General features: G+C 29.2%; 4 protein-coding genes across 5 annotated transcripts; 3 read left to right on the top strand and 1 right to left on the bottom strand.

Annotated features, from left to right (window-relative positions):
• Positions 1-8,244: 8,244 nt before the first annotated feature.
• On the top strand, positions 8,245-16,397 carry LOC147804093 (uncharacterized). Its single transcript, XM_087151919.1, has 2 exons — positions 8,245-8,506; positions 15,345-16,397. The coding sequence occupies exon 2, from the start codon at positions 15,367-15,369 to the stop codon at positions 16,204-16,206; it is 840 nt and encodes a 279-aa protein (XP_087008045.1). The 5' UTR covers positions 8,245-8,506; positions 15,345-15,366; the 3' UTR covers positions 16,207-16,397.
• A 9,704-nt stretch (positions 16,398-26,101) lies between these two features.
• LOC147804092 (uncharacterized) lies at positions 26,102-34,852 on the top strand. 2 transcript variants are annotated; one of them, XM_087151918.1, is made up of 2 exons: positions 26,102-26,545; positions 33,716-34,852. In XM_087151918.1, exon 2 carries the CDS (start codon positions 33,738-33,740, stop codon positions 34,659-34,661), a length of 924 nt encoding a protein of 307 aa, XP_087008044.1. In that variant the 5' UTR covers positions 26,102-26,545; positions 33,716-33,737; the 3' UTR covers positions 34,662-34,852. The 2 variants fall into 2 exon arrangements, with proteins under 2 accessions (XP_087008044.1, XP_087008043.1); XM_087151917.1 differs by having other exon boundaries at positions 26,108-26,512.
• Positions 34,853-39,438: 4,586 nt separating this feature from the next.
• LOC107450763 (adenylate kinase 8) lies at positions 39,439-65,040 on the top strand. Its single transcript, XM_087150521.1, has 10 exons — positions 39,439-39,633; positions 41,814-41,901; positions 42,469-42,611; positions 44,952-45,111; positions 47,502-47,534; positions 49,540-49,680; positions 56,702-56,833; positions 59,877-59,966; positions 63,010-63,157; positions 64,551-65,040. The coding sequence occupies exons 1-10, from the start codon at positions 39,550-39,552 to the stop codon at positions 64,888-64,890; spliced, it is 1,359 nt and encodes a 452-aa protein (XP_087006647.1). The 5' UTR covers positions 39,439-39,549; the 3' UTR covers positions 64,891-65,040.
• Positions 65,041-77,672: 12,632 nt separating this feature from the next.
• LOC107456621 (uncharacterized) lies at positions 77,673-116,692 on the bottom strand. The gene is made up of 3 exons (XM_087150519.1): positions 115,728-116,692; positions 89,808-90,126; positions 77,673-78,014 (listed from the first exon to the last, which is right to left on the bottom strand). Exons 1-3 carry the CDS (start codon positions 115,903-115,905, stop codon positions 77,780-77,782), a joined length of 732 nt encoding a protein of 243 aa, XP_087006645.1. The 5' UTR covers positions 115,906-116,692; the 3' UTR covers positions 77,673-77,779.
• Between the last annotated feature and the right edge of the window lie 4,677 nt (positions 116,693-121,369).

Genomic DNA, 121,369 nt, shown 5'->3' with positions numbered 1-121,369 from the left:
TACCTCCAACTGAATCTTAAAAAAAATTTTGTATATATTTTTTATACAATTCTGAAAAATAAATAAAAACTGCATCCGCTTTTAGGACAGAACCAATAACATACTTTCTCTTTTCATGTAAAAATAAAATTGCTTAAATAATTTTCGAGTGTCTTGAGATTTTGCATTTGATCGCATTTTATCCCCTACTCTTCTTAACGTTGATTGTGGCGATGAAAGAAAAGTGAAGGAAACGATATTTTCTGACGTTGTCGATGTGCGATGTAAAAATCATTTGCGAGCAGTTATTTTTCAATTTTTGTCTGTGAGATTTGATTTTTAAAACTTGTATAGGTTTTGCAAAATTTCCAATCCATTAAAATTTTTAATCTTGCGAAACATTTTTTTTAATAATTTTAGCCGAGTTTGATGCAAGGTAATTCTACAAAGGTATGCGGCTAAAAGTTCTAAAAAAATATAAGATTGAAATTTTTAAATATATGAAGCTAAAATCTACGAATGTATAAAACGTCTTGTATGAGAGTATCAATTTTTGATCACGATTTTAATAATTCTATGCTATTTGCATTTATTAATATTTTCATTTTTTAGGCTTAATAGCTAAACAAAACGAATTTTTATGTTCTGTTTTATTCTTTTAAAAAAAGGAACCAGCACCAGGTAGGGATGTTATTTTTTTCAAACACAGACAATTTTCATAAAAAGTGTTCAAAAGTCTTATGAAACAAAACTCCTCTGGGAAAAAACATGGATTCTTCGGATTTTTCAAGATAATTTAGTTTTGTAGTCACTTAGTTTTGACCTTCACACTTGTTTAAGAAAAACATGCGAGCAATTTTTTATAACATTTCTGAAAAAAAATCGTAAAAAAAATTCTTGTTAAGACACGGGGAGATACAAAACATAAATAAAAGATCCACAGAAATAAAATAAATTGAATTTCTGAGAAGTTTCTGGAGAATACAAAACTTAAAAAATAGATTAATATTAGAAATGGAATTTCTGTAAGGACACGCGAAAATACAAAACGCAAAAATAGGTAAACGGAGAAATAAGAAATGGATCTTCTGTAAACATACGGGAAAACACAAAACGCAAAAATAAATCAACCGAGAAGTAATAAATAAAATTGCTGTAAGAGCACGGGAAAATACAAAACGTAAAAATAGATCACTGGAGAAATAAGAAATGCAATTTGTGTAATGAATTTTTTTTTCTTAACGAAACAAAACTACGGAAAAATATTTAACAAAACAGGAAAGTTTCAGGCACACCTGCTGCCGGTACAGTTTTTTCAAAAAAAAATTTTTCGTACTCATGAAAAATGAACTATTACAATTTGACCCCAAGATCACGAAATTTAGATTATATCTATAGAAGGAATTATTAAATGGAGCATCAGAACTAATTTTAATCTAATACATTACATACCAAGACGACTTACTGAGATCGAATTCGAGATTTTTTCTGTATAAGTATCTTTTCCGCGAGGGTGGCAATTGCACGTGGAAAACAACTTGAATGAAGGATTAGGGCAAACCTGATTTTGCAAATCGCTTTGATCGGACAGTTTTTACACCTACCTTTAGGCACACTACAAATAAATAAATAAATGATATTATTCAATAATGATAATAATAATAATTAAATAAATGATATTATTCAATAATAATAATAAATAAATAAGGAAATTACTAAATGACATTTTTAATAGTTCAAAGAAATTACCTTAAATACGCCAATTGTTTCGTGCAGTCACTGTAAAAAAATCGAGATGCTAGGACTTTTTACCGTAAAATTTTACGGAGCAAATAATTCCGATTTACCGAAATTTTTGCAGCAATATTAGCAATCTGGTAAATATAGTCCCAATAGTTCCGTCAGGAGAGCAGTCGAATGGTTGGGCCTCTTAATATTAATTTCATATTTCGCGTATTCCACCATCTCATAGAAGTCGTATTTTTAAAATTTAATATCTTGAAAACTTTTCTTTCAATTCCATTTTCAAATTCCGGATTCTGTCTCGCAAAATTGGCATGCTGTATGGTGTAAATATTTGTATATCTTGCTATTGAAAATTTGTTTGACCATAAATTTAAATATCAAAACAGACAAATAAATAAATACAAATTTTTTTCTTCATGGAATTATCATTGCATATACAAGTTTTGGACTTGAAAAATAATCTCTTAACTTGGTTCATTAGTTCCGTCTGCATGAGGAAATGCGCGAAAGTGAATTTATTATAACAAAGTCCAAATTTTGACCTCCTGATTAAACTATTGCGACCATAATTTCTGCATTATGAGTACCCCACATAATTAGAAGAACAAGTTACATATTTTTTCCTGAGAAGAGGAGTTTTTGAAAGGAAGTCTAAAGGAAGACACAGTGCATTTATCTGCGATCTACATTAAGATAGTTTACAGTTTACAGTTGCTTTAAACCAAAAAGTTCTTTTTTACTTTTTGTGATAATAAATTAGTGCAATGTAGTGGAAATTCTATTATTAGTGTACAAATTTGAATTATATTCGCAAAGCACAAAACTGTTTAAAGAATTTATTCCATTTAAAGCTAAATATGAATTTCTTACATTTAATGCAAATCGAAAATAAATTAAACTGGGGAAGACTCTTTTTCTTTCATTCATACGAGTAATTTATCCTATCAAATTTGAATGTACTGATTTCAAATCTGAAATTAGTTTTGCTCCGAAAGCTACAAATTGTTTTCGAAACGATATTTTTAGTTAATTCTTGACTGAATCTGCCTTTAATTTTTAAGGACCATTTAACTGAATAAGCTTCACTGCTTGCTCAAAAAATTGCAAAGATAAGAATTTCGGTGAAATGCCCCCCCCCTCCCAACTCCCACGAAATTTGTTACACAGGTGTTGGCGTGGGTGGAACTATTTCCTCCCGGGATGCCGAAAATCTAAGCAATTACTAATGATTCATTTCTTAGGACCTAACAAAAGGTGTGGACAAAGGTGTCCATTTAAATAAATTATTGTCAAGTTTGATGGTTGACCCCTTTTTTCTTTTATTTATTGACAATAGTCATGCATCACTTGATTTCGAAATGAACTCTATTCCTCTGTTAGGCACGCATTTTCATTCACTTTCTTTTAAAGAAGATTATGGAGAGGTAATGGAGAGATGATGAATGCAGTTTTTCATATATTTATTCTGCTTCTATTATTCATTATTTTTTTTCATTCAACTTCAAGAAATATTGCCGAGTTTCCAAGAATGATTCAATGTCAAATAACTATAATCATTCAGTTCTTGTTTTTTGGGTGGTCCCTTGCAGAAACTGCCACTATTTTTCACTTTGCGGGAAATTTTTCTCTATGTCCTCAAATACTTGTGCTCGTTTAATTGAAACAACAATTAAGAATTCAATTAGTGACTAATTTGAGATAAAAATAACTTTTGTTAATGAGGGAAAGTTTCAGATTTCTCAAAAAATTAAGTAAATATTTACATACATTGTGTTGTAGAAAGCATTTATGATTTCAATGATATTTTTTAAGAAAACGTATGATCAATGTTTTTATCTTTACTTCTTTTAAAATTTGTTCGAGCGAGTTTTAAGCGCGGATTTAGTTAAATCAGTCAAATCTCTTTGGCTTTAGATTTAAAAAAAATATTTTAGCTGAAATGTTATGGCGAATTAAGATCTCAATATGCTTTTAAGCTTAAAAATATTTAATTAATTTGGCAATTTTCTTTTTAAGAAATTATTTTTAAATGAGTTTTGCAATTCTCTTGTAACGAAGTTATTCTTAAATTAAATTCGCAATTTTCCCTTGGCGAAATTTTTCTTAAATGAAGTTTTTAATTTTTTTGTTGTAAAATTATTCTTGAGTTGAGATTGTAATTGACTTGCTTTGAAATTGTTCAAGAATTAAATTTGATTAATAAAGATGATGAAAACCAATTTCTTAAAACAATTTTCTTCAAGATTTTATCTGTTGTTCTGGTCAATTTTTATATGTATTAATTTTTTCTCACAATATAACTTTAAAATCGAATATTCTGAGTTATCATTACCTAAAATGAAAGCGATGATGATTTTTAAAATGTGGAAAAATAATTAAAAATTCAACCTTAAAAATAAATTGCTTTAATAATATGTAGGATTTCCAGAAAAAGAGAGAAGAGACACTTACGATTTTTCAAAATCCATTTATCATCAATGTAACGTGAATTTATAAATTTTAAATTAACTTACAAACAGGTTGAAATCTTGACTTTGAAAACTGAACAACTTTCTGAAAAACTGAAGAACTCAAATTTTAATTTTTGCTCTGCGTTGGATTGCAATACAAATTTCAATTGTTTAATGACGCCTACCAGCAGAAATTATCCTAAAATATAATTTAACATCAATGGAATTTTCGAAACTTTAAGTCTACAAAGAGTGCTCTAATCTTAATTAGTGATTTGTGAATAATGATGATGCAAGTTGCGTCTGTATTTTAAGCAATGTAAAAAAAACTTTTCGCTTCGAAATTTGAACCAATTTTTATTCAACGTAAATAAACTTCTTTTGAAAGATATCATCAATTTCTTTGGTTTAAGAGTGACAGTGATCGTCTTAGCATTTTTAATTTTTTTTATTATTGATTCATGTATTGTAGTTATAATATTTTTTTTTCTAAAAATTCATAAATAAATATTTTTTGCTCATAGATACAGAATGGAAAGTTTTTTTGCTCCGAATGCACGCGTTTCATCATTAATTCACAATAACTTCTTTCTTTCAAAATTTGGAAACATAAATTTCTCTAAAATAAGAACAGATTATATCAATTTTCGAAATCAAGAAACAAATTTTCTATAAATTATTTATTAAAAAGAGAAAGAGAGTTTTTAATTATCTCAAACTGCGTAGTTTTTGGCCTTCTAAAACAAGACACATTTTATGTAAAAAGAAATTCCGTTTAAGGACACTATACCTAGGTAGAAACTTTTTATCTCGAATTCTGTTTCACCTCCATAACCAATTTAGAATTTGAAGTATAGAAAAAGTGAGTTCAGGCGAACCTAGAACAAGCCACGAGATTTTAATCTCTGAAAAAAGATTCTCAAAATATCGAAAAGCAAACAAATAATTGGAAGAGGATTTTCCCATTGCGTCATCCTAAGTTCTCATAATTTGTTTTAATTTTGATAGCTGGAAAATATATTTTCAGTGTTAGAAACTTCATGGTTTACTTTAAGTTTGTCTGAACTTATATATTCCAGATTTTAAATTCTAAATTAGTCATGGAGATGAAAGATGAAAATTTTCTTCACTGATATCTTCTTTGGTATAGCGTTCATTTAAGATTTCCGGGTAAGGAACCGGAAGAAAAATAACGGGTAAAACAGTTTGATAGAACTCGGAGGTAATGTTCTGTCTGAATATACGAAATCCGATCAGTATTTTGATGTTCTTTCATTTTTCTTGCTTAATTTTAATAAAAAACTATGCAAAAAATAAATTATATCGTTTTTGATTTAGGGAATTTGTTAGATTAATAGTAGTATTTTTTTATTCCAAAGTTTTACTGACTTTATAATTCTGAGAAAAAAAAGATTTCAAAACAATTTTGAATATCACGTTTTGTCTCTGCTACATTGATAAGGTCTAAACCTTGTGTTATATATATTACGAAATGTACTACGGAATTCTCTAGTTTATATGTGAAAATAAAATAAACACGGTGAAGGAAAAAAGAATCAGTTTCAAACTATATTGATGACACAATTTATTTTGTTATTTATATTCTTACACTGTAAACAGCTTGTATGCATGGTATGCATTGTAAAAAATTGAAAATCCAATTATGGTAAAAAGTAACGACATTCTGAGTGCATTATCTGTAAATTCCATTTTATCATAAGACCTAATCCACAGTAATACTTTATACCAAAATTTTTACATTAATATTTATTAAATTACAGTAAATACTACAGCAAAAATTACAGTAAATCAGACTTCTTATGCCTCAAAAAATTTTCCGGTAAAAATGGATTTTACGGTAAAAAGCATGGGCAGTCCTGAGTGTCAGTACTTTTTAGCTCAATTTGATCCGGAATATTTTACCGTGTACACCATGGGAAATATTTTAGCAAATTTTCTTTAAATTTAGTAAGGTGACCATCGGAACGTTTAAAATTTTCTTTTAAACCTAGGTGATATGATACGTAAAACTTCTAACGATTTTAGTTTGTAGGAGTTTTTTGTGATGTAGAACTACATCACGCTTCGAAGTTCCTGCTTAAGCAAGTTCACTAAAATTCTAGTTTAAGTATATTTTATTCTCGTTACCATTCTGTTTCCTATTTCTGAAAAATAAAGCTAACACTTTCCAATAATTACGTTTTTATTTTATTTTTCAAGAAATAAATTTTTTTTATATTGCCAATTTACTTTTTAAATCATTGAAAATCTTCAAATTAAAAGTGTATGAAAGTCTTTAGAAATGATTCGCTGTTTTTAAAAAAACTCTTGATTATTGGAAAGAGGTCGAGCCTAACTTGATTGAGCTCTTACTTTTACTTAATCTTCGCATTTATTGTTTGTGTTTAATAGGTTAATATTTTCTTCTCAGTTAGATGTAGTTACATAACAGGAAGTATCATTGTGAAAGAAGTTTTCTCAAAATTGCCCAAAAATTTCTCGAAATAGCTCTGAAACAAATAATTGAAACAGCTTGTACTCATTTATGAGCAAATTTCATAGTCTCAAAAGTGATGTTTTTGTAAAATGCTCGCTGGCTACTGGTAGGATTCGGAGTTCAGGAGCGAAGTAGGACGCTTCAACCACCATAGTTGTTCACCCAAGACCCGGGAGAGTTAGAAAGCTTTATATATTAACCACCGTTATGACACATCATGACGCTTTAATTTACAATTTCAATTAATTGTACAAGAGTTCGCAATATGGAAAATATCATTCCAATAGCCTAGTCAGGAGATTAGAAATTTTCACTTTACTCTTTCCTAATTTCGCTTTGCCCTAAAAATATTTAAACGAATGGAATATATGTCATATTTTGTCGTTGCGGAGGTCACTATTATAAAGTTTTCTAACTCTTCTTAGACTAGGGTGTACAACTAAGGTGGTCTAATAATACTCTTACGTTCCAGATTCTCTTTGGTTTGACTACTGGCGGCAGACAACGAGCATCTCTCTCATACATCTCTCCCTTTTCATCGCTTTTAAATTTCTTTAAACATGTCAATTGAATAAAATGTGTTGGTTAAATTATAATACCTATAGAAATTGAAGCTAAAAATTTTTCTTGAAAATAGTACTTATAATTAAAATTTGAAGTTTTTTGTAATGAATACTAAAGTTTGAGCAACTTTTGAGTCAAAATTCTGACAAGGGCCCTGGCAAGTAAAATTTCTCCATCTTTATTTCTTGGAAAAAAATATTAAACTATTTTAACTCATTTAATAGTGCTTACTCGAAACAGGGAAAAATGTAATATGTTTTCAAAATTTATTTTTCCTGATAAACTCGATGATAATTATTAACTGACTCGGCAATATCTTTCAATAAATTTTCTATGTCATCTATATAGCTTTGTATGGTAGATTTACGTTAATATTTCAATTAAAATATTATCTCTAATTATGATATCTTGATCAGCACCTTTTTTTATACATTTTATTTCAGAGCAAAATTTTAATAATCAAATATTATTTTTCCTGAACTTCAAATTAAAACTAGCTGTCAAATGAAAACTAAATAATGCACTAAATTATCGTTAAAAAAGTATGTTCTGTTGTAAAATGATATATTTAACCTAGAGCTTGTTGTTTTAAGTTTTCAACAAAATGCTTAGTAAATAAGTTTTAAAATAATGTACACTCTTTACTAAATCTAACTGAGCATAACTTGGAAATGCCTAATTATTTATCTTTGTGTTAGAAACATTTTAACTACAAGAAATTAATTATTTATGTAGTTGATCCAAATAGTTTCAGTTATGCTTGTAAAAACAAGAAATAGTTAAAATTGGCAATCAGGAATACAGTGTAACGTTACATATTAAAACCCATGATAACTAACTAATAAGATAAGCTTTAACATGATTTCATCTCCAGTTCTAGTAGAACTCTTTTGTCATTGTACATTGATAACTTATTCATATGTTGCAAGCATAAGGTTTATCATTTGGAAGGGGTTAACATTGTATATAGGGGGAGGGAAGGGTGCAGCCTACTTCTATACTTTTGGAGACAGGTGTAAACCTGATTGGTTAAACATTCCAATAGATAAGAGCTATTGTATGACTAATTGATATTCTTGAATATTTGTTATACATCTCAAAAAAAGGATTGACCATTTAGTCTTAGAACTTCGTCTAAGAATCATTTCGTGTTGAAGAAATATTTGTTGTAGAAAATTGTGAGCCGTACAGTGAATTGCGGAAGAATACGAATTATATGCTACAGGACGCTATAGGGATACTTGACGTCTAATACCTCTGTGTTTGAAAGGTAAGCACATTTAAATGTTATTTTTGTTGAACTATTAATCTTCTTTTTTCATCTGTTAACATGAGAATTTCAGATAAATTCTAATCAATGTGGTTTATTTCTATATGTATTTCGCCTTATTTATATAAAAATAGGTTTTATTCATAAAATAGATAATACATATCTAAATTATATTTTACCTGCGATTTAGAATTTCATGAAAAGTTCATTTTTAGCATTTTCAGTTATTTGCCACTTTTACTTAAAATGTCAGGAGATTTTGAAACATAGGTTTCGTTAATTATTTTCTTAAAATTTAATTTTTATAAATTTTATTGATTTATTTTTTAGCTTTAGCAATTTTTTTTAGTTACTGTTTCATGATGTTAGTAAATTTAGATATTTTTCTCAGTTTTGGTATATTTTGTTTGAAGTGAATTTGTTTATATACTGATTTTTATCTATTTCATAAATTCTAAAACATTGCTAGTTAAGGTATTTTTCAAAATATAATTGTTTGTAGGTATTCCTTCTTTTAGAAATTGATTCGTAATCAAAAACTAATGTACAGTTTATAAATTTAATAATTTAGTCGTTCTCTGGTAATTAAAACGCTAATATTTGAATGAAATTAGCTACATATTTTAAACTTAACGTTGCAGTGCACATTTAGTGTTATTTTTCTTGTGTGTACTTCATTGTTGATGATAAGGTTCATTTCTCAAAAAAAAGCGAATTTTTAGGCAATTGTGATAGTTTTTAAAAACTATTTGCTTTGTAAAATACATTTTTCTTGCAAAATATGGAGGTATTTTTAAATTTATTTTATCTCGCTGAATTTCCAATGTTAATATAAGTACTAATTTCTTAATATGAATACAAATTTTTATTACATTGCTTTGAATAAGGTTTCAACCATATAAATTATGAGGCTATTTTATTAATCTGAAATATACAAATAGAAAGCTATATTAAGAGTTTTTCATTATAAATATCAATCAATATGTAAAATCGTAGACGAATATTTTTTTAAGGACAATGAAGCTTACTATAGTGATAATCTGACATTTTATTATAAAACTATTCTATTTATATTAAAAATACATCTTTGTGTAAATTGCGGAAATTATACACTGCGAGAATAAGTGTATTTAAAGCTACAAGATTATGGCAATATTTGTTCGTGTTTTTGGATCTATAGAAACACCAAGAAACATCGGTAATTTCTGCCGAGGAGCTTTAGTAATAATTTTGCTATTAGTCTATCTTGAAATTAAATATTTGGTCTGCTCCATAATATATTAGAAATACATATAGGTGTAATTTAATTATTGATTTGCACCAAGATTTATTTCAAAACCGAATAGTCTGTGCAAGTGTTATAAAGCGATGGGGCTCTCTAAAGTTAATGTTAGTATTCCGGCTCATCAATTTTTAGTATATCTAGATTAGAAATGAATGTTATGCATTGTTTAAAGTTACTACTTTCTTTAGAATATACAAAAGGAAAAAAATTAAAATGGTGTTCAGATATTAATATTTTATTTAATTCTCTCCATTTGTATTATATTTACCATTTTTGTTAGGTTCAAATATGTTAATCATTCTTAATTAGTTTAAAATTACTTTTAATATCATTGAGAATTTGAAACTTAAAATTTATAAAGTGGGTACTTTAGTTCAAATTACAGTTTATTGTTATAAAGTTTTTAGTTTAAATTTATATAGAGATAAAATCCAAAATCCGTTAAATTCCAAAACTTAATTGATTATTTTATTGATTTGACTTTAACATAATTTTTTTTTCACCACTGTTACAGAATGTTAGTAAATTACAATATTTTGTTCAGATTTGGTACATTTTGCTTGATGTGAATTTTTTAATTTTCTTATTTTTATTTACTTCTTACATTTTAAAACAATGCTTGTTAAGGAATTTTTTAAGACATCATTGCTTGTAGGAGTTCCCTCTTTTATATTTTGATTTGAAATTAAAACTAATAAATAGTTTATAAATTTGATAATTTAGTCGTACCCTGGTAAATCAAAAAAAAGCTAACATTGCAATGAAATTAGCAAAATTACTTTAAACTTAACGTTACGGTGCACATTTATTGTTATTTTTCGTTTGCGTGCTTCTTATTGATGATAGGGTTTATTTCAATATTTAAGGTTTTTATTAAGGTTTTATGTTTCAATATTAAGGTGAATATTTAAGGTTTTTTGTTTCAATACATCATCAATTAACACTGTTTTTTGCTGTTATTTTCTTCTTTAATTTTTCTTCCTTTGTTAATTTTTTCATGTTATTTTCTTCTTTAGAGATATTTATATAAATACAAATTTTTATTACATTGCTTTGAATAAGGCTTCCACCATTTAAATTATGAGGCTATTTTATTAATCTGAAATAAACATGTAGAAAGCTATATTAAGAGTTTTTACTTATAACAATTAAATTGGACAAAAATAAAAGGGTATTATTAATTATGCTCCAATAAAAAAGTTTGTCTAGAGTAAGTCAATAAATGAATATTTTTTTATTGCTGTAAAATAGTTAATTTCATTAATAATAAAAAAATATATGAAATTATAATTATTATATACAATGTTAAGGAACATTAGAAAAAGTCTAGTTTTTACATAAATTAGAAAAGATAGTATTCAAAGTAGATCATTTTACACATAATTTTATTATAAATTTTTACATAATTTAGAATAGCATACTACAAGCATAGATCAAAACTGGTAAAGATGAGAAAAAAATTGTAGCGTATTTTGCCTTTTAATGGTGTGATATGATCAAAAAAGCTTTTGAAAGCTATAAAGTGTTTATGAAGCGTTCCTTTTTCACACTTGGCAATTGTGATAACTTTACTTGTAAGTGGATATGTACAATTAAACTAAAGTGTATATACTTAATGCAGTATTTGTTATATCTAAGATTTTAATTTAATTATGTACAGACAATATATGGTATATTATTTCTAACAGGAGAGCTTAGCTTTATTTCACTCATAAAAGTCAAAGAAAGGGCCAAAGGCGAGCAGATTGTGCTAGCCTTTGCTAAATTTAGATATTGCTAAATTTAAACTTATCGTTTATTTGTACTTAAATTTATTTTCAAACCTAAGAGGGGGTTAATGTAGTTTTTGTTAGGCATAAATTTTTTCTCAGACTTCATAGGAAAGGCCTTAATAAGTATAATTTTATAGTTTAATCAATTAATATGTAAAATCGCAGAAGAACAGAATTTTTAAAAATTTCATTTTGTAATTTAATCACTCAATATGTAACTACAAGAATATATTAATATTTGTTCGTGTTTTTGAATCTATAGAATCACCAAGAAATATTGGCAATTTTTGCCGAGGGCCTTCAGTTATCATTTTGAGATTGGTCTTTATAAAAATTAAATATTTGGTCTGTACCATTAAAATTTGAAATACGTCTAGGTGCAATTTGATTATTTATTTGCACCAAGATTTATTTCGGAACCGAATAGTCTGTGCAAGAGTTATGGACCGATAGATCCCACTACAGTTAGCGTTAATATTCCAGCTAATCACTTTTTAGTATATCTAGGTTAGAAATGAATGTTATACATTGTTTAAAATTATTACTTTCTTTAATTAGTTTGAAATTAATTTAATATCTTTGAGAATTTGAAACTCTATTGAATACTCTTGAATATTTAAAAAGTGAGTCATTAGAAATTTTAAGAGATACTTTAGTGTCATATTTAGTTCATTTTAAAATTTTAGAACGACATAATCTAAGGTAGTGATATACCAAGTGTTAATGTTTTAGGAAAAGTAAATTTAAGTATAAATTGAAAGATTTATGTAGTTAATCATTGTTTTGATTCTTTCAAAAAGTGCAAACATAGAAATTAATTTGTTGTAAGTAAAATTTGAAATCATTGCGAGTTTAAGCACCTCTCTTGATTCTCCATTGTCTCAATTTGTACTTTTGCCGTTCAGTTATCCCAAATATCAGTGCAATGTGGATTTTAATATCAGCAACAACCTTTATTATAAAGACTATCTTAGGAAAAGGGGGAAACCTGAGTACTTACAATTAATCTATTAAATATCTCGTGAGAAAAATATGTTTCTCACGGTTAGTAAAGGGGAAACTATAAAATATTATTGCATATATACTTGAGATCTAAATATGGAACACTCGAGATCAAAATATAGAAAAGAGGAAGTGAATAATTAAGTGTGGTAAAGCGTTTCGCCTCAAATATTAAATAAGAAGATTTAGATAAAGGGATAACGTAAAGCTGAAGATTTTTATGTCACGTCCCCCTCTCCAAAAAATTTTAATTACCAAAGAAGTAAAAAATTATCTATTTGCAGTACTTTCCCTATGATACCTAGTGACATACTGAAATTGAAAAGAATTAAATTTTTAATGTTAATAATAATCAATACATAAAAGTAATATGAATTGTAAAATATACACTTTTCTTTAACACATGTTGATGCTTTTAACACAATTGAAAGGTTGTCGGGAAAAAAATTCTTTAGCAGCGATTTGATCTTCATTTTTAGCAGATTTTATGACTTAACAGTTTTATCAGTTCAAAGTCATTCAATTGAGGATCACACTAAAGTTTTTAACTAAGAAATATTATTCTTCACTATAACACAATATATTGAATATTTTTTGCCTCAAAATCATGTCAGCCATTTTGTTTCAAATTTTAGACTGTTGTTTAGGAGATAATCTTGTTTAAATATTATATATTATGTATAAATAAAATATTATATTATTAAGTATAAAGATATATTTCCATTCAAACTTGAATAAATTTTTTGACAAATTATTTTAATGTTACTTAAACCAGATATTTGTCATTACTTCTTTTCGAATTTTAGATTTTTGTTTAAAAAATAATTAGGTAAGGTAATTTAGTACGTTTGTACGATTTTATAATTCGAAGTATAGCTTTTTTTGAATTTCGTGAGTGCAATATATTAAGTGCTTGACCTCAGAAATGTTGTAAGACTTTTTTTTCTTTTTATTTAAATTTTAGGGGGTTGTTTAAAAAAATATGGCAGTAATGATATGAATTTTATATTATACAGTAAAATATAAAATATAGATTTTACTTAAAATTTATAAAAACCTTTTTAGGATTTTTTGCCTCAGAATAATGTCGATTCTTTCTTTTCTTCATTTTTTCAAATTTTAGAATGCAGTTTAGGAAATGATGTTAGTAATGTTATTTAGGATATTTGATATTATATTGTGTAGTAAAGTATATAAATTTGTTTTAAATAGTTTTTTAATTAAATTTAGGAAAGTTTTGGATATTTTTATCTCAGAATCTTTTTTATTATCTTGTTTCAAATTTTAGACTCTGACGTAGGGAATAATATTAGTTAAGTGTATTTAAAACGTTTGGCATTTTATATTGTAAAGTATGAAAATATTTTTAAAATAAAATTAATGAAATCGTTCTATAATGAGTTTTAACTCAGAAGTTTACCAGCCTTTTTGCATTGAAATTTCATGCTGTTCTTTAAGAAATAAAGTTAGTTTATGTTATTTAAAACATCTGATATATCACTGACGCCCGGTGTCTTATTGGTAGCGCTTCGCACTCCCGTGCCACAGGTCCGGGGTTTGATCCTCGATCTGGGCAAGGTTGACTCAGCCTTTCATCCCTTCAGTGGGTGGATAAATGAGTACCAAGCATGCTTGGGAACTAAACACTGGGGGTTGAGCGTTCGGCTGACCGCCTAACCCGAACAATCTGCTCCCGCACCCCAGAACCCAAGATCAAGAAAACTGAGATGGGCACTGTAGGTCTTGGACCTCTATGGGCTGTCGCGCCACTGAGTTTAGTTTTGTTTATATCACAGAATCTTGTTTTTTTGTTTAGGAAATAAATGTGTGATTTAGGAAATAAAGTCTATTTGTTCAGAATTTTGACAAAATTCAGGCAAAATGAGAGTTAAAAAGTTTCCTGCAAACTCATGCATTGCAGATTTTTACTTGTTTTTTTCTTTTTTATCAAGTTTTTTTTAAGTAATATCAAGTTTTTTTTAAAATGCTTTTTCTTCTCGGACATATCTTGGATAGCTGATGAAATGCTTTAAAATTAGATTTAAATTTAATAAAATTCATTTGCAATGATTATAGTCTCCAAGACATCAATTTAGACAAACATGTAAAGCCTGATAATAGTTCCGTGGTAATTTCAAAAGCCGGCAAAGATAGATAAGAATTGCTTAAGACAATTGTTATTATCCGAAAACTTTGAATATCGAACGAATCTATATCTCCTTGGGTTTGTACAAAGCAATTTAAATTTAATAAATGAATTACATTCCAATTACTCAAAAGATTGTTTCATCGACAATTGACAGGACTAGAAGTGTACTTTAAATCTTTATTTAGTATAAATTTTTTTAATTAGAATGAATCTGCACTTATTTTATAAAATAGTTTGAAATATAAATACTAAATGTAAGCTAAGAGGCATTAAAAGAATTTGCTGCTTAACAAAAATTATGCAATTAACATTTTGAATTTTAAGTATCAGGTTTCCTGAAATTTGCAATTTTACTAAAATAATTGAAATTAGTAAACAAATAAAAAACTTGAAATTAGTAAATAAATCATACAGAAAATTGTAAATATAGTAATTATTTATAAATAAATTAAGAACTTTAAATAATAACTGATTTAGTAAATCATTAGCCTGATTAGTAATATGTTAGTAATTAATCAACATTTCGACCTTATTTTCAATTATGAATTTGCTCATAGCTAAGTAGAAAATAATTTAATAAATAAAATTTTATGCGCCCATTTTTAATTGTGCCCTTTTTTTTAATTTCAGGCTTTGAATAATACCTTAGATCATGACAACTTGCAGTCGCTCAAGGTGTTTTGAAATTCGAAATTCGTATCGTAGAATTATTTTTGAAACTCCAGAGAAGATCAAAAACATCCAGGACATAAGCACGTTGAAGGCTGGGACAAATGCACCTACAAGAAGTGCCAGTGCTACAAATAAAAGACGCATCAAACGCGAACAGAGAGCTCTTGTATGCCGTCCACGTGAAGAAGAGGCATCGCATAAATCTGTACGAAATAATGAGTTAGATGGTTTTGAGGACTGCGTTCTGTGTTTAAACACCGAATTTGACTGGCCACATCTCTTGCCATGTGGGCATATTTTTCATAACGTGTGTGTATCCAATTGGTTAAAACACAATGATACTTGTCCTGTATGTTTCCGAAATTGGGAAAACCAGGTTCATACCAATCAAGTTCCTAACTCTTATTCTGATGTTGACATGCATAGAAATCCTATACCTGAGAGTTTGGCTACGAGCGTACACACCGGAGTTAATGATGCTTCAGAATCGGATTACCATAGGCCAGCAGACAAAGTTCATAGTGCACTCAAAGGACGAGTTAAAAGGTCAATTTACCGTAGAAGAAAAGTTATAGCCCGGCAATCGATTGAACAACTGGCACTTAAGAAGGAAATATTGGATAGTGTCTTACTGAATAACAGTGTTCCGGTATGTGATGTTTCTAAAGTGCTGTCACCTGATGAACCACAGTCCAGTGATCCTGATATCATAATTGATGGTGAATTCATATTAATTGATTCTACTGATTCTATTGCCATTTTTGAGGGAGATGCAATACAAGACAATGTTGAATTTGAGAATCTCAGTGAAAGTGTTTAAACATTATTTTAGCTAATAGTTCACCTATGATTTGAGTATTATCAACGGTATTTTTTTCTGAAAAATTGTATAGTTATTTTTTTCATGTTTTCATTTAAATTTTGACAAGACACTGTGATTAATTTTTATTGCATGTTACTTTTATAGGATTGTAGATGAAATTCATATCATTGTTAAAAGAATGAAATTTTAAATAAAATTTTACTATTTAATATTTTATACTTATTCAATCAAGCAAAAAAAATTAAAAACTGAAAGGATATTTATTTTTTTCTCTGATAAACTAATAGGAAATTATTATGTTATTTAAAGGGAGTTTGAAGATACATTATCAAGCTTTAAATGTCATGAAATTTCAGAGGGAGTCAAAAATCTAAAATCATGTATGCACACATGTTGTGTTTCAAGAGATGTAAAAACAGAATAAGTTTCATATAAAAGAAGACTTAGAGAATTAAATTAAATAAGAACCTATAGGAACTATAAAATTTAGATTTGTTATACAAAACTAATTATTGATTTTATGGCTGTTATTGCAGAAAACTCTTGCCTTTAGGAAAATGGATCTTTAAAACAAAATCTTAAATTTTTGAATGACTACAAGTAAGTGAAGTTTAAAAACCACAAGTTCAATCGATTGTTAGATAAACTTTCCAAATTTGCTCATACTCTTGACAGAAACTTTTAATTTTCATAGAAGGATATTTTAATGCCTAATATTTAAATTTTTCAAGCTACATAGAAGTAAATAATTGTAAAAAAAAATACATTTCATAACCCACCTGATATTGTTCAAATTGTTTTTGATGTTTGGATGAAGAAAATGACGTATATTCAATCACTATATATATATATATATATATATATATATGTAGTAATTTATATATATATATATATATATATATATATATATATATATATATATATATATATATATATATATATATATATATATATATATATATATATATATATATATATATATATATATATATATATATATATATAAATATATATACATATATATATATATATATATATATATATATATATATAAATATATATATATATATATATATATATATATATATATATTTATATATATATATATATATTTATATATATATATATATATATATATATATATTTATATATATATATATATATATATATATATATATATATATATATATATATATATTTATATATATATATATATATATAAATTTCATGCAATCTCATTTCCGTCAGAAATGAGAATGCTCTATCCTAGTGGTGGCAGTTTAATTCTTCAATTATAAATAATCAGATCAATATTTCGCTTGTATTTCTATCGATTAAAACTAATTTTAAATCCCTGAAATGCAAGCATTTAAAAACAATGAGTCTATCATGCGTTAATCAATTTATATAAAGATTTATGTAATTCTAAATGTAAATAATTAAGTGAAATGATTACTGAACTGCACTTTTAAGAAATTCGAATAGTGTGAATTTTTATACATTAGTCATCATTGCAGATTAATGAGCTAAGAAAAAATTTTATTACATAAATGGTGTTTTAACTTATATACATATATGGTAGCCTATATTGTGTAAATTTAAAAACAAGGAAATTAAGGGGAGTCGGTAGGGCATGTATTAATGATGCTAAAACTGACGTTTTTTGATGTAACATGTCTAAGAAACTTCTTATGATATCGCTTTGGAATATTTTTGGCGATATTTGTAATTATATCAGTTATATGTTGTGATAATGTTTTAGCGTTAACCGGAATACTTTTCGAATTATGAAAGAATTTTGATGAATCTTCTTAAAAAATTCATTTCATTTCCGAATTAATTGATTGATTTAAAGATTGTCTTTAGATATATTTCTGTCCTACAAAAAAGAGCTGAAGTGAAATTTAAACGATATTTTCAAACGCATGCTATTAATTAACTATAAGACATCGAATAAATAATAGTCTTTAACAACCTTTTTTATCTTTTAAGAAAATAGATTTTAATGAACACAGCTTTATTTTCTTAAATTATATCTTTAAGTTTGCTTTTAAAAGGCTATAATAAAATAAATAAATAAAAATTTTAATAAGATAAATTTTAATAAAGGAAAGAAAGTTCAATATTTCAACATATTTATTTGAAATTACAATAAACTCATTTAACACTAGATAGTCCAAGGAAGTCATTTTGACTGCTGTTTAATTTCAATTAGAAAAACAATGATGACAATATTTCTTAGAATTTTGTGCCTTTTTGAACAACAAATAATTTTTTTATTGTTAATATTTACTAATTACTTGTTATAAAACTGAAAATAATATCAAAAATATTAAAAATTAATTTTAAACAAATTTTTTTATGCATTGTTCATTCCTTCACAATGCAGTCCTTGGGCAATATTGGTATTTCAGTCTTTCTAGTGTTAAATGGTCAAAGAAAGTTTACGTACTCAAATATTTATCTTAATTAACCAGATGAAAACTCCGCAAATTCAGCTTTTTGAAAAACGAGGAAATCCAATTAACTTTACAGTGTCTTTCACTTCTGAAAATATTCAAATTCCGAACGTCATACTATTTCAAATGTTAAATTGGTCAAACACATTATTCCTTATAATATATATATATATATATATATATATATATAACACAAGCTTTAAATTTGATAAGAGTAAAGCACATTTTAGCTAAAATTTGAATCACACAATATTTCTATGAAAGCATAAAAGGATTAAAAATACATGCTAAGAAAAAATTATTCAACAATCAATAAGTAGAATCATTCTCTTCCCATTTAAGTTTATAATCTGCTACAAAGGTATATTTCCACTTTTAAAGCACTTTTTTTTAAATATTGACTCTTAATTTTGTGATTTTCAATTTAAAACAATATTTCAAAGTTGTTTGTTCCATTCTTTCTTCAGTTCTTGCTAAGCCACCTACATTGAAGGAGAACTAATAATGCAGTGACGGATTGAATAAAAAAAGTGAAAAAAGTGAACAGTTATAATGCTTGTAAGTTAAGAAAATATTTACCAGTAGAGCATTTCGAAAGTAATACACTGCAAATATTTTTTTAATGATAAAGTGAAATCAAAATATTATAAGTATTTAATTTCGCGATATCATTGAAAAAAAGGGGAAAAATAAAATTAAAAAGCAGAATTCGTTTATTAGTCACCAAAGGTGCTTAACTTCTCTTCTTAGGAAACATGCAGTTTTGAGGTAATCAGCAGTTTGTTAACACCTGTTGCTCCTTCTTTCAAAACTAATGATTTTGGACAGAGTCAAGGGGAACGTATTTCCCCCCTCCTATCTTTTAACTATCAGTGAGTTTCAGTTAAGAAAACGCCATTCTGAAAAATCCGGGGATGAAAGGCCATGAATTCTGCGACACTGTCCGAATGAGAGGGATATGGCCGACTGGCAATAATACTTAAGTTTTCTGTGTCCCTCAAGCGGTCAACTTTAAATGCAAAATCTAGAATTCATCTTTGCACTTGAAATTTTGTGTTTTTTTAATTTAAAGCAATGAATTACGATATTTTTTAATTGTTATTTAATTAAAATTAAATGAGGTATACCGACTGTTACTTATAATGATACTTATAAAATCAAAGTACTTTTATCTCTACTTTTTATGGTCAAATTCACAAGAACGGAAGCATTACTTTATCAAAACATGATACAACTGTTCTTTAATAAATTTATTATCGCTGTTTTCCTTAAAATAAATTTTGTTGGGTATACAGTTAAAATAGTGAAAAATTTTGCTTTTTCTTATCTGAATAGCTATAAATTTATATTCTCTTAAGTATTGAAGGCCTAGGAATAACACGAAAGGAAAGAAAAAATTACAGGCGTAAATCATATTTCATAGATGTATCGAAAGAGTAAGAGTTAAAAAAAATTACGAACCAGGAAGAGTAATGGAATCCAAATAGAAACTGAGAATGAATTTTTAAAAAAATAATAGAATGCTTATTATAATTTAATTTTAATGATCATTCCTTAAGGAAAATACATATTCAATACCTATGGAAAAAGACACTATGTATTTTAGAATGAACTTTACAGCAAAGAAACAAAAAAAACAAGTAAACTTTCAGAAGCTTTTACATCTTTAATTTTAAATTTAAGGAATCAAACGAATGTGCTTATGTTTTTTAAACTCTTCTATTAATTAAAAAATGTAGTTCTTGTCTAATTAAGAAATTATAGAGAAATATAGTGCAAGTGTTGTAATCAATTTTACTATTGCTATTAATGGATTTGAAAATTTCAACTTGAAATTAAGTTCACAGAACAGACATCATTCTGATAGGCAGGGAGCCAAGTATGTAAATCATTAACAGCTTGAATTTTTTTTATTAAATGGGAAAAATATTCGTCTGAAAATGCCATTCTGATAAAAAAATAATTATTTTTGTATTAAAATATAATCATAGGGTATTTAAATCATTCATTCGATAATTTTTCCGTTCGTTTGGTACCGGTTTCATGCAATTCCATTTTTCAAAATTACAGTTCTTATTATCACACATTTCATATAAAAACTAAAATTAAAAGTAGATTGAACCAAATGAATTGTAGGCCTTGTTTTATGTATCATGATAAAATATGCAGCTTTTACCTCATTTACTTACTACCAAGCAGTATTTTAATAAAAATATTTTTTTGTTAATATTACCAAAAATAAATACCAAAGCGCTTCAGAAACAATTTTCGTGCATTTTGGTATCCCCATAAAGCCAGAAACATAGCTAATTTTACCATATTCTGGAATTTTTGGCTTAACTTCTTTTCTCAGGGAGTTTATATTGAACTTTTTGTGGCTTAATTATTAGCACATTAATTTTTAGGGTATTTATTACTAAAGCAAGTGTTGAGTTTTCATTTTTTTACAGATTTTTTGGTCATATCAGTACTTTTATTTCTAAAATTAAATTCGATACAGTTTTGTTTGTAAAAATGTGAAAATAGTTACACAAATGCTTTGATATATTTTAGTAATTCAATTTGAAATAAGGATTGCGTAAAAAATTTTATTATTTTTAGATACATGTGAAAATAACATTCCTAAGTCCTTAAAAACTTTATCACTTTAACTTATATGACTTGTTTCTTATAGTTGACCCTCGACATTTTTTGTGAAACTATCCTATGAAATTAAAACTTACCTACTTCATTATATTGTGGCGATTTTCCTTTAAAAAGGATATTAGCATTGTTAAAATGCAAGTTCATGTTTAATTTTGAGTGTTAACATTAATTATTGATATCATTAATTATTAATAACAATAATTATTTTAAACATTAATTATTGGTAACATTTAAACGTAGAAAATTATATTTCATTTTATTATATTTTTTTTATCAAAATGATTTTATGTAAACCATGAAGTTTCAAATGCAGCATGTGTATTTTTAAAATATCAAATTAAAAACAAATTATGACAGATATATTCAGTATTATGCAGCAACTACTTAATTCTACAATAATTTGCTTGTATTTTGAAATTTGAAAAAAAAAAATAGGAATTTTATGGTTTGCTTGAACTCGTTTTTTCTATACGTTAAATTTTAAATTAGTTATAGAGGGGAGATAGAATTAGCAATGAAAAGTTTGTCCCACGTTACAGCGTCCTCTTAAGTGACATCTAGCAGGAAATAACCCTTAATTCACTGCATTTTAAACCAGCACTCGCTGGGAGATCTGCCATGCGTAATGATTGATTACTTATCTAGTGCACCTTAAAATGTGGGAATGTAGATGGATTGCAATGTTTTTGGTCAATAACACAATGACAGAAGACACGTGGATCTTAAAACTACAAACTTGAATAGATGGGATGTGTTCGGGCTTAACAATCTTTAACATAGAAACACAAAAAACACGGAAACCTTCTTGGAATAAAAATACTTTCTTTGTTAAGGCCTGAAACCTGTGTGGTTTCAAAAAATAGGAATATCTGATTAAAGAAATTTATTGTCAAGTTTGATGGGGGGCTTCTTCTCACATTTTGTTCCTTGCAAGATTTTCCAATGATGCATTCATACTTTAGATTCATACTTTCTTCTTACTTTTTTGAAGGAAGAATGTTATTATACAATAACAATAAACATTTTTCAACTGAGTGAAAGTAAATTCAGGAATTATGAATTCAATCCCCCGAACCATTTCTATTCATCATAGTTTTTCTTTCAATTTCAAGATATATGGTCTTTTCCCAAAAATTATTTAGTTCAAATAGTAATAATGATTTAGTTTCCTGTGACGCTCGGGTGGTCTTTTTGCTATTCAAGATACATACAAATAGAATTATTAAAGCAAAATGATCTACATATATAAATCAGAAATAGCATTTATTTTTCATAGAAAAAAATGAGTGATTAAATGAATTAAATGAATAATAAATTATTGTTCATATTGTTCATATATTGAATAATATTGATTCCTTAAACCAACGGCATGTTTTTTTTAAATATCCAATTGCTTTAAGGCACGTTTTGAGATAAGATGAGATTTTTTACTAAATTGCAAAAGGAAAATATCATAAACAAAAGTTGTTTTATAAAAATTTATGGACTAATACTTAAATATTTTATGTTCTTCTAACTCTTTGTCTGTGTTTGTATGTAGCAACGATTTTCATATTTATTATTATATATTATTTATTATCTCAAGAAAGCCAATATGCTATTATTGATCTAAAAAGTTAAAAAAGATTGTTTTTTTTTAAACTATTAATGTTATTTAACGTAACGTAACGAAATAGAATATTTTGATATCGAAATTAGGAAGTATCCTATAATGAAAATTTCTGATTGTAGCTATTGATAGATTTTTGATAGGTATGAAAAATATATATTAAAATTAATTTACTACGCTTAGTAAAGAAATATAAAAATATATATATTTTTAAGGCTTTCAAATTTTTCGATTCATGTTATTCGGGTATTGAAGTTTACAACATCGGCATGATTTGCTTGATTATTTTTCAAATAAAATATAAGAATAGAGTACATTACTCAATATTTTGAAACGTAAAAAAATGCTTTTTATTGAAATGAAAATAAAGAAAAAAACATGTCATATTTATACTAGTTAAAGCTTTTGATGAATTTTTCAAACAATGTAATTACGAATGATTTTAAGTTTTGCATAAATAAAAAATATTCTTCATTTTGTATAATTTATGGAACTTAAGATCCACAAAAAAATATTTTTCGTAAAAAAGAACTTAATTGGGATAATTATTACCTGATTATCTCAATAATTACAAAATATTCAAGTGAAATTTTTTTAGTTTTACCTTCTATCTGGTCCGAAACATATCGCTCATGGGCTGCAATAGTGGCACAACTCAAAAAACCCGATTTTTGGATTAAGAACAGGTGTAAATATGAAAATACACATTCTTTCAGCAGCAATTCTAGCACAACCCATAATTCAATTTGAAGGTAATCTTCGTTTAAGCAAACTGAAGCATTTCCTATGCATTTTCCTTAGAAATGAAAACTTTAAACCAACTTATCTCAAAACGTGATTTTTTTTTAGTTGTAGTATCGCAGCCCATGAGCGATATGGTCACAATTTCAGACTTGTTTCTAACTTTCATTTTGCAAAACTTAATTGGGATAACTACTACCTAATTATCCCGATAATTATTAAATATCCAAGTGAATTTTTTTTAGTTTTTCTTATGTCTGGATCGAAACACATGGTCAACATTTGTGACTTTAATCTTGATAAAACAGTGTTTTTTAGTAATACTGCCCTATTTGCTAATTACCCTGATAGATACAAAATATTGAAATGATATTTTTTTTTTCTTTTTCCCTATATCTGATGCGAATTAAATGGCCAAAATTTTAGGCTTTAATTTTCTTAAAAACGTGCTATTCTGATATTTTTGTTAATTATTACGATTGTTAAAAATATCGAAATAAACATTTGCTTATTTGTTTTCGTTTTTTTCCCCTATATTTGATACGAAATTGGTCAACATTTGAGACTTTCGTCTTCGTAAATAAATGTTATTTAGTAATACTGCCATTTATGCTAATTACTCCCTGAATATCGCGATACTTACAAAATTTCAGAATGAAAATGTTTTAGTTCATCGGTTTATCTTATCACAACACATGATCTAAAACTGTGATTTCCATCTTGGTAAAAAGTGTTGTTTGGCATTACTGTTAATTACGCCTAAATTATATCTGTTCCATATATCTGTTACGAAATAAATGGTCGATATTTCAGACTTTAATTTTGAAAATGTGCTATTTTGTAGTGCTGCCATTTTTGTAATTATCTAACACTTACAAAATATCGAAATGAATTTTTTTAAGTTCTTCCTTATGTGTGATATAAATAACATTTTCAAAATTTGAGACTTTCATCTTGGTTAAAACGCGTAATTGAGTAATACTGTGATCTATTGTAATTGGCCCTATAATTACAAATATCAAAAAGAAATATTTTCTTATTTTTTCCCTTTACCTGCTACAAAATTGGACAAAATTTGAGACTTTCCATCTTAATAAAAATATGTTATTTAGTAACACTGCCAATTATGCTAATTATCATGATAATTACAAATTGTCAAAACCAAAATTTTCATGGTTTTTCGGTTCATCTTATAAAAACACGTGATCTAAAATTGTGATTTCCATCTTTTTAAAAAGTGTATTTTGTATTATTGTTAATTATCTCTGAGTAATATTGACAGTTACAAAATGTCCATAAAAATAATTTTAGATTTTTAATTCATCTCGAAAGATCACGTCGTCCCAAGTTTAGTTTCTTTCAAAGTTTAGTTTTTTCAGTTGAAAATGTGAAAACTTAAAATATGTGCTTACTTACGAATAGTACGTTTCTGTGTCTTGTTTTCAAACTACAAAAACCGCGTCTTCTAATTTATAGTTCGGAATTTATTTTGCGCACATCACATAGGGATTCCTGATTGAAAATAGTTAATCCAAGTGATCACATTTCTCGTAGTTAGAAAATACTAAACATATTCAATAAATTAAAAAAAGTTAATTAAAAAATGAAAATATGCTACAAAACTATAACTAACAGTTATTACAGATTAAAGTATTTATGACTGAAATTTAAAATTCGTGACTCCACCGAAATGAAATCTCGACAACAACTCTTGTGATTTAATTTTTTCTTAATTTAAATGTATTTTGTAAAAGTATTTAAAAGACATTATTTTGTAGAAGATCTTAGTTTTAAAAGGGGGGAAATTTAAATGCGATTTTAAACAATGTTATTACCGATCCCTAAAAAATTAATATTTACTATTAACAGATTCGAAATATCTATAAAATTAAAAATCATGACAGTGTATTTTAAGGTTTTGTTGATTTTGTTTCAAATATAAATTTTAGTTTATTTTAATATCTTTCAGCTCTAAGATTTTTGAAAATTATGATTGTTTTTCAACATTTCACATTGCAAGATTATTTAATTAATGCTTTTTCATAATAAAATTCAATGAAATTAAAAGCATGTATTAAAAATTCTAATTTCTCTTTCTTAAATATTTTTTGCAAAATTTATTTGTTGTAAAGTGCTCATGTAAAATTAATAAATACATGGCTTTATTGTTTTAAATTAATTTTTACCAAATATTTCGTCACAAGATCTTAAAGATTTTGTGTAATTTCCTCATATCTAATAGGGCAGAGATATCTTATTATTATTTGTCTTTTTTTACTGAAGACATTTCCCCGTAGATGGATAACCATCATTAAAATTTTTTTAAGTTATAGTCAAACAAAGAAAATTTAAATAACTAAATTCAAGTGCAAAATTAAGTAGAAAAGGTTCGAAATGATGCTGATCTAAGTATTTCTTTCCCATACTCCCTTACCCAGGTTTCAACTTGATTTCCTTTCCAGGTCTTGTAGAATTCCTTATCAGTCTATTTCTCATAAATAGGTAAAATGGTGTTAAAATGAAGTTTATTGTTAAAACGGGGTTGAAACTGTATTCAATGGAGAGGGGGGGGGGGTTACTGCCTCTACATGGATGAAGCTGGGTGTGTACCTGATTGGTTAGAAGTTAACAGATAAGAACTATTGTGCAATTAATTGGTATTCTTGAAATATTGAGAGTACATCTCTTAGAAAGTCTTGACCATTTGGTCTTCGGAAATTGTCTGTGAAGCATCTTGTGGTGAAGAAACATTTTCTATTTTATTCGTGGAATAGTTCGACAAAAAACGGAGCATCAGCTACGAGATTCTACAGCAATAATTAGCGTCTTCATCCCGACCTCAAATAGCGTAAGAACATTTAAATGGTTCATTTTAATTTTTGTGAGTTTATAAATTATTACATTTTATTACTGAATTTGTGGGCTTATTGAAATTATGATATGTTTATCGATTTTAAGATTAGAAACATTTTTCATTCTGTTTATACCGTCTACAATATTGTTAAAATAATCAGATCTTCGGTGTTTTAAGTTAAAGAGTATCTTTTTATGAAGTTGAATTGAGATGAATTGTTTTTGAATTTATTTAAGTAGCCTCTTGTTCATTTGAAATTTTTTGAAATAAATTCATACTGATACTTGTTGAATAGAAATAAATTAAATTGTACGTTGCATTGCATTTTAATAAAAAATTCTTTTATTCGATTTCAGCCATTCTTAGTTAATCGCCAGTTTATATTTAAATGACCTATTCATAATAATTCCAATTCATATTATCTTCGAATATGTATTTATATTTAGGAAAATTAATGTTTTTTTCTGTTGACTTAAGGGGTAAATTTTGTGAGTTTAATTAAAAAACAATACTGTGTTGATTTTATTCAAGTATTATTAAATTTAGATACTAATAGGGTAATTTGTTAAATAGAATTTAATTAAATAGCATGTTTTGTTCTGTTTTTATAAAAATGGCTTTTATTTCGCTTTGTCCACTCTCAAGTTATCTCTCTTATCTTAGTTTGTCCCGCCAAGTTATATTTGAGTGTTAGGGATATAATTATTTCAGTAAATTGTTAGTAAATTTTTGTTAATTTGAATTAAAATAAATTGCTGTTGAATTTATTTAGGTATTAATATTGAATTTAAGTAATTCCATACTTGAAGCGAAATATTTTTAAATAGACTGATTTTTAAAAAAAAAAAAAAAAAAAAAAGAGAATTTAACTAAGGTAGCTCTCACTACATTTTGTCATCTCTCGGTTATGTGTTATGTATGTTAATATTTGAATTTTCAGCATTTTTCTTTATAATTTAAAGGACGTATTTTTGCGGAGTTAAATTAAATGAAAACCCTGTTAAAGTTATATAGGTAACTCAATATTTAAATTTAACTTCAAGTATTTAAAAGTTTTCCCAGTTATTTGCTACTTTTTATTAAAGCTTTGTCAAAATTTATAGCTTGGTTGTTGTTTTCTGAAGAAAACTCCTTTGTTTTTCAATATAGAAGTAGCTTTTATTCCATTTTGTTCACCCTCAGTTTACCCTCAATTTATATTTAATTGTTAAGAATATTAATATTATAGTTTGACTTTCTTTTTTTTTTAATTTGAGAGTCATATTTTTGTGAAGATGAATCGAATATAAGTGCAGTTAAATTCATATAGGTATAATTCAATATGTAATCTTAAATATTTTTAAAGAAACTTGTGCTGGTTTTTGTTGGCTAGAATTTAATTAAATTGTACGGTGTATTGTATTTTTGTAAATTTAGCTTTTATTCCCTTTTGTTAGTTATCCACCAAATTATATTTCAGTGTTAAGTATATTAATATTATAGTTTGCGCCTTTTTTTTTTAATTTGAGAGGCATGTTTTTGTGAAGTTAAATTAAAATAAAAGTGCAGTTAAATTTATATAAGTGTAATTTAATTTTAAATATTTTTTTATGTACTGATTTTTGTTTGCTAGAATTTAATTAAATTGTAATTTGTGCTATATTTTTATAAATATAGCACAAAATAATAGAATTTAACCAGAAAATTTTTGTGAAGTTGAATTAAAATAAATTTCTGTTCAATTTATTTGGGTATTAAAATTAAACGTAGCTGGCTCAATATTTAATATGAAATATTTTTTAATAGATATAGACTGATTTTTGTTAAAAAGAATTTAATTAAATGGAATGCTGAGGTGTATTATTATTAGCTAGCTTTTATTCCATTTTGTATACGCTGAATTATCAATTCATTTACATTTAAGTGTTAGGAATTCATTAATTTGCTGCACTTTTTATTTTATTTCAAGGGGACATTTTTGTGAAGTTAAATAGAGAATTGTTAAATTTACGTATGTAACTCAAATTTCATTTCAATTATTTTCAAATCGAAATATAATGATTTTTTTTAATTAGAATGAAATGAGCTTATTTAAGTAACTCAGTGTTTAGTTCTAAATATTTTTTAAAGAATTTATGAAAATTAATATTACAAAATATTATTCAGTTAAATGATATTATGTTGTTTTTTTAAACAAATTGGTTTTATTCCACTTATAGTTCTTCTAGTTATTTCTTAATTTTTATTCAAACGTTGTCATTGTCCTTTCATTTCTTTGTCTTGTCTTCATATTTTATTTCACTACTCAGCATTTAAACAATATTTAATTCAACTTACTGTTAAACGTATTCATATTGAAATATTGTTTAAGGGATAGCTTTTGTTAAGTTGAATTAAATAAAGTTTTAAATGTGAACTAAATTGTGTTCAAACTTAATTATGTACTATTCAATGTAATCGTACTTTCTAATGTATCCCTAAAGATTGAGTTTTATTCCATTATCCAAAGTAGCATTTAAAACTTTAGCAAAATTCATAACTTATGTAATTTTTATTTATTTATTATTTTTTGTAAAATCGATTTTCCATCTGCATTTACACATGAATTGATTTTTAATTTAAACATATATGACTTTTTAAAAAAATGAGGATAGCTTGCTTGAGGTATTTTTTTTTTTTTTTGCAACCCAATTTTTTTAACAAGTTAAGTTTTTTACTCAGAAAAGTAATCAAGTGTTGTGTTTAGTTAAACTTTTTTTGAAACTTTATTGCTTGTAGTTATATAGTCTTTTAGAAACTCTTTCCGGAAAAAAATTATATTTTTCGAGTTTGTCAATTTAACTAATTGTTAGTAAACCCATCGGGCGAGTATTATCCATACAATAATATAGTATATACTTGTCCATTGTAGGTAGTTTTAGCATGCTTTTCATATCAATTAAATTTGTTGAAGTAATTCGATTTTTTTTCAAAGGATTATTTCACTAATAATGCAAGTAATTAGAATAGTTACATTCAAATTTAATGAACTTATTTCTATAATGTATGATCAAAATTTTCTATTTCCGTACCTTACGGACGATATTTTTAAAAACAATTTTGTTGCATTAATATTAATTTTCGTTACTCTTTACTTGTGATTTTTTTTCATTTAAATGAGTACGTTTTTTCTGATAATTTTTATAACAACAAATTTCATGTTGTTATTAAATAACAGTCAGTCTGTTTAATTGTCAATTTTTATCATTGCATTTAAGTTGTTACGTTGCAACGAAAAAGACGATATTTCTTTACTAAAAAGATACTAAATGAGATATAATGGCCTCTTAGAATCATTAAGATCAAATTGATGAGAAATAATGGCCTTTAATTTTATTTTATTAGAATTATAGTAATGATTTAAGTTCTACAGAAATTCATAAATGGAATGTAAATAAGTCCCCGATAAGAGCTAATGAGAATTTATTTAACGTAACTGCATAGTATTACCAAATGTTATTTTTTCTTGAGATCGAAACAACGTTTTATGTCCAATTTAAATTAAAAATTAATAAAGACCTGAAGAATATACGAAGAATCGAAATATAAGACACGAATTAAAGATCAAAAAATTTTTGAATATCGCGTTTATCATTTTATAAATTATGAAGCCAGTGATTTTATATTAAATATAACTGTAAAGATTACTGTTTATCAGATTTTTGTGCCTTAAAGTTTTACTGTGAAAATGGGTTTTACGATAAAAAGCACTGACCCCTAAATGCTGGTACATTTTACCGTAAATTAAAATGGAGTTTTTTACAGACTGATTCGTAGTGGAGAAGAAATGATGATGACGTTTCCAGAAGAAAAAAATTCTAGTCCTTGGGCTTTTAGATTAGAAATTATTTTTCTACGAACAAAATCGGTTCAACATTTTTTTTTTTAAATTTATACAGTATCATTTAATTTATCTGGTTAGAATTGAATTGCTTCCCGTAAGTTTTAAATAATTTCATGAAGACTATTTAAGAAAATTAAACAACGATTACTGTGCATTTATAAATGATATAAATTTTTAAAAAAAAGTTATTAATGTTTCACAATATTGTTATTAATGTGTATTATTTATGTATGTAATAGTCATTGATGCATTTGAAGTAAAAATTTTATTGCTTTTACATACTACGGAAGGGAAAAGAAGGAGTCTTTCTTTTTTTAAAAAAAATTGTCGAAAAACAATTAGTAGCTATAAATTGGACTGTTCAATAAAATAGATGTATTCTGGGGCAATTAGAGAACAGATGGAAATCGTTTTAAATTTGTGGCATGTCGAATACATTAAATTTTGCTTTCTCTTTGAATTTTCTTTAACCGCCATCTTCATCTTTCTGTGAGAGAAGAAGGTTTTAAAAAGAGGAAGAAAATTCAAATATATTATAAGACCAGCAAAATGTCGTTTCGAATTTATTTTTTATGAGGCAATAGATTGCAATTTTGGAATTATAAAGAATATAATACATACGAATAATAAAGAAATATAATTTTTAATATGACCTACTTTAGAGTCTAAAATACCTGCCTGTGCAAATTATATTTCATTTTCTATGTAGATTTTTACGCTATATCAAATGAAACCAAAACAAAAGAGATGAAGCTAATGGTTCAAAAGTTATTTAAAATTTTTATCTACCAAAACCTGCAATTTTGTATTGAGCACCATATTGAGCATTTTTTTTTAAAAAAATTAGCATCCAAAACAAAATATGTTCCTAAAACTTATTAGTTCCAATTTTAGATTTTTAATTTACGTAAATTATTATTTGAATGTTATTTAAACACATTCATGTTGTATTTATAATTTATTTTATTTTAATTTTATTTGGTAGACAGGCGATCAAATACAGCGAAAAAAAAGCAGAAGGATTTTTTTTGAAAACTACTTGAATATATATATATATACATATTTTTTACTATAAATTGTTAGTTTTCTTGCAAAACAGTAAATTTGAGTTATGTATAGTTTACTATTTAATTTTATTTGTCAGAAAAGGGCATTGTGAGGGAATAAATTGAGTTTTTAAAAAAAAAATTTCAGTTTTTTTTTTCAATACTCTTGCGGAGTGGAGAAAAAAAATTCTCTCGAAAAATGCTAAAAATTTCTCATATAATTTTAACTCCAAATAGTGCATTGTGTTCATAATAATTTCACGATTCTTGGGTCAAACTTCTTGGGTTTTAATGCAAATAATGATAACTCAGTTCTTTCCTTACTTTTAGAATTATTCTAACTAACAGAACTAGTCTCCCCTCTCGAATGCCTCATCCCTAAAAACCAAAATATTAAAGGGCATTTTTCGTTAAATATTTAGTGGCGTCAAAATTTATAATTTGACACCTTAAAATGTCGATGCAAATGTAAAATTTGCATAAACAAAAATTGCGCTAAAAAGTTTAAAAAAAAGGAAGCATTGGAAAGTTCTATTCAGCAAGTTTAGCGTGAAATTTGAATTTTTTTACTAAAAATATCCGAAATATCATTGGTTGGATTCAGAAAATAATAATTAGTTGACCTCTAATTTGAATTTTTTCAAGGACTTCCAAACTTAAATCATTGGACTAATAAATGAAGATTTTCTAAAAAAAGAGAAAAAAACGACTGAGATCTTTCTTTTTTTTAATTTTTACAAAATTCTTGAATGCGGAATTAAGGATGAACGGTATTGTTATTTTGTAAAATAATTGTCACTCCTGGCCTATCCTTTATTGAATGTGAAATCGATAGCCAAATAAAATGTGTTGCATTCAGTATACCCATTCTTGTCTTTCTCTCATTTTCGTAATAGATTTTTGATATTTAATTTATATTATTTATTTATATTATTATTTATATTATTTATTTATATTATTATTTATATTATTTATTTATATTATAATTTATATTATTTATTTATATTATTATTTATATTATTTATTTATATTATTATTTATATTATTTATTTATATTATTATTTATATTATTTATTTATATTATAATTTATATTATTTATTTATACTGTTTATATATTATTTATTTATATTGTTTATATATTGTTTTGAGTCAAAAATCAAAAAAAAGTATAGAAATAAAGGCAGATAGCTTCCTTGACACACAAAATCCAGAGTTTAACTAATTGATAGTGCTATTACTTTTCTATGAGTTAAACATTCATTCCAAATTTCCAACGAATAACTAACTCAAATAGTATGCGTTGTTTTAGCTATTAGAAACCCTGAGTGTTTTAATCGAGAGGTTAAGAACATTCAAAACTCACTTTAAATATTACATAAATAAAACTTCTTATGTAATATCATTCTTATCGAACTCAAAAATTACGTCCTGAATTTGGAACGTACTGAAAAATGACCCTAAAAAATGGATCTGAATGACTCATCACCGTAGAGGAAAATTTAAATGCAATTATTAGAAAAGGGTAAAATTTGTGTTAACCATTTTAAATGTAACTACATTTTGGTTTCCAATTTTCTTCTTACTGTTAGATAAATGTTTCGTGTTCACTTTTTTTTCCATAGCTATATTATAAATTTTGATTGTTTAGAAGAAAAAGACCATTTAATATTGAAGGAGAAATGCCTTAAAAATATTTTGATTTTAGGAATTAGGAAAATGCGACGGGGACTATTTTTGCTATTTAGAACAGATATAATATTCGTGAAAAAAACTCACGTTCCAAATAAATATATTTTTCTTAAAAACTTTCCTAAAACCACGACATAGTCCCCGTTTCTTAACTTCCTCTACAGTTTTAAGAAATTCAATTTTTTTCAATGTTTACAACTGTTTGTTGACTAAAATATGTGAAGGTATTATTTAAAACATATTCTCAATTTTTCAAATATTTCTGAAAACATTTTATCCGGAATATATTCAAGATTTCAAAGTTTTTTTTAAAAACATTTTCTTAGGGAGTTCCTTGTTTCGTCAACCACAATTGTATTTATATTTTAAGTATTTTTTAATCAAAAAAATTATTCTAATTAATTAATTAGAATAATTTTTTTGATCTATTTTGAATTTTCATTTCTGATTTTTTTCATAATTTATTCTAATTTCAAAAAAAATTATTCTAATTTTTTAGAATAATTAATTAGAATAATTTTTTTTAATTAATTAGAATAATTTTAATTAATTCTAAAAATTATTATTAAAATCCATTACATTTTTATTATTTTTTTCAGCCTTAACACAGAACTTCACATCATGATGAGTTGCAGACGTCCAAGTCGCTTTGAAATTCGGGACTCGAACCGTCGACCAAGGAATGAGACTCCCGAAATGGTGGAGACTACGAATACGAAACGAATCAAACCGAAGCGGAGGACCCGTGCACCCCGTCCAATTGACAATTCAATCATTGAAGAAGAAATATCGCGGAACTCTGTCGCTAACTATGAGATAGGTATGAACTGTGCTATATGCTTAAATATCGAACTTGACTGGCCACAACTCTTGCCGTGTGGGCATTTTTTTCATAACGCGTGTGTGTCCAAATGGTTAAAATACAGTGATACTTGCCCTGTATGTTTTCGAAAATTTGAAAACCATAGCAATCAAGTGCCTAACTCATATTCTGATGATGACGATATACATAGCACTCCTACGCCTAACATAATGGTTACAAGTACACATATGCCTTCCACCCAAGTTGATGATACTTCAGAATCGGATTATTATGGGCCTGCAGATAAAATTCATAGTGTACTCAAAGGACGAGTTAAAAAGCCAATTCATCGTAGAAGAAGAGTTCGCTCCCAGCGATCAATTGACCTGCAGGTTCTTGAAAAAGAAATATTGGATAGTGTTGTTCTGAATTACGAATTCAACATTGATTGTTCCATATGCTTGAATACCTTGAAAGAGTTGGATGAGAAGCAATTGCCTTGTGGTCACTGTTTCCACGATAAGTGTATTCACAATTGGTTCTACTACAATGTTTCTTGTCCAGTGTGTGGGTTTACTCCAGTATCTGACATGCAGTCTTCTGATAAAGCTGAGTCCAGTGATCCTGATGTCTTAATTGATGGCGAATTCATATTAATTGACTGCACTGATTCTATTGCCATTTTTGAGGGGGATGTAATATACGACAATGTAGAGTTTGAGTGTCTGAATGGAAGTTGTTGAATGTTAATTTCACTCATGACGATCACCTGCACGGGGTGAGATCCCCTTCGATTTTAATACGATCTACTGTATTCTTAAAAAATTCTTTAGTATAATTTTTTATAAATTTTGCATTCAATTTCGTACTTGTCAATCACTATGTAAATTTCTAGTTTTGTTGAGCATCAACTTTTATAGAATTGTAAATGGAGTCATATCTTTTTTAAAATAAATAAAATTTTACATGAAATTTTACCATTTTTTTCTCAATTTATGTACAGTGAATTATTATTAACAACATTGTGGTATTTTAAAGAAAAAATTTCATTTTTTGTTACATGACATTTAAGATATAATGGTAAGTAAAGATTTTTTTTTTTTGCTTGATAAATTTGAAAAAAATTTAAATTGACGGAAGCACGAATATACTTTTCTGCTCAGGATTTTATTAAAGCACTGAATGTAAAGCGAATCAAAAATAATAAATACAAACAATTACACTAATAAAATATAACAAAAAAATTGCAGTCAGCGTTAGTTTAAATCAGCATTCATCGAACACTAAAAATTTAAAAACTATTTTCTTTTTATTTTCGAATTAAATATTTTGCGGGTAACTATGTACCTGAAGCAAAACAACAGACAACAGTTTTTGAAACAGATTTAATAAAGAAATTTTAGGTCATTAAATTTCAGCTTTCATTAAATATAGGAAAAATTTTTAAACAAGGAGAATTAGGAACAAAATCAAGATTGTGCTGTTTTGTTTGGATTGAAGATCGGGGAACTTTGCTATTTCACTATCTTATCAGTTCTTAAAACCTTTTTTTTTATTTCTTAAATGACAAAAAGCTCCTTAATTTTTTTTTTATTGAAAATATGACATTCAACATTATGAGGAAAAAATGAGTTCAAGAAACTGGTTTTGTTCTATAAAAAAAAATTTTAAATATTTCTGCTAAAAACAACTTTTTGATAGAAAAACACATCCTCGTGATTTCTTTATGTTGAAATGTAGGATACTTTACATAATGCGATAAAAAATTGAGGCAGCAAAAGTTGTGATTTTTCTGTAAAACATTCTTGAAACTTGCAATAATATTTTCCCTAAAAGTACTTCAATAAAAATGTTTTAATGCTTATGTAGATATTTTTCTAGAATTTGAATAGTTTAATTACATAGCTTTTATCATGTACTCGTTATCTGGGACATGGTAGCAATGAGATTTATTTTAAATTTTGGTCGATTTCAAATGAATAAGACCAGAATAAGTTGAAAAAAGTAAGGAAAAAAACGAAACACCTTGAATAAATTATGATCTACTAGGTATTGAGTACTAATATACTTCACGCTTTTTATGCAATTGTAATTGTTCCAAGAGGTGACCTCAAATATACTAGTTAGTGTTTGTGATATTGTAAGTTACGAAATCAGACACAAATAACCATTTTTTCTGAATAAACACACCTTTTTTCAATGGATTTGGATTCCTTACACTTTCTTACAGCTTTGGATTTCTTAAGGATTTCTTATGGATTTCTACCTCTGCAGATATCTATATCTTAGGGGGTAGCCGCAATCTGGGAAATATGGTCACAACAGTTTGGGCAGAAGAACGGTCGAAAGCTTGGACTCCTTCATGTTAACTACATCTTTTGCGTATTTTGCTTTATCTTGGTTACTTTTTAAACTGAAAAATGTCTTGTGCATAATTTTATACACAATTTCTTTACACAATTATAAAATTATTTTATCCAAAGAAAATTTTGTGAAAAAAATAATTTCTAATAATAATTTCTAATTTTTTCTTATTTTATTTATTAAAATTCGAAAAAAGTTGGAAATGTATGATATACAAATTTTTACATGTCTTCAAAAATGTAATTTTACATGGCAAATTACAAATTTTGAACGAAATAAGTTAAACATTTTCTTAGAAGTCAAGTTTTAAATATTTGACAGAAAGTGTAATTAACATAAAAGGTCCAAATTTTCGGCCGCTGTCCTGACCAAACAATTTGGACCATATTTCCCAGATTGCTACTATACCCCATATTTAAGGGCCAAGAAATCCGAATCTTACAACAGCAAAAAGTATGTTTGTTCAGAGAAAGTACGTTTTTATGTCTGGTTTAACTTAAAATATCGTCTGCACTAATAAATTAGCCCATTTCAGCCCCCCCCCTTCTCCTCTGACCATTTAGATTGAATCTTACTGAGTTAAAATCCAATAACTTAAGGAAAAGTTATTAAGGGTGTTTCATTTTTATCTTTCACACTGCACAGTTTGTTTTAACTCCTAAAAAAATTACAATTTCGTTTAAATATTGTTTCTATAAAAGAAGAATTCCCCATGCATTCGTCTAGACCATAGAGTCTATGGTCTAGACCTGTGGTGGTGACTATGGTCTCGAGGTATAACTATTTCAAGTAGGGGTGCTGGGTCACTGTTTTGGAGTGTTTTCGGCTCGGGTCGACGACAGAAAAGGAATCTCCTTCTTCGGTGTATTGTGTTAGTCCTAGACTCTAGGACCTAGAGTGAAGCTACCCTCCCTAAAATGCGCCATTCTTATTTGCATAGCACCAGACGGCCTCAAACTTTGTGGTAGGAGGAGTTCTTAGCTTCGACAAACTATAGTCGAATTTCTCTATACTTCTTTTTTAATATTCTTCTATGTTGAATACAATACTTATTTCATGAATGGCATGCGCCAATAATTGTGCATAGAGGTATAGGTTAATATGTTAATTTTTTCTCTATTTACTAAAACAATTATCTTTATATATCCTATATTTATTTATTATTGAAAGGAATGAAAATATTTGAGATAAATAAAATTATCACAGAAATATAAATTATAAACTGAAATTTCAAATTTAAAAATTTTTTTTAATTAATTAAAAAAATTTCTTCTTTAATAATATGAAAAGTATGACGTATAAAACAAGTGTACAATAGGAAAAAGAATTTCAAAATACAGACAGAAATTCGACAATTTAGTCTTGATTCAATTTTACTGAAATAAAGTAACAAAAAAAACTCTAAAGTGGTAACGAATTACATTGAAATAAAGAAAGAAAACAATTTCAAAAATATAAGTGCATAGCGATTTTAAACTTATGGGACAAACTTGGAGTGAAGGTAGTCATAAGAACCCGTGTGTCTCTTTGAAACCTATGATAAATAAAAAGTTCCTGTTCAAAGGCCCGTGAGATAAGCCTCATACGATGACATACTATGCAATTCTTAAACTTTATGATTCCTTCTTCACCTCCAAGCTTGTCTACTGATTTCAAAATAACCCTATGCAATCGTTCCAGTTATAAAAATGGGATATAATTTACGAAAGTAAACAAGAATATGACAGAGACACTATATTATAAATCACAGAGTGTCAACTATTTTAACGTACAGTATCGAAATTCGTTTCTTTTTAGTGATGCTGCTAGACCCCGCAACGGCTCGTAAGGCGAGAAGAAACTTTAGAAAAAGCCTCGTGTTGACATCAGGGTAAATAGTCCTCAAGTATTATTGATGTTTTCAACCAAAAGGCAGCATTACTTTATAGGAACACGGAAAGAAAACGTTTAGTTCATACTGAGATTTGAATTCACTTTTACAGTTTATAATTTATCGCCTCTTTTCTTTTTTTGTTTACTTTTATATGATTATATTTACGGCGTGTATGAATAAAATACTTCTCTGTGACTGTAAAGACTTAAAAGTTTGTTTTTTTTTGTTTTTTTTAAAGCTTCATTTTAACAAGAATTATTGAATAAAGATGGAAATTTGCAAATTTATGTTAATGGTAGGAATTTTTTTTACATTATACCTTTGTGCAGAGACATTAAAGTCTCAAAACTTCTTCCAAAACTTTTTTCTTAGTTTATAGTTCAATTATTTGTGAATATTATTTTGACTCACTTTTTTTAAGTCCTGTATTTTTTATCTATTTTTTGACAAGTTATATTATAAACAGTAAAAATGAACTTTTATAATTTAGCGAAAAGCATTTATGTAGTAACTACAAACAATATTTATTGGTATTTAAAGATCAGGAAGGAAACATGATTTAGGCTAATGAAAGCTGGTTCTGAGAAAAACAAATTTTCAGTTTGAGAATTTTCAGGAGCAAGCATTGGAATGAAATCGTAAAAACAAAAATGTCACAAACTCGAATGTCACAAACCTTCATTTACATCCCTTAAAAATTTCAAAACAAAATTCACAATTTTCGTTGTCGAGAAAAAAATAACATTTGAGAATCGGGTAGGACAAAAACCGTTTTTTCCTCAAAATTCTTCCCCAATCTTCAATAGAACTTCTTCATTTGTCATCCCGTCGTCGTCTTCAGTATTATAAGATATTATGTGCTCATGCGCATCGTATTTTATGATAAATAATTTACTTATATGTCAGTTACTAGATGGCAACGAGTAGAATTTTGTGGTTGCCATGGTGATAGTTTTGGAATGTAGATAGTTTTTTGAGTGAGTGTAAGTTTTCTTTGGAATGACGACGCCGCAATTTTGTTGAGTTAATAAATCCTCCTTTTTATAAAACGTAAAAGCGGAGTTTTCTTAATTATTTGATTCGAAGTTTGACAAATAGTCAGGCGATAACAGCGATAAATTCAATTAAAAATATTAAATAAGCGATTAGCTCATCCTCTAGCTAGTAGTTAACCGTAGTGCCGATTCGTAGCGCTGAACCATTTGGTTAAAAGTTTAACCATTTTGTCCCGCATTGAAACGAAAAAAAAGGGTTGCTTTTTTACACGGACTAGCATCAGAATGGAAACTATATCTCCGTTGTGGCAAGTTAGCTAAGTCCGTTAGCGTAGGTCCCGTAACAGTTAAGTTACGGATCTAGTTCAGCCTCGGTGATAGCAAATAATCGCAACAAAAATGGATGCAACTAAAAGACCATTGACTTTTTCAAAAGATTTTTTTGCGTATGCTGAGAACAAGAAAATTTTAGATTTGTTTCAGGTATTTTTCGTTTTCTTTCAGATTTAAATTTAAACTGATTTAAGTCAAAGAAAAAAGGTTTAAGTGACAAATGAGTGAAACATCATTTGTTCAAATAAGCCCTTCATAGATGATCATTTGAATATTTTCTTAATTTTGGAAGAATTCTATTATTATTTTTTTTTAAGAAACTGCTTGATTCTTTGTCTTCAGAAAACAGTGAAGTTGTGTAGTGCAGCTTAGCGTTTTTAATAAGCGATTATTTTTCTAAATTTAGACTTATTTCCTTAACGCTAGAAGAATCTTTAAAAGTTATTTGTATCAGGCTTAAGATAGTTTAATTCTAGCTATTTTTCTCCTTGGACTTAAAATACTTGGTTATAATTTTGGCGTAGGTAAATTTGTATTCATTTTAGTTTCTGCATTTTGAAGGGGATTTTAAAAAAATCGCCAAGCTATTATTGACACCAGTGATGATAATTATTTGTGATAATAGGTACTACCGGTATAGGTTTTATAGGTATTGAGGCATTTCCTCCCGAAATGGAATAATACCGATTTTACTAAGCAGTTACACCATTTTAAAATAGTAAGCTAAGGTCATTATTTGTGATTTCCGGTATGACAATGTTAGCCTTCGAAATATTAAAAAGATATTTGCTTCTTTTTTTTTCAGAAAAAAATGATAGCGTAAGCATTTGTATCGCATTTATTAATATTTGTTTTACAAAAGCAAGATAATCGTGCGCAGCATAATTCAGAGTGTCTTCATAAGGGCAAAGTTCTAATTTTTCTTTTGATGATGAAGTTTTTATCATGGTTTGACGTAATTGTTAATTTATCTATGTTTTCCCCCTAAACACTTTCACAAAACAATCACACAAAAACACAAAAACAATCAACACACATAACATAAACAATCATAACATAAACCATCAAATTGGCGAGTGTTAGTCGCAACATAACTGACTCTAATTGAGGAAAGTAGCAAGTTCAGAATATCTAAACACTTTTTTTTGTTGTCTTTATATAACTTTTGGGCAGTTTTCGGCTAGCCGGGTGCATGCAAAAAATCACCAAAAAATGTTGAATTCCGTCAACATTTTAATTTTTAACTATTTATTATTTCTTTATTTTGTTTATTATTTCAAACACTGAACATGATGGACGTTAATAAAAAAATTAAACAAAATAAGAGAATAAAAAAAAATTTTAAATTTCCGAAATTGAATCAAAAAGTTCCAAATTTTGGGATTCTTAATTAAACAGGCAGGGAAAATTTTCAGAGACTTGTACTGTGTTAAGCTGTGTAAAAAGTAAATTAATTATAGTTTTTCCTGAAATTGTTAATTGAAAAGATAAATAAAAGTTTCAGTGATATTATAAATTCGGGAACTGAGCTTTTGAAAAGTGCTTAAAAATACATAAAGTTATATTAGAAAGTGTATTGTCCAGTAATAGCTATATTTTCGCTACTTAAGTGTAGCCCCTGTAAAAAAATCCTTTGTGCATGCAAGGTCCTCAATAAGAAAGCCAAAAGATCAACGTAGGGACAACATATAGAGAATTCATAACTTATAATAAACACATTCGTCTGAAGAGAATATCTATTTTAAGACTTATTCTCTTAATATGTTTAACGCTTTACTCCTTATGGTTTTTAAAGAATTCATAACATATAATGACTTATTCGTCTACAAAACTAACTATTTTAAGACTTATTTTTTTAAATATGTCTAATGCCTTACTCCTTTTCTTTTTCAAAGAATTCACAACATATAATTACATATTAATTTAAAAGGAATTACTATTTTAAGACTTATTCTTTTAATACGTGTAAAGCTTTACTCCTTTTGGTTTTTAAGGAATTCATAAGATATAATAACATGTTTGTCTAAAAAGAAAAACTATTTTAAGACTTACTATTTCAATATGACTAATGCTTTACTGCTAAGTTCTTAAAGAATTCATGAGAGTATGCTTAAAGGAAGAGGCTACAAAATAATGATTAAGGAAAAGAAGCTTTCAAAAGGCAATTTTATCTGTTCTAAAAATGAAATCAAAAATTTTAACTAGAGAGTTCGAAAAGTCTATCACTCTCCTGTGCTACAATCTAGTAAAAAACATGACAGTTATATGACAAATTTACCTCATGAGGTGCAACAATTTTTTCGTGAAATATTTAATTTTTTTTCTTTTAGAATATGTTCGAGAAGTTAACAATTGATCGCCCGGAAAATCCTGCATCTTATTTAAGAGATTTTTTATTGAAAGGAGGAGGCTGTAAAGGTAAAACTAATTTAATTAGATTCTTATACAAAATAACTCTAACGCATTAAATTAATTCAATCATAGAGAAAAACTTACAAATTAGGACCTAGGAGCCCAGGTGGTTCAGGAGACAGAGCGCCCGCCTTCAAATGAGGAGAACCGGTTCCAAATCCCAGCGATGACTGGTTGATTCGAATTCCGCACCCGGCTTGCACCGACCACAGTGTTGACGTAAAATACCCTCAGTGGTAGACAGATCATGGGTTAGAATCCCTTTCCCGTCAGGTTAATCATGGGAGGTTTTCCTCTCCGTTCAACGCAGCAAATTTCACGAAGGAAAATTTTTCCTAAGACCGATTCGGGAGTTCCCTTGTCTTCTAGATTAGATTCAAAATTTCACGGTTACGGAGTTGAACATAATTTTAAATTTAAATATTGTTGCCTGAGCAGATTACAAAAACCTTACATTTTTATTTCCTTCCTTTTTTTCGTTAAATGATTTTTTATACCATTGTCCTGTTTAGTGTAGTTTATATTTGTAAATTGGATCAAAATTCATTTTAATCTTTTTTATCACCCCATTAGTGCCAAACGTTTATGTGCTTGGTCCTCCAGGAGCCAATAGAAAATTGGTTTGCACCACATTGGCCAATCACTTGAAGTTAATCTACATTACAACTGGAAGTTTGATAAAGGATCTAGAGAGTAATAGCGGAAGGAAGTATTCAGTAAGTTTGGAAAGGTTTTCAGTAAAAATCGGAAGGATTTCTTTTAAAATAATTTTTACTATTAAATTAATTTATTTCTATACAGTTTATTTATTTAAATTACTGAGGTTATTTGCTCAAGGTTATTTGTTTATTTATTTATTTTCTTTCGAAAATTAATTTTAGTCTTTTAGATTATTTGTTTTATTTTATTACTGCCATTTAACAGCCGACGCAGTTTTGGGTTTACGAGTACAAATGTCCAATTCCGTTGCCTTGTAACTTTGAACCCAATCCAGAAGACAAGGGAACTCCTGGATTAAGTACCTTCCGGGAAGGGGACTCTAACTCAATAACCATCTACCACTGAGGATATTTTTACATCAACACTTCGGTAGCTGCGAGTTGGATTCGGAATTCGTATTGACCAGACATCGTAGTGATTCGAACCCGGTTCGTTCACCGCCTAGGAAGGCAAACGTTCTATCTCCTGTCCCATCACGACTCTAGATTATTTACTTATAATATTCTAGTTGCTTTCATTTTCAGAAGAAAAAAAGAAAATGCAAAATATTCTTTCATTCTGGGTTAAAAAATTGTAAGTGTCCCTGCCGCTGAAGTTTTGGGTCTTAAACTTAACATTAAATTTTTTTTACTAAGCAAAAACTATAAAAATCAGAAACTTAAAGATTGCAGATGCTAAGAAAATTTACAAATTAAGCAATGGAATAAAAATTTTAACATTCGGCTTCTCATTAATTCGAGAATTATTTACTATTAAATTTGTAGTAAAAAATACTACTCGGCTCAATCTGCCGCCCACAGTCATGTCATATGCATGATTAAAGATAGGCGTGCTGAAAGAGCCATTTTTATCAGTGCACTCAACATTGAGTTTCTTTCGAAATTACAATTTGTTCAAAGGTTATTGATTAAGAAAGATGTTATTGACTTAACTTTCAAAGGTAACTGACTTCTTTTAATCGTCCTGTAAGTTAAAAAATACATACATTTTTGATTGATTATGTGATTTAGATGAATAATATGTAATTTTCGAAATTAAGTGTCACTAAAGTAAAGAAAGATCCCACATAGCACAGATTGTCACAGTGACATCATAATAAAGTCAAAAACGGCCCTAGCCGTCACAGTCACTGGTGTGACCGTTTTGAATTGTCTCCAAGTGGTTACTTTGATGTTACTCTATATTGTGATATCACATGAAAGTCTCCGTGATTATGTATTGTGACTTTCGACAAAGATATACTTTACGGTGACTAAAGTCATTTGAAGACTTTGTTGCCACTTTCTTGCAACTTTGATCCCTTGAAAATCACATGGAAACCATTTCATGACTTGTCTTACTAAAGTTCGAGAACCATTTTTTACGACTCATCTCATTTTGTTCTCATATTTACTTTTTATCGAATTTGATTTATTGAAGTCACGTGTGTAAGTTTATGCGACTTTTCGCACAAAAGTTATGATTCCACTTTAGACAGAACAGTCATTTAACCTTTTAATGGGCCCTTTATTTCTAGTAAAGGTAAATTAAAGTATTTTTGGAATTGAAATTGTTTTAAGAACAGTAATTGATATTAAAAAAAAACTCTTTTAGTTCATAAAAATGTCATTTTTTTGTGGTAAATATACTTAACATGACCTATTAGAAACTTACTGACTTTTATTTTTCTTTATTTACAAAATAAATTCCTTAAATGCTACAAACTTCAGAAGGAATTATGTATTTTATAACTTTTATCCGTTTTTTAAAAGTGACAAATGGTTACCAATTTTATTCAAACTCACTTCAAGAAAGTTATTGAAAAATGGAAACCTAAATTAAAAGTGGTAAAACGTGGTGGTAAGTATACTTACCACGGCCTTCAAAAGGGTTAACTACATTTATAAGTCTTGTAAGCAGTTTTTTGCGACTACCACTACCAGAGACTACCAGTGTGTTTAGCACTACAACATTGCTCCCACCAGAGTTATAGCTGTGATAGAATACGATGAACGGGTACCACTGGTTGATTCATTGCTGTTTTGTGAGAAGCCGAGAGAGCTGTATTAAGATCACCGATCTTTTTGATGATCGTGTATACTATCGTGCATATCGTACACTAGTATACATCAGATGAAAGAAATAGATATCAGAATGTTTTTTGGTTACGTCAATATTTTTAGATACCAAACACAATCATAGCGTTTTTATTTCGCGATACGCATTTCAATGTAATTTTCTTGACATATTATTGACAGTATTTATACTTGTTCATGTTTAGACAGCAAGTCGAGTTATGTAAATAGTTTGTATTGTTATATGATGACGCTTGTTTCAGAATATCTTTTCTCTGGCAGGATGAAATGGAGATATCTTATACAACTTGGGCTGACTTAATAAAGAGACGAGTTGAGAAAGCTGATTGCCTGCGAAATGGTTGGCTGATTGAAGGATTTCCTAAAACTAGGAGACAAGCATACACTCTTCGTAAAATTGGAATATTTCCAACTCATATTGGTGATTATTTTATTTATGTTTCAAATTTGAGTTTCTTAGTACAGGAAAGGGAGTGTAGAAGAGTCCTTATAACCTTAAACACATTGAGAATAGAAGAGTTTTATCTTTGCTTCTGTAATGTAATAAAGTAATTATGCCAATCAAGGCAGATTGAATTTGGGTCGGACTGAGAGTGAGAGGGGCACTTGAAAGGGATCTAAAGAAAAAAATTAAACTTCCTGATTTTTCAGAAATCTTAATAAAATGTTATTGGATTTGTTATACACTACTTGATTTACATATTTTTTTTAAAAAAATTTCAAACATAATTTGAAAAGTGAAATATTTTACTTTCGGTTTTTAAACAATTTCTTTTTTTAATTGATGTAGTAAGAGTACCATTCCAAAGATTCTGCTTTATTGTAACAAATTTAAAAATTCCTTTTGTTTGTCCATAATGTTATCTTTAAAATGCATAATAGAAGACAAGTTTATTTTGTTTAGAATTATTCATCTTAAAGAGAAAAAAAAATATTTTTCAATTACGTGTCTTCTAAATGGTGAAGAAATATTGCTCAAAAGTTCAATTATCATTTTGTGTTGACACATTTTCTTCCATTTTTTAACTGTGGATTGAACTTTTGGGGGCCCTTAGCCTCAAATATTTAAGGAGGGCAGGGCCCCACTTTTGTAACACTAACCCTGCACGTTCTATGTCTTTAGTATTATTCATTCAATAAAATTCTGAAAAAATAATAAATAAATAAATAAAAGCTTATTAATAATGCTAAAAATTAAGTCATGATGGCTCAGGGGATTGAGCTTTCACCCTCCAATGAAGGGAACCGGGTTCGAATTCCAGCGATGGCTAGTCTACATGAATTTCGCATCCAGCTTGCACTGACCACAGTGCTGACGCAAAAATATTCTCAGTGGTAGACGGATGTAGGATTAGAGTCCCCTTGCCGTCAGGCTAACCGCGGAAAGTTGTCGTGGTTTTCCTCTCCATGTAACTCAAATGCGGGTTAGTGCCATCAAGAAGTCCTCCATGAAGGCGATTTTCTCCCAATACTTGATCTAGGAGTTCCTTTGTCTGCTGGATTGGGCACAAAATTGCAAGGCTACGGAGTTGAACATTAGTAGTCGTAAACCCAAAAAATAGGGTAGACTGCTCAACGACGATTATAAAATAAAATAATGCTAAAAAAGGAATAAATTATAATTAAGAATAAGTTAAAGTTCTTCAGTGCTCTTTTCGTTATAAATAGACATGACATCCCAGGGCCACGCATTCAAAGGGGTCCAGGTGGGTGATAGCAATTTTAAGTTTACTGCACCACTTGGTAGTAATATTCGCAGCTATCTCGTAAACGGTGTGAGGAACATCGGAAAAGAAATCCAGTTACAAAAATGAAAAGTAGCTTGTCGTACATATTAATATCGAGAATAAAATTCTTAAAGCAAGCATGTGTTTTGTTTATTTCTAAAACTGTGACGTTTTAATTTCACTAAAATGTGACGTCTACAAAAACGAGTTGAAAAAAGCTTCTCTACAAAAAAGTGTTTACCAATGTGATAATAAATGAAATTTACATGAAGGCATGAAAAATAAAATATTTGTTTCTTTAATGACGTCATATATTTAGGGCAAATTTAAAATTAAACTGGCGCACTTTTGCATAATCAATTCCTGTTCTAAAACCAAAATTCTACAAAGATCAGAAGATTTTATCAATACATCCTTTCGCTTACCTCTTAAAGTAATTGCAGATTTTAAACAGGGTTGATATAGTTAAGCGAAAAAATGCTAATTAGCAACCCATTCTTGGGTATCAACCTTGAAAAGAATCAAGCCCTGACAGTAAACGTTTTTACTCATGTGATCATTGACGTCAGAGAAAAATAAAAACAGAATACTCGAGAAAGTGTAGGCTAAATATAATATGTCCTGAAGTAGCTTCATTTCATTTTGATACAATTCGTTTTTTTTTCTAAGTTTGAAAAAAATAAGGAAAGAAAAGAAAAGATATTCTTTTTTTTTGTTTTGATTAATATTTGTGCCACCAGTTTTTACTCCAGAATGGTCTTACATCCATCATATATCAGCTGGTTGTTAATGAAAATGAAAACGTAAATAAGGACTTAATGTAAACAAGAACCAATGAATAATAAACAGCAAGAATGTGGCTAAAACCATTATTAAAAGTTTAATGTTATACATTTAGGAAATCATACTATTATAAATTATAGCATAAAAGCCTCATTTTGGGGAACTCCATCTACGGGGCAACTCCATCTATGTTTATTAGAGAGTCCTAAACTCTAAAACAATGTATATAGTTTATTATCATACATCTATTTAATGTGTTCTTATATTCCAGGCATTTAAATTGCTTTCTTTACTTTTTCAGTTGTCATTGAAGATGCTGTTATTAATTACCAGGGTAATATTATTAATTACTGTTCCTCTTATTGAATATAAATTACAGTCTTTGCCCCTGTTCGCGGCCCTCACTACCTCCATGATTGCCTCACATTCATTGCTATTTTCTTCTTAAAAGTCGGTATTTCTCGAAAAAAAAAGATGCAGAAAAGATTTTGTTAATAAAATATCGGGTCCGGAAATTCCTGCCGATTTTCCGTAGGCGGAGATCCCAAAGGTCCGTCAAAAATATTAACACGTTCACGCCGGGAAAAGTGAAAATACTGGTAGAAGAACTATTTCAATATTAGATAATATTCGGGAGGAGTTAATCTATTCCCAACAATAACAATTAACTGTAAGGAAATTTATCACTGCGACGAAGCAATTCAATATAAAAATTGCATCCGTTAAAAACAATTGGTGGTTATTGATTTTTATTATTCCCGAAAAAAAACTAAAAAATTAAATTTATTGTTACCAGTTTTTACTCCGGTGCGCTGCCAAGATGCGAAAATCTAGCGTGACCCACCGGTGGGTCACCCCGGCGTGAACGTGTTAAAGTGGTAAGGAAATTAAAGCTATAGAATATAATTAAAGTTTCTTGTTCACCACAAAGGTTTGGAAATTTATTGCATTTGTAGAAGTCTGATATATGCTAGATAAATCTTTCATAGATGCCAACTTGATCCGGACAACGGATATATATTTCCGAGTAGTAGTCTTTTAGTGAATGATTCTTGGCTTAATAAATTCGATTTATAGGGTTTTTACAAACTCGAAATAATTCAAAGGCTTATGTGATACGCCCCTTTAAGCCGTGTTCAGCCTCTTAAAAAGTTAGTAAAATTAACCGAGAGTCTGAAAATCTTAGTTTGTTGTTCTCTACCGAGCCGTCAGGGTCAGGGAACTGTTCTTACATGAGAAAGGTTTAAGGTTTGAATCCCAGGAAAGGCATGGATGTTCTTTCGTTCTCTGTACTATCTGTACTTACTGTGGAAGCAACGTTGACCCACCTAACATGGTGCTCCTAAGGAAGAAGTCTTCAAATCTGCCCTTCAGATGCTTGTATGACGAAAGGTCATTCCCCAGGCAGGCATTGAAAAGAAAGGAAAAGTTCTCTACCTTTTTTAAAAATACTTTGGAAAGTCCGAAGCAGTTGGCAGCTCCAAATCTTTAACTCCCAGAGACTAGAAATGACTATCGGTGATATCTGACTCTGGAGTACTTCACTCCTAGCATTTAAACCCAACTTTCCCCTAAGACAGAAAAAAGACAAGCACAGACTTTTATAGTCTGCTACTGCTTCTGTTATTCTCTCACACTAATATCATACCTGCCAACTCTTCCGGATTTTCCGGAAGATTTTATTTTCATATTTAAAGTGGTAGTAAATATATACTTTTTTTTCTTTTATAAACTTAATTTTTAAATGATTTTGATCACAATTTTGATGATTTTGATTCTTACAAAAATTAAGCACATATATTAATATGCGCTTCTATCATGGTTGTCAACTTAAGTTTTTTGAAATGCAACGTATTTGCTTGCTTAAAATTGAAGTTTTAATTTCATTTTAATACCACTGGGAAAAATGATAATGGAAGAGATTAAAAGTTGGCAGGTATGTAATATACTATACACTGCTATTATTCCAGTCGCCCTAGGGTATCATTTCATGTGATGATGTGGAGTCCCCGTTCCACGCACAGGAACATCTTACTCATTCTCAGTTTAAGTCTAAGATAAATGTTCACTAAATTGAAGTGGTTGTGAAATTAAGAAAACTTCAAACTGCTTTGATGAGTAGTTTGCTGTCACTTGAATGTTTATGACGGATCTTTGGGAACTCCAACTATAGAAAAGCACGAACGTATAAATTAGAGATCTCCAGAAGGGTGAATAAATTTTCTTACAATAAACAAAAGTCAGGAAAGCTAGTTAATTATAAGTGTTAACAAAAAAGTAAAATACGAAAAAGTATTTCTTAAGAAAATAAATAATTAAATAATGCACCCTGCTTTCAGGTGCTCAGTATGAAGAAGATCGAAAAGAATTATTGCAATATGCCGGGCAAAAATCTCTTATTTTGGACCTCCACAGAAGTAGTTACATGAAAAAATTCATAATCGGGAAGTACTCAGAAGCTCATACATCTCTCAATAAAGGTTAATCGTAAATACATTCTATTTAAAAAATTAAACATAATTCTGTTTAAAAACAATTTGTTATACTATGAGAAGAGAGTTTTTTTTAAAAACTATAACTATATACACACGCTATAACTGCTAATAAGACATCTTAGTTATATTCATTTGTTGTTTTTGTCATAGCATATTTTGTTTGTAATATAAAGCAAAAAAACTGGAAATTCTCGACTTTATTGAAAATTATTTTCTTGTGAAAACGGTCAACAAATTCCGAATAAGGGTTAAGTTCTGTAATTAAAAATTGACTTGTTTAAGTTTTGATTAGATTGTAAGCGCTGCCCTATGTTTTTTACTCGTGTGGTTGTGGTTACTTATATTTAAAAATTCCTAACTCAGACTGGTCGGGGGTACAATTTTTACCGTAATGGTTTGAGTTTCATTCTACAGCACTAGAAGACCTTGCTAAAAACTAATGCCTTGCTACTTACGTTAAAAAAAAATGAGAATAATTTTTATGAAACAATATGCATTAAATAGGTTTTCATGTGGTTTATCGCAAAATAAAATGATTTTTCAACAAAAAAAATTTTCCAGAGAGTTACAAAAAAAAATTTTTGTCTCTCCACTAAAAATACTATATTTCGAAATTTATTGAAAGAAATTGAGCACAAATTTCAAGCTTTATATGAAATAATAAGTACTTTTAATAAAAAATATAAAATCCACTAAACTAAAAAAATTAAATATAAAAATTTATGAAACTATATACAGAAAATATCATTGATGTGTTTCGTAAAAAATAAATGATTTTCTAAAAGTAGAAAAATTCAGTCAGAATAATTTGAATTTTTTGGCACTTATGAATTGAAGAAATTAAATCTCGGGAATTAATAAAGGAAATTGAACAAAAATTTCAAGCAACAAATGGAAAAGTAAGTGCTTTTTTAAATATATAAAAGCTGCTATTTAAAAAAAAATACACCACAAAAAGACTTTTTTCAATTGTTAAATAAAAAAATATATTCTTTCTCTTAAATTAAAATATTATCTCTGTACTGAGAACATATTTTAATTTAAAATTTAAAAAAAAAATTCTTTTCATAGTAATATTATTTTACTTTCAACATTTAGAAGTTTCTACACTTTCTTTGAAAAGCACTTACCATTTTACACAATACCCAACATTTTTTTTCAATCTTTTTAACAGTGGCTTAACACATAAAGGCCTCTTTAATGCATTTAGTTCGGTAAAAATATTATTTCCGTTCGTTTTTCCTGTTAATTTTTACTCCAAGTGATGACTAAATTAAAAAAGAAAAAAATTTAATATCTTTTAGAAAACTTAGCTCTAACTACAAGTTTTAGATTTTTCCTATACCTAGGCAACCCTTCGCGACACAAACTACCTGTAGATATTTACATTATTTATGCGATACATGATTTCAAGAAGATTATTAACATATTAACACTCATATTAAGACTATCACGATATTTAGAGTCAATGCTTGATAAGCGATACAAAAAAATTTTGATGATGTTAATATTACCACGTTCACGCCGGGAAAAGTGAAAATACTGGAACGGGAAAAGATAAAATACTGGTAGAAGAACTATTTCAATAGTAGATAATATTCGGGAGGCGTTAACCTATTCTCAACAATAACAATTCACTGTAAGGAAATTTATCATGGCGAAGAAGCAATTCAATATAAAAGTTGCATCCCTTGAAAAAAATTGGTAGTTGTGGATTTTTATTATTCCCGGAAAAAAACTAAAAAATGAAATTTATTGTTACCAGTTTTTACTTCGGTGCGCTGCCAAGATGAGACTATCTACCGTGACCCCGGCGTGAACGTGTTAAAGAATATGTTCAATCTGCACTACTTAGTTTAAGCCTCATTTTAAAAAATATGTAAAGTTCTCAAAACTGTTTACTACCAACATTTAAACAAAGGAACTTTAAATATATATACAATATCAGCCTTGTCTTAATGCTTCTTTCTATCGTTGTCAGTTGCAGTTAAATAAGTGCTAACAATAGTTGGCATCATGGATGAAAGCGAGACCATTTCAGTTATAACTAGTTTTCGGGAGGAGTAAATCTATTCGCTTTTTCAAATTCTTCAACAATACCTACTTTTTCAAGGACGACTACGAACTGGTAATTGTAAAGGTACCTGCCAGCTTTAACGGGCACCAAACCTCTTAGTCTGTAATTTGCCCTAGGGCAACTGGTACTTTTGGCATAGATAAGTTGGGGGAAATCAAGGCAGTTGGGTTAAGATATATAATATTAGATAGAATATATATTAACTTAATAAATAAATAAATATTGTACATTGAATTAACCGGTTAACGCCCAGCATCATTTATTTAGGACAGTTCCTTTTTTCAAAGACATTCATTGTGGTGGGAAACTTTTTTCAGTATTTTCATTTATCTGTTTGAATTAAAAGATTCTCAGATACCAGAATGATTTAGTTATTTCTGATTAGATCTAGAATTATAAGGAGCAAGTACTTTCTGATCTATCAATGACTTTTTGAATGCCCTAACAATAGAAAAACCAATTAATTTCGATAATATATAATACCACTTTTCCCATAAAACCACTTTTTGTATCATTTCAATTTATAAATTCGGGTCAAAACGGGTTAATAGAGTAATGATACGTTAAAATTAACATAGTCAGGGGGGCAATTAGGTCAACCCTTTGCACTCGAAGTTCTTTCAGCTGTTAAAAAAATGGTCGCAATCACTAACATTTTTAAAGATTTTTTACAAACTTAGGGGCCGTTCAAAAAGTACGTACATCCCGAAGGGGGGGAGGGCATTTGCTATTATGTACGGTTTTGTACGATGGGGAGGGGGGGAGGTATTATACAAAGTACGTACTTTTTAAACATACACCAAATTTAAATTTGACTTTATCCTACACACTCCTTAAGTAAATATTTAATTTTATTTAAAACATAATTATCTTAATTTTTATGAAAAAGGGGGGTAGACTAATAAAATGTACGTACTCTAAGGGGGGGGAGTAAGACCTTATGTACGGTAATGTACGAAGGGGGGGAGGGGTTTAAAATTTCTCCATTTTTGTGTACGTACTTTTTGAACGGCCCCTTACCTTATAATACCCGGAGATCACTGAATGAAGTAGTAACTAAACATTAAGCTGAAAAAAGTTTCACATTTAGAGTGGTGGGTAGTTTACAAGTGACAGTGGTGATCTCTCGAGTGCAAAAGGTTAATATCTAAGGGTGGAATACTCCCGAACTGAGAATCACCTGTGTTCCATTCACCTTCCCAGAAGTATCCATAGTAATAATAAAGGGGAGGGAGACTTATCTATTATATCTTTTTGATAATATTCCATCTGAGGGCAGGAAATTAGTGATTGGGTTATAATATCTGCTGTCTTGAATAAGTTCTTTGCTCAGAATTAAGTTAAAGTCAGCTGTAGTGGTATTTTTTGCATTGTAGAAGAAGCTGGCACTCAGTTTGTTGATGAATTCTCTCACAGTATCGATGTTAAGATCAACTTATATATTTGTTTGGTATGTGCTAAGGGACAACCGTGATTACTTTTTCTATGGAAAGAAAAACTAAACTCAGTAGCTGCCTCATAAAGGGCCGGCCTACTGTTCCCATCTCAGCCTTCTTGACCTTGGGCTCTGGGGAGCAGGAGCTGATGCTCCGGTTAGGTGGTCAGCCGAACGCGAAGCCCCCAGTGCTTAGTTCCCAAGCATGCTTGGTACTCATTTATCGACCCACTGAGGGGATGAAAGGCTGAATCAACCTTGCCCGGCCCGAGGATTGAATCCAGGACCTGTGGCACGGGAGCGTGAAGCGCTACCGCTCAGCCACCGAGAGTCTAGGGTCTTTTCTTTTTTCTTTATTTATAAAAAATTGGGCACCGGGGCCGCGCAGAAGGCCCCTATCCCATACATCATGAAATAGCATAAAAAGTTAAAATAAAAGACAGTTTGAGTTCAGCAGTCTATGGGGTGGCTGTTAGCGAGTCTAGGGAAGGAAGCAAATTTATATACATACTTTAATTGTAAAAAAAAATCTCAATAGTTGCAGAAATTTTATTTTTCTGGAAAAAATTCTAGAATTAAATGTCTTATTACTTTTAGTTCTTTTCCGTCTTGGTGTATATAGGCTTCCAGCCCTGATTGGCATCTATGATTAATAACAAGCTACTGGTTCGTGACATGTCTATTAATAAAAAGGCGTAATACGCGGAGTGTCGGAAAAACTGGTAGTGCCACTATTTCTAGATTTTTTTCAAAAGTGAAAAGCAGTTATTATTTTTAATTAAAAATTATCTACTTTTTTAATGTTAGAAACAGTCCGGTATACACGTATTAACTTTGTTAGGTCTAGGTTGTCAACCTTTCTCTCCTGAAATCAAGGTTAGTTTAAACTGGTTTTGCTACCAGTTTTTTCAATTTTCAGGACACAAACAGCTTTTTTCAAGTATGTTTTAAGAATAAAATAAAAAGTATGTAGCTATCAGTCTATTTCAGAAAGAGATATTGAATTTATTACTACCACACCATATAAATTATATCATAAATAGGTATCTTAGGCATAGTGATTAACTAACTAATCAAATAAATAGAAAAAAAAGCAATAATCTTTAATCAAAAACTTACAATTGGTTTCTACTTTGGCTGTTTATTCTTAGTTTGATTTTTTAAAACATCCTCTCCTTCATAAGAAGGCCTCCACGCAGTTTTTTGTAAATAGATCATTCAAAATGTGAACCAGCTTTGCGCGAGTACCGAACACCTATCATAAAAATACCAGAAAGAAATTTATCTTGCTTTAATATTTATACATTTGATCAAATAATATGTGGTTGTTAACAAAGACTTAGTCAGTTTAATTTTGGGAGGCGTAATAATAGTTTGATTTACATAATCTATCACTGCTTAATTCAAAATAAAAATTATGTGGTTACACTTTGAGCTAACATTAATAAGATATGTTGGAATTAAAATGAAAGCAAAAACAAGACTGTTAAATTATAAAAAATAAACCTTGTCTAAACTTAACACGTTCACGCCGGGGTGACTCACCGGTGGGTCAAGCTAGATTGTCTCATCTTGGCAGAAACCGGAGTAACAATAAATTTCATTTTTTAGTTTTTTTCCGGGGATAATTTAAATCCATAACTACCAATTGCTTTTACCGGATGCAATTTTTATATTGAATTGCTTCTTCAGAGATGCCAACTGCTCCGGACACGCCGAAATAACTGAAAAATTGGTAAATAACTACAAGTAAATTTTGCATATATTTGACTATTTTTGCTTGCTTTTTAAAAGGTAAAGCATGGCATAAATATTCCAGAGTGGGGAATCACATAAGCCTCCAAATTATTTAGAAATAGTGGTGGATAAAAATCTACTTAATTGAATTCATTTAACCGAGAATCACAATTGATAAACTACCACTTTAAAATGTATACTTGCTGTCCGGAGCAAGTTGGCATCTCTGCTTCTTCGCCGTGATGAATTTCCAATAACATTTCCAATAACAATTCACTGTAAGTGAATTGTTATTGTTGAGAATAGATTAACTCCTCCCGAATATTATCTAATATTGAAATAGTTATACCAGTATTTTCTCTTTTCCAGTACCAGTATTTTGACTTTTCCCGGAACGTGTTAAGCTACCTCTTTTTATTTTTTTCCATTCTGATTCTGGTTCCGTACGAATGCATTTATGACTCGCTAGTCCCGAAACGGTTAAAAAATGATCCAATTGTGCTCATGTACCATTTTAAAAGAACTCATACTCATATGTGTTGGTTATCTTAGCATCAGCCCCGCTAGGGGCTCCAACTAATTCATCTGAGTGGAAATAAATAATAAATCGCCGAAGCGCAACTGAGAGGTGAAAGTTGGGGTTCAGTATCTTTTACTGAGAGAAAATTAAAATGAAGTAGTGAGATTGAACAAACAAGTTTGAGAGAGAGAGAAGAGGTTTTGTGGCAGACTGCCTCGCCTCCCTTCGAGGTATTACCCCGAGCTTCACAGGTGCACAGTAGCCACATAGCCCCAGGGAAAAGGGGAAATACATAATAAATGCGCAAAATTATTTACAAGTATTTACAGCTATTTACAAAATTTACGGGACAAAACTCCGTCGGATAGGAAAAAGGCGGTTGCCGGGCTATATTTCATGTTGTCTTTGATTTTAAAAGAAATTAAAAGAAATTTATGATATATATTTGAGAATCAAATCTGTAGTGGTTGACAAGTGAATAAGACAAACCAATCATATTCACAAAACCATTCATATTCATTCCGTTTGACCTTTATTCCTTTTTTTTCTTTGGAGGTGTGGGAGACTTTGCGCTATTGATTATAGTTAAAATTGTTCTTTTCAAATGATAAATGTATTACATTTTATCAATTTTGTGTCTTTAAAATGCAAAGTACTCCTTACTGCTAAATTGGTAGCATACTGCTAAATAGTAGTAAAAATTAGTTTATTAAGTGCTGCTGGGTATAATTCGAATTAAGTGACTTGGCTCATTTTTTCATTGTCTTCCACATTTTGTAGTAACTCCTACTATCGCATGAAAACGAGAATTCGCATTTATTATTTTCGGGTCTCTGTCACAAAGAAAGTTAGAAAAGCAGTAGCTGTCAGCAATATGCTTCCTCTATTCTATATATCTAAGTAATATACGTTTCTCATATCTGGTAATTTTATTCTTTTTATTAGATTTGTCCTGAGGATAGGAAAATTCAAGCTCTTACGTTGCGTTTTAATTTTAATAAATTTGATTTAAAATTATTTTAACTACAACCATAATATAAACAATTCAAACTTATGCAATGTGAAAAAAGACAAGATCTTCAAAAAAATTTAAAGAACTGAAGGATAAAGGGAAAAAGTTAACTTGCTTTTTGAAATATTTCTTTATCATTTCCTCCATTTCTCTGTCCCTTGAAAATGAATTTTTTAAAGTGTTAAATTTTGATCGTTTTAATGTGTGTTTTTTTTTCTTTCTTAGTCGTAGAATTTGTGCGAAGCAGTCAACGACCATCTCTTCCTTACTTGCCAAGAGTTCTTCTCTTTGGACCCTACGGAAGTGGCCGAAAAACAATGGCCAAAATGCTGGCTGAGAAGTATAATTTAGTACAAGGTATATAGTTAGTAATGCTCTTAAACTTAATTGCTTACTTTCAACAGCCACAGAATTTCTGTGGAAACTTCATACGCGTTTTTCTGGTGGCGAAATAAGTTATGCATTAATGCTGCGTTTCAAATATTTCACTCCTACGAAATCCTTGTGACATTATTGAGAGATACCCCACTTTCATGTAACACTCAGGTCATAGATTACTCCTTCTTCCAGATTTTTCGAAAGATTCTGTAATCATTGTGAAACGTGTAAAAATAGTTTTGTGCGTCTGCGCTTAGATGTTGTAGTTCCTTTGCGTCGCACTAGAGCTGAACAATGGGCTATTGGCGACGGTCTGGGAAACATCCCTGAGGATGATCCGCTCAGTCCACTGCGGGACTTATCGTTAAGACACGGGCTGCGGGTCTGCGCTTAGAAAAAATATTAAAAGATTTCTCCAAAAAATTTATTTTTCAATTCTCGTTTCCCTTCCACTTAAAAAATTACTCTCAGAAAGAGCAAATGTATACAAGTGTGTCAGTTGTCTGCTGCAATGTGGGAAACAAAAAAAAACAAAACAAAAAAAACATCATCAAAATTTATCTAGGCACCCTAAGGCCGTTAACTTTTCCCATCCATCTTGATATGGTATCTTAAAGATGGCTCTTTCTGGTAGTTTGAATGCGAATTCGAATGGATGCCAACTAATCCTTTCGAGGATGATTTTCCCCAGTGGTAGTAAAATAGAATTTCAATTTCAATTTTAGACAGAAATGTACTTTGTATTTTGAAAAAGCATACGAGGACTACCACGACGCTAGTGCATATTAATATTCATACTTATTTTTTTTAAAAATAGTAGTGGTCAAAAAGATAATAAATTAAGTTTATAAATGCAAGGAATGTATAGAAAGCATACATTTTGTTACCACTTTAAATAAAGAACTAAAATTTTACGCCAAATGCGCAAAAGTTGGCAGGTAAATGACTGCATAGCTGCCAATTCGACAACTTTTATATTTAAAATGGCAGTGAAGTTTATGTTTCTCTATTTAATTATTGGTTTTATAAATGAAAGTTAAAAAATTTTTGACTACCACTTCTTAAAAACTAATTATGTATTAATTATGAATGATTAATTATGTATGATAAGGGGTAGCCGTAATCTGGAAATTGTAACCCTAATTATTGAAGGAAAGTAAATGAAAGTTTGGTTCCATTGTGTTAATTTCACTTTTTGCGTTTTTAGTCATGGCTTTAAAATAAATTGCGCAATTTAAGAATAATTCAGACAAAAAAATAATTTTTTAATAGTTATTTTTTATTATTTAATTTATTAAAGAACGAAAAAATTTTTAATTATGAGCCATGCATTTTTTATACCATATTAATATCCATACTTTTATATTGTGAAATCTAAGGCTTCAATTGTTTTTCTTTATTGAACGCCGAGAAAAATTAAAATTAATAATTTTTAAAAAATAATTTGGCGACAATGAAAAAAAAATATTTAAATGAAGCAATTAATGCCTAAATGCGGTACGCTTAACAATAAAATAACTTGGGCACGCGTGGCGTAAATTTCATTCTTGATTTTTTTCTTATTTTGATTCGATATCATTTTATTTTTATATTATAATATATGATGTTTCTTTTTAAGTGGTTTGCTACTCTTAATTTAAAGAGATTTGAATGAAATATTATATTTAACGAATAAAAGAAAATACTCGAAATTTTTACACATTTTGCGTAAATCAAATTTGATTAAAAAATATATCCATCCAATTTGATTAAATCCATTAATTTTTTAATTTTTAATCCATTTATTATTATTACCAACAGTTTTTATCCTCACCTATGCATCACCTTTAACTCCTTGGGGACGGTTGATTCAGAAAAGCATTCGTACAAAATCAGAATCATGTTGAAATTAAATAAAATCGTACTTAAATGTAATCGTTGCTAATTTGACAGACTTACTTTGCTTTTATTTTAATTACTGTTAGTCTAATCATATATATAATCAATGTTAATTCAAAGTATAACTAAATAGTTTTATTTTAAACAAAGTAATGGTGATTTAAATAAATCAAACAATTATAACTCCGCCCACAAATAAACTGCTAAAGAATTACTTTGATTACCAGTTTTATCTTTTTACCCTGATTGATACAGTTTTATGCTGGCACGTATTTGTGACAGTCGACCCGAAAGGGTTTGCATAAACATCTTATGTGAACAAAAATATCATTTAAAAATGTATAATTATGTAACCATAGTACAGGGTTCATACGCATCTGGAAAAAATTAAAAAGTGGTAGTAATACTAATCTTTTTTCAATTTTTTTTAATTATTTTTGTAGCTACCAGATTATTTTATTTTCTATAGGTAAATTTATATATTGTAAATTTATTATAAGTAAATTGATACCAATAGCTGCACATTTCACCTCCGACGCCTCATATCATAACTATCAAAACAAATAGTTTCATCAACCTTTCTGAAAATAACGTTTACTCATGCTGATACAATTCTGAACAACTCCAAAATCAAACAAACACAGTTTAGAGGAAGCTGCTCAATTTATTTTTGATTCCTTTTTAGTTATTCAAGCAAAGAGCTTGAAACATTCATAAAAGCAACTCCATTGCCTGCTTACCTCATTGCTCAACCAAAACTGTTCAAAAATTCCAGATGAATGGGATAGGGGCCGCTTCGCGGCCCAGGTGCCCAGTAAAATCTAAACACTAGGACTAGGATAAGTAAATTGATAAATCCTAATTTGACAGAAGTGTAATTGCATTCCGATAGTGGTAGCTGATATAAAGAAATGTTCAGTTTCGTTATAAGAAAATTGACACCAGCTATTAATTTTTTCTGAGTGCCTACGAACCTCGTATTAGCTTATGTAATAATCAAAATGAAGATGCATGATCAAATTAGAGTGTAAAGATTACTAGATGTCTTGAAAATAATGATTATTTAGCTTTTATGGCAAAATTATAAAATTCGTCTACGCTTGTCCCTATTTCCTCCTTGTGTTAATTTATGTTTTTTTTACAGTTGATTACCAAGAAGAGTTGAGAAAAGCTGCCCTGAAAGATACCCCTTTAAAACAGAAATTTTACGAAATATTAAAAACTTCAGAACCTGGTAATTTACTTGTAACCAACTTATTATAATTTCAGTTTTTTTACAGATACCATGTAGCATACAACACTGTTATATAAGTATATAGAGTCTAATTCTAAGGTGACAGTCTGAATTTGAAAATACTGAAATCAAACCGACTGGAGTAGGGCAATAAAATAATTTTGAAAAAAATTTTTATTCTTCTGCACGCAAATGTAAGAAATGTAATATAATATTAAGAACAAATGTATAAGAATCGAGTGTATATATTTTCGTAGATTTTTCAGGTAAATGTCGATTTTCAATTTTATATAAAGTTTATCTTAACATGTTGAATGCCATGGGGGTCACCGGTGACCGGAGAAGCCAAGTTTATTAGAAACATATAATTCGAGGAATTTTTTTTTTTAATATTATTATCGTTACTAAAATGGCTTGAAGAAATTAATGCAATGTAGAACACACAAAAATAGTTTTATTTATATACACAGCGATGACAACTTTCTCCGGACAGCAAATGAATATTTTCAAGTGGTAGTTTATGAATTGTGATTCTTGGTTTAACACGTTCACGCCGGGAAAAGTGAAAATACTGGTACGGGAAAAGAGAAAATACTGGTAGAAGAACTATTTTAATATTAGATAATATTTGGGAGGAGTTAATCTATTCTCAACAATAACAATTCCCTGTAAGGAAATTTATCACGGCGAAGAAGCAATTTATTATAAAAATTGCATCCGTTAAAAACAATTGGTAGTCATGGATTTTTATTATTCCCGAAAAAAAACTAAAAAATGAAATTTATTGTTACCAGTTTTTACTCCGGTGTGCTGCCAAGATGAGATAATCTAGCGTGACCCACCGGGGGTCACCCCGTCTTGAACGTGTTAATAAATTCAATTTAGTAGATTTTTATTCCACCACTATTTTTCAGCAATTCGTAAACTTATATAATTCATCACTTTTTTTTCAGATTTGCCTGCCAACTTTGAATCCCTTCCATTATTATTTTTCCCAGTGGTATTGAAATGGAATTTAAACTTCAATTTTAAGCAAACAAATACGTTGTATTTGAGAAAACTTAAGTTGACAACCATGACAGTAACGCATATTAATATATGTGCTTAAGTTTTGTAAGAATAGTGGTGATCAATATCATTTAAAAATTAAGATTATAAAAGAAAAAATAGTATATAATTACTACCACTTTAAATATGAAAATAAAATCTTCCGGAAAATCCGGAAGAGTTGGCAGGTATGGATTTGTCATACTAAACCTTTTATAAAACTAGCAAAATCTGTTTGTCGTTATTCACTGTGTAGCGTGAAGGGCAAGCCATGTAAAATGAGATGTAAGAATGCATTAATTTTTTATAACCCTTTGCATACCTGCCAACTTTTACGCATTTGGCGTAAAATTTTATTTTCATATTTAAAGTGGTAGTAAATATATACTATTTTTTCTTTCATAAACTTAATTTTTAAATAATTTTGATCACCACTATTCTTAAAAAAATTCAGCATATAATATTAATATGTGTTACCATCATAGGCGTCATCTTAAGCATTTTCAAATGCCACGTATCTTTTTGCTTAAAATTGAAATTTTAATTCCATATTATTACCACTGGGAAAAATCATTATGGAAGGGATTAAAAGTTGGCAGTTATGCCTTTGGCATAATTTGACGAGTGAGACTCATCATGCATTTATTTTGAATAAATAAACGGTGGGAGTAAAAGTATGTTGCCATGCTTTGATAACTTCCCAATCGCTAAAAAGAGAATGTTAAAGGGTTCAAAAAAATTATTTAAAAGCTACCAGCTTATAATTTAGCTGTTTCTCCTTAAACTGGTATTTAAACAACTCTGATTCCAAAGCTTGCTACCATAATGATGCACAATACAAAATGTTTTCATACAATATTTATTATTTTCATGATGTATGGGTTAGGGGCCGCTGCGCGACCCAGGCACCCAATTTGTTTCAAATAAAGAAAAAAAAGAAAGAAAGAAGATTCCAAAGGGTTAAAGAAAGCATATGAAAAGTCACCACTTTAGCTTTATATAATTATTGTCATTCGAAATGCATTAAAAAATTCTTTTTAATTTTTTTTAACTATTTAATTTTATACTTTTTGTCTAAGAAATTCATTGAAAAAAGTTGTTCTTTATCTTTTCCTGCCTTTTCTTATTAACTTCAGAAACTTCGTGCCAACAATAAACTTCGATTTGAGGTCAGATATATTTGTATTGCGTATAACTCGCAAAAAACTCTCATAAATCTGTTTAACTGTATAATTATTGATTCTAATTATTTAAGTAATTGATACGAACTATTTAAATTATCCATAAAATATTGCATAGATAGGTCACAAATACGAACTCAGTCAAAATCACGGATAATAGTAACACTGGTGCATGGGACAATCTTATTTACGACCTTAGCACAACGCATTACCCAACTGAACTATTTGACCAGACATGAAAGAAGTTGATGTAAATACAAAATAATGCCAACGTCGGAATATCAATCCGAAACAAAGGTTGGACAAAGATATTAGCTTGAAAATGGCTATACTAGCCAACAATGTGTTGTAGTTAGAAATTGCTTGTATTGTTTTACATATTTATTAAAAATTGATGAAAAAAATTGAAAAAAGAACTGCATTATTAAAAAATAAATAAAGATTTAAGAGAAAAGTTTGCTTTTTAACCTCTTCAAGACGGCAAATCGTATATGCAATCTCAGAGTGGCGTCAATCAGGATAAAAAGAAAAATCTGGTAAACCAATTGTTCTTTAGAGATTTATTTGTGGGCTGGGTAATAAAAGTTTGATTCTTTTTAATTCTCAACTACTTAATTCAAAATAATAAATTATTCAGTTACCCATTGAACTAACAATGGCTATTTATGTAAAAATTAAAGTGCAAGAAAAAAATAAGTTTGTCAAATTAGACCTGCCCACATTTAAGTTACCACTTTTTAATTTTTCAGTCCTGATTCTGTACGATGGCATTTATGACTATGAAGTTAATACAAATGCAAATTTTTATATCATAGTTCCCAATGAACTGTTGGTGGAGGTGGCATCTCAAAGACTTCTAAAAGAAGATTGCCTTGAAAGAGGTTGGGTGATGTTCAACTTCCCTGACACAAAGAAACAGGCTGATCTTCTGATACAATCACTGCAGGGATTTCAAGTAAATAGGTGGGCAGCTTAACATTTCAAACATCATTGTGAATAGTCCAAAAATGAGTATTAAAATTATATCACTTTTTAAAATAAAATTTAAGATATTTTTAATCAATTTTCAAAGTCGTTAATATGTAAATAAATTAACCGTAAAATAATTCAAAAAATCATCATTGCAATTTTTTTATTTAATTTTTTAACCGTCATTGAACAGCCGACACAATTTTTGTGGGCTACTATCGCCATCTACCCGTTCAACCAAATAATAATAATAATATATACGAGGGTTGTAAATTAAATAGTGGCAACTTAACCTTGAAACTCACAGAAGGGCGGGCATGCGGAAATTGGATATGGGAGCGGTGAGGTGGTGCTGTTGTCGATGTGTAGAGTGCAAAAAACAGTCGATTTGCTTAGAAGGGTAGTTGTTGCGTGGCGTTAAAGTGAGGAGTTTCGTTTCCATCGCTCTAAAGCATGTTGTGAAAAGGCTTTATGACGAAAAAAGACGAGATGCTTGAACCCATCGTGCTACTGTCCTATACGGTAAAACATTTGCTCCACAGGCTTCCACTAATCCTCGATAGCATTCTGTTGCATTTTTGCCACGGGCAACCTCGATTTTAAGCCACGACAGCTTATCACCTTTTGAAAACATGCTTTAGAGCGATGGAAACGAAACTCCTAACTTGAACGCCACACAACAACTACCCTTCTAAGCAAATCGACTTTTTTTGCACTCTACACATCGACAACAGCGCCACCTCACCGCTCCCATATCCAATTTGCGCATGCCCGCCCTTCTGTGAGTTTCAAGGTTAAGTTGCCACTATTTAGTTTACAACCCTCGTATGACGAGCCAGTATTATTAAACTGTGATGGCTCGGGGAATAGAGCGTTCATTTCCAATGAGGTGAACCGGGTTCGAATCCCAGCGATGACAGGTCGATACGAATTTCACATCCGGTTTCACCTACAACAGTGCTGACATAACAATAGTAGACGGATCATGGGGGAGAGTCCCCTTGCCATCAGGCTAACCGTTGGCGGTTTCTCTCTCCGTGTAACACAAATACGGGTTAGTTCCATCAAGCAGTCCTCCAAGAAGGTAATTTTCTCCCAATACTTTAACCAGAAGTTTCCTTGTCTCTTGGGTTCTAAATTACAAGGCTACGGAGTTGAACATTAGTAGTCTTAAACACAAAAAATTGGGTCGACTGTTCAACGACGGTTATGAAATAAAAAATAAAAAGAAGTACCGTCTTAGTGCTTTCGGATGACCAATAAGGAGAATCCTGTAATAGCCAATAAGTGTAGCTCAAGTGCGACGGTTAAACAAAGACCAAAACTTAACCAAAATAGTAATTTTTCATACTTTTTTTTTAATACTTCTTGTTTACTTTTTCTACAGAGCAATATTTCTTGGGGTGACTTTATGGAATTGCATGGAGCGAGTCGAGCCCCGGAGATTAGATCCCTTTACAGGTCAGATGTATCATTTAAATCAGCGACCCTGCTTCCAGAGAGTGGCCATGAGTCGCCTGATTCAGTTGCCTCAAGATTCTGCGGAATCAGTGAAGGCAGAACACGAGATCTACTCTCGAAATGTTACTGAACTCAGAAGTTTCTTCAGCACCTGTTTGCCCGAAGATATTGTGACCGAAGTGGACGCAAACCCTTCCATTGAAGATGTGTTTGAATCGGTGCAGGGAGCTATTTTGAAGTCAACGAAAATCCAGATTCCATTTTAAGCCAAAAGTTTCGGTTCAAATTTCTATAATGCACTCTAAATAACATTATTTTCTTTCATTTTTTTTCTTCTAACTTTTGTAAGCTGGGAAATATTGTTATAGTATAATCCAATTTACTGTTAAAAAGTAAATAAAGTTCCTTTAATTTGCATATTCCTTAAACTCGTCCCCCTTTTGTATGTAACTGTAAATATTAATTAATATTTATTTTCCTATTGTACTTTAATTTCACCTTTTTCATGTATTTTTTTTATTACTTGTAATTTTGTTATTACCTAATAATGGCAAAGTGCCATTTTTTTTCTCTCAAGAACTCTATTTTGCTCTCCAAACTTTATTTTTGTCATGTATGTTTCTTAGTCTAATTTCAAGATGAATGGGAAAAGGGCCGTAAGGCCTCAGGCGCCCAGTTCCACTACAACGAACGATGATAGCTGAAAGTCATAGCAATTTCTTACCTGCTGACTTTTAATCTTTCTGAGAAAGAATTTTCTAAGTGGTATAAAAGCAATTAGCCTAAAGATTAAAAATTGGATAGGTGGCGCTAGCGTTGGTCAACTGTTAAGGCAGCCAAAGCCTGCAAGTGGCTGTTGCGCTGTCAAAGAGGAGGAAGTAAGACAATTACGACTTTACTCCATGTATTTAAATTTTGGCTAGGTTGAAATTCGCTATCGTAGAGACTATTATGCTTTTATACACACTGCTTGAAACAACTAAAGAATACTGAGGATGTGGGTTGATCTTGTGCCTGGAGAATTGTTTGAATAATTGATACGTAATCGACAGGCGTAGTAGTCAATATGAGATAAAAATGACATTTGTTTAACAAGAAAATGCTCTTTAATGAGCATTTGGGAACAAAAGAAAAAAACACAATCTGTGCATTTGAGAAAAACAAATAAAAAAAAAGCGTTTCCTTTAAAGAAAATCGATTTTAGTGGGAGATATGGACTCCCCGGACGGCCAGCAACGTTGAACACTTTTGAAGCATCCAGTCAATGAGGTTATTAATGAGGAGCTGGGGTATTCTGTCCCACTCCTCCGGAAGACCTCTTTCCAGTTCTTTTAGAGTTTGTGGGGGTAGTAGGCGTCCAGCAATTTATCTACCTAGAATGTCCCAAACATGCTCGATTGGGTTCATATCTGGAGAACACCTTGGCCAATCCATTCGTATGATTCCTACCTCTAAAAGGAAATCATTCACCAAATAAACACGATGTGGCCTTCAATTATTATCCATTAACAAGAAGTCATCTCTAATTGCTGAGGCTTAAGGGACTGCAATAGGTCTCAGGATCTCATTCCCATATCGGCGTCCGGCAGAGCTCCATTTCGAATGATATGAAGATCGGTGTGCCCATCAATGGAGATGCCAGCATAGACCATCACTCCCCCCCCCCCACTTCCAAATCTTACACTTTTGTGCGCGAAAGCGATTGTTTCTAGTGCCACATTCCCACGTTTCGTAGGTAGCCACGCTTCGGGCTTTGTTTAATCTATTTAGTATCTCGTCATCAGATTGTCCTTTGTTATTAACTATACTTCCAAGGTAAGTAAAACTGCTTTCTACTCAACTTAGTTCGAAACATGAATATTGTAGCTACACTTTGATTAAAGCGATAGTTAGGATTTGATACCATCATTCATAGTATGTAATACATTGAGGAAATACAAATGGATCAATTAAAATGCTTCATTCATTAAAAGGGAGAAAAACTGCCTCTATACTTACTGCATAATTATTCCGTAAAAAAATTTGAGCATTTCTCATTTTGGTGGTAACATGTGTATATTTCAAAAATTAAATTATGTTCTCCAAATTCATAAAATCGTACATAATTTAAATTCAAGCTTAAATTTCATTATAAAAACTACTTTACAAACTTGCAAAATTTAATTTTTTTAAAAATATATTCATGAATATATAGCGAAACATTCAGACATTTTTTATAGGTAGCACATTAATTCTTCCCTTTTTTTTCTTTTCTACTAAATCAAACAAGGCATTCTTGTTCATATTTTATATCGCCGTAACTTTTTACTCTAGAAAAACAATAAAAAAACATGAATTATAATTTTTTTATATTCAATTAAAAACGTCTCGTGCAAGAAATCACTTATGACGCTTTCTCCAATTTGCATACATTTATTTTTTATGTGGAATTAATTTATTTTTAAAGTGCTACTTAAAAGTAATTTTCAGCCTTATTTATGAAATAATTAAAAAAAAAGTATGGGAAGTTCCTCTTAATAAGTTAAATAATTTTAAATGTGTGTAATAGTAGCTAATTTACAAAAAACTTCACCTTTTTTCAAACAGAATTATTGATTACGTTCCTTTCGCAAATCAGTTTTTCCGCCAAACAACGAGTTCCCAATTACTTCTCTTCAGTTCGTAATTTTGTGCACCGGTTCGGGTGTAATTCCTTATTTGAGTTAGTTATAACAAGGTACTTAAATTCTCCCAATCAAATAAGAAAAAAACAGACGAAAAAAACTCAAGGAAAAACTAAATTAAATGCAAGAGTGTGTGGGTCAGGCTTAAGCGTAAGAATCGGTCTTTGAAATGTTAATCGCCATAGCGAAGGAATTTAATTCGATTTACGCAAACGAGAAACGGAGGGGTAATTTTTTTCTCATTTTTTGTGGCAAGACCGAAAAAAAAACTTGCTTCTTTCTCATTATGATTCTTTCGCATTATGAAGCGATATGAGTTTAGAAAAAAAGAACTAATTTTTTCTATTATTTCATAACGAGTGTAAGAATTAAAAACATTATCATGATAGTTAGATACGCAAATCAGATTCCTTTGAAAGGAAGAAAAAAACCAAAAGCAAGTTGATTATATAAGGTTTTGTAGGGTTTTAAAACGTGAATTGAAGAAACTTATTAAAAACAAATGAATTTTTTTCTTCATCTTGAATAAATTCAACGCAGTTTGACGCGAGGAATTTCATTTAATTTTCCTAAAAAAGGTAGAACTACACTTTTATTTGATTGCGGGGTGAAAAATTATAAAACTGACTTTTTAATCAATTCGTTAGGAAATTTCACATTTTTAAGTTAGATTCAGACGAAACATTCAAAAGAAATATAATCATAATTAATACACTGTCGTAAAAAACTCTTTGGCAAATAAGATTTTTGATTTTCATTTTTGATATTGTAATCTGACTTTCCTTTATTATTTATCTTTGAAAAGTTATTTTTACTCGCTGTTATTTTTTTACCGCTAAAAGTTATTTTTACACCTTTGCTTTTTATCTGATTTTATTCTTAAATCAGAGAATTAATTACTGGATTTTCATTAAAATTTTAAGAAAAATTGCAAATGCCAGATTTTAGCAGATTTTGTGATTGAAATTATTAATCTAAGACTTTCAATACTAATGGTTATACTGTTTGAGCGATTACTTGTGGGATGTTTTTGTGGTGTGAGATTTACCTTACCGTAGTGGGATGTTTTTGTGGTGATCATCTCCATGTGATGCAAATAAATATTAGTTCCATCAAAAAATCCTTTTCAAAGGCTAGTTAGTATCAATGTTTGATCCAAGAATTTCTTAGTCTTATGGGTCTAGTTCAAAATTATAAAGCTACGAAATTGAACATTGATAGTCGTAAACTCATAATCGGATCGGCTGCTCAAAGTCGGTAATAAAATATTTTTAAAAGAAAGCGTAAATAAGATTTAACATACCACGTACATTGCAGACCTGAAAGTTAGATGGAAAATTAATGTTTACAAGGTAATTCGTTAACGCCTCTCTTAACATACATTTTAAAATCCTCTAAATCCAAAAGGTAAAACTTTAAGTGTAGCAAATTAAAAAGAAAAACTTTACCGAAATCAGACAAATCTCTTTTGAGGAAAGCTCGGGTAAAATCGTAAAAACCTGTTTCATTGCCAGAGAAAGGTGTTTTTAATAATTCTCAGTTTCCTGGCCCAATCAAACAGGTTTAGATGTTCGTCTTCTTTAATAGAGTTTTGTTACATTTTAATAGCGTTTTTATTTCTTCTGAGCTAAAATAATAATTTTCGATAATTCCTAGTGTGGATATTTTTTCAACTTCATTAACACGCATTCTGAAAAATTACTTTAACCCTTTCGCGCCGACTGTCACAAATACGTGACACCATAAAACCGTATCAACCAGGGTAAAAATATAAAACTGGTAATCAAAGTATTTCTTTAGCAGTTTATTTTTGGGCGGAGTCATAATTGTTTGATTTATTTAATTCACCATTACTTTGTTCAAAATAAAAGTATTTAGTTATACTTTGAATTAACATTGATTATATACATGATTAAACTAACAATAATTAAAGTAACAGCAAAGTAAGTCTGTCAAATTAGAAACGATTACATTTAAGTTACCGTTTTTTATTTAATTACATCCTGATCCTGATTTTGTACGAATGCTTTCATGAATCACCCGTCCCCAAGGGGTTAAAAGTGGTTATTAGTGAGTGCCATGTATATGCGTCGACTGTTGATATGTTAAATAAATATTTTAAAAAAATTTAAAAATAGTAATAATGAGCTCTCACAGATCCTTAAAAAATTTAAAAGTAGTAGTTATAAGTTATAACATTGATGCTAGCATGAATTTTTCTCTCCTAATTTACCACTTTGACGTTTAGAATATGAAAGGCTGTTTTTTTTAACACGTTGAATGCCATAAGGGTTACCGGTGACCGGCACTGAGTTTATTCGTAGCGCCACTGAGGTCACCGGTGACCGGTGAAGAGAAGATTATTAGAAACATATAATACGAGTAAATTATTATTTTTTTTTACATTATCAGAGATGCCAACTGCTCCGGATCGGCAAAAGTAATTAAAAAAACGGTAAATAACTACAAAATAAATTTTGAACAGATATGGCTAGAATGATGCCGACTGGGGACGTATAGTCTTTAGCGACGAATCCCGCATCCAACTGTTTCCTGACGATCATCGAAGACGTGTTTGGAGAAGCACAGGGCAGAGGGGGGGATCCTGCCTTCACTATTGCACGCCACACCGGCCCTCAACAAGACATTATGGTCTGGGGTGCCATTTCCTTTGACAGCTGGACCCCTTTGGTCGTCATTAGAAGTACACTTACTGCACAGCGGTACGTCGACGACATCCTAAGACCTGTTTTGCTACCGTTCCTTTTGCAGCTCCCTGGGCTGGTTTTTCAGCAGGACAATGCCAGACCATATACGGCACGTGTTGCTATGAACTGTCTGCAAGCTTGTCAAACTCATCCTTGGCCTGCCAGATCACCAGATCTCTCTCCCATCGAGCATGTCTGGGATATGATGGAAAGGCGATTGTATCTGGCACGGAATGTTGATGACTACGTTCGACAATTGGATCGAATTTGGTTGGAAATACCGCAAGAGACCATCCGGGAGCTTTATCGGTCTATGCCACACCGTGTGGCAGCTTGTATCCAGGCAAGAGGTGGGTAAACACCTTATTGAACTTGTTACTGTAACTCTGCATTAAATTATTCAATTGTTCTGAAATTTTAATCATTTACTTTTCTGTACATTGTCTTCCTATCCACCAATCGGACAACTCCATCTTGGTGCGTCGATTTTTTTCTTATAGAGTGTATTTGACTATTTTTGCTTGCGTTTTAAAAGGCATAGCATGACATAAGTACTAAAAAGTGGTGAATTATATAAACCAGCGAATTATTTCGAAATAGTGATGAATAAAAATCTACTAAATTGAATTTATTATTTCGATTCCGATATGCTCATGTTGTGGCACAGTGTGTTTTACGAAATTGGCAATCCGATGAAAGCTAGTTTCCGATAGGATTCGTTTCCGAGCGGAATAAATTTCGATGAGTTGGTAATAGGGCCCCAGGTACCTTATCAATTACCAGTTCGTAGTCGTCCTAGAAAAAGTACGTATTGTTGAAGAATTTGAAAAAGCGAATAGATTTTACTCCTCCCGAAAACTAGTTATAATGAAAATTATCTTGCTTTCACCCATCATGCCAACAATTGTTAGCACGCATTTAACTGTCTTTTCAAGTTAGTCACGAAACATTATGACAAGGCTGATATTGTATATATATTTAAAATTTCTTTGTTTAAATATTGGTAGTAAACATTTTTGAAAACTTTATATATTTTTTTACTAAGTAGTTCAGATCTAACATATTCTTTAATGTTAATCAAAAGATTTTTGCATCGCTTTACAAGCATTGACTCTAAATATCGTGATAGTGTTAATATTTTAATTCACTTTAAAAAATCACTTTAAAAAATATATTTGCTGTCCGGAGCAAATTGGTATCTCTGTATTATTATCGTTACTAAAATGGTTTGAAGAATTTAATGCAATATAGAACACACAAAAATAGTTTTATTTATACACACTGAGATGCCAACTTGCCCCGCACAGCGAGGAAATATTTTCAAGTGGTAGTTTATTAATAGTGATTCCTGGTTTAATAAGTACAATTTAGTAAATTTTTATCCATCACTATTTCTAAACAATTCGTAGGCTTATATAATTCACCAATTAAATAACTAGCAAAATCTCCACAAAGAGAAACATCACAGCCGGCGTACCACAGGGCAGCATTCTGGGACCGATATTATACACTTATGATTTTCCTATAAACAAAGCCGATTATAACAGCATAACAGCCTATTACGCAGACGATACCGGTATTATTATTAAATCCAGAAACCCAAATCATGCTCTTCAAAAACTACAAGACCATATAGACGAAATAGAAGACTGGTGCTTAAAATGGAAAACTGCAGTAAATGCTGGAAAATCACAAATATTAATTATACAAAAAAGAAGAATTAAAATACTTCCACAACTTCAACCAAAAATGTTCAACATACCCATACCAATAGTTAAAAAAGCAAATTATCTTGGCCTTATAATTAATAGCAAACTCACCTGGAATGATCACATCAAAAGCACAATAGATAAAGAAAATGCAGCAATAATAGCCATACAACCATTAATATATAATCAGAATATGTCACTTAAACTAAAGAAGCTACTATATACAGCAATGATCCGCCCAATACTTACCTATGCCTCACCTGCCTGGACAACGATACCTCAACATCTACTGAAGAAATTAAACCAATGCCAAAACAAGATCCTTAGAAAAATAACCTGTGCAAGATGGTTCATCCGGAATACCAATATACATGCAGACCTCAAAATACCAACTCTATCACAGCATATATACAAGCTAAACGCAGATTTTTTCGATAAAGCCATAGAATGTAAAACAGCAAATTTTAATGAAATCTCTAAATTTGAAAATTATATCAAAGATAAAAACTACAGACCAAAAGCTGCACATATCACCTCCGACGCCTCATATCATAACTATCAAAACAAATAATTTCATCAACCTTTCTGAAAATAACGTTTACTCATGCTGATACAATTCTGAACAACTCCAAAATCAAACAAACACAGTTTAGAGCAAGCTGCTCAATTTATTTTTGATTCCTTTTTAGTTATTCAAGCAAAGAGCTTGAAACATTCATAAAAGCAACTCCATTGCCTGCTTACCTCATTGCTCAACCAAAACTGTTCAAAAATTCCAGATGAATGGGATAGGGGCCGCTTAGCGGGCCAGGTGCCCAATATAATCTGAACACTAGGACTAGGAACTAGCAAAATCTGTCTAATAATTTGCAAATTTAGTTAGTAGCCGTTTGACCAGACTGGCATTCAACGTGCTAAGAATGTTATGCATTGGTGAACACTAATGCTTAAAAGGATGGATGATAGTCCCATTTTTGAAACCTCTTTTAAAATTTCTTACCACTTGTGGGAACCCTGTTATAAATCCGTGCTTACATCAATTAAATGTTTGTTTTTTCAGTTAGCTTCGATTTTAGTTTGAAAACTTCCCGAGTGCAGAGATGAGAGCCAACGCTCTTGCGAACTTTTTTCAAAATTTTTCAGACCGGTGACTCAATTATTTCAATCTTGAAAGTCATCTTAGAAAAAACCGACATTAATTTATCACCATATTTTGTTAAATATATAAATATTTGTATCCTTATCTGAAATTAGACTATTCGCGATCGCAACGCTCGAGTACGCCGTCTAGCGGGAGCCTGTAAATATCGGACATTAATTTATCACGTTTTCATTTAGTTCCATCAAAATCATTGACTGAATAAGACGCCATTTTTTAGCAGCAAATAAGAAACAAAATTTCCCTAAGGAAAAGGCCGAAGAACTTGAAAAAAATCTCCAGAATATTAGTAAATCTTTCAGGAACAGAACACGCCAAACATTTGAAGAAAAATTCCTCAATAATTTTTAATTTCTATTATCAACAAACTTGCAACTGATGACTTCCGATTTCGGATACTGTTACAGATGTTTGTATTAAGGTAAAATGCATTTCTTCTGTCTTCAATTCATTACGAATTAAAGTGAAGTCAACATTGCTTTCGTCATTCCAGTGAATAAATATGAATTCAGAACATACAGAATTGTAATAGTTATAGCATATTCTTCTTCGTTATAGAATAGTATATATTTCTGTATCCATATAATTCGGAAAACAACAATAAAAAATTATCCAAGTTACTTGAAATAGTGCCATTTGTGCTGATTCTTAATTAATTTGTATCGTTTTCTTGGTAAGTATTTTTTAGTTTTGAAAGAATAAGTTCAACTAGAATTCAGCTATTCTGTTTTTAGCTACATATTCAAATTCATATCAATTATAAAATATTGCTGTGTAGTATGTTATATAAAAGTAATGAAGGGATAAGCTATGTATCTATTATTTGAGAATAAAGTTTTCAAACAAGGAACTTATCATTTTGGTATTCTCCCGGAATTATAAATCAGGTAAGTGCAATGATTTTTACAATAAAAAATTTGCTTGTAAATATTTTTTTTTTTATTTGATGATGGTTCTCTACAGAATGGTTTTTTACGCCTGATTAAGAACTATAAGAATAATAAAAAAAGAAACAATATGAAAGTTTTTATTTCAATGTAAAGAATTCTTAAAATCGTTTTTTTATCCTAAGAATTCTTTATTTTCCGTTTTTTAGTTTATAATTTTTTGATAAAAATTGTTCTCAAAATACTTTTTTTGAAGAATTTAATGGTATAACATTATGTGTTTATGTATACTTCTTGTATATTCCAATGTTTGAAGTAATATGATTCAGAAAAGTATGGAATAAAAATTAGGTACTTACGTATTAACGCCACCGCCGCTACAGATTTGGCGGTTTTTAAGTGCCGCCAATCTACACTTAAAATTTTTGCGACAATTCCTTAAAATAAAACACTTTATTTAAAATCAAAATAGTCAATCGGATTTCGGTGGAAAATGAGTCGATATAGAGTTTAGCATAGATTCAAAACAATCACATCGCCATATGAACTCTGATAAATAAGATTCCAAATGAAATAACATTTCCAAAACGTACGTTTACCAAGATAAAGTTTCATGTTGTGGGAATTGGTACATTTTCGTTTTTTCGGTAAAATATTTCCCTCCTGAAAAAATAAAATTTCATCTTGTTTTGTTTTTGGCAAATCCCAAAGACGAATTTTCGTAGCACTAAAAATGGCGACAAAAAAGAATTGATTTTTTGTTTTTGTTTCGTCAGCATTCTTTATTTTACGTTTCTTAGTTTCTAAATAATGATTTTTATTGAAACTTGAAATTTTTTGATAAAAATTGTTGTCAAAAAACTTTGTTTACAAAATTAAATTTCATAAAATTATGAGGCTTATGTATACTTTCTGTTCATTTTAATTTTTGAAGTAATATGATTCTTAAAACTATAGAATGTAAAGTTTAAATGGGCCTTCATGTTATATCATTAAATTTAGTAGTACTATTTCTCGGGCATTAGGTTTTAACTCTTATAAGAATATACATATTTTTTTCTGTTAATGTACAAATATTTTTCCGATGTGTTTTGGATATTCCTTCGCTAATAAAAAGAGATACCATTTTGTCTTCGTTTGCATAAGAAAGAATATGAAGCATTTTTCTTTTTTAAATTTAATTAGCCACAATAAAGAAGGAACGTTGCAAATCTATGTGCTACATTAACGACGTCTATAGAGTAACTGAATGACTGTTCATATAGAAATCGCAGGTATTAGTCTCATACAACAACGCCCCCTATAATTCGTTGCGATCGCGAATTGCGATATTTTTAAAATTAAAACAGTAGCTTAAATTATCGGATTAGTCCACGCATATATGTCCTACCACTTTTTTTTCAAGCAATGCTTTTTTACTCAAAGCAAAATATTGCCTTTTCGCAACAGTAGTCTTTATGAACTTTTCAGCAGAAAGCAATCTTACTTTTGGTGCATCATTTTAAATAATTTATAAACAGTAGTGGACAAAATTCATTGAATCTTAATTTACTAAAATATAAGTAATTATAATGCAGTATTTTTAATTATTATTTATTTTTAATAATGGTTGAAAGAATTTTGAATTGTAATCTTTTACATCATTTTAAAGAGTGTAATTTTACATGGTAAAATACGATATGTGAGCAAAATTCTTTGAATAGTTGCTGAGAAATTGAATTGCAAAACACAGCTTTTTAAAATTCGATTCCTCAGGAACTATTCGACTGATTTCGCTCAAATTTTGTATTTTACAAAGTAACTAACATTACATTCTAATAAAATTTAAAAATTACATATCTTACAATTTAAAATGTTTTCGATTATTATCAACAAAAAAAATAATAATAAATAATATATATTTATTAAAAGTTATTTTTGCATAGAATTATGTTCGGGTAAGCAAATTTATAATTCTGAGCAAAAATATTTCAATTCCTTAAAAAGTTCTCGAGATATGGCAAAATTCGTAAAATATAAAATTGACATAAAGGAATCAGAACTTTGAACCTCTCTTCCAACCAAACTATGGGGACCATATTTCCTAGATTGCGGCTGCTCCATAAATTTTGGCGGTCAGGAATTCAAATCCGTTGAAAAAAAGTTATGCTTATTCAGGAAAGTACGTTTTTATGTCTGATTTCGTAACTTAATATATTGTCTGCATTAATTAGCATATTTGAAGTCATCCTCTCAAATCAATAAAATTAAGTCCTAAACTTGAGTCCGTGATCTAGGACTCAGTAAGATCAGATCAACTAGAACTGATAACTAGAACAAAAGTTATTCAGGGTGGTTCATTTTTTATTTTGCGCACTGTAAGTACGGCTCAAATTGTGCCAACTTCGATGGAGAAATACCCGGGACTTGGTACCGTGCAAGAAAAAAATAAATATCTAGATTAAGTAAAAATTCCTTTAATTATAGCAGGAATAATAATAGAATAAATATTAATTTTTGAAGTTAAATAGTGCGTACTTCTTTTGATTGTAAAAATTTTCGTGGACCAATACTTTACCACTATAACACATTGGTGTTAGAAGACAATAGTGATTATTTTGAAATAGCACTTACTTTTTTATTTTATTTTTTTAAGAAAAAAAAAACTTTTTAATCCTGACTCCATATTCATCTTTTGCAAACTAAAAAGCATCAATTCAAAAAAAAAAAGGGCAAATTATATTCTTTACAAAATTAAACCAGATATGAATTACTTTATTACCACTTATAGTTTAGAGACCGTACCGTTTTCGGAAAACATCTTAGTCACATTAATGCCCGACCACAATTGCAGGGATACCAACTCAGAGATGCCAACTGCTCCGGACACACCAAAATTATTAAAAAAAGCGGTGAATAACTTCAAAGTAAATTTTGCAAATATTTGACTATTTTTGCTTACTGTTTAAAAGGTATAGCTTGACTTAAGTACTATAAAGTGATGAATTATATAAGCCTATAAATTATTTAGAATTAGTGGTGGATAAAGACCTAATAAATTCCATTTATTAAACCAAGAATCACAATTGATAAACTACCAGTTTAAAACATATATTTGTTGTCCGGAGCAAGTTGGCATCTCTGCCAACTGCTCCACTTTCAACAAAATGCTTTATAAAGTGGTAAAGAATTCAAAACTGAAACTTGCATTATTTTGTTTCATTTCGCCAATTATTTAACAGACTCACCGCTAAATGAATCGAGCGAAGTGACAAGTTATATAAATATTTGATTGTTTAAATGTAAAACATTTTAATTTTTTGCCGCTTTATGAAATTTTTGCTGCAGTTGGCAGCTTTGTATTTTTTTTAATTTAGTACAAATGAGGTAATAATTTTAGTACAAATGAGGTAATGAAATTATAATTTTTACGAGAGGCTTTCCACAAACTAATTTTATCCTATGGTTTGGTTTGCTTTGGTAACAAACCATTATGATTAATTATAATTGAAAACTTATTGTAAATGATGAATATAATGATTAAATACCTTAAAGAAAAAGTAACAAGATCTTTCCTTCATTCGAAATGTGCCCAATAACTTCAAGATATCTCCTTCATAATGCAATGACAGCTTCAAATAAAACAGAAATCCCGTGATGTTCATTAAGTTAACACGGATCACGCCAAGTTCGAAGGGGTTATACAGAGGAACTTAATGAGCATATTAAATTGTGGAAACTTCAGAAGCCGTTTAAAAAAAGAAAAAGAAAAAAAAAACTAGAAATTACGTGTGCTTAATTTTAAAACATAAGTCTTTAAAGGCTCTTTTGCATCTTAATCTTCAGTTAACGAAATCAATCTCCCAGAAATGCGCGAGATCAATAAAAATACTTTTCTCATCGATGAATAGCAACACTTAAGGCAAAGAATGACTCAATTTCATTGGATAAAAATACTACTTTATACTGTTCAAATATTTGAAGACAATCAATCAAATGTATATACAAATGTCCAATCCATTAAGTCCAATAGTTCTCCACTTCAACAGTTTACATTTGGAATCCTGGCACGTACACGTTCCTTAAAATGCCCGGAGGAAGGAGACATGTCGTGCTGGACGTGGGCACTACGCATGCGCCGTAGTACGTGGCCGAGACAAGAGGACCATCAAGTGGATGTGGAGTTGGTCCAAGAGGTCCTGCCCCAGGCACATCTTTGGCCACCCCTTGTGATTGCTGTCGTAAGTGTTCCAGCCTTTGACTGTTCTGTCTCTTCCATTTTGTCCTGAAGAAGAAAAAAGTAAATCAAATATAAATTTAGCTGTAAATTTTGCAGTTATAGATTTTACTATTTTTGAAGAATTAAGAGCAATGATATATTGTGTATTGGAAACCTGATAAAGTGCATGCCCATTTCAAAAATATACTTCATATGAAATAAAAAGTGGCTAGGCATTGTGGCTAGGCCAAGGGGATGTAAATGCAACATTTTAGAGGTAAGAAAACCGCCTTAATAAGAAAAAAGAGGGAAGGCATTTGTTCTAAAGTAAAGCAACTAGTTACTATTATTACTACCATGAGGTCACCCATGTCCGAATTCCAGAAGTGGCTGATTGTTACGAACTCGGTTCCCGGCTCACACTGACCACAGCGCTGACGTATAATATCCTCAGTGATTGACTTATCATGGGCTAGAATCCCATTGACGTGGGAAGTTTTCGTGGTTTTATCACTATGCAACACAAATGCGAGTTAGTTCCATCAAAAAAAAATCCTCCATGATGGCTAGTTTGTCCCAATGCTTGCTCCAGGTGTTCACAATTAAACCATCTTGAAAACATGTGACTTTTTTAAAACATGCCTGCCAAGTAAAATATTTCGGAAAATCCGGAAGAGTTGCCAGGTATGTTAAAAGAGGGGCAATTGAATTGTTTCCTTCTCAGTATTAAATTTTCAAAATTATGACATTTGTTAAAGACATGATTGGGTAACAGTATAAATTTCTTTAAGTCAACCTTAATTAATTCTTTTGTGATATTTTTCAAACTAACAATGGTAACCGATAATAGAAACTGTCCACACTTTGCTTAAGCACAAATGTCTACCTACCTTTTCATATATGTAATTATCTTGTTACGACAAAATGTTGAATTTACGTATTGCGAAAAAGGAGAAATACGTACGTTATACGTAAAGGGCAAATGCCCTACCACATTTAGTCTGCAAAGAAACTTTTTCTATCACTCTAAAATGGGTTATGTAGTTGATCGAGGGCAATTTTCCGGTAAACCAAATATTTTGAGTATAAAAAAATATCATTCATAATAAATAGATTTATGCCTATTTACTATATTTATTTGTGAAGCAAGGGATAGAGCACTCGCCTCCTAATGAGGTGAAACCGGTTCTAATCCCAGCAATATCTGGTCAATGAGAATTCTGCACCCGGTTCACACCAACCACAGTGATGACGTAAAATATCCTCAGTGGTAGACGGATCATGGGTTAAAGTGCCTTTGCTGTCATGCCAGCCGTGGGAGGTTTTCATCTCCCTGCAACGCAAATGCGGGTTAGTCTCTTTAAAAAGTCCTCCACGAAGGCAAACTTCTCCCAATACTTCATCCAGGAGTTTCCTTGTCTTCTGGATTGGGTTCAAAATTACAATGCCGCGGAGTTGAACATTGGTAGTCGCAAACTCAAAATTTGGTTGGCTGTTCAACGACGGTTTCTACTATATTTTTAAATAATAATGTCTATTGTTTATTGGGTAATTCTCATTTAAAACTCTTGTTGTAATAAAGTTTTTCGAAAAGAATGTAAACACTCATTTAGTTTAAAGGCGAAATCGATTAAAAACTGAGGTCATTCTTTCCTTTTTTTTCCTTCAAATTCGAAAAGCTTATTCTAAGATATAAAATGAAGAACTTGGGGCATTATAATGATAAAAGACATTTTTAAACTATTCTGAAGAGAGCTTGAGAGCTTATGAAGAAAAACACGATTTCTATTTCTATAGAGGCAACAAGATATCTCTGCGCATAGGAGAACTTTATACTTGTTGTTGAAACTTGTCTTTCTGTTAACAAATGTTAAAAAACAGTTTGATGTAAAAATTTCACTATTAAAAAAATATGAGTTATCACTATAATGCCTCGAGCCCTGCAAATGTCCCCGAATAAACAGTTTTTTTGTATAAACTGTTTCGTCTGCAAAACCATTTATGTTTTAAACATAAACTGTTCAAGTTAACGGAACAGTTTATTTTATATCACAAAACTGTTAACATAGATAGTTTTATGAATATATAACTGTTAATTTATACAGTTCATACGTAATCTTTTTATTTATATTACAACTGCAGTATAAAAAAATGCAAATACCAATACATATTTTCTCACAAAAAAATTTTTAGCTTAAATTTTTCAAAGAAAATAAAATCCATCTCATACATTTTCATATTTCTATTGCCAATAAGAGATACATTCACTAAAATCTATGATTGTTTCACTTTCATCGCGGTTTCCTCCAAAAATGTCGATATTTTTGATAAAAAAGAAACAATTATTTTTATCAATTTACTCTTTACTCTAGTCTTTTCAACGGTTAAAAAATGGACGCAACCACTAACATTTTTGAAAGATTTTTTTTCTTCAAATTTACTATATAATACCCCGAAATCACGGAATGAAGTAGTAACTAAACATTAAGATGAAAAAAAATTTCCCAATTAGAGTGGTGGGTAATTTGCTGGTGGTAGTGATGACTGATAGTCACCACTCGAGTGGAAAGGGTTAAGAACAATTTTTAAGAAAAGAAAATTTTGAATGAAATATATTTATCAGTCAAAGAACATTCTTAAAAAAGAAAATCAATTATATACTTTCAATCCCTACTTTTATTTAATTAACTCCTTCCTTCTCGCTTCCTTGAAAATGACGAGGTGAGATTTTGCTCGCTATTTCTCGCTCCCGTGATATTGACAGGCTGGAATGCTCCGTAGTAACGCGCCAATAAGAATAAAACTAATTCATTTCTTTTGCCCGGAAAACATTTTATTTCTCATCTTACACACCTGATGGCAGTACCAGGATATTTTTAAGGTAATTGTAAATAGTTATCTTATTTTAAACTAGTTGCAGCACTAATCAAATACGTAATACAAAGACAAAAGCCAAAAAAATAGGCACTTTTATGACCGTTTTCCTGAAAATTAACCGATCGTTAAGGGGTCAAACTCATATTTAACATGTTTTCTCCTTTTCGTAATCTTGCATCCAATAATAGAGATAAGTATTAAGACAAATTCATCTCCATCGATTTTTCAATCGCGTAAAATTCGTTAATGAGTTAAACTGACCACTTCAATTTAGAACGAGTCTTAAATTTATATGCCTTTAAAGAGGAGAAATTATATTAACCCGTTTTGTCCCGAATTTATATACTGAAATGATATTAGAATATTTTTATAGAATTAGATATTTTTATAGAAAAAGTGGTATAATATATTATCGAAATTAATTGGTTTTTCTACTGTTAGGGCATTCAAAAAGTCTTTGATAGATCAAAAAGTATTTGCTCCTTATAATTCTAGATCTAATCAGAAATAACTAAATCATTGTGGTATATGAGAATCTTTTAATTCACCCAGATAAATGAAAATGCTGAAAAAAGTTTCCCACCACAATGAATGTCTTTGAAAAAATGAACTGTCCTAAATATATGACGCTGGGCGTTAACCGGTTAACTTTACTTTATTTACAAAAATTGGGCACCTGGGCCTCTTAGCGGCCCCTATCCCATACATTTATATATTTACAGAAAATGTATAGTAATAACATTTTGAATTTAACAGTCGACGTGGTAGCTAATAGAAAAACAAGCACTTTGCTTGAGTAAATATAACATTTGAATATCTGATTCAGCGAATCTAAGTTGAGATATATAAATATAAACATAATTTGACATATATATACATAGGTTGACATAAATAAATATTAACATAAATTGATACATATTTCACTAATTAAATTTCTATATTTTAACTAGCATATATTTAATTATGACATACATTAAAGTTCATTCAAATATATTGTGGTAGCCATAAAAAAAAGCCGTTTGCTTGCGAAATAATAAAACAATGAAAAAATTTAATATGACAAATTGACGTTTTTACTTAACACTAGAAATATTGATTGTAGACTTAAATTAAAAATAAAGATAAAACATGATTTGATATGTACAGTAATTGATTTTTTAACCGGTTAACCAGAGAGGCCAACTTGCTCCGGACAGCAAATATATATTTTAAAGTGGTAGTTTATCAATTGTGATTCTTCGTTTAATAAATTCAATTTAGTTGATTTTTATCCACCACTATTTCTAAATAATTCGTAGGCTTATATAATTCACCATTTTATAGTAATTATGCATACCCATACCTGCCAACTCCTCCGAATTTTCCGGAAGATTTTATTTTCATACTTAAAGTGGTAGCAATACTAAGGTTATTCCAATTAACTTTTTGAATTATAATGGTAATTATAAATGAATTTGACCACCACTACATATAAATAATTACAATAAGTATATGAAAGCATAATAATCCTGGCGCAAGCGAATTTCAACGGGATCAAAATATAAATATATTTTTGAGTCTGATTGTTTTTCGTTTATTGTTATACAACCACTCTAAAAATCCATTCTCGGAAAAAGTGAAATTCCCAGGTATGCATACCTGCCAACTTTTAATCCCTTCCATTATGATTTTTCACAGTGGTATTGAAATGGAATTAAAATTTGAATGTTAAGCAAAAAAATACGTTGTATTTGACAAAGCTTAAGCTGCCGACCATGGACGACGACGATCTGGATTTGGTGAGGTGCCTGCCCGCGTCAGCGGTCACTTGACCTCTTCATCTGATATATTTTGCCCTAGGGCGACTGGTATAATTGGCATAGGAAAGGATTATGGAAGGAGCACAAGGCAGTTGGCGGCTCGAAGTATCTGCATGAGCAGCTCAAGTCATGAATAATGAAATTAATTTAGATAAGGAATACACAATTGAATAATGAAAATAATAATTATAAAATATGTACAATTAAATTTAGTACAAGTCTGAAAAATTGAGGGGAAATATCGGTAGTAACGCATACTAATATATATGCTTAATTTTTTTAAGAATAGTGGTGATCAAAATCATTTAAAAATTAAGTTTATAAAAGTAAAGAAAATATACATTTACTACCACTTTAAATACAAAAATAAAATTTTACGCCAAATGCGTAAGAGTTGGCAGGTATGTATGTCATGCTAGACCTTTTAAAAAGAAAGCAAAATTTACTTAGTAGTTATTTACCGTTTTTTTAATTATTTTGGGGTGTCCGGAGCAGTTGGCATCTTAACCGTGGATAACGCATCTAAACATGTAAAAATAAATGCTATCAATTAAGTGGGAGATTAAAATAAACAACTTTTTATTTTGTTCTGTTCTTTTATTTAAAAAAATTTAATTAAACACATGGGAAACGGGAGCTTGTGTAAACAAATGGAATATTTCTGTTACATGTCGCTGGAATTTTCGCAGTCAATTTTGATAAACTACGCTTTGATATGTAGTTACCTAACAAAACACTTGATTGTTAATTAACACTTTATTGCTTATTACATATTTCAAAAGTTAAAATTGATTTCCCTCTTTTTAAATTAACGAATAATAAGTTTAAAATTTTTTTATTTAATTAAACTTAATTAAATGATTTAATATAATGATTGATTTTTGCTTGTTGACGAATTTAATAAAAATTAATGCTTCACAACACTTTAACATTTTGGTTTTTAACCTACAATTTTGCAAGGAATTCCAAAGTTAAAACTTTTCACCGTATTTAAAGAGATAATATAATAAAAAATAAGGTAAGCAATTAATGCTTCATTTCTATATTTATTGTGCTTAATTCATCAAGTTATATATATTTATTTAAATTGTTTATATTTCGTAATTGTTGTAAATCAAGTATAGTAAATCTCAAAGTAAATGGTAAAGGGTAATCTTTGGTGCCACTTTGAACAATATTTAAGAGAAATCGCCAATAAAATGGTAAAAATAACCATGCATAGGTTAAAAATGAATTAAAATGAATTTATTAAATTATTAAGCTTCAAAATAATAAATAACATTATTTACTAACGACAGTATTTTTAGACTAAAATTAATTCTATTTTTTTTTCTTTTTTTTTTAAGATCAGTATCAATAGATTAAATAATTAATTCCCAACTAATCTATTCTGTCCCCATTATGACATGTCTGCACTCCGTGTCATGGGGTTAGTGTGAACAAAAAAAATCTCTTGAAAAAGAATGACTTATAAAAAGTACACCTCTAAATTAACTTATGTTTTATTCAAAATAAGTACAGCCGTTTAAATATGTTTTATTAAATATTAAATATGCTTGAAGTATTAATTATTAAATTAAAAATGTGAATAGATCAAAAGATATTCAGAGTGTTTCCCTTTTTTTTTCTTAATGTTTTTTAAATAAACACAGGCCTGCCAACCACTACGGTTTCTGCAAAGTATTTGATAGAATGGTTTACGTTTAAAAGCCAGAGCTTTCAGAGTTTTTGGTCATTTGCTAACATTTTAAAAGGCTCATCACGAAAAAGCTAGAAAAAAGTGGCGTTGCGTATGAACTTTTAAAAAATTTATCTGTAATGATGTGGAACTTAAGCTTAAATGAATAAAAAATAATGCAATAAAACATAGACGTAACTACCAGTAGAATAAATTTTTACAAAAAGAGTCAAAATTGGTAGCCTTGTATATAAAGAAAAAACCTTTTTTTAATCGAACGCAGTTGCGAATTATATTTTTAGTGATAGCGCATTAAATCAGAATTGATTTGAAACAAACAAATTTAACACACTAATGGTTTTGATAAAGGACAAATTGGGAGAAAGTTTCTCCCCTTAACACTATTTTCCATAAGCTATTTTATATATATATATATATATATATATATATATATATATATATATATATATATATATATATATATATATATATATATATATAATATATATATATAATATATATATATATATATATATATATATATATATATATATATATATATATATATATATATATATATATATATATATATATATATATATATATATATATATATATATATATTCCTATTGGTTTAGTTGTCATCAACTTAAAATTGATGTAGGTCATAAAGTTATTGTTGTTTTCCTCTAAATGTTTTCTCCCCTATTTTAAAGGTTAAAATTACCTGTACTGTTATTATTACGTTTTTAAATTTGTTTGATTTCTAAATTAAGAGGATTTATTATTATTATTATTATTATTATTATAAGAATAATGTAGTTCTACTTTCCATTTTCAGATAAAGTCATTTAAATCGGTGTCTGATCTTACCATTTTACAATTATTACTTTTTGATTAAAATTACATTAATATACTATTATGAATTACGGTTAAAGCAGAGATGCCAACTTGCTCCGGACAGCAAATATATATTCTAAAATAGTAGTTAATGAATAGTGATTCTTAGTTTAACCCCTTGGGGACGGGTGATTCAGAAAAGCATTCGTACAAAATCAGAATCAAGTTGCAATTAAATAAAAAACGGTAACTTAAATGTAGTAGTTACTAATTTGACAGACTTACTTTGCTTTTATTTTAATTATTGTTAGTTTAATCATATATATAATCAATGTTAATTCAAAGTATAACTAAATAGTTTTATTTTGAACAAAGTAATGGTGAATTAAATAAATCAAAAAATTATAACTCCGCCTACAAATAAACTGCTAAAGAAATACTTTGATTACCAGTTTTATCTTCTTAATCTGATTGATACGGTTTTTTGCTGTCACGTATTTGTGACAGTCGGCGCGAAAGGGTTAATACATTCAATTTAGTAGTTTATCCACCACTATTTCTACATATTTCGTTGGCTTATATAATTCACCACCTTCTAGTACTTACCGTTATGTTGCACCTTTAAAAAAGCAAGTAAAAATAGTCAAATATTTGCAAAATTTACTTTGTAGTTATTTACCGTTATTTTAATTATTTTGGCGTGTACGGAGCAGTTGGCATCTCTGTTAAAGATATTCGTTAAATGATTTAATACTTCACTTTCAGCTTCATGCACAAACTGATGAATGCAGAAATTGTATTTTAAATACATCCTTTTGCTTGGTAAGTAAATATATTAAATTGCAGTTGCGAACTCACAATTTTTTTTTATGACACTATACTTTTAATTTTAAATGTTATTGTAAAAAATGACTACTTAGGAAAATGATTTATGTTCACTTATAGATATTAATAGTATCATAAGGGAAATATTTTGACCTGAGAAGAGGAGGCGCAAGTGTTCTTTTTAATATATATATTTTTAGTTGAATAATTTTAATTGTTTTATGCCAAGAAACAGCAATTATTGCGAAGCAATCATCGGGGTTGGTGAATTCCAGCGAACAGGGGACCCCGCAGTTTATATAGATATATAGTGTGTGTGGGCAAACTTACTTTTATTCTAATTTATCAAAAGCCTTTACTACCGCTAATAAATTAAATGACTAAATGAACAGCATTTTAAAAACTACGCAGACGTCGTTGTAATTGTAAAGCTGCGAACTTTTTACATATTTCGTAATTATTAATTCGAGTGGTAGCTATGTTCTTGTTTTATTTTATAACCGTCTTTGAACAGCCGACCCAATTTTTTGGGTTTACGACTACTAATGTTCAGCTCCGTAGCCTTGTAATTTTAAACCCAATCCAGAAGACAAGGGAACTCCTGGATCAAGTATTGGGAGAAATTTGCCTTCGTGGAGGATTTTTTGATGGAACTAACCCGCATTTGCGTTACATGGAGAGGAAGACCACGAGAACCTCCCACGGTTAGCCTGACGACAAGCGGACTCTAACCCATGATCCGTCTGCCACTAAGGATATTTTTACGTCAGCATTGTAATTAGTGCAAGCCGGATGCGGAATTCGTATAGACCAGTCATCACTCGTCTTCGAACCCGGTTCACCTCATTGAAAGGCGAACGCCCTAACCCCTGAACCATCGCGGCTCTGGTAGCTACGTTCGTGATTTAATGAATTATTTTTTTAATTATTTATACTTATTTCTCCCCGCTACTGCACATAAATGATTTTAAAGTTCATTAGTTTCAGCTTTTTCATGGTAAGCCCTTTAAAATGTTGGCAAATAGCCCAAAATTCTAAAAGCCTTGGTCTTAAATGTCTACCATTCTAATAATTTGCAAAAAGCGTAGTAGTTGGAGTTCCTGTGGTGGATACATATTTTGCACAGGTAAAGATGTCATCATTTCTTAAAGGTTCATAATCTTTCAAGTAAACTATCTAAATTTTCCAAAACATTTTCAACTAAAGAAATGCTGTTTCCACAAAAGTTAGTACTATAATATTTTTCACGCTGCTTTGTTCCATTCATATAGGTAGGTACACATTCATATAGGTAGGTACCTCCTATAGGTACACAGTACCTATAGGAGGTGCACAGTACCTATAAAATTTTACTATTTCTTACAGTTTTGCTAATAGGGCAAAAAACTTTTTATCGAACCATTAGCCATCTCAAAAACTGAAGCATGTAAATATAGCGAGCCCAAGAAGAAAAAAAAACGTTATATACAGAGATGCCAACTTGCTCAGGACAGCAAATATATATTATAAAGTGGTAGTTTATCAATTGTGATTCTCGATTTAATAAATTTAATTTAGCAGATTTTTATCCACCACTATTTCTAAATAATTCGTAGGCTTATATAATTCACCACTTTATAGTACTAATGTAATGTTACACCTTTTTAAAAGCAAGCAAAGATAGTCAAATCTGTGCAAAATTTACTTTGTAGTTATTTACCGTTTTTTTAATTATTTTGGCTTGTCCGGAGCAGTTGGCATCGCTATATATATTTGGTAATCGAGAATTCGATTTTTGACAAAATGCCATGCTTTTTGATAACAAGAAAGATTTTTTTTTTTAAAAAAATAAAGAAAATAATTGTAACTAAAACAAAATTTTTCAGGGAAAGTATGAAAACAAATTCCTTGGGGCCTTAAAAAGGATGAAAATTTTCGTTTCTAAGATACCACTTTAACATATAAAATTATGATACGAAACTATTTTTCTACCAATATAATTTTTGCGAGTTAACGTACAATGGTAGTAACAAATGTATTTAAGTGTCGAGTTTCGTTACATTTCTAACATCTTTGGAAGCCCTGAACAGGAATGAGACGTATGTCCGAAAATGCAAAAAGTGGTAGTATTTGATTAATTATCCTTTCATAATTATCATCACGCGTTACCTTATGAATGGCTTATATTTGAAACAAAAATTCTCCTTTATTTAACTTTTGATAATAAACTAAGAGAAATATCCAAGAAAATGTTGCTAATTTATAACAGATTTTTGCGTGTGTACATTTTATTGGCCAACACTTTTTACATTTTTATTGATAATAAAGGTTGGCATTTCATTATTTATCAGAAGGAGGGGGTGGGAATGATTAATTTGGAATTATACTGGATTATTGCAACTATTGTGGTTACTAATGACACTTAATGCCTACAACTGATTGTAGGAATAAAGTGTTTTGTTTTTAACAGAACCGACACTGCGTGCTGTTTTCTAGATTAAAAAAAATATATTATTAACAAAAGCATTTCAGTTTTTAGCTTTCTTTTTTTTTTCTTTTTTTTTTTGAGTGAGAGGAATAGTAAACTATTTGTAACTATATATTATAAACATTACTCCCCAAATCAGTTGAAAATTTGAGTTATATATGGGGGCAACCTGCGCCAAAAAATGCGAAATATTGATACCATTTCGTGATAAAAAAAACTGTGAAAGACGAGTTTTTTTATGAAATAAAAAAAATTATTTCTAAATGTCAAGAACACGCGGATTTAGAAGCAGGCGGAATCGTTCTAAATTTTCTCTGATTGTTAAAAATATGGTGTTATATTTTTTTTAAAAAAAATTTAAGTTATTCTATTACCAGTCTTTACGTTTATGGGTTTAAGTTTATGGATTAAGTAACTTAAGTTGCGGTAATTTCACTCGACAAATACTGTGGAAACTGGCATTTTCAATTGAAAAATGTAATATATTTTTCAACAAAAAAAAATTTTTTAAAAAAACGGTAAATAACTACAAAGTAAATTTGGCAAATGTTTGACTATTTTTCTTTGCTTTTTAAAAGGTACAGCATGACATAATTACTATAAAGTGGTGAATTATATAAGCCCATGAATTATTTGGAAATAGTGGTGGATAAAAATCTACTAAATTGAATTTATCAAATCAAGAATCACAATTGATAAACTACCACTTTAAAATATATATTTCCTCTCCGGTGCAAGTTGGTATCTCTGGCTTAGTAAACTCAGAATTGGGTCATCCTTTCAACGTCGGTCGTAAAATAAAATAAAATTACATGCTTACATTTGTAAGCATTCTAGTAATTGCATTTGCTATTGAACGGAAGTTGTAGCTGGGCAATTGAAATCGCAAAGCTGCCCTTTCCCATCTATCATTGATATTTTATGCCAGGAAATAAAGATATTTCAGACATTTTAGCTACTTAATGCATACCCTCCAACTTATGAAGATTTTGAAAATAATTCTTTCTAGTGGTAGCGAACCAAAGTAGAAATTTTTAAAGCAAATGGATATCTCATAAAACTTTTTTCAGAACTTAAGAATCTAGCCATATGGCCTGCACTTTGATAAGTAATAGTGGACAAGTTACGCCAAAATTATTTTTTTTTTTTTAAATTTTAAGACATTAATTTTGCTACCGTCTGAAAAGAAGATTTCTGAAACTACGGGAATTCCGTAGCAGTTGGAGGGTATGTTAATGTGTATGTTAACTGCTAATAAATAGTAGTCACAAATAGTTTACTTCTCTCTAAATATATGTGGAAATGAAATGATGTCATTCCTACTAGCATTTTATGTTTTCCGAAAATTGACAGCATGACTGCCCTTTACTCACCTTCGATTCTGATACCAAGTTTTGACTTGTGTTTCTGTTAAACTAAGAGCTTCCGCTACGCTTCCTCTATCAGCAACTGACAAATATTTTTGACAGCGAAACTTCCTTTCTAGAAAAGCTAACTGTGCTTGCGTGAAGGCTGTCCGTCGCCGCCTCGGCTTTTTCGCCTTACCGCCTCCTGATTCTTTGTGCTGCGGCTGTGAAGACGGTCTACCCCCGTCGGTGTAGCCTGACGCCGGACTGCGTTCGCCGTAATAACTGGGGTGTGCCTGAGGGGGTGTGACTAACGCAGAACGGGGGTCGTCCTTCGAATCGTAGCCTGGAAGAAAAAAGTGGCAATGATTAAGGATACAGGAAAAGACAATAATAAGAAAAGAGTAAATATTGGAAAAGCAAGAGTGAAAATGAGATATGTCAGCAACTTTAGAAATATATTTATTGATTTTTAGAACAATGTATTAAATTAAGTTAGCTATTTAAAAACTGTATTGAAAGATTTCACTTAATAACTTTATTTTATTTTTAATAAAATGAAGATCACAGCGATTTTGAAATAATTGTTTTTATAGTTTTTTTTCCCAATTTAAACGTTCATACCTTTGACGCAGTTGGAACACCGGAACAGTTGGAACATTTTTTCTGACATTCTAATTACAAGCAAAAATACATTTTGATATTTTCTTTTATTATGAAAAGAAGTCTAACAGTTTGTAAAATAATCTGTTAGATTATAGGGATCATATATGCACTAAAAATAAAATTCAAAAAAAGTAGCTTGAATTTTCTTTTCCTCTTATATTCAAAAATTTATCATTAATTGATTTTAAAAATTAAAGAAACTTCGAAGACGAATAACTGTTTTTCTTAGATCTAAATAAGTTCTAATTAGAAAAATTATTGCATATAAGTCTGTCGTGTTTGAAAGATTTCATCTTTAACGCAGAAAAAAAAAAGACAATGGTGTTTCATGCTGTATTTCATAACCATAGATTATTATAATGCTAAACATATTATTTTTCACTCATTTTGACCTAAATTAATACAAAATAATGAAAAATATGTTTAATAAAAATTCTGCTTCAAAGGGTTAAGGAGAACAATATAAAAAATATAATCAAATAACGACCAAAAGAGTATTTTAATTTTTTTAACTGTTCGCAGTTTGTAATCATGTTTTTATTGTTATTATCATAATTACTATTATGGAATTGTTCAGATATGTCCGACTCATCTAATTACATGGAGATATTTCTTTTCGCGATAAAAAAGAGATGTAGAATATGTGCTATGCCTACGAAAGGCACCAGATAAACTTAAAATATTAAGAAATAAATGAATAATTAAATAAAAGATATTTTTAAATAGCAATAAAAAAGTTACATTTGATGGAAAAATTTACATTTTGTACGCAAAAAATATTAAGTAAACATGGTCGTGGATAGTTCATTTTTGCTGACTTGTAAAGGAGTTTGAAAATTATCGACTATAAACTTACGTAATATTAGAGCCTGTCATTTTTTGGAGAAAACTTTGCATGCCTTCATCGGGAAAAAATATGTTTTAAGAATATCTTAATTTAAGAATATTATATTATACAGGAATATTGAGTTCTGTTACTTTATACTGGACTTGTAGTATATTATACTTGATATTTCATTCTTCCAAAAAACAAGATGGTTATAATAAACTGGTTATAAACTAATTTTATCTCCTTTTCTGAAATACAAACAACAAAAAGCTCAGGCTGTAGTTTATATTTCTATCTGCTACCTACCACTTTACCAAAAGAAAAAAAAACAGTACTTAGAATACACATCTAAATATAAATATAATAACAATTTTTGAATTACTGATATAATATGGTTGACAGCAGATCAATCTTGTTTGTGCAATCTAAACCATAATGATAAAACGCTTGTGATAAAAAAAAAAATTTTAAAAAAAAAGGAGAGGAATTGCCATTTTAAAAGGTCGCAAATTAATAAGCTCCCACGAGCGCTAAAAAAAATTATAAATTGAGTAGAATAGGTTAAGACCATCTACCTTGAATTACACTTTACTAGTCAAGAAAAAGAAAGGACCTATCACATTGTGGTTGATTAATTCACAGTGGCTATGTTGTAGATATGTTTATTGTGTACTCTAATGTTCTTTTGTTCTTAAGATATTCTTCTTTATTAGTCATTAGAGTCTTAAAAATTATTTTTAGACCAACTCATTATTTGTTTATTGAAGAATCGTACCCTAACAAACAATAAGGCTTTTCTCCAATAGAAACACAGTTCTGTATCGTTTTGATATCTTCTGCTCTCTGGGAAAGATCCGGTAGCGCCATGATGTGTGTCTTTGCTGGGCCCACGAAAACTGCAGTGCAGAGGAGGAAAAATACATCTACATTTAAGGCTGAACAATGGCTTTACGGTTTCAGGAACAAAATTTTTTGTAGCCCCTTCTTTGAAGCACAAAAAGGCTTATTTTCATATTTTGTAAAATTATTGAAGACTCAGCTTTTATACAAAATTGTAGTTTTTATAAAGATATAAAGAAATTATCTGCATATTTCTTTTAAAAAAAATAGAATTAATAAGTACTGTATCTCTTTGAAGGAATTTCGGTGGGGCCGTCAGTGATTCCGGACCCTGGAACAATTGTCCCTCTCTTCCCTCCTTGAGTACGGCTTTGGTTAAATCGCATGTAAATTACATGCACAATTTTCTTAAATTGCCATATAAAATAGAAATAACTGCTACTTTTTCATTGAAATTCTAGTATTTATAAATTTGCCATAGAGTTTACATGTGCGAGTGGTTTTTCCCCTTTAATAGGAATCTGATTTTGTCTAGGAAAAAAAAGCAGTGATAAAAAAAAGCAATACATCAATAACTTTTCAGGAATTATATATTGTATGCAACTAAACAATGAATGTCTTCCCAAAATCTGACAGTTTCCATCCGAATTCTACACCTATACAGTTTAGCTCCAATAGGTTTTTGACTCTTAGTTGCTCGGTATTACCCCACTTTCCTCTGTAAAGCATTTCCACTACAGCTCCAGAGAGATCTTTGGAGTGGCCAGCGGCATGATGGTGACATTGTCTATTTATGCAATAGCCACCTTTGCTTTGCAGACAAGCTACAATCCGTCTATCTGAAGCTGTGTGGATTATGAGGGAATCCTAGTACTTTACAACAGCAGGTAAATACCTTGCTACTGAGCCACCACAGCTCTAGTGCGATACGATACAAACCTTTTATTTAAACGTTTTGCTTTGTTTTAGGCTGTCAAAAGATATAGTTCTCAAAAAAATTAAAGCGCACACATTTTTACGGTACTGTTCGGTACTTTTATTTACGCTACACTAAAGCTACACAATGTGCTATTGGCGACGGTCCGGGAAACATCCTTGAAGTTTATTCGAAGACAACATACATGCGTTTCATCTCGTTTTCACATAATCTCGTTTTCTCGTTGACAAGTGTTTTATGTGGCAGGTGAAAATTTTAATGATTTTTATTTCACTGGTCAATTAAGCTAATCCATTTGTATAATTTACATTTACAAACTAGTATGCTCAATTAAGGCTAATAAGACTTTGTTGCGTAAAAGGGCGAATAGCACAATTCACGGAAAGACAGCAGGAATCTGCATCCATAGTTACGGAGGGATTTGAACCCGCTACCTTAATGTTGCAGAGATTTTTGCGGGTGCAGGTAGACCTTTTTAGCTAGTTAATTTTAACATCATATATTTTCTTTAATTTACAAATGTATTTTAATGCATTTGAATTATTAGAAACAATTTGTTTCTTCAAATTTTTTTCCACTTTTCAAATTTTTCACGGTTGATGCAACCTTTCCATGTCATTTAAAAATAGTAGTAAAACACATCGTTAAAAACTTGTTTTCATCAACTACGCTTCTAGTTTTTCTTTTAGAAGGCATTAGACTTTCTTTATTCATAAATATTTTCGCTGTATCCTATTAAAGAAATAAGGGTTAATTTATGTTTAAGTCAAACAAAAATCACATTTTCACCGACCAATTTATTTTAAAATTGTAACCATTCGCAGCATTAAACTTAATCTAGCTACATGGGTGAAAGCCCTTATATAGCAAGACGGAAAAGAGAAAAACCTGGTACGTAAAACATTTCATTCCAGCATTTTTTTTTTTCGAAAAAAATGAAGTATCTGTAACTATCAAGATTTCTTGTATAATTCTGGCATATATATAAAACTGCTTCTTTTCCAAGATAAAGTAGATATTGTTGAAGAATTCAGAAAAAGAATAAGTAAACTCCTCCCCAAAACTAGCTATAACTGAAATAGTTTTACTACCAGCCTTTTCTCTTTTCCGTCTCGCTTTCACCCCTGTCTAGCCATAACTATATCAATTAAATTATTACTGTAACTTGACTGATAAAATATATTGGTTCTTTCTTAAACTAAACGAATTACCTTCTAATTTACTTAAAAATGTGTTTCTCAGTATAACTTCTGTGGCAGTCACTAATGCATTAATCATTTCCGGAATAGGTATAGGAAAAATTTTTCCTTTTCATGGCACCACCTCTAACCCTTTATAATGCTTATAACTCCTATTACAATTTTATTATAATTCCCACGGGTAGAAAAACATACTTTTTATATACTAAAAACTCCCACACCCCTTAAAACATCTGATTATTGTGCGACAATTGGCGCACTTAAGAAACAAAACTTCACAAGAGCACTTGGCATATTGTGTGGAGGCAATTACGTAACTACAAACCGTTTGTCGGGGTCATTCTGCGCCCCTTACTCACAAAGGGGCTTCATTGTATACTTACATATCAGAGCCCCATACTCCTCTTCCTCAGTAATCTGAAAAAATCGTGTAGTAGTCAAAAATCACTTCAATTAGGCTCGTGTGGCTGTGACGCTTGGGTAGGTTGCTGTGTTTAGAGGGAGGCAAGTGGCCTGATAGGGGCAGCTGAGGGGCAACGGTTGGGTGACCCTTAAAAGAAGTAGAGGGCCCTCAAACGTATAACAGAAGTCGAAGTTATTGTAATCCAAGGGGGATTATGAAGAGATGAGGGGTGGAAAGTAAACTTCCCTGCTCCCCTACTTCGTGGAATGTTTTTTTATTATTTTTTTTTCTTCCAATTTCAATTCAAGATTCGGGAAAGTTTTTTTTTTTGAATGTTACTTTGATCTGTTTCGACAAAAGTAGAGATTAGTTGATTTATGTGAGTACTTGTGCCGATGATTGTAAAAACTTTCCCTTTTTATGATGAATAGGGATTTTTGAAAATAAGGAAAAATACGTGGAAAGGAAAATTAGCATTAAAGTTTTTTCGTAAGAAAAAAAAATTAATAAAACGATGAGTTTGGAAACTTCGAATTGATTTTGGTTTCAGTGATTTTTAAGAATCTGCAATCCAATGTCTCATCTGATTGGACATTAAAAGCAATCAAACTGACATTTTAAATTTTAACGTCTAACTGTATCGCTGTGGCTTAGACAATTGAAGAGAATAGTTGATATATGTGGGTACTTGCCGATGAATATCAAAACTTTCCCATTTTGTGATGAATAGGGATTTTTAAAAGTAAAAAAAAAAGTAGTTAAAGAGGTTGTAAAAGTTAGGTAAAAAATATTGACATTTAAAATACTAAAAATTATGAAGGAAAACTGAAAATTGCTGTAAGAATATTTTCATAAAAATTAAAATGAACTTTTACAACTGTCTACAGCATATTTTGCCCAGAGAAATTTCAAAAATTGTAAATAAATCCATAACTTTCTGAAAATTAAGGTAAATAAATGCTGTCTTTAGAAACTTTCTCTTAAGCCGGGTGTATTACAAATGAACTTGCCAGTTTCCCTTTTTAGTTTACATGTATTTTGGGATAAATTAGGTTTGTAAAACCAAAATTCAAGAGAAACATTATTACAGAAACGGAAAGCTTAAAAACTTAAGACATTTAAGAATTAAATAGTCCTAGCGAAATTAAGTTGAACATAAGTATTTTATTCATTAATCTAATTAAATAATTTCTAATGAGAAATATCTTTTTCAGGCTACTATTTTTTTTTTTTATTTGAATTTAAAAATTCGAATTTTTAACCCAATCAGCAGCAAATTTTTCATTTTGGTTTTGAAAAATCGGAAAAAAAATTAAAGAATCAGCTTCTCTAATATGCGCTTTCTATTCTGTAACTTAACAAGAGTTTATAAGCCGTACATTATATTGAGCACGCCAGCCTGCACATCTAAGTGAACAATTTTTTGAATGCAATTAAACAAACTAAATCGATTTCTAAAGTAAGAAAATATTCACCCAAATTAACTTCGTAAACTAACTAAAACTAAGCAAATTAATAATATTTTTAAAAGTCTTATAATGACCTATGTTCGAATTCTAACGACATAACATAAAAGCAGTATATATTGTAACAAAAAAGTAAAAGCCAATCATTAAAGAATGATTGTAGATGAAGCAAATGATTAATTTTAAAAATGTTATTTAATGACCTTTAAAAATTCTATTGATAAGAAAATTACAACGTAGTATTTTCTTCATTTATAAATCATCTGATGGATGAACACGCAAAGACAAAAACGAAATATCTATATATATATAATTAATTTATTTCAATTTCGATTATGGCTTAATTGACTATTTAAATAATACGTAATATCTTATTGAATTACAACATAAATCTGACAAGAACAACAAAAATCTAGTATTTCAACATTTATAACTGATAACAAAAAATCGAACTGGCCATTTCTTTAGTTATGAATATATTTTTAATAATTATTCCATTTTGAAATCAACATGCGTAGCGCATAGATTCCAACAGTCCCAGATTAGTCAAAAAATAATAATATTTTAAAAAGCAGAAGAGAACTGCAAACTAAAATTTGCTGATTTTAGGCTAATTTTGTCTACTTTTTATAAGACTCAACACGACTTAATTACAAGGATGCCAACTGCTCCACTTTCAGCAAAAGTTTTTATGAATTGGTTGCAAATTACATAGTAAAACCTTACATAGTAAGAATTACGCTTCTTCCTTAAAAAAGTCAACACGAGACAACTGCAATAAAGTTGTGTGTCATTTGATACTTTGAATTTTTTATATATAGTGGTGGAAAAAATATTTAAACTGAACCACTCATTACCACTAAAAAATAAGCTACTTTCACTACTACTTTCGTATTTTCATTAAATAATTATATATTCGTATATTCGTTCGTTTAAAATATTTTCGTTACCCACCATCACGCCTGCTATACCTCACCATGATGCCTTTCTTCATTTTATCTCATTTCAGGTTCGATTCCGAGCCTACATCACATCTCTCCTACGTATGTTCCCGTCATGAGTTATTTCAAGATGAATGGGAAAAGGGCCATTTAGGCCTCAGATGCCCAGTTCTACAACAACGAATGAACGAATATTTTCGTTACGAATCAGAGCAAGTTGGCAACACTATAATTGAAACAAAGGTGCATGTCACATAAGCATTTCAATTACTAAGAGGTAATGGTAAGTAAAAAAAAACAAAGAAATCAAATTTATTAAACCAAAAATCATTCATTAAAGACTACCAGTCGAAAATATTTACTCGGAGGAAGTTGTCGTGTCTGCGTAATGTATTTTGCAAAGCGAGAGTTTGAATGAAAATTTCGAGTGAAACTGTTTAAAATGCATGTTATTTAAAAAAAATTATTATTAAATTAAATTTGCACGAATTCGATACCGATAAAACAAAATAATAAACTTAATATTCATTTTAAAGAAAACAAATGTTATTTTAATTTTTGCAATGAAAAAAAAAATTATAAGTGCGTATAAAAATATTAAGGTGAATAAAACACAAAAATAGTCTATTGCATTATCATAGAGCTGCCAACTTTCTATGCTTTTTGCAAAAATTTATTCTACTGGTAGCTAAGTTAATGTTTCAATGTATTATTTTTTATTCATTTAAACTTTTTTTTTCCACACCACTACATATAAATGATTCAAAAGTATATATCAACTCCTCTTAGTTCCAGCACTTTCGCAGTGAAACTTTTAACATTTTGGCAAAATTACCAAAAATTATGAAAGCTTTAGTTTTTAAATGTGTACTTCATAAAATATTTTACAGAAAGCGTAGTAGGTAGCAGGTATGTTATCCTAGTATCACTCTTTGAAAAACCAAAATCATTCAGCTCATTTTTCTTCTTTTAAATGTTACAAACAGAATGAAAAAATTCTGAGGCCGAAGATGTTTACATATTTTTTTTTTAATATATTCTAGTATACAGTGGGCGTTTAGAATCACTGCGGGGGTGGCCTACCTAGAAGTGAACTTCGGGGGGTGGAAGTTGAGGGCGCAAAATAAGCTTTAGAAATACTGTTTGGGTACTTTTTTACACACTAAGGTGACGCAGGTAAATGTAATTTTTAACAAAACAGTATCCTCCTGACACCCTACTATCAACTGGTAATAAGAGCTATTTACTTTTCACTCGTAGCGTGAGAAAGTGGAATACAGGTTAAAGAAAAATAATCCGTCCAAAGGAAAATAAATAAATACAATCATTTTCAAATTGTTTTTTAAAACCATTTCTAGAACCGAGATCCTTTTTAACCTTTTATATGTTACTACTAAAGCGCGAAAGCCGTAATCATGCACATTAAAAACTCATCTATAGATTAGCTAGACTAATCCGTCTAAAGTGTGGAATCAAGTGTTTTCCTCAATTTACATAAGTTATGTGAGAATTTGATGGTTTCTTTATCGTTGAAATTCCAAAAAAAGGGGGGGAAAAGCTTCCCTGTTTCTATTAATTAATTTGTTTATTGTATTTAATGACTTGTTTCTTTGGATATTTAAAAATAAACGAATGGCTTTCCCTTTTACTGAAGAGAAATTTTTCAAGTGGTAAGGTTATAATAACCAAAGTAGAATTGTAAGCAAAAATATTTTTATATTTTAATAGGGTTAAAAAAAGGAAAGTAAACTATTTTATTTAAAAATCAAAATATAAAACATTAGAGTGCTTAACTGCAACATTGTACGTTTGGAAAGAATTGACAAAGCTGTAGTAAAATGACTGAACAATGCTTCAAGAGAATTTTTTAATTTAAAATTAAACTGCTTTACTAATTCATCAACACTTAAGAGCCTTTTGTTGTCGTTTTAAGTTAAGTTTGTCTCTATAATTATTCTTTTTCTAAATTCATTTCAGACATAAAAAAAAATTAGCAAAAACAGTTTGTTAAAGATAATTCAAACTTCGCGAAAATTTAAAATAAATGAAAAGTTGAAGTCAAAAGAAAATTATTTTAATTAATCTACTTAAAATAATGTTTTAACGTGCTAAAAAATTGTGAGATTTGTTAATTAATTTATTTAAAAAAAATAACTTCATAACTAAGTTTTCTAAGTTTTCTAAGTTTTCTTCATAACTTCATGTTTTTCTAAGCATAAACATGATTAGAATTTACTTCTAGAATCATAGTTCTCTTAGAGAAAAAAAATTAAGAAAAATAATATAAATTTTTATATAAAATATGAAAAAAAAATTATGAATAAAAAATTTTTAAAAAAAATTCATTTAAATCAAAAAAATTTAGACAATCTTTTTTTCATGGCAACGATCGTTCAATACAATTTTATTAACATAATTATTTTATTTAACTATTTATTATTAGCATTTTTTTACTATAAACCTGCTGAGAAAGATTCTTTGTCTTTAAAGCGTTTGCGAACAGTCCAAACGATTAGGTTTTTCAAGTTTAAAGTAGAAAACAACGTTTGTACTAACTAATTAATTTTACAATAACAATTTTCTATTTAAATATTCTTAAGTAAAATTTTGCTTTTCATACCTATATTTATAAAATAAAAATATTTAAATACATTATTTTTATTACGCAAAAAAAGAGTTACATTATTTGTGGACATACACACATTTTCTACCATCTCAAAAAACAAATAAATTAAAATAGAAAAATATTTATATATTAGTGTCATTTAATTTGTAATTAAATATTAAAACATATCAAACTACATATTTTTATAGATATATATAAACTCTTAAACTATTGCTTTCATTTAAGCATAATTTAAAAATTTTATCCAAAATTTCAAACAGAAAAATTAAATAAAATTTTAATACAAATTCGAGATACCTAAAACATATTTTATTGAAAACAAAATTACCAATCGAGCCTTAGTACGGAGCCTGCAGAGAACCATTTTATATTTTATAAGCATTATAAACATCCTAAACTACATGCAATTTCAAACTGACAACAGGAAAATAAAGTCCACGTAAAAAAAAATTATAGTAATATAATAAAGTACTTTCAAATGTATGATTAAATTCCATAAAGAAACTTAAAATAGGATCGTCAAAAAAAGTCACCAGCTCTTGAAAAACCACCAGGACTTCATTTACAAATGAATAAAATACATTTCCCGATCGTTAAAATACCTTCCATCGCCAACACCTTGCATATTTTTATCTATTATTCCTTCATCACTGCATGAGTGTTACGATAATACATGGGGACAGAGGAGGAGGAATAATCTAGCTCGCATAAAATCACCGCCAAAATTCCGAAAATTTAATAGCCAAGCATAACGCTTCAGTAATAACAAAACCTTTTCTGGCATGATTCAAAATCAAATAATCCCCCCCTTCCTGTTGTTGCCACTCTCTTTTTATTCTTTAAAAAGGTGTCAGAAGTTAGGTAAGGGGGGTCGAGGATAATCTTCCCTTACCCTCTCACCCAGAGAGATGGCTAATAGAGTGATGAAAAACCTTCCCCAATAGATCAAAGACCACGATACACTTTCTAATTTATCGGTCCTACTTTGGTTTATATAAATGTAATCATGGCTTTGTGTATTGGATAGAGGGGCAAAGGTTGGTGTGATTTGGGGGGTTGGGGAAGCACCCCCACTGAGACCGACAGGGGGTGTGAAGTTTTGTGATGGAAATGACGAACTTTCCGTGCTAACAGGATACTGGAAATTCTTTGATCTCCAAAGAGGGATATTTTTATAAAGATTTCGTATGTAATGGTGGTTTAAAGAATAAAATATAAGTTTTACAAAAACTGTATTCAAATCTATTGAAGTATGATAAACTTCAGATAAAATAAATCAGCGATGCTACTGATCGCTAAACTCCAGTTTAACATAATAAATTTAAATGAAATATAAATTTAAGTAAATTAATTATGAATATTTACAAATGAAATAACTATTTAATTTATACTAAATAGCAGGCTATTAACTAAACTCCAGTTTATTATTATAACTTTATTTATTATTTAACCAAATATAAATTTAATGCTCACTAAATCGTTAATGTTGATTAATCGCTAAACTGTAGGTGAATGTACAATTCATATTTACTATTTAATAAGTATAAATTTAATGCTTACTTAATTATAGATTGATCACTAAACTCCTGTTAAACGTAATAACTTTAACATTTATTATTTAATCAAACATAAATTTAATATTTACTAAATCATTGATTAATCAAAAATTCCTACTATACGTACTAAATTTAATCTGTACAAATTAAGTATAAATTAAATATTTATTAAGTCATTAATAAATCACTAAACTCCAACTGAAAGCACTAAATTTAATATTTATTATTTTATAATATAAATTTAATACTTACAAAATTGTAAATTGATCACTTAACTCCAGCTGAACGTAATAGCTTTAACATATACTATTACTTGTACGATCATTGAGAAAAAAAAATTTTACTGGTAGCATTATTTATATTTTACCAAAAAGATCCTAATTTTAAAGACGAAATCATAAATTGCTTTGCCTTCCATGAAAAATTAATATAAAATGTATTAATTTTATTATGGCTACAATTATGTTTTTATGTGTAGATAAACTAGCTTAATCTTTAGAAAATTTATCATACCTTAAGTAATATTATATTACCACTCTAAAAAATTCTTTCCAACGAAGGTATAAGTTGGAAGCTGTTTAAAAACCCTATTTACTATCGGGAATTCAGCTATTTGAGTCTGTTGAGAATTATTTTTTCTGTTGTAGTGAACATACAACAGAATTTTTTGAAACAGATTTTTTTTTTAAATTTATTGGAAGTTAAGCATTTGTCTACACGACCTTACATATATCTACTTAATTTCCTTGTATTTAGTGATAGACAAAATTTTTTTAATTCTAATTTATTAAAATATTAATAAATTACCAGTGCTACCACTAGGAAAAATACTTTCCAAAAAACTACGGAGAATCTGTAGTAGTTGGAGTCTCAGTTACTATGTACCGAAATGTTAAAATATAAGTTTAATATTTACTAAATCACTGATATTCTTTTTTGAAATGCATATTTAAAAATTGAAAAAAAATTAAAAAATGCCTGTTTACCTGTTATAGGGGAAAGAGAGGTAAGACTGAGTAGCTAAGATTAAAAAGCATGTTGGAGCTAAACTGTCAGGCCTAGAAACTGTCGGATTAATCAAGATGCTCATTATTTAGTTGCGCACTATATGTTATTCCTGAAAAGTCATAAGCGCACTACTTTTTTTTAGAAATGATTTTTTTTCTCTAGAAAAGTCAAATCACCCGTTTTTATCTCACTAGTGAACTGTTAGAATTTTCATTCTAAAGTTATGGTTACAGTCTGCCCATCCGATAAACCAAAAAATTTACGGTAACGAACACATTTTACCTTTACGGTTTTGAAACCGTTTACAACTAGCATGGTTATAAGCCCATGAATACAAAACTATACGGTTTTTTAAAGCTTTACAACTAGCGTGGTTTCAAAACCGTGGAAAAAGAAATTTAACTGGACGCAGAAGCTATATGTTTTGTTAGGTAATGGTCATTTCAGAGTGAAGGACGCTAGAAACTCTTCATATCTTGAAAGGAATAGTGTGATGTTAACACTGAGATTTAAAACCCAGTTCTGTCTATCATGAAACTGAGAGATTAGCCGTCTAGGCTATAATATATACGCAGTTGTAAGGAACTCAGTGGCTTCGTTAGGTAGGCTTAGTTGGTGCGAAAAAATTCTGGTTGTTTAACTGTATTAGGTGAAAACAGTTAATAAACGGTTTTTCACACTATAAATAGTTTATAACCATCTTATTTACAATTATTTCACTGTTTTGCTTAAATATTGTAAAACAAGAATTAAATACATTTTTATTTAACCAATCTTACCTTATCTTCTTATTTAACCATTCTTATAATTTTCTAACGGTGTAATTCTATGAAAAATTTTGATGTACTAGAATTTCAGTAAAAAAGTAATAGACATTTCGATTTTATATTTTAATTTAAGAAAATTATGCATGTAATTCAGATGTGATGTAGTCAAGGCCGTACTCAAAGTGGAAGAGAGTGAAGGACAATTACCCGGAATCCTGTTAGAGCATGAATCTTTACTAAACATATTATAAACTGAGCTAAAATAATTTTTATAACTCTAATGATCAATAAATAAGACTAGTTTAAAAACAAAGAGACAGTGGAGGGTTGACATAGTACAACAAACTTATCTACACAGAAACCGGGAGTAAATCTACTACAACATGCCGATGCGGCATTTCCTTCATCTATGAAAGAGTAATTCAGAGTATGAACGGTACTGATTTTTACACAAGAAGAGAACGACTGCTAGAAAACGGTACTGATTTTCACACAATGGAGAACCCGGTCTTACCTCACTCTCTTCTTTGGATATTATGAAGTTTCTAATAGTAACTTGAGTTTCTAATTTGTATCTGTAAATCAGAAACTATAATTATGATTCTTTTTTTAATTTGACTATAGTTTTTAAATATTTCTTTACTTTAATTTACATTTTTTTAATTATTTATTTATTTCGTTATATCCTTTTTAAATAATTTTTTTACTTCAATATTTATTTTTTTCAATAATTTATTTGTATTAATTTATATTGTTTTAATTATTTATTCATTTCAATGCATATTTTTCCGCAATTTATTTATTTGTATTTATATATTTTTTTAAAATTTTTTATATCAGTACATATTTTTTTTAATTATTTATTAATTTCAATTTATATTTATTTATTTCAATTTATATTTATTTATTTCAATTTATACTTATTTATTTCAATTTATATTTATTTATTTCAAGCTATGTTTATTTACTTCAATTTATATTTCTTTATTTCAAGTTATGTTTATTTATTTATTTCAATTTATATTTTATTTATTAATTTATTTTCTTATTTATTTTCTTACTTATTTATTTTCTTATTTGGTTATTTTCTTTTTGTAAAACTTGAGTTATCTCCAAAAGAAATACACACAAAATTTAAACATTATTTTCAAAGTAGCATTTTCCCCACTTTTGTAATTGAAAAAGTCATGCATTAACCCCTTGGGGACGGGTGATTCAGAAAAGCATTCGTACAAAATCAGAATCAAGTTGCAATTAAATAAAAAACGGTAACTTAAATGTAGTAGTTACTAATTTGACAGACTTACTTTGCTTTTATTTTAATTATTGTTAGTTTAATCATATATATAATCAATGTTAATTCAAAGTATAACTAAATAGTTTTATTTTGAACAAAGTAATGGTGAATTAAATAAATCAAAAAATTATAACTCCGCCTACAAATAAACTGCTAAAGAAATACTTTGATTACCAGTTTTATCTTCTTAATCTGATTGATACGGTTTTTTGCTGTCACGTATTTGTGACAGTCGGCGCGAAAGGGTTAATCTTTTAAATTTAAAAATTAAAGAATTAAAAAAATAAACAATTATACAAATTTTACAATAGGAGTTCCGTAAACTTAAATTAAGCGTGCTACAGTCAAATTTCATAAATTCTGGGATGCCGTTAAATATTTTAAACTTCTTGGGTTTCCTCAATTGAAACTTCGACTTAACACGTTCACGCCGGGGTGACCCACCGGTGGGTCACGCTAGATTGCCTCATCTTGGCAGCGCACCGGAGTAAAAACTGGTAACAATAAATTTCATTTTTTAGTTTTTTTCTGGGAATAATAAAAATCCATAACCACCAATTGTTTTTAACGGATGCAATTTTTATATTGAATTGCTTCTTCGCCGTGATAAATTTCCTTACAGTGAATTGTTATTGTTGAGAATGGATTGACTCCTCCCTAATATTATCTAATATTGAAATAGTTCTTCTACCAGTATTTTCTCTTTTCTCGCACCAGTATTTTCACTTTTCCCGGCGTGAACGTGTTAAAGCACACGGAACACAAATATAGTACTGAAGCACAGTATTAAAGTCAGATTTTACACATTACCTTTATTTTTAAAATGGTAAAAAAAAATTATATGTTTATATTCTTATCTTTGTTTAACAAAAGTGATTTATGATGTTTTTGACTACAACTACTTATAAATAATTTAATTAAATAAATCCTAACAATATTCTCTAAAAATATTAGGTATATGCATAGTTGAAATAATTTATCCTTATAATTGCAAAATAAATTGTTTTATCACAGCCAAATAAAGGATATCAAACACTGAATTTATCATTTATCTATCACAAAAACCATTACGCATTTCTATCTATAAGTAAATCATGGAAATAATAATTTTAAAAATTTTTATCTTCCTGGTATAATGTAGTCAATCAGGTAACACTAATTCAATAAATGTCGCAGACCGCAAGAAATGTAAAATTATATGCTTTTAAACGTTTAGCAACAACTATTCTTAAAACAACAAGGACCTAAAGTTTATCACTTGAAAATTACCGTCTAATTTCGCACTTGCCAATGCCTGACTAAGATTTTCAATCCAAATTCACTATTCCGTTGATATTTAAACAAAAAATATAATTGTATAGTTTAAATATGATATTTTAATAACATAAATTTTGCTTACGGTTTTGTTAATATTTATTGGCTAGTTCTTATAGTATTTCATTTAGTCACGCATGATGTAATTAAATTTGCCTAACATTTGAATTAAATCTAAGTCGTTCCATTTCATCCGCAAACTTGAAATTAAATTTATTTCATATGTTTATTAAACTTTGTCATAATTACGCTTTAAATTTTACCAACTGAGTTATTAACCAATTTAATTCTCTAAATTACGTATTGAGATTTCAGCTTAAAATCTTAATTTAGTATTAAGATGACTGATTCTTAGAGTGATAAACGTTTTCCTTTAACATGCGTGATTAAATTTCGCATTTAATTCGGTCGAAATCAAATCTCACTGACGTTTAGATAAATTGCCTCATTTAAGTGTTTCTCATGTTGGCAGAAAACTGGACCGACATTCATTTAATTTTGTAGTCATTTTCATCAATCCCGCATTAAAAAAAAAACATTTGCCGGGATCATTTTTAATTGAACCATGGTATTTTATAAATAAGCATCGAAATGAATAGTAAGATAAAATAGCTATATTTAATTAAAAATTAGAATTATGTTATAATTCAACGATTTAAAAGATTGGGAATACGAATGAAATTGAAGCGGGAAATCAAAAACCTGCAGTTGCAAGAGTTTCGAATCTGTATCTACAATATATAGCTTATATATAGCCAGAACTTTGATATTTTTATGCTCTTTTCAAATATCTAAGCAAAAATTCCTCAGTTTTTATCTGTTTCTATTGTAAAAAGATACAAAATATTTAAGTTGAAAAAATATATTATTTTAGCTTCCTCCGTTTTTATATATTTCTGATATAAAAAGATGCAATATTTATGATGAAAAAGATATATCATTTTAGCTTCATCAGTTTTTATCTATTTATGGTATAAATGTATGCAAGATATTTAAATTGAGAAAATATAATGCTTTAGCTTCTCAGTTTTTTATCAATTTATAGTACAAAAAGCTATGGTACAAATGCTTTAGCTTCTCAGTTTTTTATCAATTTATGGTACAAAAAGATGCAAAATATTTATACTGGGAAAATATATTAATTTAGCTTCCTCAGTTTTTACCTATTAAGTTATGAATTAAATAAGTTATAAATTGAATAAGTTATAAATGTTGCATCCACTAGAAAAAATTAGCGATTTTGCATCCCTGTAAGTAGGACTCATCGCGAGATTTAAAAAGGAAATTTTACAGGTGCTAACATTTTTTTTTTGTGTAAGTGATAAGATGGCATTTTATTATTTAGTGGCCTGACAAAGCAGGTGAACCATAACCGGGAGAAATTTTGAAAGTGGAATAAAAAAATTGTTTTGACTAATTCCCATCTACCAAAATACATTTCTAACTAAAAGGAAATATACATCTAATATAATGAACTATATAAGAAATAATAGAGATATAAATAAGTGTTTAAACTAATCAAAATGGTTAAAATTAATTTGAAATTTCCAACTAAGTTCCCGACTGTGGTCGCTTAAAAAATTATATATTTTCTCACGGATGCATTATGTCCAAAAAAATTATAGCGGTGGTCACAATTATATTGAAATATCGATAATTGTTCCATATTTATCTGATTTTTCTTAAATTTTTATGGCCCATTGAAACTATGAATGAAGTGAAGCTTTTGAATTAATTCAGAACTGAAATAAACTGATGCAAACTTTGTGACAAACGATTAAAGATTTTATTCTAATAATAATTATTAAATATTTATCTGATTTTTCTTAAATTTTTATGGCCCATTGAAACTATGAATGAAGTGAAGCTTTTGAATTAATTCAGAACTGAAATAAACTGATGCAAACTTTGTGACAAACGATTAAAGATTTTATTCTAATAATAATTATTAAATATTTATCTGATTTTTCTTAAATTTTTATGGCCCATTGAAACTATGAATGAAGTGAAGCTTTTGAATTAATTCAGAACTGAAATAAACTGATGCAAACTTTGTGACAAACGATTAAAGATTTTATTCTAATAATAATTATTAAATATTTATCTGATTTTTCTTAAATTTTTATGGCCCATTGAAACTATGAATGAAGTGAAGCTTTTGAATTAATTCAGAACTGAAATAAACTGATGCAAACTTTGTGACAAACGATTAAAGATTTTATTCTAATAATAATTATTAAATATTTATCCGATTTTTCTTAAATTTTTATGGCCCATTGAAACTATGAATGAAGTGAAGCTTTTGAATTAATTCAGAACTGAAATAAACTGATGCAAACTTTGTGACAAACGATTAAAGATTTTATTCTAATAATAATTATTAAATATTTATCCGATTTTTCTTAAATTTTTATGGCCCATTGAAACTATGAATGAAGTGAAGCTTTTGAATTAATTCAGAACTGAAATAAACTGATGCAAACTTTGTGACAAACGATTAAAGATTTTATTCTAATAATAATTATTAAATATTTATCCGATTTTTCTTAAATTTTTATGGCCCATTGAAACTATGAATGAAGTGAAGCTTTTGAATTAATTCAGAACTGAAATAAACTGATGCAAACTTTGTGACAAACGATTAAAGATTTTATTCTAATAATAATTATTAAATATTTATCCGATTTTTCTTAAATTTTTATGGCCCATTGAAACTATGAATGAAGTGAAGCTTTTGAATTAATTCAGAACTGAAATAAACTGATGCAAACTTTGTGACAAACGATTAAAGATTTTATTCTAATAATAATTATTAAATATTTATCCGATTTTTCTTAAATTTTTATGGCCCATTGAAACTATGAATGAAGTGAAGCTTTTGAATTAATTCAGAACTGAAATAAACTGATGCAAACTTTGTGACAAACGATTAAAGATTTTATTCTAGTTGCATTTTATTACTCGAAATTTAAAAAAAAATCTTAAACTTGTAGGTATTATATAAGAGCAGAGATGCCAACTTGCTCCGGACAGCAAATATATATTTTAAAGTGGTAGTTTATCAATTGTAATTCTTGGTTTAATAAATTCAATTTAGTAGATTTTTATCCACCACTATTTCTAAATAATTATTAGATTTATATAATTCACCACTTTTTAGTACTAATGGCTATACTATACCTCTTAAAAAGAAAGCAAAAATAGTCAAATATATGCAAAATTTACTTTGTAGTTATTTACCGTTTTTGTAATTATTTTGGCTTGTCCGGAGCAGTTGGCATCTCTGTAAAGAGTGTACTCTTGCATAAGCAGGGATGGCACAGGCGACTAAAACTGTAAAAAGTTATAGAAACTCAATTCATTCTCATTTATTTATTATCACTTTAATTATTGAATCATAACTACCACAGTGACATACGTTTCTAATTGTTCGTATTTAAAAGAAAATACGCATTGCTGTCAGGCGTTTCATTCGCCCCAGGGTACAATACAGACCCTTCATCTTAGTACTATCACATCAGGTTATGCATACCTGCCAACTTTCACTCTTTCTGAGAATGAATTTTCCAAGTGGTAGTAAAACAATTACCGAAAAATAATCTTTCTCAAAAATATATTTATATTTTGACTAGGTTAAAATTCGCTATCGTAAAGATTAGTATGGTATTATATATTCGTTGTAATTATTTATATGTAGAGGTGGTCAAACGAATTTATAATTAGTATTATAATTCAAAAATTTTAATGGCATGACATGAGTTTCGGTACCACTTTAAATACAAAATTAAAATCTTCCGGGAAAAACCGGAAGAGTTGGCAACTATGACGGTTATGTCAAATTTAGAGTCACTTTCAATAGTAAACTGATAAAAATATGCCATAAAAGTTGTTAATTTTAATTTCTTTTAATTAAAATTTGAATTTTATTAGTCAGCACTTTTTGCATTTTTAGTCGTTCGTGACAACCCAGCATAAGAGAAGGTAAATTTTTCCTAAATTCATCCCATGTGTGGGTACACTCTCGGATTTTACTGTGTATAATTTTGCGAGGAGATTATATAAATAATTTATATTATTTATTTATACTAAAAACAATTTTCTAAAATTTCTACTGAATGTAACTATAAGAAGCAATCAAAACTGCAATACGAACAACTAGATCTTACAAGTTAAATAATGCCGTAACTACCAACAACCACAGATTGTCAATAGTATTTCCTTTTTATATTTAAAGTGATAATGAATCTTTTTTTTAAATTTTTCAAATTATTAATTTTACTTAATAAATACGATTTTGACTACAACTAATTTTTTTTTTAAATGTTACATGCATGAGCAAATTATCAGAGATGCCGACTTGCTTCGGACAATGGATAAACATTTTCAAGTGGTACTCTTTTAATGTATGATTTTTGGTTTAGAAAATTCGATTAATATGATTCTTACTAACTACTACTTATAAATAATTCAGAGGTTCGTAATAAAGGCCACTTGATCACAAGTAAGCAGTGTTGAGCCTTTTAAAATGTCGGGAAAATTAACCGAAAGTCCGCAAATTTTAGCTTGTGGTTCTCTACCGTTTTTTAATATATTTTGTCAAATCCGGAGCAGTTGGCGTCTCTGAATTATAGAAACAAAAGTGAGTGTAAGCAACTGACTCATCACTCAAATAGGCAATTATACTTGCTAACTCTTCCGGTTTTCCCGGAAGAATTTATGTTAATACAGTGAAACTTCTCGTAAGCGACCACTCTCAGTTCCACAGTAAAATGGTTGTTAATGGAGGTTGGTCGTACTTGAAGGTTACGTCCATTGACTTCAAAATGTTATCGAAGGTACATGATCGCAAACGATTTTTTTAGTCATTGTCTTAGTGCAGAAATGCCACTTGTGCTGGTATCATGAAAAATGGATCGATGAATAAAACTCGTCGTCAATGAAAATAATCCCTAATTATTAGTGAAAACAAATTTACCAATTATGAATGATAAAACTATTTTAAATAAATAAACAATTATGCTTTTTTTTTTGTTTAAGTTGCATTTAATTTGATATCAGAAAGAAAGCTTTAAAAAGTGAGAAGTTTGTTTGCTTAAAATGCCAAGTTTTCTTTTTTCAACTTTTTTTTTCTCATCCTCATGAAATAAATACGGTTTAAAATGATTTTGACTTCCATTACATTTGAATAATTTAAACATATATATGATATGCTTGTTTAGACTCGGATTGCGTTGGCTAAATTTTTACGAAACACCAACATACAATTTCAATTTCATTGGCATTATTCTACAACTAGGAAAAAGTTTTTTGAAAACCGTAAGCGTTGGCAGGTATGCAATTGTGAAAAGTTCGTTTTATCTGCAATTGCATTTAAATTAGTCTTTTACTATCCCTGGAGAAATACTTTCTCTGAAAGAGTAAAAGCCGGCAGGTCTGAATAATGCTTATTACTCTTCAATTAAAACCCATAAGCGGTAGTGAAAGGAATAAAATCATTTGGAGAGATCAAATTATTTTTGCAAATCATGATTGCTTACTCAACTATCTGTATCACCATTTTTTATTCTCAAAATAGGCACTTTCCTGATTTATCAGGACAATTACGACTTATATTTCATTTTGTCCCATTCATATAACAATTAAAATAATTAAACTTTGCGCAAAATGCAATTTTTATCGTATTTAAAAATCAAAACAAAAACCGACAGTAATGTTCAAAATATGAATTCAAATTACTATTACATTGCTGCTGATCTGGACTGAAATTCTGTAAATATCAAGAAGGAAATGAGCGAAAACTGACATAATAATCATTTTACTTTACCATGCTTACTTTTTAAAAGGTATAGCAAGTCATAAAAGCTTTAAAGTGGCGAATTATATAAGTCAACGAATTATTTAGAAATAGTGGTGGATAAAAATCTACTAAATTGAATTTATTAAACGAAAAATCACAATTGATAAACTACCACTTTAAAATATTTATTTTCTGTCCGGAGCAAGTTGGCATCTCTGCGTATATATATATATATATATATATATATATATATATATATATATATATATATATATATATATATATATATATATATATATATATATATATATATATATATATATATACAGTGGAGCATCGTTTATACGACGCCGAAGGGACCACCGAAAAACGTCGTATAAACGATAACGTCGTATAATCGATTTTTACTTCTAAAACTGAAACTAACTCTGTTTTCAGTTAATTTTAATGTTTAACGTGTTGATTTACATACATTTCTAAATTAGACAAAGCAAAACAAACAAATAACCAAAGAAGAAAAATTGTAGTGAGCAACTTGAATGCATGTTACCTTTAATTATATTTTCTTGCTATTGGTCTCTACAATGCTTTGAATAGCGAGTTGAACTTACTGCTTTCTATGACGCAATTTAAATTTCTAATCACGGCCAAATCTAATGGCTGAAGCGCACTTGAGCAATTTGCAGGAAAAAAGAGAGCTTTTACATTTTCCAAAATAATTAGTATCGATGGGTACGCTGGACATAGGTCGATAAACAGCAAAATTTTACGCCTTTGCCTCTTCGTAATATTGTCTAGTTTTTTTCAGTCATCTAGTAAAAATTACGGTCGTCATCCAAGAATTCTTGTTGTCACCCTTTTCTGTATCATTCATGTTGGCAAATTCCACCCTTTTTTAAAATACACAAGAAAAAATAAAAAATTAAATAAGCGTGAACAAAATCTAAAAACCGACGTATGACCGATTCTGTGCGTCGTATAAACGATATATTTTTACATTAAAATGAATAGGAATGATTTGGGACCACACTAAAACGTCGTATAAATATAAACGTCGTATAAGTGATCGTCGTATAAACGATGCTCCACTGTATATATATATATATATATATATATATATATATATATATATATATATATATATATATATATATATACAGGGATGCCAACTGCTCCTCTCTCTGGAAAAGTTTTAATAAATTGGTAGCAAATTGAATAGTATAACTTGTAAAATAAGCGTAGTTACGCTTACTTTACAAAGCAGTAACCAAATAATGCTTTTAGGTTACATGTTATATGATTCTTATAATTTTTGATATTTAGTGGTGGAATAATTAATTAAAATTAAAAATACTAAACTAAAAGTAACTTAAATTTCGTTACCGCTGGAAAATACTATTTTGCAAAGCGGAGCAAGTTGGCATCTCTGCATATATATATATATATATATATATATATATATATATATATATATATATATATATATATATATGCACAGTAAAAAACTTCGATTTTCAAAATGGTATGAAGTGCCTGCTATTTGGGTGCATCATCCATAAAGTCCATTTTTACCGTAAATTATTATACCGTAATATTTACTGTAATATTTATTAAATTATAGTGATTCAGTGATATCACGATAAATATCTTTGGAAAAAGTGCAGTGTATCAGATTTTTTTGTTCCGTAACATGTTCCGATAAAAACGCATTTCTCGGTGAAAAGTACCGGCACCAAAAAATTTTATCCGGAATTTTTCATAGTCTATTTTTTTGCAATTACTGAATGCCTACATAGTGTTTCTTTTTACTCTAACACCAAGAGAGACATATTCAACGCTTATAACGCCTATAATTAACACCCTGGGTGTTAATATATCAACATTTTCAAATCAGCTAGGGATACATGCTTGAGTTTTATTCTAACATTTCATAGCAAATAAAGTATGCACTCACGCAAAATACAAAAATTTTGTCAAAAAGTGTTTATATTCCTCCAAAAGAAAAACGACAGTTATATAAATTAAAAAATATGCAACAAAATGGAATATTTTTTTAAACTAAAAATAATAGCGGGTTCACGATATTATTGCTAACTCAAGCCCTTAATGACATTTAAAACAATATTAAAATTAAATAATAAACACGTGTTTTAAAATCTCAGCAAGCTTAACAGGCATATTATATAGTATATCTGATGTTTTATGTCGATGATGATTTAATTGTCGATGTTGAAATCATCTTAAACTTAATCTCAGATGAAGAGGCTAGTGCCGGAAGGCAGGTACCTCGACCAATACGCTTAACGACCAATACGCTTTTAAACACAATTCTTCATTTTCATTCCACCACCTCATCAAAACACCACAAAGTTGAAGATGAATAGGCCCAGATATTTATTACAATATAGTTCAATTCTCTTAAATACTGGCAAAAGTAATTAATTTACAGAGATGCCAACTGCTCCGGATTTGAAAATCGGTAGAGAACTGCAAACTAAAACTTACAGATTTTCGGTTAATTAAGAATACTTTTCTAAAAGGCTTACTACAACTTAACTGTTGGAAAGTAGCATATCATGTCAGCCTTGGAGTTATTTAAAAATAGTGGTAAGTAAAACCCCTATAACTTGAATTCACAAAACCAAGAATTATAAATTAAAATATTATCTCTAGACTATATTTATCCGCTGTCCGGAGCAATTTGTCATCGCTGAGATTACGCTTGATTATTTCCCCACCACTTTTAACATACTTCCGGATTAGAAGTAATGTTGAAGCATACACTTCGGGGAAATATTTGGCTAAAATCCGAAGAAGTTGGCTTCTCCCCCCCCCCAAATATTTTATTTTTGTATTTCAGATAGCATAATTTCCTCATTAATATTTGATTCTTGATTTAATAAAATTGATTCGACATGTTTTTATTACTTTTATATCTAAATAACTTAAACGCACAGATAAAAGTATTATTAGCAAACATTAAATTATGTTATAATATGTAAGTGAAACTCAAAATAATCCTCTAATGTGTTGTTAAACTGTTGTTTTACTACGACTAATAAAACTCTTACTCGAAGAGCATAAAAATTGCAACTATATATTAAGTAAGTTACTGTATTCCTAAATTTGAATAATTATTTGATTTTACGATTTCAGGCGATGGATTTGAATATAGAAAGACCTAAAAATCAAATTTTAAAGTGCAAACAAAATTTGTTCCAAAGGTTTTTTCTAAATTTTTTAAGTTTTTACTTTGTTTTTCTATCATTTTAATTCAAATAGTGATAAAAAAAAAATTGGAAGCTGAGCAACAACCCTACCAGGCCTGAAAGTAAATCGGATAAGTAATAAAACTGGTAGCTAAAAAAATATATAAAATTTCAAAAACTAATAAAGTGAAATTTGCTTTAAAAAAAAAATTTTTTTTTTTTTTTTTTGCTATAGGTAGATTATTATACAAAAATATTAACACGTTGAATGACACGCTAATTTTACATGACTTGCTCGTCTGGTCACAACGGTAAATAACTATTATAATAACTTTTATATTATACTTAATTTGCAAATATTTGACAGATGTTGTTCGTTTTTAAAAGGTTTAGCCAAACAAATCTGAAAAAAGTGGTGAATTATATAAGCCTACGAATTGTTTAGAGATAGTAATAATCTACTAAATTGTAAATAATCTACTAAATTGATAAAAATCTACTAAATTGAATTCATTAAACCAAGAATCACAATTAATAAACAACCACTTGAAAATATTTATTCGCTGTCCGGAGCAAGTTAGCATCTCTGTGTATCTAAATAAAACTATTTATGTGTGTTCTATATTGCATTAATTTCTTCAAACCATTTTAGTAACGATAATAATATTTAAAAAAATTTAAAATTTACTCGAATTATGTGTTTCTAATAATCTTGGCTTCGCCGGTCTCCGGTAACCCCCGTGGCATTCAACGTGTTAATAGCATGAAAATCTCAATTTTAAAATTCTTTCGCTTATGTTGATTTCTCTATTGCACGGCAGTGCAATAATTATACCAAAAAAAAGTACTTTCTTTCCATATATATAAGAGTATTTGTGCTCTTACAATTGTGGTCAAAAGCATTAGAAAAATTAAACATGGACTAATTATTCTACTGATAAAATGAAACAAATATTGTTGACAAATTTATCCAGATGAATTTCCCTAGTGATGATAATATTAATTTTAATGTAATAGCGATAATAATAAGAGAATTTTCGTATAAAATAAAAAATTATTCATTAATTCAAATTTTTAAAATTTAATACTCACCGTTCGGACAGCCACTTGAATTAATAGTTTGTTGGTGGAAAACGTCACAGTCTTTAATTACCAAGTCAGGTCTCTGTTCATCTGCTGGACCCAGAATGTCCCGGATAAGAAACGATCTCATTCGAGAATTTAGCATCGCACTCACCAAAAAACCACCCGGGTCGGCGTCACTCAACATATATTAGTTAAATAGTTAACTAAAAAAATAAAAGCAAGATTTTTTCGCTTATTTTTTACTGCTAAGCCTAATGTCTAATCACTTTACAGATGTCAATCTTTAAATGATTGATTAGTTGCTTACGGCAAAAGCTTACTCGATATAAGTGTTTGCAAAACATAAGTATAATTAATTTTTATTGATTGCACCATTAATGAATAATATCGATTTTGCAAGTTAAAATATAATCTTTATATAAATTTTTATATAACACAGAATTGCTAATTCATCTATGTTTTTGATTTTCAGAACATAGTTTTATTTTTTCAAAATTCATTCAATTAAAGTTAATCGATGCATCGTAATCATTTACAATCTGAAAAGTAAGTTTTTTTTTTTTTTTGGAATATTCTTAAGAAGACTTCCTTATCTAAAATTTAATTATCATATTAAAATTCTGTATCCTTATTATTTTTTAAACTTCTTTGAAAGTTAACTGAATACATTTACTCTTCGAAATTGTTGAATTTTTAAAGCGATTCGTTTAAAATCTTTATCGCCATCTATTTTCTACTCAAAATCTTTTCCGCAATAACTAATTAAATGACAAGAAAAATAGTTCATTTAGCAAAATACTTTACATTAATTTCGTTAATCGAATTACAAGTTGGCGCTTAGAACATTTCCTCTCTAACAATAAAAACGATAAAAAGCTAAATGGAGCAGACGATCTTTGATCCGAAGCATTAAACAACTAAACTCTCTCCCGCCGATTAATCCTCTCTTAAACGGTAGTGAAAATGTGTCCAGGAAAAATGTTTTTACCACGTTTACAAATCATAAGGTAGGCGCTTACATTTCTGAGCGAGACATCTGATTGGCCAATACAAGATACCTTCTTTAATGACGTAACAGTCTGAGGGCTGGACTAGCAGGTGAAATTAAACACGCCTTATTAGAATACAGGATAGGAAGCGCTTGTTTCGTATTGGTGGAACCGAAAGCAAGATGCAATTCAGTTATGTATTTGGAATGGATAGATAACGGCAAATGGGAGGTGGGAAGGGGTTTGTGTATAAAAATATATAAATGCATATATTCAAGTTATAGATGCACGGTGAAGCATCTGGGTACGTTTTTCTTTGTTCCCGTGGATGTTTGTACGATAAATAGCTATAGCGAAAGTGCTTTCGGGCTTTTTACGATACTTGAGTTAGATTTTGCAGTAAGGGGCCCTCCTTTATAAGTTTTTGTCAAAGATGAAGTTGAAATAAATTTTGTAAATAAGGTGGTAACTAGGTTTTTGAAATTTGAATAATTTAATGCAAATTGATAGAGAATTTCTCTTTTAAATCATTTCACTTATGTTAACTTTATTTTTGAAATTTTTTACATAATTTAGGAAATTGAAATTTGATTTATGGGAGTAGATGCGTATTATGACTTTAAATTATTTACTTTCAAGGGTAAAAAAGAATTTAATAAAAAAGGTGGCTATTAAAAAAAAGGCATATTTTAAATGTTTAAAGACATGTTTACATCAGTAAAACACTTTTTTAATAGTTGAGGAAATTGAAATTTTATTTATGGGATTTGATACGTAGTATGATTACAAATTATTAATTTTTTAGAGTAAATTTTAGAAAACTTATGGTTATTAAAAAATGGGTAGCTGCGAAACGTGGAAGACATTTTATCTTCATTACAACGGTTTTTTATATAACTTAAGAAAATGTAATTTGATTTATGGGAATTGTGGTGCAATATGATTTAAAATTATTCACTTTTTAGAATAAATACGAATTTAATAAAGCAGGGGGTTATTAAACTATTAAAAAATTATTGGCTGTAAAACGTTGAAGACTTGTTATCTTTAATTTTACAATTTTTTGCATAACTCAAGAAATTGAAATTTGATTTATCGAAATTGATGCGTAATATGATTTTAAATTATTTACTTTTTAAGGGTCAATATGGACTTAATAAAATAATTGTCGATTAAAAAATAGATGGTTGTAATGCTAAGACATATTATTTTCATTATTACGCTTTTTTACACATATTAAGAAATTTTTATTTGATTTATGGGTACCTACGCAGAATTGCAATTTTAAATTATTTACTTTCAATAGTATAAGTAAGTTTGATAAAATAAAACGGTAGATATTGAAAAACGGAAGGTCAGAGAAATGTTAAATTAAATTTAAGTTTTCTAAACACGAAATTCCAACAGAAACAAAATTACAGAAAAGCAGGCTTATTTTTAACATCTTTTTAGCAAGTTTTATTTTTTAAAGTCTATTATATTGTACTTTAGTTAATATATTTGCGTATAATGCAATTACGGATAATCTATTTACTCTATATTAAATAATATATAATACAGAGTAAATACATTATCCGTAATTACATTATACGTAAATGAAATTTTTATTTGTATACCTTTGCCACCTGCTCACCTTTGTTCTATCCAAAAGGTAGAGGAACAAAAATAAAAAATTCAGTTGTAGGCAAAAATGATTTTTTATATTTCACTCAGGGTTCATAAAATCCTTGAAAAATTCAGGAAGTGACGTTATTATTCTAATAAAGAAGTAACGGATCTTTATTAGCTTTCACTGTAAAGTTAAAAAATTTATGCAACAGATTTCGCAACTAGACATATTTATTTGTAAATATCGAACATAGTGGTGAATACATAGCTATTAAATTACATTTTATTTTCTTAGTTTTGCTACCACTTCCTAATTTTTCTCAGGACCGTACGAACGCGTATTTTACTAAATCTTATCTATAAATGTGTTCTTTTTTTCAACTGCTATGGCAGTTAAAATAATTTTAAATTAAATTTATAAATCTTAGATTATGTTATTGATCATATTATAAAAAATAAAAAAAGTTCTCCATTTACTTTAAATACTAAAAGGAAATCGGAAAGAGATTGGGTTGCTTCTCTAACAGATGTAAATAGATAAAGAAAATGAAAGTTAAAATAAAGTACCCAGCGTCCTTGAAAAACTTAAAAAAAAAAAAAAATAGGCAGAAAAATTTCAAAAAAAACAATTTTTTTGAAAACTCACCTTGTTTCCTTTTTTCTTCTATAAAAAAAAAAAAAAAAAAAAAAAAAAAAAAAAAAAAAAGTCTCTAAAAAGGGATCTCTGTTCTAATAATAATAAATTGGAAAAATAACGCAATTAGTTTTTAAATATTTATATAGAAATTTTACAATCAATATTTTAGCTTCTAGCAGCGGACGCTTAGCATAATCATACCGATTTAAACATAAGGCACGGAAGCATACCTGCCTACTCTATGAAATTTTTTTCTATATTTAATATCATAGCAAAATTTTTATAATCATATTTTATGCTCCTTTAAATAAATGTGATTTAGCATGATTTTGACTACAGTTACATTTTAATAATTTTAACATATAGTAGGTCCGCTGACGTTCTGAAAGTGTAAGCTTAATTTCAGCGTAACAACAGGATATAATCTCAATTGAATTGGCATTTCCCTACCACAAGAACAACGATATTTTGCAAATCTTAAAAGTTGATCGGTATGCTTACGTTATTAAAGCATCTATCATTAAAGCATCAGCATAAGTTTGCATGCTATTAAAACATACAAATTTGTTGCGGAATAAGAATAAAAGGTAATCCTAATTAGTTTCACTTGGCCAATGATATCAGTAGAAACAGAGTGCTAACAAATAGTTGCTTTCATATTAACTTTTGAATTATTTGGAAGCAGTGGTGTGAAAAATAACTTTTAACCAAATATGTAAAATGAAAAATAAGACATTAGAACATGAACTTTGAAGAAATATTCCCCAAAAATGTAAAAACTTTCAAGTTGGCAAGGATAAACTAGATCTTCAAGTCTTGTCAGGAGGTAGAGCACTCGCCTCGTCGAGCGAATTTTGAGCCCAACTTTGGCCAAGGTGAAATTGTTGCTAGGATAAAGTTAAAAGGTGTATAATTTTGCAATAACGAAAATTATGAGCTGACCTATAACGAAAAATGGCTTCATTTTTATCTATATCCCTTGGTATTTACAGTTTCCCACTCCCCAAAAACGAAGTTACCCTTTCGAAGGGCCCAAACACCCCTTCACAAACAAACACCAGAGTAAATTCGTTTGGGGCTCGCCTACCCATAATACTCTGCCTTTCCCTCGATATAGATTGGACTAAATTGCCCCAAAGCTATGCGGTCTTTCTCGCGAATAGAAAAGCTGGGTAATAAGCAATAAAGGCGAGAAAAGAGGGGCACGGGGCCTAATTGGCGGGACTGGCGTTCAAAGGGGCAGCCGCCCCCCGCCAACCTTTTTCGCCAACATCACCCCATCTGGCGTTTGGCAAACACAAATTCGATTCCCCTAGCGCTTAGGGATAAATTTGTGAAGAAGCAGAAAACCACCTCCTGCGTACTAAGGTTTTTTTTTTTTTCAACATTCGTTCAGTTTTTTGTTATCAATATTATTTTTTTCTCACCACTTGAGTACTTATTTTTTGGAGCCTAAGACATTGATGTGGGCCCTTATTTTTTATTGGTATTTTTATTTGTTTCTGTAAGAACGGTATTCTTACGTACCTCATATCTATATCGTGGAATTTTCGAAATAGGAATGCTTTAGAATGTATGTATGGTTTTTGTTTTCCAAATTTAGCAGATATCTTCATGAAATATTCAATCCGTTGCTCGGTTCTCTTCAAAATAAAATCCTTTAGAGCTTGCTAAGAAATACCTCCAAATTATAAAAGCACGGGTTGATCAGTAAATTTGCATGTGAACTTATTTACACATACGTAAGTGACATAATTGAAAGGTTTTAAATTTAAATTGTTAGTTGATAAATTTAATTTATCCATTAAAGGTTATTTTTTATAATATATCTTGTGTAGTCAATGGAAAAAAATTTCAAAGATTGAGCGTCAAATAATTGGGTTTAATATGAAAAAAACACAACTACTTCGATTCAGTAGGAACAACATATGACGCAATGCTAAACGAATGGAATTTAGTTGCTGTTTGTTTAGTTATTGTTATTAGTAGTTGTTATTTGTTTTAGTTGTTGTTGTTTATTTAGTTGTATTTAGTTTCAATAACTTTTCTTTATAATGCAATAAAATCTGGCAAGCAGCTATTTAAACGATCGAACACTTCGTTTGTTTATTTGTGGCTTGAAGTTAGGCTCGCAGAAAATGCCATTCATGGGTTAAATTTAGTAGGAACAACACAACCTGTGACGTAGGCTATATTATACCCAATTAGGCATTTTATGTCATTATTCAAGAAAACTTTAAAATCGTAATTGGGTATAATATAAAAAAAACACAACTACTTCCACTTAGTAGGAATAACATTTACCATGACGCAATGCTAAATTCTATGCCACTATCCACATAAATCAATTATTAATGAAAAATCGAATATCAATTACTTTTCTTTATAATGCAATAAAATCTGGCGAGCAGCTA

Source organism: Parasteatoda tepidariorum, chromosome 9, assembly GCF_982258835.1.
Source record: "Parasteatoda tepidariorum strain Cologne lab strain chromosome 9, Ptep-v5.0, whole genome shotgun sequence".
Classification (NCBI taxonomy): domain Eukaryota; kingdom Metazoa; phylum Arthropoda; class Arachnida; order Araneae; family Theridiidae; genus Parasteatoda; species Parasteatoda tepidariorum.
This window is presented reverse-complemented; position numbering and strand designations above follow the sequence as displayed.

What these genes read in the sequence shown, in the direction of transcription:
- LOC107456621 (XM_087150519.1), bottom strand. Translation starts at nt 115,905, where the DNA reads ATGTTGAGTGACGCCGACCCGGGTGGTTTTTTGGTGAGTGCGATGCTA. An exon ending in TTCAAGTGGCTGTCCGAACG is followed by an intron (nt 90,127 to 115,727) that starts GTGAGTATTAAA and finishes TTTTTCTTCCAG; the next exon opens with GCTACGATTCGAAGGACGAC. An exon ending in ACTTGGTATCAGAATCGAAG is followed by an intron (nt 78,015 to 89,807) that starts GTGAGTAAAGGG and finishes TTTCTTCTTCAG; the next exon opens with GACAAAATGGAAGAGACAGA.
- LOC147804093 (XM_087151919.1), top strand. Translation starts at nt 15,367, where the DNA reads ATGACAACTTGCAGTCGCTCAAGGTGTTTTGAAATTCGAAATTCGTAT.
- LOC107450763 (XM_087150521.1), top strand. Translation starts at nt 39,550, where the DNA reads ATGGATGCAACTAAAAGACCATTGACTTTTTCAAAAGATTTTTTTGCG. An exon ending in ATAGCGGAAGGAAGTATTCA is followed by an intron (nt 42,612 to 44,951) that starts GTAAGTTTGGAA and finishes TTTCTCTGGCAG; the next exon opens with GATGAAATGGAGATATCTTA. An exon ending in TCATACATCTCTCAATAAAG is followed by an intron (nt 49,681 to 56,701) that starts GTTAATCGTAAA and finishes TTTCTTTCTTAG; the next exon opens with TCGTAGAATTTGTGCGAAGC.
- LOC147804092 (XM_087151918.1), top strand. Translation starts at nt 33,738, where the DNA reads ATGATGAGTTGCAGACGTCCAAGTCGCTTTGAAATTCGGGACTCGAAC.